This window comes from Andrographis paniculata, unplaced genomic scaffold, assembly GCF_009805555.1.
Source record: "Andrographis paniculata isolate CXL003 unplaced genomic scaffold, ASM980555v1 Contig5END, whole genome shotgun sequence".
Lineage (NCBI taxonomy): Eukaryota > Viridiplantae > Streptophyta > Magnoliopsida > Lamiales > Acanthaceae > Andrographis > Andrographis paniculata.
Genome location: NW_026137595.1, coordinates 2,320,063 through 2,441,807, shown reverse-complemented (window position 1 = coordinate 2,441,807; position 121,745 = coordinate 2,320,063). Strand labels below are relative to the sequence as shown.

The 121,745-nt window shown below is 33.2% G+C and overlaps 7 protein-coding genes and 1 long non-coding RNA gene across 10 annotated transcripts; 4 read left to right on the top strand and 4 right to left on the bottom strand.

The window, feature by feature from the left end:
• Nucleotides 1–2,374: 2,374 nt before the first annotated feature.
• Nucleotides 2,375–6,331, bottom strand: LOC127258815 (probable 5-epi-aristolochene synthase 4). Its single transcript, XM_051285826.1, has 6 exons — nt 6,127–6,331; nt 5,772–6,030; nt 4,673–5,264; nt 4,458–4,596; nt 2,984–3,229; nt 2,375–2,869 (listed from the first exon to the last, which is right to left on the bottom strand). The coding sequence occupies exons 1-6, from the start codon at nt 6,253–6,255 to the stop codon at nt 2,570–2,572; spliced, it is 1,665 nt and encodes a 554-aa protein (XP_051141783.1). The 5' UTR covers nt 6,256–6,331; the 3' UTR covers nt 2,375–2,569.
• A 4,879-nt stretch (nt 6,332–11,210) lies between these two features.
• LOC127258814 (cis-muuroladiene synthase-like) lies at nt 11,211–13,585 on the bottom strand. 2 transcript variants are annotated; one of them, XM_051285824.1, is made up of 6 exons: nt 13,450–13,585; nt 13,104–13,368; nt 12,403–12,994; nt 12,152–12,290; nt 11,777–12,022; nt 11,211–11,670 (listed from the first exon to the last, which is right to left on the bottom strand). In XM_051285824.1, the coding sequence occupies exons 1-6, from the start codon at nt 13,573–13,575 to the stop codon at nt 11,371–11,373; spliced, it is 1,668 nt and encodes a 555-aa protein (XP_051141781.1). In that variant the 5' UTR covers nt 13,576–13,585; the 3' UTR covers nt 11,211–11,370. The 2 variants fall into 2 exon arrangements, with proteins under 2 accessions (XP_051141781.1, XP_051141782.1); XM_051285825.1 differs by having other exon boundaries at nt 11,498–11,686.
• Nucleotides 13,586–24,007: 10,422 nt separating this feature from the next.
• On the bottom strand, nt 24,008–27,025 carry LOC127258817 (cis-muuroladiene synthase-like). Its single transcript, XM_051285828.1, has 6 exons — nt 26,894–27,025; nt 26,329–26,587; nt 25,362–25,953; nt 25,106–25,244; nt 24,696–24,941; nt 24,008–24,349 (listed from the first exon to the last, which is right to left on the bottom strand). Exons 1-6 carry the CDS (start codon nt 27,017–27,019, stop codon nt 24,050–24,052), a joined length of 1,662 nt encoding a protein of 553 aa, XP_051141785.1. The 5' UTR covers nt 27,020–27,025; the 3' UTR covers nt 24,008–24,049.
• A 20,178-nt stretch (nt 27,026–47,203) lies between these two features.
• LOC127259134 (aldehyde dehydrogenase family 3 member F1-like) lies at nt 47,204–50,745 on the top strand. The gene is made up of 10 exons (XM_051286278.1): nt 47,204–47,470; nt 47,576–47,644; nt 47,731–47,827; nt 47,911–48,117; nt 48,878–49,002; nt 49,119–49,223; nt 49,718–49,890; nt 49,975–50,065; nt 50,139–50,288; nt 50,387–50,745. Exons 1-10 carry the CDS (start codon nt 47,276–47,278, stop codon nt 50,624–50,626), a joined length of 1,452 nt encoding a protein of 483 aa, XP_051142235.1. The 5' UTR covers nt 47,204–47,275; the 3' UTR covers nt 50,627–50,745.
• Nucleotides 50,746–57,788: 7,043 nt separating this feature from the next.
• On the top strand, nt 57,789–96,240 carry LOC127259152 (xanthine dehydrogenase 1-like). The gene is given in 13 exon segments (XM_051286299.1): nt 57,789–58,081; nt 66,954–67,040; nt 67,291–67,533; nt 68,082–68,396; nt 69,898–70,137; nt 70,950–71,234; nt 71,370–71,591; nt 76,682–76,843; nt 77,364–77,498; nt 93,682–93,918; nt 95,011–95,131; nt 95,134–95,183; nt 95,619–96,240. Coding segments are annotated over 13 exon segments (2,409 nt in total). The 5' UTR covers nt 57,789–58,012; the 3' UTR covers nt 95,862–96,240.
• Nucleotides 96,241–100,260: 4,020 nt separating this feature from the next.
• On the top strand, nt 100,261–113,792 carry LOC127259147 (xanthine dehydrogenase 1-like). 2 transcript variants are annotated; one of them, XM_051286290.1, is made up of 14 exons: nt 100,261–100,701; nt 102,585–102,684; nt 102,865–102,973; nt 103,817–105,325; nt 105,598–105,840; nt 106,304–106,618; nt 107,894–108,133; nt 108,506–108,790; nt 108,925–109,146; nt 109,801–109,962; nt 110,463–110,597; nt 111,767–112,003; nt 112,769–112,942; nt 113,261–113,792. In XM_051286290.1, exons 1-14 carry the CDS (start codon nt 100,563–100,565, stop codon nt 113,501–113,503), a joined length of 4,113 nt encoding a protein of 1,370 aa, XP_051142247.1. In that variant the 5' UTR covers nt 100,261–100,562; the 3' UTR covers nt 113,504–113,792. The 2 variants fall into 2 exon arrangements, with proteins under 2 accessions (XP_051142247.1, XP_051142249.1); XM_051286292.1 differs by lacking the exons at nt 100,261–100,701; nt 102,585–102,684; nt 102,865–102,973 and having other exon boundaries at nt 103,940–104,081; nt 104,179–105,325.
• Nucleotides 113,793–114,218: 426 nt separating this feature from the next.
• Nucleotides 114,219–118,471, bottom strand: LOC127259151 (linoleate 13S-lipoxygenase 3-1, chloroplastic-like). The gene is made up of 9 exons (XM_051286298.1): nt 118,081–118,471; nt 117,718–117,980; nt 116,728–116,968; nt 116,297–116,629; nt 116,139–116,224; nt 115,945–116,052; nt 115,551–115,852; nt 115,217–115,480; nt 114,219–115,140 (listed from the first exon to the last, which is right to left on the bottom strand). Exons 1-9 carry the CDS (start codon nt 118,436–118,438, stop codon nt 114,384–114,386), a joined length of 2,712 nt encoding a protein of 903 aa, XP_051142255.1. The 5' UTR covers nt 118,439–118,471; the 3' UTR covers nt 114,219–114,383.
• Nucleotides 115,381–116,303, top strand: LOC127259156 (uncharacterized). The gene is made up of 3 exons (XR_007840439.1): nt 115,381–115,504; nt 115,576–115,898; nt 116,162–116,303. It is a non-coding gene; the product is annotated as an uncharacterized LOC127259156 (long non-coding RNA).
• Nucleotides 118,472–121,745: the final 3,274 nt, after the last annotated feature.

Sequence of the window (121,745 nt, the reverse complement as noted above, 5' to 3'; positions counted from 1 at the left end):
CATTTTTTGCACTATCTTTTTTTTCTTCTTTCTTTTTTCTTTTATACATATTCTTAATCCATTTGTTCTACTGAACTTGGGTAAGAAAATTATATTGTTTATAATTATACACGGTCAGACCATGTCACTCTCTCCGTTCCAAACATCATGCAACATTTCATCTTTTTTTTGTCTCAACCTCAATGCAATATTTTCAAATTTAGTACTCCCTCCGTCCGCCAAATTTATTCTCACTTTCTTTTTTAGTCCGTCCGTTAAATTTATCCCATTACTAATTTTGACAATGTCAACAAATCAATATTTATTTATTACTCTCCATTAAACACTTATTTACAACAAATATCACTAATTTTATTACATTTTATTTTTTTCATTTACTTTAATCTCTAACTAAACTTCCAAAATACCCCCAATTACATATCACTTTTTCAATAAAATATTTATTTTTCTTAATCTCTGTGCCGAACCCAAGTGTGCTAATTTTATTGGACGAAGAGAGTAATAGTTAATTATATTTATATATATAAATATACATTTCACTTTATCCTATCACATCACTTCAATAGAAAAATTAAATATGCATTTCTCTCTCCAATCACATCACTAATATCAAAGTTATATTAAATTATCATACTTAATACTACTCACCTAAATTCTTGTGCCAAACTCATATGTTGCACGGTATTTGAAACGGAGGGAGTAGTATATAATATATAGAGTACTTTTTTTTTTTTTTTCGCTTTTTTTATTCTCAATTTTCATAACAATGATATTTTTAGTAGATCGATTGCAGCTCAACTTGACAATTACAAGCAATTTGATCTATCAAGTTTGACTTCACTCCCTACATATATTTTGTTGGGTATTTAAGAGGCCAAAAAGTAAGTTGAAAAGTTTGTCAAACACAAAGAGTTTTTCATCATTAATTATATGAATCTATACCTTACTAACATAAATGATACATTGGATTGGGCTAGAGTTTGTTTTGGTTTTGGGCTTGGGCAATACTAATTTTCAAAGATTGGGTCTTAGGCCATGAGGCTCGTGATGCTAACATTATAGTGTAGTGGTGTCCTACTAGAAAAAGACTCTCTGATTGTTTTTAATATATCGATCGTTCGCTCTATCTTTGGAAGCAATTGGCAACGGGTTGAACTTGCTTCGATTTCCTACTTTTTGAATGAAAGTTGGGTAAACTGCACTCCCCCCCTCCCATTTTTGCATTTTTTCACTTCATTTTTGGAGTGGAATTTTTGTAGTATTTTGTGGTGTTTTTTGTATTTTTATTAATTTTTATTTTTTAGAATGATGATATATAATTTTATATTTTAAAAAGTTAAATGTAATTTTACTTTTTTTTTTAAAAAAATAATGTATAATTTTATTTTTTTAAAATTACTTTATTTGTAATAGTTATTAATTATAAATGTTAATTTTCATATATGTAATTTTTAAATAAAATATAAATTATATATGCATGTATTATAATGTATAAAATAAATTAAAGTTGAGGTGTAATTTATAAATATAAAAAGTTATATAAAGAAGAATATATAAATAATAAACTTATTAGAGTGAAAATTGAAGTTTATGGTTAGAGTAAAATCACTATAGATCAAGCTACATTTTTACTATAGCTAACTTGAGTGAAGAATGAGAGATGACCTTAGGCATATTTTATGCATATGACGGCGGCCATAGTGCTCGGAACACATTGTCTGTCCGCATATAATATTAATATAGACAACATATTTTATATATTAATATAATACAAATACACATATGTAATAATTGATTTTAGAATATGACATACTTTTATATAGCAGTAATGCCTTTATATATATATATTAATTATTACTATAATTGTACGAATTTTATGAAAATGATTAACATAGCAGTTTGAATTCTGTGCCCCAAGATTTTTGTTCAAAAGAAGATGAAGAATGGACGATTGTGGGATGTTTTGTACAGGACTCTAAACATAACTAACCATCTGGTGAACACTTACAAAGAATATCATATGCGAATAAAAAAAGAATGTTTGAGAAAACATAATCACACTAACCCAAATTCATGGTAAAATATAAGAATGTTTTTGTAAGAAGTGCTAATCACTATCCCAATTATAAGAGTTACTCTCTCGGTCCCAAACACGTTGCTGTATTTCCGAAATAAAAAATAATTAACTATATTTAATTTCTACCCTACTCTTTATCTCATCACATCATTCAAATGAAAAAAATAAATATACATTTTTTTTCTCTCATGTCACATCATTTAATTTTCAAATAATCGTACTTAATACTATCTATCTAAAAATTCGTGTCGAATCAAATGTTCCACCATTTTTGAGACGAAAATAGTATAATACCAGCTTTAAAAAGATAATATTATAACACATGAGGAAAATTACAAGCAATTAAGCACAAATATTTCTAAGGAAATAAAGTCCCCACGCTCCACAAACAATGTTTATATCGACAACTTCAACAGCTAGGTCATAGAACACACATGGATTCATAACTTTAGAGTTATTTATTATGAAGAAGAATTATCTGATCATAATCAATCAGATGATTATGGGGTCCAAAAGGATGCTGGAAATATCTGGGGCCAAATACTTTTCAGGAGTTGTAACCCCATCCTGTGAATGCATATAAAGAGTTTCCGCCATGCGAGCAAAGTCGATAAACACATTAGCAGCGTCGAAAGAAACGAGGGAAGGCAAGTTGCACCACTCCGCATAAAACTCCTTCCATAAATCCTCAACCATTTCTCCAAATTTGTTCAAAGTCTCTTGTTTAGTCGTGCCGTGTTGTTTCATGTACATGGTGACCGCCGTGAGGAGCTCCCCGCCACGGTCCTCACGCTGCAAATTAATTAACAAATCGAATAAAAAAAATTTCAATTAATCGAATGAAAATATGGATGTATATTTGCTGGATTGGAAAATTGAAGTTTGAAGATTGTTGATAGTGCTTACTTCGTGTGAGCCTTTGTCATCTAGAATTCGACCGATCCTCGAGGATGCTACAACAAGTTTAGGCCTATTTTCTACCCATTCAAAGACTTCCTCCGATGCGGATTTAATCCCTACCAAAGCCGCCATGCAGTTTAAGAATACCGTGCTGGTAATAAGTGAATTTGAGTTGTAGGTTTCGACTGTCGGCATGTCCATCCCCATAAACCACTTGAGCTCTTGATTATAACCTCGGCTAATTTCTTTTATCTGTATGTTGCAAGTTATAACGATTCAATGATTATGAGTTGTTTCTATATCAATAGAAAAGATTGACTCAAGTCATCACCGTACATAACTAATACTCCATCCGTTCCAATACAATAGTCTTGTTTCCCATTTTTGTCCGTCTCAAAACAATAGTCTTATTTCAATTAATAACCATATCATCATAAAACTATCTCTATCTTTTCATTTTTATTACACAATTGCCACTACTTTTTACACTAATACACTCACAAGGCAAAAAAGTCTTTTATCTGTAATATTAACCAACTACTAATATAATATCAATATTCCTTAAATCTCGTATCCAATCCGACTATAGTTTTGGAATGAAAGAGAATATATATTTACACATATTACAACATATGATGATTTACCAAATAATATATGTTGAATTATATAACATATATTGTATTATAAATACATGAAATACGTATAAATATTATAAATACATGAGATACGTATAAATATATGTTGATTACCTATATAAAGAGAGGCATATCTGTTAAGGGGCAAGGGTGGGCTGCAGCCCCCTCGGCCCACCCCATCCTCCTTTAATTTATTTACTTATTTTATAAATTTTTAATATATATAAACATAGAAAAAATGATTGGAATAAATAATAATACTAATAATTATTTTAATTATAGATTTTTTTCTAATAAATATGTATTATTATTTTTTATTTCATAAAAATTCAAAAATGAATTTTTACAATATATAGTAAATAATACTATTGTAATTGTTATTTTGTAATATTTTTAAACTATAACAATTAGAAAGATAAAATTAGTTGGACAATAAATAGACATATAAAATATATTTCTTCCATCTTAAAATAATAATTTATTTATTTTTTTCGTATCAAAATAATAATTTTATTTTCATAAATAATCATATCATTATTAAATTATTTATATATTTTTTATTATTTTTATATAAATATCATTACTTTATTAGCAATTACACTATTAATAATATTTTAGTTTTTTTACTATCTATTTTATCTTCATTTTAAACATAATATTATTATTTTTTAAATTTCGAGCCGAACTCAAATGTCTTTATTGTTTCGAGACCGGGAGAGTGTTTTGTTAGTTTAAAAAAATAGCCCCCCTCTAACTTGATCCTAGTTCCGCCACTGTGTATAGCATATGCTGATCCATATCCATATATATACATATATAGAAATTAGGGCAAGATTAGTTCTTACCGCTTCTCTGATGTAAGGAATTACAGAAGATCTTCCCTGTTTCGATGCCTCGCATGCCAATTCTTCATATGTGTTCATAATGAACTTATAGGCAACTTTCATGTAGTCTGGAAGTTGATCGATTTCATTGATATCCCACCTTATAAAAGACAAAATTGTGCAAGGTCATTAATGGTTCTTGAATATACCAAAAACAATGAATTATGAAAATATACCTTTGTAAAACCTTGTTAAAGGTTTCTGCTTCTTCTACTGTTGCATAGTTATCATATGTATCATCCAATACAGTGGCTATAAATGTGCACTTAGCGACTGCCAAACGACTAAGCGATTCTTGAGGCTCGAAAAACACTCCTAAGCTCCAAAAGTAGATCTCTGGAACTCTGTCTCTAAGGTAAGTGAGCTTCGACTTGAGATCAATTTTGTTCCACCACCAAGAAAGATCATGAAGCTCTTTTAGGTACAGATTTTGCAAGTAATTGAAATCCAATATGGCGAATTCTAGAAGCACTTTGTTGTGCGACGAATCACTTGCATAGAAAGAAATGTATTTGCGCGCTTCAATTCTTGATAAGCCGTGATGAGGCGGATGCTCTAGAGCTCGATTCACTTGGTCTTTAAATGAAACCTCCAACGTTGGCGCCAAAACATTAAGATGATAAGTCGCGAAGACTAATCCCTCTTCCAAAATATCTTCGCCATGAATCCTCACTTGTGATGCTTCGAGTAAGCTCAACAATCCCTTCGCATCTCTACTAAGCATCTCTTCAAACTTCCCATCTTTACCCTTAAATTTATTGAATACGCCTGCGCGTTGACAAATCATATAAGTTGTCAGATGATATTAAATACTCCCTCCGTCCCAGATACCGTGTCTGTTACACTGTAGATACGGTATTTTAGGCAGAGTGTAATTAGTAGATAATTAAGAATATATTAGTGAAAATAATTATCCTATAATATAAATAATTATAAATTAAGATTAAAAGATAACTAATTAGTTTAATTAAAATTAAAAAAAAAATTTAAAAGATTAAAGTGTGTAATCATTTTTTTTAAAAAAGGAAAGTGACATGGTATGTGGGACGGACAGAAACGGCAACGTGAACATGGTATTTGGGACGGAGGGAGTAGTATATTAAATGACAGTCTCACCTAAAAGTTTAAGCTTTAAGAGATACTCATAATTTATTTATTTATATTTTACGGGAGTCAACCAGTATCAGTATGGTTAAAACAATATATCAAAGGTATCATTGATATATAAAAAAAAAGTATTTGAACAATAAAAACTACGAGAAAACATATGTATACTTGAAGAAACACGATAGTGGTGCTGTCTAAGGATTCGAAACCGTAGAGCTGAAGTGTATAAGTCGTTGTGTTCCGAGAGATTGCTAGCAATGCTTTCGAGCTGCTCCTCGATTTCATGCTTAAAGTGATACGCCAATCCTAAACGCTCCACGGTATCGATTAATATTAGCTTCTCATTCAGTTCACTTCCTCCAGCAATGATCATTTCTCTAACTTTTTCCTTGAGAGATTCGATGGCTTTGGAACGCTTTTCTTGTGCCTAAAATTCCAAAAAGGAAATCGAACTTCACTATAAATATATACAAAAAACTCATATATATATATATATTGACAGACATGTAAACTAAACACAGACCTGAATATCGAAAGAGAATGCAGTGAAAGTATCAGCCCACATAGAGGCTTCAAATTTTTCAACGGGAAGCCTCCGCCGTAGGATCTGATCATCTGAAGGAGACGATGGCAGCGCTAATTCTTTAGCCATTGTAGTAATCAATGTTTGTAATGGAAGTGGTTGTTTGTGATGATCAAATATATCATATATCTATTGGCGCTGTGGAAATCTCGAAGAAACTCCACTAGATGTAAGTGGAAATTTTCTAATGCAAAAAGAACTTAGTTTTGTAAGTGGTTGTTCTTTTATGATCAATATTATATTTATTGTTTTTTAGATTTTTATTTAAAGAAATTATGTTTTGTAATAGAAAATAATATATGCTTATCGAGAATCTTTTGAATGGAATGGTTGTGTTTTTTGTTTTACCCGAAATAAAAAATAGACATACCCTCAAATTATACAATATTTATATTTTAAAAATAATACTACCTCTTGCAGCTATTTTATCCTATTTAATTTAGATACGATATAATTAGTAAGTAATTAAAAAAATATATTAGTAAAAATAATTATATGACTTAATAAAAAATAATTATAAATTAAAATTAAGAAAACTAAATAATTTAATTAAAATAAAAAAATTAAAAATTATGAATTTTAAAATACGATTAAAATATATAATTATATATCCAAAAAAATAATAATAAATTATGCGAAACGGACAAAAATAGAAAGAACGAACAAATTAATTAAGTGGGACATAGGGTAAGTAAACTTATTTGCAAATATTTTATGATTTTTTATTTTAATATTTACAAATATTTTATTGTATTTTTTTTTTATAATATTAATATATTTTATAGTATGTAATATCTTTTATGATATAACAGTTAAATCAGAGTAATATTATATTTATTATGGAACGGTCAGAGTGCTGAATTGAAAAAATCAGCACAATAATATATATAAATAACACACAGTTTTATTATACACACCAAATATTGTGTATAATAATGACAGATGATGTTGATTACAGCATACTATAACAGTATGTGGTGTCCATGATTTTAGTTAGCATAGTACAAGGTAGCACAAAATTGATTTATATAAGCTGTATGTAACATCTAATGTATTATATGACAAAATAAAATAGTCTGACAACCCCGAATAACTGAATAATTAAATCATGTGGGTTAATTGAATATTATTAAGCAGTCGAAATTTAAAATAAATCAATTCACCATCAGTATCTTTGAAATTTAATATCAATTTCGGCTCGACTTTTTATAAACATTTTTGTGTAACAGGTGGATTAGGTTTATGTTATTTATGTTTTTTGTTTTGTTTTTTTATTTATAATTTATTTATTTATTTTTTGTTTTTTTGTTTTTTTTTTGTTTTTTGTTTTTTTTTTTTTATGAGAAGCGAATCTCCGGCCTCTACTAATTGAATATGCTCTGAGTAAACCATAGTCGAACTGAATAATTGGTAAATTAAATTCGATATGGCAAATCATACTCGAAAAATATATGACAGTAAAGATTCAAAAGCCTCGGAGATTTAAATATAATTATTTATCAATAATAATTTTTTCAAAAGATTTATATATACTCCCCTGTCCCAAAAGAAATTATCTATTTTATTTTTTTGATAATTTTATTATTTATCTAATATTATAAATACTTTTACAATATAATGTCGATAAATACTCTTCCGTATAAATATACTAGTATTACAAAAACATGCATATAAAAAGCAAACAAATATCTTATTTTGAGACGGAGAAAGTATTAAATATTTATTTACTTTCACAAGATATGACATAAAATATCAAATTTATTATTAACTTCAAAATTCTCCAAAATTCAAATGTGTTCACTTATGTTGTATTTGTTTGAAGAATTTTGGTGGACTTTTACTATTAAAAAAAAAAAAAATTTCCCCTAAAAACATCAAATCAAACACATATTTTTTATTTTTTATATTATACTAAAAATTAATTTTTCATTCAAAACATCACATCAATCAATATTTATATCACACTATACAACAATTTCAATTCAAATTTTTTTACTATTCAAATCTCAATTCAGAATCCAAAACCCCAAACAAATTGCGCGCACCCTAATGCACACTTCCTTAAAAAGACTAACAATAACAAATATACGACATATAGAATACATGTATAATAAGGCAAAATATTATTTCCTATAAAACAATTCTTTCATAGATCACAATAAAAAAAATATATATATACACTAAATAAATGGACTACTTGTCTACACAAAGTCCTAATTATTGCCTACGTCATGAAATATGTATATATATATATACCAAATAAATGGACTACTTGTCTACACAGAGTCTAGTTCTTAAAAAAAATTAGCAATAATGTTTAATAATAGCATCATTAGATCCTTGATCTACTTTTCATATTTACATATTGATACTTGTTTTGTGGAGCTAGCCAACCAATTATTATTATTTTTTATTAATAATGTGTGATTCTAGTAACAACTAATCATAATAACAATAACTCCGATCCAAAATAATAATTATAATAATAACAATAATTATTTTTTCCGATCAACAAAATAATAATATTCTCCATTTTTTATGCATTCTGTAAAAGATGATCTAGTGGTACGATGATTCAAATCTTCTTGACATAACTTGGTTTTGCCGGTAGACTATTAAGTTCGACTTTCTGAGCCTAATTTGCAAGGCTAACTAATCTGACAACATATTTTAGTGTTCCATCAAGAAATGTGCACAAACATACCAAACTAAAAGAATATATTTGATCTCTAAGATTGTGCTAATCAAATCATGAATTTTTTTTCTCACAAAAATCTCTCAAAACATTGAGTAATCTCTTCACACATTAAAGACAAAACTCACCCAAGAATCACAAGTGATAAGGGCTTTCATCCATGGGTGTGATGGAGAGGAAGACTTCTCCACATCATGCTCTTTAACACACAAAAATTTCACCCAAGAAAAGAAAAAAAAAAAAAAAAAAAAAGCTCCATTTTCTCCATCGTGAATGTGTGTATCTATATATCTCAATTACGGACAACCTTAGCTTTCCGAAAATCAGAATAACCATTTCTAAGGGAAAATTGCAAAAAGTATCCTACACTTATACCTATTATCACTTTTGTCCTGTATTTATCTCGCTGGCAAAATATATTCCACATGTTTGCAAAATTCGCTATTTCTATCATTTAGCCGCACGTGGCTGCGCGTAAGGGCGCGTGGTGTGAATGTCACGCACGGGCAAATGATATAAATAACGACTTTTGTAAACATATATGATGTATTTTACCAGCGAAATAAATATATGACAAAAACGATAATAGGGTATAAGTGTAATATATTTTTTTGCAATTTTCTCCCATTTCTAGGGATCATTAAGCTAATCAACAGTCTCAGAGGTGTCTTCAGCCAATTTACAAGAGCAACTTTAATTGTTTTTATGGTTCGACTGCTTTTTGATCCCTTTTGTCTTTGTCTCACTTTTGTAATAACACATTTGCCTTGTCTTTTTGCAATAAACATTGCATTAATCTTGGGACAAACTCACAAGCAAGTAGAAGAGCCCCCAAATACTCAATTCATCATTTTTTTGGAGAACTGTCAATAATTGGATGGATGGGTGGTTTAGTCATGTCCATGACCAAAAAAAGAAGATTATATAATGTAATTCACCCGTATGTAAAATTACTATTTTTTAAATATTGTGATAAATTTTAAAAATTAGAAACTAAATTAAATTAATTTTTGGATGAAACCCTCAAAATTCAAATTTAATTAAATATTTAAATTGAATTGAAGACTTTTAACGAAGAGATCTAATCTCTTCAATTTGAAATTAAAAGTTGAAAATATTCTATTGACAACTTTTGAATTTAAATCCAATTAAAGTTACATCTTTTGTTAGCAGATGCTTCAAATTTTGTAAATAAAACTTAATTCAAAAAACTCGAGAAGAAGAAAAAATATACCGTAACAGAAATCTATGCAGAATTCTGAAAATAAGTTTTTTTTTTTCATATATAAATAATTCCCCAACCTTTTACTTACTCGATTTTTTGTTTAAATTTCGAGTGTTGCTTTATTTTTATTATTGTAGGAATTTTGTGTAACCCAAAGCCTTAATAAGATCAAAATATTGTATAACAAAAGTGAATTTATCTAACTCAAAGAATATCCAAAATCGGTTTTTCCGTGTGAAATTCGATTTTGCTCTACATTTTTATTATTTTTCCCCAAAAATTTAAGTATAATAATTTACTGTCAATGTAAACAATATAATCCTAATTTTATTTACATTTAAATAAGTAATAACCGGGATGAATAGTTCAATATTTTGATTAGACAATCAAATCTAAAATGCTCATCTTATATAGTAATTGGTTTAATTAGATTTTTCTAGTTTGAAAAGTAGTTAAAAATAATTATTATGGTTGTATGATATTGTAAGGAAAAAGTGATTATCAAAGATTGTTGGTAACTAAAACTAATTAATTGATAGTCTCATAAGAATTAATTTTATTAAATTGATAATAAAATACAAGTATAATTTCTTCTCTTCATCATCCGATGGAGCTAATACTTTCATTGATAACAAAGTCATCTTTTAATTAAATTATGAATTTACTTTAACAAATTAAAAAAAAAAAAAAATCCCTATTTTAGTTTAATGCATTACAGAGTGAATCATACCTTCCCTATTGAGATTATCCCCTTCCTCTCTCCGATATTACATTTTATTTAGATTGCAGAATAAGTTAATTAGCTGATGACCAACCGATCAATTATAAAGTTTCATGACTCTGCTGCCAAGAAACTCCGATGAGTTGGCCTCTAATCAAGACATATTTTTCCAATAAAACTTATGGATATATTAGCTAGATAAGAAAGAAAGATTGAATTTCGAAGGTTGTTGTTAATGCATACCTCATGTGAAGCTTTATCATTTAGCATTCGGCCGGTCCTCGAGGATGCTAGAACAAGATTATGCCTATTGTGCAACTATTTCATGTATTGCATGTTGAATAATCGAAATATATCAGTTTCTATTCTGTCTTACTCATTGCTTTCACACTCACATTTTCATTCGATTAAATCCACAAAAAAACAACAGAATCCATAGAAGTAAATGCCAAACTAACAAATATGAGGCCTGCACTCTCATCATGTATATTGCAAAAATAACTAGCATTTTGGAACATCCATATATTCATAATCACAAATGAATCAAACGATTAGGGGAAGTACAAGGAGATCAGCCATCTGTGTAGCCATACCCTTCTCAGGACTTGTGTATCCATCTTCCGAGCTCTTATAAAAAATCTCTGATGCTCGAGCAAAGTTGAGAGGCAAATTTGCGACTTCACGAGGAATGTAGGAAGGCAAGTTACACCACTCTGAATTAATGTCCTTCCATGAATCTTCAACAATTTCAGCAAATTTGTTCAATGCTTCTTGCTTTGTTACGCCGTGTTGTTTCATATACATGGTGACTGCCGTGAGCATTTGCCCTTCTCGGCCCTCGCGCTTCAAATTCATGAAGCTTTTCAGAGGATCAATTAAGTGGATGAAGCATATATATATATATATTAGGTAGATATGGAATACTGAAAGAATTGATGTTAGCGCTTACTTTATCCGAGCCCAAGTCATCTAGAAGTCGACCAATCCTAGCAGCTGCCAGGACAAGTTTAGGCCTATTGAGTAGCCAGTGAAATACTTCATCTGTTGCAGATTTCATCCCTAACAAAGCCGGCGTGGTTAGTAAAAATACCACACTTGTAATAATGATGTTCGCATTGTAGGCTTCAAGTGTGGGCATTTGTACACCGAGAAACCACTTAAGCTCGTTGTTATAACCTCGGCTAAGTTCTTTAATCTGTCCATTGCAAGTTGTAACCGTTTAAGGATGATCCAATGATTTGAAATTGAAAGTAAAAAAAAAAAACACACCTTCTTATCAATCTGAGGGCAAGAAACAATTTAATCTGAAAATATTAGTTCTTACCACTTCTCTAACATAGGGAGCTGCAAATAGTCTTCCTCGTTTCGATGCCTCACATACAAATTCTTCATATGTACTCAATATGAATTTATAGACAATTTTCATGTAGTCGGGAAGTCGATCCATTTCATCAATATCCCACCTTAGAAAGAGAGAGAGAGAGCAATCTTCATGTTTCTTGAATATACAAGAAGCAATTTTTCTTCCATAGTTAATTTACATGATAATAAGCAAATAATGAATCACGCATATACCTTTCTAAAATCTTTGTAAAGGCTTCGGCTTCTTCAACAGTTGCATAGTTATCGTACATATCATCGAATATTGAGGCTATTATTGTGCATTTAGCAACCGCCAATCGACTAAGTGAGTCTTTGGGTTCGAAATAAACTACTAAGCTCCAAACATAGATCTCTGGCACCCTGTCCCTGGCATACGTGAGCTTCGACATGAGATCAATATTGTCCCACCACCTACAAAGATCACAAAGCTCTTTCTTGTACAAATTTTGCAAGTAAGTGAAATCCAGCATGGCTAATTCCAGAATCACTTTGTTGTGCAAGCAATCCTTTTCATAGAAAGAAATGTATTTGCGCACTTCTATTCTTGAAAAATTTCGATGAAGTGGATGCTCTAGAGCTCTTTTTACTTGGTCTTGAAGTGGACAGTCTAATGTTTGTGCTAAAGCATTCAGATGATGGGTAGTGAAAGCTAATCCCTCTTCCATAATATCTTCTCCATGAATCCTCACCTGTGATGCTTCGAATAAGCTCAACAATCCCTTCACGTCTCTACTGAGTATCTCATCAAACTTCCCATCTTGATCCATAAATTTGTTAAATACACCTGTGTTAACACATTGTATATCAGTTTTGAAAATTAGACGTGTCAAAGATCGCATTGCTTTAACAAAATAGGATAGAAAATAAAATATAGTGATTATTTGTTGAGGTACTCGAAGAAACAAGATAGTGGTGCTGTCTAAGAATTCGAAACCGTAGAGCTGAAGTGTATAAGTCGTTGTGTTCCGAGAGATTGCTAGCGATGCTTTCGAGTTGCTCCTCGATTTCATGCTTAAAGTGATACGCCAATCCTAAACGCTCCACGGTATCGATTAATATTAGCTTCTCATTCAGTTCATGATTACTTCCTCCAGCAATGATCATTTCTCTAACTTTTTCCTTGAGAGATTCGATGGCTTTGGAACGCTTTTCTTGTGCCTGCAACCCCAAAAAATATCGAACTTTACAAATGTATAATCATGCTTGCATTCATCGTGTTTATGTCCCATAATATGATACCTGAATATCGAAGGAGAATGAAGTGAAAGTATCAGCCCAGATACTCGGTGCAAATTTTTCGATGGGAAGCCTCCGCCGGCTGATATCATCTGAAGGATAAGTTGCCTGCACAAATTTTCCAGCCATTGTAAATAAATGTTGTCTTATCCGTGGTTGTTGTGATGATTGATATCATATTTATAGGCACATATGAAAACTGTAATATATGTTTAAGAGTTGTTGTCATGGTTCAAACCCTAGATGGCTCTAGGTGACACATATGGTTCGCCTAATGACTTATCTTATTGGGCTTAATTTACTACACATTTTTTGGGCAACGACTGTGGATTATCGTGTCATTATCGAAAAAAAAAACAAGAGTTTGTTGTGTTAACCCCAAAACCTAGAGAAATACTATATATCTAGACTCTCTGTGATGCCACCTGTACTAGGGTTTAGGGTTTGATATATATAAATATTTGATTTTTAAGGTTTATTTGTTCAATATTTTGATTTGAATTATTTTTATTTTTATTATGTTAAGTATAAAGAATGTTAGATAATATAAAAGATAATATTTTATATTTAATATTTAATATATATTTTTTGAGATGGTAAAATATATATTAGAAAAGAAAATATTGTGCAAATAAATCCTTATTTTCGGTTCACACATCACATTTAAAAAAACGTATTTGCATTTAAATTATACTGTTCTCAAAGCTCACACCCAATCCAAAGATGCCGCATTGTATGAAATTTTATGTTTTTGTCAATAATAAAATTTTGAATTGATTGATTGATTGAAGCAGCAAATGTACTAATAACGGGTATTGTGGTATTTTAAAATGTGATTCATGAATTGAGATAGACCAATATGAATTGCCAATTAAAAATCGAAACTTTTATTATCTATCAAAGAAAACTGAATACAAAACAAAAAATCAGATATTCACATAGTTGTAAACTCAAAAAAATAAATAAATAAATAAAAATAAATAAATAAAATCAACAAAAAAATATTTTTTATACTACTTATATAATATTTCATACTTTACATAAACAACACTTCGAATTAAAACACTAAAAAAACATATTGAGCCTAAAATAAAAATAATTGTAGAACAAAAGTCCCAAAAATTAAAATAGTTTGATTTGAAGCTCTAAACAATCTTGGATTACCAAAAATTGGTATACATCATGCGAAATTTTTGGCTTCAAAATTCCAAATTCCTAAATTGTATATACACTAAAACTAGAGTTGGCAATGGGTTGATTCGTGTCGGGTTGAATACTTTAAACGAATTAAATTATTCAACCCTAACCCGACCCGTTTATTATCGTGTCGGGTTTGTGTTAACCCGATTATTATCGTGTCAGGTTCGGGTTGACTCATGTTGATCCGTATACATAATTAAGTCTAATTTCTTGATTCAAATTAAATAATTTTTTATTTTGTTGTCGTGTTATGTTAGTTTTTATTGGTTTTAGCGTAAATTAGATTGAATTATTTAAAATTGAACTTAGTTTAAATTAATTTATGAAAAAATTATTAAATTATGATTATTTTATATATATAATAAATATATTAATCAATATTAATATATTATAATCGGGTTGTCGTGTCGGGTTCGAGTTGAGAGCCTCAACCCTAACCCGACCCGTTTATTATCGTGTCGGGTTCGTGTCAACCCATATGCATAATCGGGTTGAAATCTTTGACCCAAACCCAATTATTTCGTATCGGATCGTATCGAATTGTCATATCGGATCAATTTTTGCCGGCTCTAACTAAAACTAATGTTTGTTACAGTATACAGGAACAATAGCTGAGGATCCTAAAGGAGGTCTATATTTTGGAGGCAGTATACTATTCTTCAAATGTGCCGTGTTCAAGCTGAAATTGAAAAAGATCGCGGCTGACCGTCGGCGAGCTCCATTTTTCCGCTTCGTGGTTCGGTAACTCACCCGGCGCGTTGACAGACTGAAGCTCAGGATTTTGTTGTTGTCGCATCCTCAACAACTCAGATCAAAATATTGACTTTTGTGATATTTTGGACTGGGCAACTAAATAATGACTTTTGTGACAAAATAAAATACTCCTCCTTAACAATAGGGACATTTGGAATTGAGTGTAAATGTATTTTTAAAAGACAAAATGCTTCTACATTATGTAATTATTGTGAAAAAAGTAGGGATAGTTTTGTAAAAATATGAGAAATTTGTTGCCAAATATGAAAATATGACTATTGTTTTGGAACGGACCAAAATGAAAAAAAATGAGATTATTGTTTTGAGACGAAGTGAGTATTTATTTTGGACTGAGCAACTGAATATTGACTTTTGTAAAAAAATAAAATATATATGGTAGTACGTTGTATTGGAGGAAGTTTTGGACAAATAGATCAAAGAAAAACATACATCGTCTAAGAAGGCTGTTGCCACGCCATTTGAAGCTGGGAAAAATTTGGGCGTGTCATGTTCTTCAACAACTCGATCAGGAAACGGCTGCTGGTAAACTTTGCATATTGCCTCCTACAAAACCTCTAGCGAAGCATGCGAATTTCGTCCAATTCCGAACACAAACATAAAAAGAGGAAATAAAAAATAAAAGGCCGCATGACGTGGCATTAGTTCTTTCTATCAAAGTGATAGTAGGTATGGAAATAGTATCCTTCAAATTGCAGTTATTTTGCATCATATTTTGATGAAAGCTATTTTCTTATAATATTTTAAAGAAAAGTATATATTGTGATCTTTTTAAATTTATTAACTGTGAAAAAAAAAAAAGTAAAAAATGCAACCAAACAAACTGTTGATTTTTAGGACGATTCCAAGATTAAAACAATGAATATAATATAAATGTTGAAAAATACTTGTTAAAGGACAATGGTTTAAGATATGGTAGAGATATTAAATCAAAATTTGAGTAATCGACTGGAGAATGGTTTGTTTGATTGATCTTGTATGTGCAATTTTTTATTTTTTATTTTTTAAATGAAGTTAACAGCAAAAAAAAATATTATATATATATATATATATATAAGAGTAAAACAAAATTAATAATAGGCCAAGAAAAAAAGCACTTTGTCTATTCGGCAATTAGGAGATAGCTAGCTATTTGTGTTAAAGTATTTGGTGTTTGATATTAGTTGTTTATATATAAAATGACATTCGAAGATATTTACATTATATTTTAAAATTATTCAACTAAAATATTTGAAGTTTAGAATTTTGATAATTTTTATTATTGGTTATCGAAAATTGGGAAAATATTATTAATATATTTATTTTGCTATTTTAAAATGTTTTTGTTAAAAATAATTTTACTAAAAAACATAATAATTTTTTTATTGAAAATAATATAAAATATAAAAAAAACTATTTTTTAATATATCTATTTTAATTATGATAATTATAAATTAATATATTATTATTATTTTCAATAAAATTAATCTATTTTATTTATTTTTAATATAAAATTTATATAATAAATATATATAAATAAATTAATCATATTTATATTTTTCCTTAATTTAATAAATTAATATATTTTACAAAGAAAATAAAAATATATAAAATAATTAATAGTTTGAATCATTTGAAATATGGAAAATTAAACCATAATTACCAAATAAATAAATATGTTGAAATAATAAGTAAACATATGTGTAAAAAAAATAATTAATATTTAAGGGCTAATATGGAATATATATAATTAAGGTTAAAAAAAAGCTTATTTACCAAATATTATAATTAGCTTTTTGACTAGTCGAAGAGATAAAAATCTCTTAAATAAGCTAAAAATTATTAAAAAAAGCTAATTGTCAAACACCCTCTTAATAAGTTAAAATTTCAAGTCGGAACATAAACTCTAAAAGATTGTTGTCCCCAAATATTGTCGTTTGATGGTTGTTCAGATGACGAATGAATTACCAGATAAAGTATATCGGAAATATAGAATAAATCAAACACCATGTTTGTTTATCTAGTTCGGCCTTCACACCACCTACATTGAACCCAAGTTAATCTATTAAGATTCAGACATATGATAAAAAGTTAAAACTCAACTCAAACAATAATAAAGAAAACCATCAACACCCAAATTAATCCAATGACTACCGAATACAATAATGAAATCCTCTTCAAAAGCACCTTCACAAAGTCTCAACTTCAGGTTCTTTTTCTGCATTTTTGATTTTTCAATGGCAACAAACTGCTTCTTCTTTGTTCGAATCTCCTTTCATTGGATCGGACCTAAAAACAACTTCAACGATTAATACAAAACTTCCACTAGAAAGTTTGATGTTGCTTCTGATTTCTCTATCAAGAATGTGCATATTCAAGTAAAAGATCAAATCTCTCTTATTCGAAATTCAAGGGTGCTATGACGGATTATAGGATTAATGACCGAATAACAAACAAAAACGTAAAAATAAAGACATAGATTTACACGGGTCACCAATAGCGTGTTGGCTACATCCACGGATAGAAATAGAGAATAGATTTATTAAAGACAGCTAGACTAGATTCAAGGCATATCAACAAAGGGGATTAAGATTTAAGGCTTCTTATTCAATGTGTGTTTCAGAGAATGAATTCTCATCTCACTCACTCAATACCCTCTTTAGAAAAATGCAATCAATCCCCATTTCTCCAATGTAAATGTGTGTAAATATTAAGCTATTAGGTGAGACAGTCGTTCCGATCATCTAACATGATATCAGAAACATAGGTTTCGAGTTTGAGTCTCACCGTCTATTTGACATTTACTCGCCTTGACATAGCTCATGTAGTTCATGTTGTTAATTAGCTCATGACTACCCCCGGACAGTTTACTACTCTGCGCATCTTTCGCTATGTCAAAAGAACATTTTTACAAGCTTTTAGGTGCATGTGTTTTGCAATGAACACTTCATTGATATTGAGACGAAACTCATAACACGAAAAAGAATTTTAAATACTTGATTCATCAGTGTTGAAGCTTTGCGGTAGATAAAAATATCTAATAAATAAGTTATCGACGGAGTTAGTATTAATAAACGATAAGCATTTCTTATCCCATTATTCTAATGCACTAACAACATTACCATACACACCATGTAGTCATTACTTTTTGAAGCATTATTTGGTTGGAAATTTATTAACTCTTTCGTATTATAAGTTTGCTGAGCACTTTAGAAATTCAAGAAACACGACGCACTGAAGAATTGGAAGAACTCCTTGAGAGAGAAACTGTTGTCGATGCACGAACAAAGATAGACGAATAAGAGAATAATTAAGGGATTAACTATCATTTATTTTTATAGCAAAACTACTTAAAAAATGAAATGTAGATATTTATAGAGTTGTGGTAGAACCTAAAATCCAAAGTAAGAATAATTACAAATTAAAATGAAGCCCGGAAAAGTGAAAATTGCCAATTTGAATCCCTAAATGATCTTGAAGGGCCAAAAAATTGTTGAATAAACTTAATTGTGTGACTAATAAAAATATAAAAATATGGGACTTTTCATTAATTTGGGTTAAAAGGCTAGGGGGTTACACAATAATAATGCGATTTATGTTATGATTAAATTGTGGTTTTGTTAGTGTGGTATTCAATGTATTTGTGTACATGTTTTAAAAGGTGAAATCCTTTGGTGTATTTGGTGTGTGAAGTGAGGATAATTATACTAAAAAGAAGGTTTTGTCTTCATGTTTTAGTGTTTTTTGTAGCATGTTTGTGTGCTTGTCTCCATATTTTCGTATTTTCTATTCTGTGTTTCTTTGTTTTCATATTCGATTTTTTCAAAAATATCTTATGTCATGGCATAGAGATGACTTTGACTCGCTGGGTCGATTCGAAACACACAATCTCAAAAAAATTCTCACTACAAGCAAAATCCATGGATGATTTCTTGTAACAAGCAAATGGTAAATGGTGTTACATCAAATTTTAATTTGTCCCATACTTTTGGATATCAATATGTTGAAAAAGAATATAATAATTATTTTCGGATCAATTAATTGTTAATACCGAATTCCTCATTTGTATCGAATGATTCTTCCATGAACTCCATGCTTTGGATTTAATATCGAATTCTACAAATTTTGATGAGATTATAGTTTAGAAAGAGTTTTTCCTTGTAAAATTAAGGTACACAATAAATATGTAACAATGCTGAATATCAATTAAGCCGTTGCGTTCATATCCGGGCCAAGGATTCGATGTTGATATATGTTAACTACATTGCTTCCATCCAATCACACCAAAGAAGATTTGGTTACCATAATTAAAAACATCATTCTTTAAATTTCATAGATTGTTGAACATGACATTGGAGATCTTGAAAATGCAATGTTATTGTTGAATACAATAAATTTTACTGTTGAGTTGTAATGCCCCTCTAGTTGGAAAAGCAATTTATTGTTGTTACTAAAGAGACATTTCGATTCTTCTTATCTTGATTAATTTAATTTGAATAAATTTGGAAAATTTAAAGTATATCATTTCAATGCATATCTGTTGCTGCGCCGCAGAAAATCGATGATATCTTCGACAACACATGCTCACATCTGCCGTAACTTCAAATTTATTTATTCGTAGGTCTCGATCGATATTGTTTGGCCTTACATTAATAAAATTGGGGTTTAGTGGGTATTAATAAAATATAAAATATAAGAGAGGTTTCATTTGGCTTAAAGGCTAGGGGGTTAGACATAATAATGTCATTTATGTTAGGATTAAATCGGTAGTTTTAAAATAGTGTGGTATTCAATGTATTTGTGTACATGTTTTAAAAGGTAAAATTTGTTGGTATATTTTTTTAATAAGTGAGTATCTGGAAAACCCTAAACCCGAAACTCTTTAAGTGCGCTCTGGGTAAACTCTCGACTAAATCTAATAGCTTACAAACTAAGTTCGACAAGTAAGTCACACTAAGAAAACCATATATGGCACGCAAGACCAGAGGTGTCATAGGTATTTGTGTGTGTGAAGTGAGGATTATTATAGTAAAAACAAGGGTTTTGTCTCCATATTTTAGGTTGTGTTCTTTTGTGATTTTTACAGTAGGTTTTTACGTATTATTCAGATTTTTTTTTTTCCTCAAAGAAATATCAAATCAAACAATTACTTTTCTTTCTTTATGTAATACTACAAATTTATTTTACATTCAAAATATCACATCAATCTCTATTTATATCACATCAAACAACTATTCAAATTCAACTTTTTACTATTAAAAAATCCAAACCCAAAAAAACTCAACCTAGAAACAAACAACCTCAAAAATATCAAATCAAACAATTATTTTTTATTACGTGTTTGTAGTGTGTTTGTCTTCATATTTTAGTGTTTACTATTATCTGTTTGTTTGTCTTTATATCCGATTTTTTCTAAAATATCTTATATATGTCACGGCATAGCGATGACATTGACTCGTTGGGCAAATTTGAAACACACAACCTCAAAAAAATTCTCACTACAAGCAAAATCTATGGATGATTTCGTGTAACAAGCAACTGGTAAATGGTGTTAAATCACGTTTTAATTTGTCCCATGCATTTGGAAATCAATATGTTAAAAAAATTAATGTTATAGTTATTTTCGGATCAATTAATTGTTAATGCCGAATTCTTCAATTAATTGAACGATTCTTCCATGAACTTCATGCTTTAGATTTAACATCGAATTCTATAAATTTTGGTGAGATTATAGTTTAGAAAGAGATTTTCCTTGTAAAATTAAGCTACACGATAAATATGTAATTGCCTATGTTGTACGGAACAGATCCAATTGTGGGATATGGTTTAACAGTGCTGAACCGGGCAAAGGATTTGATATTGATATATTTTATCTAAATTGCTTCCATCTAATCACACAAAAGATGATTTGGTTACCATAATTAAAAAGATCATTCTCTAAATTTCATAGATTGCTGAATATGACATTGGATATCTTGAATATACAATATTACTGTTGAATATAATAAATTCACTTTGGTTTCCGTGTTTACGGAATTAAATAGTATGATTTTGATTTGATCCGGTTAACACAAATCAATAAGGCAAAAAATATATTGATATGCCTTAAATTAAATTTGTTACTTCATTGAGTTGCTGCCCAGTCAGCGAGTCGGGGGGTCAAGCGGGACGAATCCCCTTTGCTTGGGGTCCGGGGATACAAAGTGGCCCCCGGCCGATGGTATGCAGTATTGGGCTTTGGAGTTGGTATTGGGATGAGCCTATCTCATATATTCTGTTGGTTTATTTAAATAGACTCAGGGATACAAAATCTGTAATATGTAACATTACCGTAGTGAATGAAATTTGTTCTCCCTTTTTGCACGTGGATGTAGCCAACATGTTGCTGGTGAACCACATAAATCTGTGTTTTCTTTATGTTTTATGTTTGTTATTCGATAATCAACCCTAATCCATCACAACAAAGTGGTATCAGAGCCTGGTCATTTCGATCAGGGTTTGTTTATTTCCGCACTGTTAGGGTTTTGTGAGTCGATCAACAATGTCTGTTTTCAATGTAACGGTTGACAGATTTACCGAGAGAAATAATTTTGGCTTATGGCAGATCAAGATGCGATCTTTGCTAAAGCAGCAGAGTTTGTGGCATCGCTATCTGAAAACTGAGAGGTGCAAACGTAGATGATGAAGAGTGGGATACCGCAGAGGAGAAGGCCCACTCGACAATTATGATGTGTTTGTCCGATGATGTAATCATCGAAGTTGCGGTCAGGAAACTATTGTTGGTCTCTGGAAGAAGTTGGAGAGTTTGTACATTATGAAATATCTAACCAATGAGTTGCTTTTGAAGCAACGTTTGTTTAGGCTACGAATGCAAGAAGGAACTGCTAATATGTTCACCAAATCGGTCCCTCATAGCAAGTTTCGATATTGTTTGGACTTTCTAGAGGTCACAAGCTGGTAGTTGCCCGAGGGAGAGGAAATCGAAGGTAAAATGAAGGAGTTTGTTCATCTGGCATTATAATGATGCATCTGAAAGTGAGATTAAGTCAAGTTAGAGATTTATTGATATGCTTTGAAGTTAGTTTGTCATTTGTTCATCTAGTATTGTAATGATGCATCTGGAGTGAAATTCAAGTCAAGAGCCAGATTTGTTGATATGTCTTGAATCTTGAATCTAGGGATATAGTCTAGATATTAGATATTATATCCTAAATTTAGATATATGATTTGTATATTATTGGCGTAGGTTTATACTATAAATAGACATGTATTCTCATTCTAACAAGCGGTCAAGCGGCTCAAATCTATAACATGTGACCTAGCCGTCCTAACTGAAATTTGTTCTCCGTTTCTACCCGTGAATGTAGGCAACACGTGGTTGGTGAACCACGTAAATCTGTTTCTTCTTTATATTTTTTGTCTGTTATTCGATCATCAACCCTAAACTTTCACAACAAAATTTATATTTCACATCACATCGTAATACAATATGAGTGGTTTGGTTCACTTCCTCCCCTGGCCAGGAACGAACCTGTCCAATATGTGACATGGAGATAAGCACAAGCTAGCCAATAGAACGAAGAAAAACTGCTAACTATGTTGCCTAAGCTGAAACTAAAGCTACGTATTTATTCGACGCAAGGGCAATTCACATAGTGCCTGGCTTTGTTTGTTTTTTCTTCCGTCTTTCTTAGACGGATTGGGAACTATCCAAACTAGGCTTTAAAGAGTGACTTTGGTACCTTCCAATAAAGCTGCCCTTCAGGAAAGCATATATATGGGAAAAGGTAAGGGGCTTTACTTCTAAGAATAAACACAATAGCACATTATATTACCGAGCTCAACCCAATAAACATATATATACAATACAACACAATACAAATTCTACAATACATACATCTAAAGAATAAATGGTTATGTTGGTTTATTTCACAACATGATTTGACCAAGTCAGTATTAAAACCGTTGTTTAATAAATTTTACTGTTGAGTTGTAATGGTTTTTGTTTGAAATGCAATTTGTTGTTACAAAAGACATATTTGGATTCTTCTAATCTTGATTCAGTGAATTTGAATAAATTTGGAAAGTTTAAATTATATCATTTAAATGCATTTTTGTTGTTGTGCCGCAGAAAATCGATGATGTCTTCTAGAACACCATGCTCATATCTGTCCTAACTTCAAATTTATGTATACATTGGTCTCAATCGAAATTGTTTGGCCTTTTTACTCTCTTGAAAATGGTTATAAACATATACACATGATTTAAAAGGTTACTTTATGGGTATTTGTTCATTCTTATATCGGTACTTTGTAATGTACAATAAAATACTTTGTAATGTTCAATAAAATGATAGTTAATGGTACTTTTGTTTAAAAAGATTTCTCCTTTGTGTTTTCTTAATGCAAATATGTATATAATACTGAAGGTATTTATAATATAAAGTATGGTTAAATTTACCAAAATACAGGAATGCAAATCAATAAATTTAGGCACAAGGATGAATTTAGAGACAATACATCTTCTCACTTGCCTATATATATATATATATATATATAGCTACAATATCTCTTCTCACTTGCCTACAAATAAAATAAAATTTATCATGGCTATTTTCAATCCATATTTATTTGAATCATATAACAAGAATGCTTTAAAAGACTATGGGGTGGACAAGGAGATCAGCCATCTGTGGAGCCATACCCTTCTCAGGACATGTATAACCATCTTCTGAGTTCTTATAAAAAATCTCCGTTGCTCGAGCAAAGTTGAGAAGAAAAATAGCGACCTCGGGAGGAACATAAGAAGGCAAGTTACACAACTCTGAATTAATTTCCTTCCATGAATCTTCGACAATTTCAGCAAATTTAGCCAATGCTTCTTGCTTTGTTACGCCGTGTAACTTCATGTACATGGTGACCGCCGTGAGCATTTGCCCTTCCCGGCCCTCGCGCTTTAAATATATGAAGCTCATTAGAGGATTAATCAAGTGGATAAAACATATACTACCTTCGTCCGGCTATAAGGGTCTCATTTACTTTTTGCGTATTGATCTTTGAATATTAATTATTATATCAAAACATAGTACAAATTAAAAAAAAAAATTGCAAAAATACTTTCATCTTATAATACTAATAGAAGGACATTTGAACAAAAAATTATACAAATATTAGAATATTTTTAATGTTAAGTATAATGACGCAAAAGGTAAATGTGACCCTTAGAGGCGGACGGAGGGAATATATAATATACATTAGGTAGATAACAAAGTCTGAAAGAATATTGATGTTAAGGCTTACTTGATGCGAGCCCAAGTCATCTAGAAATCGACCAATCCTAGCGGCTGCCAGGACAAATTTAGGCCTATTGTGTAGCCAGTGAAAGACTTCATCTGTTGCAGATTTCATCCCTAATAAAGCCGGCGTGGAAAGTAAATATACCGTGCTGGTAATAATGATATTGTCATTGTAGGCTTCGAGTGTGGGCATTTTTATCCCTAGAAACCACTTGAGCTCGTTGTTATAACCTAGACTCAGTTCTTGTATCTGTGCATTGTAAGGTATAACATTTTTAGAACCATTCAATGATTTCGAAAAGAACATATGAAAAAAAAAAAAAAAAAAAAAGGTTCTAATCAATCTCAATATATTCATTGGAATCATCACTTTGAGGGCAAGAAACAATTGAATCTCTAACGATTAGTTCTTACCACTTCTCTAACATAGGGAGCTGCAAATGATCTTCCTCGTTTTGATGCCTCACATACTAAGTCTTCATATGTACTCAAAATGAATTTATAGACAACTTTCATGTAGTCCGGAAGTCGATCAATTTCATCAATATCCCACCTTTGAGAGGATAGAGAGAGATAGAGCAATGTTCATGTTCCTTGAATATACTAAAATCTATTTTTCTTCAATACTTAATTTAAATGATAATAAGCCATTAATGAATCATCCACATACCTTTGCAAACTCTTGGTAAAGGCTTCAGCTTCTTCGACAGTTGCATAGTTATCGTACATATCATCCAATATTGAGGTTATTATTGTGCATTTAGCAACTGCAATTCGACTAAAAGAGTCTTCGGGTTTGAAATACATCACTAGGCCCCAAAAGTAGAGCTCCGGAACTCTGTCCCTCGCGAAAGAGAGCTTTGAAATGAGATCAATATTTTTCCACCACCTACAAAGATCACAGAGCTCTTTCTTGTACAAATTTTGCAAGTAATTAAAATCCAATATGGCTAATTCAAGAATCACTTTGTTGTGTGAGGAATCTCTTTCATAGAAAGAAATGTATTTCCGCACTTCTATCCTTGAAAAAACTCGATGAAGGGGCTGCTCTAAAGCTCGTTTCACTTGTTCTTGAAGGGGACATTTTAATGTGGGTACTAAAACATTAAGATGATGTGTTGTAAAAGCTAATCCCTCTTCCAAAATATCTTCTCCATGAATCCTCACTTGTGATGCTTCGAATAAGCTCAACAATCCTTTCACATCTCTGCTAAGTATCTCATCGAACTTCCCATCTTTATCCGTAAATTTGTTGAACACACCTGTATGTTAACAAATTGTATATTAGGTTTGTAAACAAGTATGTACTGCCTCCGTCCGAAAAAATGAGCTCATTTGGAGTTAGCCGAAGATACTAAGAAAAATAAATATTTTATTAAAAAAATGGAAAAAGTAAAATGTTAATTGAGATATTTTGGAAAATTTAGTTAGTAATTAAAAAGAATGAAGAGAGAATGTAATAAAGTCAGTGTATTTGTTGTAAATAAGTGTTGAATGAAATGTTAAATTTCAATTGACTTTCTTATTTTTCCAAATATAGTAATGGAGGTAAATTTAACGGGCGATCGCGGACAGAGGTAGTATCAAAGTTGGCAAAATATAAGAAAATAAACAATAGTCATTATTTGTTGAAGTACTCAAAGAAACACGATGGTGGTGTTGTCTAAGAATTCGAAATCTTAGAGCAGAAATGTATAAATCATGATGTTCCGAGTGATTGCTAATGCTTTCGAGCTGCTCCTCTATTTCATGCTTAAAGTGATACGCCAATCCTAAACGCTCCAGGGTATCGATTAATATTAACTTATCATTCAGTGCATTACTTCCTCCTGCAATGATCATTTCTCTAACTTTTTCCTTGAGAGATTCCACTGCTTTGGAACGCTTTTCTTGTGCCTAAAATGCCAAAATAAATCGAACTTCACTGTTGTTAGAAATTTTAGGGAAAAATAATGAGATTGTCTTAATTGATCATCATCAAAATAAGGGCTTATATATAGGCGATACAAAACAGAGATAAAGTCAAATTTAAGTAATCTAGATCAAATCTAAATATAAATCTACCTAATATCTAAAATATCTCAACAACTACAAATATATACAAATTACAATCACTCATATGTATATATATAGAGAGAGAGAGAGAGCTACATAGACAGAAACATAGAGAGTGAAGGAGACAAACATAATCATACAACAGACCTTAACATCGAAAGAGAATGAAGTGAAAGTATCAGCCCAGATACTTGGTGCAAATTTTTCGACTGGAAGTCTTCGCAGGTGGATATCATATGAAGGATAAGTTGCCTCTACAAATTTTCCGGCCATTGTAAAGCAATATTCTGTCTAAGGCGTGGTGGTTGTGATGATCGGTATCATTTTTATAGGCACATAGCTAGGAAGGCTGTGGAAAATCTATAGAATCCCGGATATTTTGTCCGTTTTACTGTAGACACAAGAATTTAGAAAGGGTATAATTAGTAAATAATTAAAAATATATTAGTAAAAATAATTATTGTATAAGGCCATCTCCAACCCTCCACTCTTTGTCGTTGCTAATTTTACTCTAAAAAGTATATTCTCTGTATATTTCTCTTTTATATTATTTTATATAATTTTTCATATTTATAAATTACACCCTAACTTTAATTTATTTTTACATTAGATCCATACACATATAATTTATATTTTATTTAAAAATTACATATATAAAAATTAATATTTATAATTAATAACAATTACAAATAAAATTAAACATTATTTTTAAAAAAATTAAAATTATATCACTTTTCAAACAGTAAAATTATATATCAATTTAAAAAATAAAATTATACATTATTTTTTTAAAAAATAAAATTATATATTACTTTCCAAAAACTAAAATTATATCACTTTTAAAAAATAAAATTATACATTATTTTTCAAAAAAAATAAAATCACATACAATTTTTTAAAATATAAAATTATATATTATCTACTAAAAAAAATTAAAATTACACAATACACCCAAAAATACCAAAAATATAAAAAATACCACAAAAAACTCCACTCCATTAACACTGTGTATATCTGCAAAAATTGGGGGAATTTAGGGATTGGTTGGAGCCCCTCCCCTCTATTTTTTGTACAACACACTGCATAGGTTGAAGATGATCTAATAAATAATAATATTGCATACTTATGACATAGAGGTCGCTTTTTTAACAATATAGATTTAAAAATATATACCTTTGATTACTTAGATTTTGATTTTGGTTTTCCGTTTATATTTAAAGAAAGTTGAATGTGATATTTTATAAATAATAATAATAATAATAATAATATATTTGTATAAAAAATATAGTAAGAAAAACTAAGAAGTACACAAGACTATAATTTCACGTGTAAGAAATTAATTACGAAATAAAATAAAAAAATAAAAAAAATCAAAGGCTTGATTTTTTTCTAGATTTTTTTTGAATATCTTAATCATCTCAAATATTTAATTTCTTTTATTTTCACATCTAACTAACTATTTAAAAATTTAAAGAAATAAATAAATCATCAACTAAAAGTGTACCGATACCTTAATTAGTTGAAAAATATGTGGACGGGAAGTGCATTGCATTGCATTTCTTGCCTGCAGAAAAAAGTAGTTGAAGGCTTAATTACCCATTCGTTTCATTGAGTAAATAAACCATCGATGAACTGTGTTAGTTAGTTAGTCCTTTCCGCAGCCCAATTTATTTGTTTTGATTTGAAATTGGAACGATGATTTTGAGTTTTGATTTAGATAATATTTTAATGTGATAATTTTGTTAGAAAAAATAATTTATTTTTATTAAAAATTAAACATAATGATTATTTAAAAAATTATTTGAAATAAAAAACAAACACACACTGATTTTTTTTTATTATTTCTTTTTCTCACAGTTTTGATCAACTAAAGAAAACAATTGCAAACATTGCCACAAAAAACTTTTGCTCATCCATCACACGGTCTACTTTTTGGAAGATTACCGGTGTTGAGATATTTTTAGATATTTAATTTTAAATTTAGTAGATTTATATTTATATTTGATCTTATCTATTACTTAGATTTGAGTCTATCAAATATGTTTTGTATTGCCTATATATAGCTCATTATTTTGATGATCAATAACACAATTTCATTATTTTTCTCTAAAATTTCTAGTATCAGAGCCTATTTTTTTTCCTTCTGTAGATATAGTCTATCAACTCGGGTTTCTCCGGGTACATTCAACCTGGGATGTACTCGGAGGTCTCCCAATTTTAAAATTTTTTATATAGTTTCTAGCATTTTCTTTTTCTAATTTTGATTTTGTCTTGAGTTTTGATTTTATCTACAATTGAAGTCATGTTTGCGCATCTGTCTACGACCGTCTTGCTGCGTTTCTCCAGAGTTATGTTTCTGATTGCAATGGGAGTCCCATTATTTCCGACTTTGTAGAGAGTACTCTCATCGTTTTCGGTTCCAGTAGAAAGTCATGTCGTTTTCGGCTCCAGAGTCATGTCGTATTCGACTCTAATTCAATTTAGAGCATTGTTTATGACTTTTTGACCCAAATGTGTGTATATATATCACATCTCCAACCCTTCATATACATATATAAATTTTCTATAGAGTAAGTTTAATAATAGTAAAAATTTACATATTTAATATGATATTTTGCATAAAGAAAATAAATATATAATATGGTATTTTTTAAAATATATATATATATTATGAATAGTATCATAACTCTTAAAATTGTATATAAACAAAAGCCTATATATTTCATCCTGACCCATTGGACGAAGCTGTTCTTAATTATTCATCATGTCCCCTGGATTTTTCCTTAGTTTTTTCAGTACTTTGCTCACATGGGATTTGGCAATATGTCTTAATTATCCACACATCAATGTCTAAATTTAATCCTTGCCTTTGATCGATATTGATGTCTTGATGCTACTTTAATTTGCATCAGTCGATCGATGGTCGACAGATCAATCAAGATTTTATGTCAAGTGGGACACAAAAATTTATTGTAACATAACAATTATAGTATAAATGGCTGTCTATTTGTCTTTTATAGTTTTGTGTAAATTGACTATCTTGTTCCCACTGTCGTATCTGATGGTATTTCATTTACTCAGATGAATTAGTTGCTTTCCTCTTCGATTTTCACTTACTCAATGGATACGTTGCTTCTTTTCTCTTTTTGTTTCTTTATGTTTCATCCTGAAAATCTTCACACATTTCTAACCTATTGAAAAAAATTTATACGGCGAAAATATCAAATAATTTTCGAAAAATAAAATTCGATATCAAAATAATTTATCGAAATAAATTCGAAAGTCACGACAATTTTATCGAAATAAATTCGATAATCTCATTAATTTTATCGAAATAAATTCGATAATTAATAATAATTTATCGAAATAAATTCGATAATCACGTCGAGTCGAGGTAGAACCTCTTTCCGTAAAAACGAATACGCCCCGGTAGTGCTTCCAGTTCGTGGCGCAACGTTCTCAAAGATAAAACGACGTCATCTCCGAATTAGGTGGCACCCCAATATTTCGGAGCTCCGAAGAACTAAAATGAGGGGACTTGAGCTATGTTGGAGACTTAATGTAAGTGGAAGTGATCAGCAGAATATTGACCGGCAACTCGCCAAAAATATTTTCGAAAACTTAGAAAGGAAGAGAGAGAGAAGAGAGTTCTCTCTTGGTTTGGTGTGTTCAGATCGAGTGGTGGAGAGAGCCTTTTATAGGCGCCTTCATCAAGTGGGGTAATTAACACCCGAGTAGAAACCGCCGTGACCAACGACAATTAAATTTCAGTAACATCGGGTCATAAACACTAAACTTAATTCCGGTCATAAATGTATTATTTGAATTTTTTAATTTTAAATAATAATTTATCATAAATGCATGTAATAATAATTTTTTTATCAAAGACATGTGTGTGCACCTATGGCTTACCGGAATTTATATGTATAACCACACTATTAATAACCACCGTACTACTCACATGCATTTCAACCGAAATAATCGGTTTCGAAAATTATAATTTCATCGATTAATTTATTAACCGATATTACAACATAATCTTCCTTCATAGTCATGACCTTTGCTATAACCGGTGGCAGGATAAGCGTCCGAACTTTGGGAGGGGGAGCTGTCCAATTAGTCAGTTTTTTATGATTTCATTTTAGTTCTAATTTTTTCGAATTGTCAGTTTTTTTTTGTTCAAACCGACAATTCATCTTTTTAGAATAGTAATGAAAGATGAAAAAAAAAATTATAACATGAAATAAAATAAAATTCTACACTTAGAAAAAAATTCTTTCGAAACTGAAAGGGCAATTTTTTTAGGATATATAAAAATATAGATATTTACACTAATAATAAAAAAGAAGTTTTTTGGAGGCAATTTTTTTTTATTAATTAATAAAATATATTCTTTTTTAATATATTTGAAAAAAATAAAAATATATAAATTGAAAGAATATTAAAATTGATAGAATAAGTATATAAATAAGGGAAATATGCAAAATTTTTGTCGCATCTCAAATTATATTCACTATTTTCACTAACAATTATAAACATATTTTAAGGATTATGATGTCTATAAATAATAGACATTTTTTTTTATTTAATCTTAATAAAAATAAATATTTATTGCTGATTCAATTTAAGTTTTATAAATTTTTATTATATAATTATATTTAATTTAAATGATACTCCCTCCGTCCCACATACTATGTCCACGTTGCCGTTCTGTCCGTCCCACCTACCATGTCACTTTCCTTTTTTTAATAATAATTATACATTTTAATCTCATTTTAAACTTTTTAATTTTATTTTTTTTAAATTTTAATTAAACTAATTAGTTATCTTACTCTTAATTTATAATTATTTATATTATAGGATAATTATTTTCACTAATACATTTTTAATTATCTACTAATTACACCATGCTAATATAGTGTGTCTACAGTGTAGCAGAGATGGTACTTGGGACGGAGGTAGTATTATATTATCTAATATACTAACATTTTTTATAATTAATTTTTTTAGTTTAAATTTAATTAAACTATTTATTAAATTTATTATTTTAATTATTTTTACAATTCGATAATTTAATCAATTATTATTTATATAATTTTTAACGTAATAAATAAATAAATAATATATATCTAGATAAAATTAAAATTAATTTCTTTTAAATAAAATTAAAATTTTAAAAAATTAGAAAGTATATAAACAAATTATTAAAAATAAATAATATAAATTGGAGGTTAAAACTAGCGGTTTGAACCATTTGATCAAGTTTATATTAAATTAAAAGGATTTTGAAATAATTAGCAGCATATTATCTTGTGCAATTGCGACGGATGTAATATGTTGTTATTTCCATCGCAATTTTGCAACGGAATATAAGATTCCTTGAAAATTTTTGAAATTCTGCAACAGATTTAATCTGTTGATATTTCCGTTGTAACTTTGCAACGAAACATAGTACTCGTGGCATAATTTGTAGGAAATTTGCAACAAATTAAATCTTTTACTATTCCATCACAATTTTGCAATGGAATGAAATATTCCTTATATAATTCCTACAATTTTTGTGACAGATGGATTCATTGCAACATTCCATCGCAATAAATCACAATTCGATCATCTTTTATTTGCTTAGCAAATTCTATTGCAATTTTGCAATAGATTGTATTCCGTAGTAATATTCCATAGCAATTAGAAAATTTTTTTGTAGTGAATATAATGCATGAGTTGAAGGACGTACGGTATATATATTTATAGGGAAAATTGCAATAAATATTTTATATCTATGATCAATTATTATTTTTATTTTTTGATTGTTACTCTTGCAAAATATATCACGCGTGTATCACTTTTTCGTGATTTTTTGTCCTATGGCCACACGTTAAGTTCACAACTGAATAATCGTCCGCGCTCGTCGCATAGTACCTATATCGCGTGACACGTGTCCTACCGGTGTCGCTGCGAGTAAGATTGTGCTACGAAAGATGAAAATAATGAAAAAGTGACACATGTAGAATAAATTTTGTTAGAGTGAATTAAAATGCAACAGTAATAATTGACTATAGGTACAAAATATTTATTGCAATTTTTCTCATATTTATGTTACGAGCTGGGATGTTTTACTTTTAAATAATTCACTCCCTCCGTCTCAATTTAAAATGGTCATTTGAAGTATTGTAGTTTATTAAAAAGTAATAATATTCTATTAGTTATTGAAACTGTGTAAGATGATTCTGATATTTTTTATCTTATGTATAAATTAATTGTATGGGTAATGATATATTTGTTATTTATGTAAAAATTAAATAGTATTTTGATATTAGTGTATGATTATTTTTACTATAATAGAAAATAAATTATTTTGAGTGTGATGGTCGAATATTGTAAAAAAAATGTATATTTAGTTGGGATGAGAGTTATATCTTAACAAAGAATGGAAGAAAAAAAAAAAAAAAAAAAAAAAAAAAAAAAAAAAGCTGTGTTATATTGTTGTTTAAAATTGATTGAAAATACATTGTTGATTTAAATTTTTATTTAAATAATATTTTATGAAAAAAAATAATTTATTTTATTAAAAATCGTATGAAATAAATATATTGATTTCGATATTAAATCTCAACTACACTCACTTGTATAGTTAAATAGAAGGGGAAATAAATGAAGTCACTTTTTGTTGTTTTTTTTAAAGGGTCACATTTATTTATTATAATACACTAATAGAGAAGTATTTTTGCAATTATGTAATATCCTGGAAATTAGAGCCGACAAAGGCAAGTTATATATATATTACTCCCTCCGTCCTACATAATTTGTCCTTATTTTCTATTTTCGTCCGTCCCACATAATTTGTCCTTTCTATTTTTGGAAATATAATTATGCACTTTAATCGCATTTTAAATTTTAAATTTTATAATTTTTTTAATTTTAATTAAACTATTTATTTATCTTAATCTTAATCTATAATTATTTTTACTAAATAATAATTATTTTTACTAATACATTTTTTAATTACTTACTAATTATACTTTACATAAATTTTCGTGTCTACAGTAATACACCCATATTACATGGGACGGAGGGAGTAATAAATTTACTATATATATCTACCAAGACCACTAATAATTTTCAGTAATAATTTAAACCTATGATGTAAATACATATCAACCCTAGTATAGGAAAATTGGTTGAATCAGTTTAATGGTCTATTGAATTTGTAATAACGCATGGATCTATATATAGATGTATAGTATTTTTTTTAATGAATTAATTAATTATTAATATACTATCTAGCTGTATAATGTGAGACGCCAAAACCATTTTGGTTTGGACAATACAAAACAAATTAATATATTTAATTTTATTATTGAAGAATATTTTATTCATTTCGAATAAAATTTTATTTTAATATAATATGTATCAAATATTTATGTATGCAGGTTGTTAATAAAAAAATAAATTTATGAAGTAATTTATTATTTCATAATTATATATTATGAAGTATAAGGGGTCAGAGCTAACTATCGCGACATTGTCAAATCATTTTATACGGAAAAATATTTGTATTTATATACTTTATGCAATGATGCTGCAACTTAAAATAAAAAAAATAAACGTTTCTTTAACTCATTATTTTAAAAAATAAGAATAAAGAGGTGTCCCGTAAGGGATGGCCGAGCCGATTGGATTTAGTCGGTCAAAAATTCATCATGACGGATTTTTTGGCCTATCCAAAAATGCAATCTAATTTGATCTTGCATCGATGATTTTGAGATGAATAAATCCCAAGAAATTGGAGGGAAAATGTATCGAAAAGTAATAAAATTATAGAAATTAAGGGTGTGTTTCCATTTCTCTTGTTTGTTTGAGTCAGATAAATTGAAGTTGAGAAATAAATTATTTTTATTTCTCTATTTTTATTTCTCTCTTATATTCAGAGAAATTAAGAGAAATGACAGTATATATTTTTTTATTTTTTTATTCTTTTTTGTACTATTTAATTTTTATAATTATTTATATTATATTATTTCAATTTTATAAAAATTATTTTTAATTTATCATTCAAGTATTTAATTTTTTTACAAAAAAATTTATACTAAAATATGATCTTACAAAACTTCCTATATAATTTATAATTTTTTCTTTTAAAAAAAGTCACCATAAATATTTTTTCATGATTCTTACTTGCTAAAATTCTTTTTTTTTTTGTTAGATTAATCATTTATTCTTGTCGGATCCATTTATTTTTTTTTATATTTCTCAATTGAATTCTCTATTCTACCAAACAAGAGAATTAATTTTCATTCTCTTCTCAATTCTCTTTTTCTCTCCAATTCTATTCTCTACTCTCATTTCTCTGTAATTTCAACACCCCATTGGGCTAAAACCTAGGAAATGATTCAAAATTAATGATAAATTGAAAGAAAATGTAGGATTATAATGGAACAAAGCTGAAAAATATAGATAATAAAGAAAAAAAAAATTAATTTTGGAAGTGATTGACTTTGTTATGATTTCTTCAATCAACCTATTTATTATTTTGAAATGTGGGAGCTAATCTTGATTCTACAATTCTCTCCAACAAACTCACTCTCCCACTTTTCTCAACAAACTTATTTTTCTTTTTAACTTAGTTTATCTTTTGGGTCTCAATTCCATTGAGTTTGAAGGATGTTATCTATGGGCTCGTTGTTTAGGTTTTCATCACTAAGTCACAGGTTGCGACCTTGTTGTTTGATTTGATATATTTTAAAAAAAAAAATGGCATGAATGGTATATTTAAAATCCGATCCCCAAACAAACACACTAGTTTACACCTCAAAATTTCAGATTATTAGGTTAACTTTGGACCAGGCCTCAACTTCTTTTAGCATTATCGACGATGAAAAATATTTGAGATCTTGTAGTGCATTGCCTTGTTATCGACTAACATCGTAAAGCCAATTTCACCTTACAGAATCTGTGACTACTCATGGGAGGCTGTTGGCTCTATGATTTTCACCTGAACTTTAAATGAAACATATCGCAGGGCCTTCGAATGAAAATCAAGTTCTGTAGGCCATGAGGTCTTTGATTAGAATACGAAGGCCAAAGGTTTAAAAGCTTTCAACTAGAATTCATCCTTGAAGGTTGTTGGAGTAAGAATTTGTCGCTAAAATTCAGCGGACATGAACTCAGGGGCCTTGGGATGATGCACTAAGGTCGTAGGTTGCTAGACTTTCGAACAAACCTCAAAGGTTGTTGACCTCGAAGTCTCAAGCCGAAAATCAGAGATTGAGGGCTGCAAAGCCTTCGTCCAAGATAAAAGGCTATGGACTTCGAACCCTTGAGCTAAAAATCCAAGATAACATACTGTGAAGCCTTTGAATGAACCTCCATAGTCATGAATTCTGAAGCCCTGTGCGCCCTTCAGTTGAAATTCAAAGGCTATGGATGTTGAAGTCTTGAGCTGAAAATCACAAGTTGCCAACTATGAAACCTTCGGATGAACCTCAAAGGTTGACAACCTCAAGCTAAAACCAATGGTTGCAGGATGCAAAGCCTTTAGTTGTGATTAGGGGTGGAAATAGGCCAGGCGGCCTGTCAGGGGCCTATGACCTGGCCTACATCAAGCCTGGCCTGGCCTGTTCTATTTATTAGAAAGGCCAGGTTCAGATTTTTGTTAAAGCCTGTTTATATATACAGAATAGGCTTAGGCTTATGAAAAAGCCTATTTACTAAACAGGCCGGCCTGTTTAATAATAATATTATTATTATATAAAATTATTTTTTATTATTATAAAATAAGAATAGTTTTATATATAATAATGATATATAAAAAAAAAATTTTAATTATAAATTTATTAAAAAAAACAAAAATAAAAATAATTTTTATCCCAATAAAAAATTTCAAATATGAACAACTACTGCACACATGTTCCTTTTTTTGTTTCTTTTATCATAATTCAAATATTATCCGGGATAAATAATTGTATCTGTTTTATTTTTTATTTATAGTATGAAATTTACAAAAAAAAAAATAATAATAATAATAAATTATTATGTAGCCTTTTAAACAGGCTCGTAGGCCAGGCCAGGCTTTTAAAAAGGCCAGGCTCAGGCTTTAAAAATATTTTTTTTCAGGCTGGTAGGCCAGGCTCAGACCATATCTTTTTAAGACAGGCCAAGCCTATTTAACCAAAGCCTGGCCTGGCCTGGCCTATTTCCACCCCTAGTTGTGATTTAGAGGCCATGGATCTCAGGTCCTCTGATTTTGATATATAGGCCATGGACTTAGGTTTTTCTGTAAGGATGTCCTATGGAAGGCCACTTGTAATACAAATAAGCAAGTATGTGCCAATGGTTTCCATAGACATGCTGAATCACCTTCGTGATTACATCCCCCACATCGTAGGCAAATTCTGATCTGTGGCAAGCTGCGGTTGAGAAAATACCTCGATCGTGGCAACAGTAACTTGCGATGTGGCTACTGGCAGTAGAATCGGTGAATGAATCATGAAATGTTGCACACACTCTTCCTCCATATGAACTTTAACAATGGCTTCTTTTTGTATTTTCTCCAATCAAGAGATTTGGCGAAACTGCGCGGAGCCCAGATAGAACTGAAACTATAAGCTACAACGAGTTTGAACTCACCTCGTTACCCACAAACCCCGCAAAACTATGCAATCCTTGCAAAAGTGCACTCATAGTACCACATGTTTGCCCCCAAATCACATAACAAGATTGTGTCATTGTCATACACCATGTGGTGCAAGAACTTTCCAACGGGAAAATGGTTGAGTGGACCGCAAGGCACAGGTACCTTAACATGCAGCCGCACTACAATTCTTTTGGAGCAAACCGTGGCTACAGAGACATTGGAACAGCAACCACGGTGGGTTGCAAAGTGGTCATAATGAAAATTAGATTGTCGGGCCACTATGAAGGCTGATCGACATCTCTTAGGCCTTTTGGTGCCCCCCTATCAAAATGGCTATGACTATTCGAATCATCGATGTCCTACCCCCTCTTAAGGATAGTGGCTCAAAAGTATCGAAAGAAGGATAATTTTGTAGGGTCAAGGCCGATGGATTTATATGTCTGAATATTTAAGGCGATCAAATATGAATACACCATAGGAACTTTCCATTTCATGGTTTTCTCACCTAGAAACTACATTTTTCTATCTTCAAATGTTGGCCTCGTGATATTGGCCATGCAGAAGGTATCAACAATGAAGTTTCAAAAAGATGCTCGAATCACTGTCTAGATTTGATCCCTGATGATATTCGAAAACTCATAATTGTAAGTCTTCATTTCTTCTTTGTTGTGATCATTGGATCTCATGAAATAAAAGTAGTGAGACCTTTGGTGTCCCACCAGGTGTGCTACTATTGTCGTTTGAAAATTCAACTTCAACGGTGAAGTTGTCGTGTTAGGTTGTCTGGCCTACCCAAGAAAGTATTTGGATTTTATCTAGCATCAATAATTTAGAGATGAAAAAATAGGGACCAGAGATGAATAAAAGAAATAATGTATCGAGAACAAAATAAAATAGCAAAAATTAAGGCTAAAAATATAGGAACAAAATAGAAACTCGAAATTAATAATAAATTGAAAGAAAAGTAATAACAAAGCTAAAAAAATATGAAGGAAAATAAAGGAAAACAAAATAAATAAATGAAAATAAAAAAATTTTGAGGTGATTGACTGACCAGCTTAAGCTGCAAAATTTAAAATAAAATAAACTTACTTATGCAATAAAAATAACTTAGTATAAATGAAGTAGAGTGGTCTCCTACGGAATTAAAAGATTTTATTTTTTATTGTTTGATTTATAAATATAATAAAAGGGGATTTTGAAAGTATGAAATAAAAATAAAATAACAAACTAAAAACTCTACTACTAAAAGAAAAATTCAATAAAAACAAGTTTTAAGTCTATGAATGAAATTGATAACTTGGGTAGTAGTGATTTGATCATCAATAATAATTTAATTTTATTGGTTTCTAAATAAATTAGTTATAGTTACCGACACGCGCCTAATAATTCACTCTTCCTTAATTTCTTGATAGTCTAGGTACGCCCGTCAACTGCTTCCCTAGTTAGACTAGAACCATAGTGACGCCACAAAGAATTTACTAGTCTAGCCGTCTTGCGAACTAGAAGAGTCTAATTCAATTTAAAAATTAACTATACGAAATTGTTTAAAATTGATTATGTGATTTCATATTAGTGTCTACCACTAGTTGCTACTTGAACCAAATTAGAATGCAATTACGGACGCCTAATTTAGTTTAGCAATTAATTCTTAATCCAATTGAAATACCCGGCGACAATACCCAACCAAATAAAAGATTATAACTCAAAGAAATCATAAACCATAGAAATACTTAAGAACCAAAGAAATCTTATAATTCAAAACAAGTCTAATCTCTCAAATTCATACCAAGTTATTTTCTACTCCTAGACTAGAAAGGTAAACTACTCGCTAATCATAAGAGGAAGAACAAAGAAAAATGAAGCAAAGAGAAACAAATGATGTTGGTAGAGGTAGAACTCGAAATCTTTTTGGAATAATTTTTCTTTTTATTGTCCTTTGCATGGTCTCTCTAGGACTCTTATAAAGTGTAGCCTCCCCTTCTTTTTTTTCCTTTATATTTGCCCTAGTTTTGTAACAATTGGGCCTTGAACCTTTTTGTTCTCATTTCCCACTAATTATATCAATTTTATTATTATTCTCCTGCAAATTATAAATAAATAATATATGCCTAAGTCATGTAGAATCTAATCAAAATTAACCAAATATCGCAAATAATATAAATATTTAACGCATGCAATTTATGGCTATCATTGACCATATGTTACCATATCATCTATCTACCTATTTATAACTTTGGAAAGTGAGTTAACCATCATCCCATAATTTTCTCCAATGAACTTACTTTCTCATTTTTCTCGACAAACTCTTTCTTTTTTTTACCTAGTTTAGTGTTGGATTTGAAGAATGTTATCCACGGGCTCGCTTTTTAGACCTCTATTACTAAATCACGAGTTGTGACACATTGAGCCTTTGCTCGATACGGTTGGACTTTTGCTCGACGTGTTGGGGCCTTCACTCGAGATTGCTTGATGTTGTTGTCGTATCTCACTCAATCCTACATCACTTTGATCGAAAATGGTTTGATATTGTCGTGCCTCCCTCAATATTGTTGGGTCTTCGATCGACACTCTAGACTTTAGCTTTTGGATTGATCATCGAGCTTTATCGAGTCGAACATCGATTTCTTTTTATTTTTGTTTAACGTATATATTTTATTTTTTAGTAACTATGGATAATATTTTTTTTACAAATACTCATATTTTATCACCACATTATTATTTTTACAAAAAAAAGAAATCACTACAATTAAAATACTATTATTTTTTAAACTCTGTGTCAAAAATAATTGGTAAATGTATATCTTATACCGGATCGGAGGGAGTATAATATTTATTTTAATGAATAATTGCGTTTCATTGTTATTTTTTAACTAAAATATTATTGAAATATAATATTATTGTTTTTAAATTATACTAATGAAGGACAAAGTGTATATTCAGCATAAATAGTACTCAATTAGAATGCTTTAATATATCGCATATTTGGGTTAATTTAGTTTGGTGTGATGGTATTTTTAATGTGATGCTCTATAAAGAAAAATAAAATATTTAAAATTATATTAAAATAATTATAAATTAATATTAAGATATGTTAAAGAAGGAATCCGGACATCCAATTTAAAATCAATTTGTGATAGGTGGAGTACCCTTCAACAAGATGCCTAAATAGTTTAATTAAAATTAAAAATAAAAATAAAAATTCAACAAATATTTTATTGGAACTTTATTAAATGAATAACATTTAAAAAATAAAAAAAAAAAAAAAAAAAAAAAAAAAAAACCCTTGGATTTGTATCATGTCAAATACCGTATGCATCATTTATTAACATTATTGTAAAATTGATTAAGTCATATCACAGTCCGCTGCCACGTGTTGTCACATTATTGGTTCGCTTTTATTGTGAAAGTAATGGATCGTAGCATTGGGTTTTATTTGTATATATGGACGTTATGGTCCACGATTTGGTGTGAAATAAATTGTGCCAACTTATGACGTGACTTATGTTTACATTTAATAATAATAATAATAATAACAACAACAACAATGGTTCAAATCTCCGACGTCTCAGGTCACTTCCTACACATGGTTCGTCTAATGTGATTTTTTTGTTGAACTTGATTTGTAGGATATTAGGTTCGGCAGGAGGTTTACCCAGCGCATACTTTCGGGTAGCGGCTGCAGATTCCCACGTCATCCAAATATAATAATAATAATAATAATAATAATAATAATAATTAATAGATGAATTAATAAAAATGAAAAATCTTTGATATGATATTTTGAATAAAAAAATCAATAGTATAATACTCCCTCTGTCCCAAAAGAAGTGTTTTATTGAGAGTTGGCACGAAAATTAAGGAATAATAGTATTTAATTTAAAGTATGTATAAAGTAGAATGTAAATGACTAAAATGTCTTTACTTTTTTTAAGGATTTTAAAGATATGTTAGAGTAATAATTATGGATAGTATGGAAAAGTAGAAATAATTTTGTTATAAAATGGGGACCACGGCTACTAAATAAGAAAACAAGACAATTCTTTTGGAACGAACGAAAATGAAAAAACAATACAAATCTTTTGGAACGAAAGGAGTATAAAATAATAGATATTCTTTCTGTCCGTTAAAATTATATTACTATTCAATTTTTTGATCCTCTATTAAATTTATAGACAGTTCATTAATTGTAAACAATTTTCTTTTCTCTCAATTTTATTAAATTTATTTTAAAAAATAATAGTAAATTTGTAATTATTTTTTTTAATTACTTCTACTACTTCTTTCTATAAATTTTTTTATAATATATCCATTTTATTTTTTATCTATCACATTTTAATATTAAAATATTGTTATTAATTAGTTTTCGTTATGAAGCAAACCTACATAATTTTTACCAAACAGATAAACTATTTCATATATTTTTTAAAAAAAGAATAAATAAATATTGAAAACCCAACCAAACTAACCATAAACTCTCATGAAACTTTAAGTCACAACACCACTTCCATTAAAGTATTAGGGGTTTTTTTATTATTATTATTATTTCAAATAAAAAAAATTACTATTCATTTAGCATCATTTTTAATGAAAATATATGTTTTTTTTTTTTTTCTTTCACAAATCATCAGTATAAAAATACTATTTAAATTAAAATTAAAATTATCATCCCAATTTTAAATCAAAACCAAATAAAAAAATTATAGAGGAAATGGTTTATAATATATTTAATGACATGTGTTTTGTGGTTTCCAATAAGAGAAAGATTTAATTTAAATTTTGTAAATGTTATAGAATTTCAAATAATCAAATTTGAGAAGAAAAAACTAAAGAATTTGTTTTGAGTCTCTATACAAATTTTTACCATTTATATTTTATATTTTTCGAAAAATATATATTATAACATATTATATCAAATAGTATTATTCAAAATATTCAAATTCAATCCAAATTGAAATGACACATATGTGATTTATAATTTCTTATATTGCTTAATAACTATTTATATATGTTGTCTAATATTTTTAGTGTGTGTTTATTTTTTGAAATAATTTGAATATATATATATATAATAGATAGAAAATTGTATATAAAATATAAAAAATAATGAATATGTGTAATATATTAATTTTTTTTAAAAGAAATGTATATTTTTTTTTTTTAGGAACACAATACACCCAACACTTGACATATTTTATTTCACAACTAGAATTCTTTTATGTCCTTCAATACTACAATTGTTAAATTATAATACAATCATTATTAAATTAAAATTTTAATAAATTAATTAATAATTAAAATGACTAATTGCCTTCGGTTGTCTTGAGTATTATTATTTTCAATATAAAATATGTATATATACAAAAATTTTAATACACTACCCAGTACGTCAAAGTTATTTTACTATTTTTTATGCCCGTTGAATTTGTATGTCTATTTTATTTATAATAAATTTATTCATCAATAATTTTATTATTTTTATTTTAACAACTAATAATCAATTTATTATTATATTTTATATTTATATCACTAATTTTTTATCAAATACTTAAATTAAATTTTTCATAGTACTCTCACCTTAAACTTTTACATACTTCAATTTAATATTAAAATATTATTATTTTTTAATTTTTGTACCGAATCAAAATTATAGTACATAATTTTCCGGATAAAAAAAATATATATATATATTATTTATTCTCATAAAATATAACATTTTTTAAACCAAGTTAAACCAACTCTATTCTTTTTTAATTGTTTTAACCTTGTTAATGATAATAATAATAATAATAATAATAATAATAATAATAATAATAAAAGGCCATATCAATAATTTGGCAAGCTAGTAGTAGTGAAATTAATAGTCATCAATCACATAGCTGACCAACATTATTGAGCACACTAAAATAATTATATATTCTCTCTTTGTTTCATTGAAATATTGTCATTTTATATTTTGCGTCTGTCCCAAAATAAGGTTACTATTTCCTAATTTAGTAATTGTACTATTTACCTAACATAATAAATACCCTTTCAACTTATAATATATTACACAAATGTTATTACTTTTATATTATACTATACTAATAGGAGTATTTTTGTCTTTTTTACTACAATCCAATATAATACTAATATTTAAAAATTTACGTGCAAAAAGCAAGTGCCACTCTTTCACCGGGACGGAGGGAGTACCTCTTTTCCATTTCTTTTTATTGAGTTTTACTTTTTTTCATTTTTAGTTTTACTTTTTGCACACCTATTTAAATTATGTCTTTTTAATTATAATCTATTAATATTATTTTAATGTAGAATATTCATACTTTTTGTAAATATTTTTATTTATATATTTTTTCTTTTTTTTTTATCCATTAAAACTAATCTATAAAAATATATCTAACAAAAAGTAAAATAAAAAATTCAAAAACTATCAAAATTGTATTTCCTAAATCCCATATTTTAGCTAAAGCTCATTTCAGCCAATTTAATATAGTCATTAAAGAAAGCAACGGATCTCAATCACAAATACTTCGTTTTATCGACCCCTAAGTGTAGGGGTTAGATTTGTGACCATGAGGTCATGGGTTCAAACTTCGACACCTCAGGTCAAATACCCGCCACACATTATTCGCCTAGTGTGACTTTCCCGTTGGGCCTGGTGAACCCCCCGACACCTCAGGTCAAACACCCGTCACACATAGTTCGTCTAGTGTGATTTTCCCGTTGGACCTGGTTTGCTGGGTACTAGGCTCGGCCGGGAGTTTACCCAGTGCGCACTTTCGGGTAGAAAAAAAATCGCTCAAAATCTTTTAGTCACTCAATTTTATTAGCTCATCCTATTTTTTCTATTAAAATATAGAAAATTCACATATTTATTGAGTTCAATTTGGACATTCATTAGTCAAGAAAATAATTTTTTTTTTTTTATGAGATTTTTAGAATTACTGCATAAACACACACAATATTATTTTTATTTTATACATATATATTATTTTTTATATTTTATCACAAATATATATTTTAAATATTTTAAAAACTTTCAATTGTAAGAAGAGCTTAAATTTGAGGACTTGTTTTGTCCTCGTTCCTCTTTGCTCTTACATGTATTTAAACTCGAAGAACTAATTGTGGGAGATTTTTCTATTCCATTATTATATGGTATTGTTGAATTTGACTTTGATGAATACATATATATATATCATATTAATTTATTTTAGTTCTTTTTGAGCTAATGTTATTGTTATAAGATACTCTATCAAAAACATTATTACTCCAATGACTTGTACCCATTTTAGCTTAAGTTTTAATTAAGTCAAGTATGCTCATACGTAAATTATTTGCCACAATTACCAAATATATGTGATGTGTCTTACTTGTCAAGACATCATCGATGTATTTACAACTCATTCTCTATTGGTAGCTTGTTCAAATAAGACAAAAATTGATTTAAAATGGTTTAATTTATCGATGGATTCAAATTTCAACACTCATCGATGGATTTACAAATAATAATGTGTCTTACTCTCTAAATTAAATATCACTATATTATATTTTCTCTCAATGTACTTTATATATATATATATCATTTTTGTTTATTATATTTAAAAATATCTATTTTTTTTTATCATAATAAAGGTGTGTTTAGTACGATAACATGAGAGTAAAATAATAAAAATATGTTTATATCTCTTATTTATTTGAGTCAAAGAATTCAAATTTGATAAATAGATCATTTATCATTTTTTATTTTAATTTTATCTTTTATATATTGAGAAATAGAAAGAAATGATGGTGTATTTATTTATTATTATTTTTTAATTATATTGATTCAATTTTACAAAACACCACACCTAATTTATTATTAAAAAAAATACCAAAAATATTTTTTTATGAATTTTCAGTCACTAAAATTCTCTCTTATTTTCTGATTTATTATTATTTTTTTGATTAATTCAATCAAATAACTACATTTTTTTTATTTTTTTTATTGAATTTTATGTTTTACCAAATAAATAATTAATTCTCATACTTTATTGAATTATTTTTTTTTATAATTTATTTTCTACTTTAATTTTTCTGTGATTCAATTCTATGTTCCAAATGCGCTATACATATATATTAATACCAAAAAATCCTAACTTAAAAAAAAAATATTTATTTATTTTGTACTTATGAGAATACAATTGTCAAAATTATTTTATACACTCTTATAACTAATAAAATTATTACTTTTTGTCATTATTTTTATTTTCGTTCGTTTCATCTTTTTTTTTTCTTTTAAGAAATATGATTAAATACATTTTAAATTTAATAATTTTTAAATATTATTTAGTTATTTAATCTTATTTTATAATTAATTTTACTATATAATAATTATTTTTACTAATAAACTTTTTAACTAATTACTAATTGCTCCCTCCGTCCGCCGTTAAGGTCAGATATATTTTTTTGCGTCATTGTATTAACATTAAAATTATCATTATACTTGTATAATTTTTTAACAAATGTCATTCTATTAGTATTATAAGACACTAATTGAAGTATTTTTGCAATTTTTTTTTTTAATTTGTACTACGTTTTGATATAATAATTAACATTCAAATATCAACACGCAAAAATATAAATGAGACCCTCAGAGTTAGACAGAGATAATATATCTTTTATCAATTCTCGTATCTATAGTAAATTGGACAAATAAAGTCCTTCCTCCGTCTCACTTCAATAGTTTTGTTTACCATTTTTTTCCGTTCCAAAATAATAGTTTTATTTTCATAAATAATCATATCATCATTAAACAACCCATACTTTTTTATTTTTATTACCCAATTACCACTACTTTTTACACTAATACACTCGCAAGGACTAAAAAAATTTTTATCCATATTTTTTATTAACTACCACTATAATATCAATATTCCTTAAATCTCGTATCCAATTCAATTAAAACTATAGAGACTGGGGGAGTAAAAACAAAACTCAATACAAGTAAACAAGATGGGTATTGTAAATGCATACGGACATGCAATTGCAGAGTTGACAGGGAAAGTACAAACTACAAATATAACTAAAAAAATCTCGAATAGCAAACCTGCTAGTTTCGTAATTTTACCAAAAAAAAAAAAAATAAATAAAATAAAAGAAATGAAATAATCATCCATCCAAGAAACTAAGGGTGTGTTTGTTTGAAGGATTTTGGAGGATTTTCATTATTCATCCAATTTTTTTCCCCCAAAAACATCAAATCAAACACCTATTTTTCATTTTTTATATTATACTAAAAATCAATTTTACATTCAAAACATCACATCAAACCCTATTTATATCACATCATACAACTATTCAAATTCAAAATTTTTACTATTCAAATCCCAATCCAAAATCCAAACCCCCAAACAAACACACCCCTAAGGGTGTGTTTGTTTGGAGTTTTTGTTTGGAGTTTGGATTTTGAGTTGGGATTTGAATAGTAAAAATTTTGAATTTGAATAGTTTTATGATGTGATATAAATAAGTATTGATGTAATATTTTGAATGTAAAATTAATTTTTAGTATAATATAAAAAATAAAAAATAGATATTATGATTTAATATTTTTGAAAAAAAAAATTAGAATTAAATAATAAAAATCTAATTCAATCCCTCAAACAATATCACCCTAAAAGACAAAAGAGACCTTAAACTCTCCAACAACCTTAATTGAAAAGTGACAGAGTATGTTGCGCGCGTGAAGTGCAGTAAAGTACCATCTCAGAAAAAGTAGTTGGCTCGCAGAAAAGGCAGCTGCTTTAATGCCCATCTCTTCCCAATGCCCGACGCCATAAATAACAGAAAAACAAATCACCTTTAAAAAAAAAAAAAAAAAAACAAGAAGAAGAAGAAGAAGAAGAAGAAATCAGACAATGGAGTCTCAAGCTGCTGTGGCTATGGTGGATCAATTGAGACACACATTTAATTCTGGAAAGACAAAGGAAGAATCCTGGAGAAGATCCCAGCTCCAGAATCTTCTATCCCTTCTTGTCGAAAAAGAAGATGCCATTTGTGATGCCCTAAAAAACGACCTAGGAAAACACCCTGTCGAATCTTTCAGAGACGAGGTACTCGTACAATTACAAACCATATAATTATAATTATTATTAAATTCATTCCCAATCATGATTGATTCTTGATTCAGTGTAATGAATTGAGTTTCTTGTGATTAGGTAGGGCCTTTGATAAAGTCTGTGAACTTTGCCCTCAAAGGGCTCAAGAAATGGATGTCAGGGAAGAAGGTCAAATAATTAAATAAAAATTTTATCTTTTTTTTTTTCTCAAATCTGTGTCTTCTTCCAACATCACGAAATTGTTCCTCCGACAGGCGGATTTGCCACTTGCTGCATTCCCGGCAAGTGCATCCTTAGTTCCTGAGCCACTTGGAGTTGTCCTCATCATATCCTCCTGGAATTTTCCTTTTGGTAGTTGTCTTAATAATTAATTTCTTCTTCAGGGCCTGTGAATTAATTAGTTGATTAATAATGTCTTGATTGATTTTCTTCAGGGCTGTCGGTGGAATCCCTAATCGGGGCGATCGCGGCGGGGAATGCGGCGGTTCTAAAGCCGTCGGAGCTTGCGCCGGCGTCGTCGGCGGTTCTGGCGAGGCTGATCCCTTCTTACTTGGATTCCACGGCCGTCAGAGTCGTCGAAGGAGGTGTCTCCGCCGGCGAGATTCTCTTGCAGCAGCAATGGGATAAGATATTCTTCACAGGTTTATCTATCTCTGTTAGCATCTTCCTAGATTAATATATATATGGGAACGGCTACAATGCTGACCGGACAGAGCACAGGGAGTTACCATAGACAGCACGCATTATAAGTTAAATTGTTAATACTCACTCCGTCTCATATCTATCTATTTACTTTGCATGGAACTATGTAGTAGATATAAAGGTAAAAAGACTAAACAGTATTTGTAATGTTAGGTAGACTCAGTTACTTAAAAAACTGGACAGACCAAAATGAAAAATTGGATATCGAGGAGAAATTTACCGTACATACCAAAATACCAACTTATCGTACCGTATCGTGTTGAAAATACCAAAAATTTTGGTATGATATGGATATCGTCGGTATGAATTTTCGGAAAGTTTGGTACGGTATCGATATCGATCAGTGTTTTCGGTACAGTGAGGTATGTCATCCCTAAATATAATACAAACAGAGCACATAATTTAATCGCGAATGATATAATCTTACACAGAACATAGCACATAATATACTCTCATATAATTATGAACAAGCAGCACATGTCTTTGTTACATATAACATGTGTTATTTGTAATAAAAACACGTGATGTGTTTCTGTATTTTACATGTGCTGATTCAGTGATTTGATACATATGCTAATTTCTGTATAATAAAATTAGCACAGTATTGATTTTTCAAATTCAGCACCGTAATCTTCTCGTGTATATATATATATATGTATTTAATAAATAATAACTGACGGTGGCGGCGTTCGATAAAAGGTAGCCCGAATGTGGCCCGGAAAGTGATGACGGCAGCCGCCAAGAATCTGACCCCCGTCGCGTTGGAGCTCGGCGGCAAATGCCCCGCGGTTGTGGATTGTCTTACCAGCTCTTGGGACCAGCAGGTGATCGATCTCGTATATATGATCCATTCGGATAGTATGATGGAGGAATTTGAATCCGATTGACTGCGCGCCGGCGGCTGTCTGTCTTCTGACATCGATCTTTGGTTGGATCTCAGGTTGCTTTGAAACGGATACTATCTGCCAAGTTCGGCACCTGCGCCGGCCAAGCTTGCATCGCCATCGATTATATACTCGTCGAGAAAAAATTTTCATCCACTTTGGTATGAAAAGTAAAATTCGAAAATATATAGCTATATCGATTTTTATTAAAAAAATTTGGTACAGTATTATTATGAATTTATATATATATATATAATTTTTGGCACAATATACCGTATGATTTTATGCTTTTGGTATAAAGAAACCACCAAAAAATATTGATGCGACTCTGTTCAATAGAAGTTTTTAGAGGCTTTCGAAATTTTAAAATTTTGAAAAAATAAAAAATTAGTATTTGATTTGATATCTAATTACGAAAAATAGTATTTAATGTTATATTTTTTAAAAAATGAACAGTGGCAAATGAACGAAAATTAATCATTATACATAAATTTTTGGTAGGTTTTATGTTCGGCATAGCGAAATTTTTGAGATGGTATAATTGTTGTAGGGAATTTTTCAATACGGTACAAGAATGAATCTATAGATATCGAAAATTTATCGATTAATTTGTGCAAATGTCATTAATTTGATCGAAATCGCATCTATTATTCAGGTGGAACTACTAAAGAATGGCATAAAGAGTATGTTCGGCGAAAATCCAAGGGAGTCGAATAACATATCAAGAATAGTAAACCAGCGACATTTTTCGCGGCTGTCGAATCTTTTAGACAATCCAACGGTTAAAAACGCTCTTGTTTACGGCGGATCACTCGACGAAGATAATCTGTACATATACACAATCCCTTACACGACATTGCCCTTTCGGCTAAATTCTCCGAATTAATTACACATAAAGTGTTGTTTTTGCAGCTACATCGAACCGACATTGCTGTTGGATCCTCCGATTAATTCGGGGGTCATGACAGAGGAAATCTTCGGCCCCCTGCTTCCAATCATCACAGTAATCGACAAAAATTTCTAATAGTAATTTTTTTTTCCCTTAAATTATCGCAATGTTTTCTCGGATTTGGCAGCTGGAGAAGATCGAAGACAGCGTAGAATTCATCAAATCGATGCCTCGAGCGCTTGCGATATACGCGTTCACGAAGAACGAAGAGTTTAAGAAGAAGCTGCAGTCGGGGACTTCTTCGGGCAGCATTGTTTTTAACGACGCGATAATTCAAGTAAGGCTTGATTAAAAATTCATCGATAATTTTTCGTCAAGAAAAAAAGAAGAATCGGTATTTTTCGACGACTTATCGATGGGATTTTTTGTCGACAGTATGTAGCAGATACTCTGCCGTTTGGGGGAGTTGGGGAGTGTGGATTTGGAAGGTACCATGGGAAGTATTCATTCGATGCATTTTCTCATGAAAAGGCGATTGCAAGAAGATCATATATTGTGGATTTCTGGTTCAGATATCCTCCATGGAATGAGCATAAGTTGCAGCTCTTTAGATCTGCTTACAGATTTGATTATCTGGGAATTCTTCTCATCATTTTGGGATTGAAGAGATCATGAGAATGATAAGCAAAAATTGCAACGATTCTATTCATAATATTATTAATGTTATTACGCTGTTCGATTGGAATCTTGACTCTTAAAATTTTTTTTGTATATTGTAATAAATGATTGATCGATGATGGTGTTGATCTTTGAATTGCAAGCCGATAAGGGTACAGTTCTAGGCTCTAGCAACGTGTGATTTAGTTGTGTGTTCGCTTTATTATTATGATTATTATTACTCTATGCAAGGGTTTCATGTCATTGTACTTAATATTAAAAATATTTTTATATTTGTATAATTTTTTACACAAATATCATTATAATAATATTTTAAGATACTGATAGAAGTATTTTTCCTTTTTCCTTTTTTTACTATATTTTAATATAATAATTAATATTCAAATATCAACACGCAAAAAAAAAATTAATAATAAATGAAATCCTTATAACCGGAGGTAGTATTATTTAAATAATATTTGGTGTAAATGTTTTTAAAAATATACTACATTCTCTAAAAATCTCATTTACTTTTTACGTGTTGATCTTTAAATATTAATCATTATATCAAAACGTAGTATAAATTAGAAAAAATCGCAAAAATACTTCGGTTAATGTATTATAATGCTAATAAAAGAACATTAGGTAAATGTGACCATTAGAGTCAGACGAATGGAGTATATTTTATTGAAAATTATGATTTGAATAAAAAAAATGCATCTGTATTATTTTGTCTAAAAATAATTAGGATTAATCAGTATCATGCTAATTAATACATAAAAGATAGACAAATAACACATTAGTATTATAGATTGTATAGACTATTGTCGGATATTACTACTTCATTTGTTGTATTTACATGTATTATTGTAAACTACGTACTATATGTTAGGGACTTATGATATGTGTTGTCTAGCCAAATATTTTGAATGTGTTAACACTGTGCAAAATATTTATATTCAACCATTCTTTTACAAACTAATATGTATGATTTATTATAAAATTATATTATTTTATATTATTTATATTCAATTATTGTTTAATATATATACTACATTCGTCTTATATAAAGAACATTATTTGTCTTTTGCGTTATTATATTTAATATTAAAAATATTTTTATATTTGTATAATTTATTCTCAAAATGTTATTGTATTTGTATTGTAAAAGACTAATAGAAGTATTTTTGTATTTTTCTTTTTATTTGTACTACGTATTGATATAATAATTAATATTTAAAGATAACACATAAAAAAACCTATGATACTCTTATTATGAGACAAATGTAGTATATATAATGAATTTCTTTGCTTTGGATTTACATAAGGGATTTGAGTTAATAATTGTGATTATTATTAAGAATAGCGCTTTGGATTTCATGCTAAACTAGTCAAATCAATATAGTATTGATTTCATCAAGTCAGTACATCTATATATAAAATAGATAACATAAATATAACAAGATAATATAATGTATATTATATATTCTGTCAACATATGATAATATAATAGTTAATAAAACATATTACTCCCTCCGTTCCAATACAATAGTCTTATTTACCATTTTTGTCCGTCCCAAAACAATAGTCTCATTTTCATAAATAACCGTATTACTATAAAACTATCCTTACTTTTTTATTATTATTACACAATTGTCATTACTTTTTACACTAATACACTAACAAGGGCAAAAAAGTCTTTTACATGTACTTTTTACCCACTACTAATATAATATCAATATTTTTTAAATAGTGTCAAACACAACTCAAACTATAGTTTTGAGACGGAAGAATTATTATTTTTCAGCACAACAAATTTATATATACAATACGGTAAAAAAATATAAAATACACAACACATGCTTCTACTTTTATATAGCATATCATGTGTTGTGCTATATAGGATTGTATGCTATCTAGGTTGATCTGTTATCCTGGTTGAATCAAACCAACAACGTGCTTATTTGACTCAATCAACACATTAACTTTCATCTAAGATTGAACTTGTTCATTTGATTTAGAACCAAACCAATAGTTCGCCAGTTTTCAAATTGGCAATTTTTATTGAACTAGAATTGCCACATAATATAACTAAAATCAAACTTTATCGGTTCAAATTTTCTTCGGCCATATTCTGATGTTAATGTTTTATGGTCTATGTGAAGTAGTGATATATGTGAAAAATCTCCATTACTCCACTACTTCATTACTAAGTGCTAATGTGGTTCATGTGAAAGGTCTCCACTATCCTCCTCACTCCCCACTCTTCATGTCGGTTACTTCTTTGATGAAAGAAAGTAATTGAGACATGAATTTTAAAGTTTTTAGTCCCCTAAGCATCACTATACAAAGACTTTTACACCATCTAGAAAATAGTGTAAGTGTTTAGAAGAACAAAAACATATTGCATTCGAGTTTGACACCAATGGCTGGAGGTATGTTCTCGGGGTTCATTTTAGTTTCGTTTCTTTGAGTTTTATTCCAATTGAATCGATTATTATGCTTACATTTGGTATCAGAGCTTGTTTTTACCTTTGTCTTGATGTTCTAATTTTTTTTTGACGGATTTCTTTGGTTTGAGATATTTTTATAAAATTGATGTTGAAAATTATTATGAGATCGAATTTCTTGCAATATTATGTGATTATTGTGGTTTTAATTAATCTTGAAATAGTCACAATTTTTCTGATTAATTGAAATTACATTTCATATTTTTACAATCACATACAGTAAATAACAATTACTCATACGTGATATAATGAAATTTATCCACATAATTTTTTTTTATATTTGTACGGCTAATTAGGATATTATATCAACTATATTTCTAATTTATTCATAGGGATTAGAAAAAGAAACGTAGTTGATAGTTTTATCATATAATTAAATAAGTCTAATTGAATTAAAACTTTAGCTTACATGCATGTTTTATGTCAATAGATTCATATTTACCCATGTATTACATTGGTAAAATATATTGTATGATTTATTTGTGCTTCAATATTAAAAATTTAGCCTACAGTCCATGGCTCGGTAGTGAGTCTAGTGAGAATCGGAGGTGAGCGAAAAAATAATCCATGTATGGGGAAATGTCCGCAAAATTTGATTGAATGTGATAGTGTAATTGTGAGCAAAAATATATCTGATAGGGAGAATGAGATAAAGTGTTTATGTGTGATATATGTTATGTTACTAAATGATTAGATTACCTTCCCATGTCATCTAAAAAATAAAAAAAAAATGATTAGATTACCTTGGATGAGGAAATGAGTGGGATAACAATGAAGCAATAGGAAAAAAATACATATATATATATATAATGGTGAAAACGGGTAATAGAAAAAATTACACATATATATAATGGTGAAAATGGGCCGGAGATTGATGGTGATCATACTGGTTCATTTAAATTTGATTTTTCACTTGATTGGTACGTGACTTTAAGAGTTTCAACGAACCTTAAATCCACAATTAAGAACATTATGTCTAATTAATTATTACTTGACACTGTTTTATTAGTTGTTTTACTCATTGATACCTTTATTTAATCACAATTAAATTTAAATTACAAGAAAAGTATATCGACAAGGATCTCACGTATTTAGATGCTACGAACTATATATTCTTTATTAACAATGTAACGCAGTCATAGGTTGTTAATCATTCTCTCGTCATTCCATAGTTTCATCAATAATCTAATTTAAGCAACTCGAATATGAACATGGATGTATGTGAATCAATCGAATGGAAAATAAACATGGTAATCTTTATTCTAAAGAAAGCAGTATACTATCTATATAATAATTACACACTGATATCAAAATACTTTTTAATTTTATTTTAAAGTAATCATACATTGATATTAAAATTATCTTATACACATAAAATTATTTTTTATATAAAGTACAAATAGAAAAATATCAAAATTATCTTGTACATTTTCACTGACTAATATAATATTAGTATTATTTTTAATTTACTAAAAAAATCTCAAAAGTCAAGGGGTATGTTTATTTAGGCAAAGTTTCTCAAATTTTACTATTTAAATTTTGTGTTTCCGAAAAGAATATATTTTTTTATGGGGGAGTAAAATAATGGTAATAAAATTATTTATTATAAATAGACTATATTAAAATTATCAAGACACTTAAGTATCCGGACAAAGAAAAGCTTATACTCCATCCGTCCATCGCCTATCTATCCATTTACTTTTTGCACGTAAATTTTAGTATATTAGTATTATATTGATATGTGGTACAATTGATATACATAAAGACTATTTTACCTTTTAATATTTATGATATTAAGAGGTGTTATTTGATGGCATTTGTATAATATTATATAAATGGTGAGGTAATTTTATATTTTAGTTGAAAGTATATTTACTAAAAAAAAAAAAGAAATAGATACATTTGCGATGGATAGACTAAAATGACAAAATGGATAGATTGGCGGTGGACAGAGAGAGTATAAAAAATAACTTTTTAGGATGTGTTTGTTTGTAACATGAATTTTGAATTAGTAAAATTTTGAAATAAAATAATTATCTAATATAATATAAATAGTGTTATGATATTATTATAGGATTAGCCAATATTTCTACCGTTAACCACTATTATATATATTATATATAATATAATATTGTGTATATAAATATGTATATATATGTTAGTGGGGCAGGATGTATGTAATATTTATATATGTGTATATGATATGTATCTTTTGTATATTATAATTTATATATTAAGTGGGAGTGTGTATATGAGAAGCAAGCAACCGGGAGATAGAGATGTGATTGATGGGCGTGAATTTCAATTGATCTCATTCACTTATATATAGGCAAGCACACATATACATTTATGATTGTAAATCGAACACATAATGTCGACGTAAGCATTCACGTTGTGTACACCATTATGATATGTGTACAACAAATAGATATAAATATAATGTTTTGAACTTTTAAGTATAATAATAAAATAAATAAATATTTAATTCAGTATTTTTCTATAAAAAATAACAATAATAGTAAAACACTTTAAAAATCCAAATCCAAGAAGTATAATATTTCTAAAATTTTACAAAATTCCAAAGTACCAAAAACTCTTATCTCAAAAAAAAAAAAAAAAAAAAGGAACTATCTAAACAATACAGTCAGTCTATTCACTCAGCATATCTTAGTGGAACAATTTTTAATAAATATTATTAAAAAAATACAAGTATACATACATTAATATAATATATATTCCTATTATTTACTCATAAAAAGTCAGTTATTTAACACAAAATATTATTTTTTATATTACCAATATAGTTCATCGTATCACACACAAAAAATCAATTAATCTATAAAAAAAAATGATGAGTGAACAAATTTGTGTATTAAGTTTTCATATTATAGCAAGTAGGAGTGGTGCTCACCTTGATTATTTGCAAAATACAAGTATTTGATATTTGAACTGAATCAAACAAATACTCCAAATTGTGAACTATATTCAAACAAAAAACTTTGATTAACTTAAAGCAGGGGCGAAACCAAAACTTAGCCAGGGAGCTAATTTTTTAAAATCGAAAATAATATAGTTATATTTAATTTATACATATAAAAACATATATATATTTATTTATTTTCGGGTAATTATACTTCGAGTTGTTATATTTTAAAATTTATGCTAGATATGATGTTAATTAGAGTTAATCATTACACAAAAAATTGTAATATGATATGCACAATATATTTTTGTTAAAATTTTTAAAAATATTAAAAAATAGTAATAATTACATATTGTAGATATGTATTTTTTTATATTGTTTAAAATTAACAAATAATATATTTATTTTTTAAAAAAATTACTTTTAATAAAAAAGTCATTAAAATTATTTGATTCTCACAATTAAAGATTTGTTTGGTTTTAATTTGAATTTATATATTATCTTTATTAATTTTATGTAAATAATATTTTAACATGATATTTAAAAAATATATATATATTTTTATTAAAAATCGTACAAATTAAATATTAATAATTTTGATTTAAAATTAAAATATGACAAATTTTAATTTTCAGTATTTTTTTAATTTTCTATCCATTTTAATATTATATATACATATATTTAATAAAAAAAAATGGGGTGGGGTGATGGGGCTCTTGCCCTACTGTAGACCCGCATCTGACTAAATCCTGCATGCAATATTTATAAATAATTTGAATTAAATTGAATAAAAAAAAATGAATACATTAATTTTCATTTAACTAAAATTAATATTTTCAAATATTTCAAATTGAATCAAATTGAACCAAATCAAATCAAACCAAACCAAACCAAACCAAACCAATTATAATATAATTGTTAAAAATAATTCTCACTATTTTCTTGTTTGAGTTTAGTGGATAAACATAGTTGATTGAATCAAATAATTGGTTTTAATTAGAAACGTATATTATGACACTATTTTAGAGATTCTTTATTTATGTTCTTTTTTATCCTTTTAAATTGTAAATTGTTTTGGTATGCACTTGGTGATAAAAGAAATTATCATTAAATGTTTTTTTTTTCCTTCATTTTTTTCATTTTTTTTATCAGTTGTATTAGAGCCAAAGTCATAAAAGTGTTTGTTTCGGGATTCTCCCCAAATACACTATTCATCTCATTTTTTTCTCAAAAATATCAAATCAAGCATTTATTTTTTATTTTTTATATTATACTAAAAATTAATTTTACATTCAAAATATCACATCAACACATATTTATATCATATCATACAACTATTTAAATTCAAAATTTTTACTATTCAAATTCCAACTCAAAATCTAATCACCCAAATAAACACACCCTGTAATAGAGAAAATGCAAATGCCGAACAATAGGTCATTTATCACGATCTAAAGAAGGAGAAAAATGCTTTATATCTGCATTGGTACCAGAGAATATCATTAGGCTGGATTTTTAAAAAATAGAAAATAAAATATTCACAAATCTCAAAACGTACACAAGAGGATGGATACCCAAGAGGTCAGGTTAAAATAAAAAGTAAAAAGTAAAAATAAATCTGCATTGCCACGTGTCAGACCGCTATTGGAGGAGACCGGATAGGCGGGAAGTTGGGATAGGAGCTTCCACAATCCAAATTTAATTCAGTGAGGATTGTCGTATGCTACCTTCTTTGTTTTTTCTCATCTCCCCCAATTTAACAAGTCTGAGAATTTTTTATTTTGAATTTTCTAAGAATTGTGAATTTGGCAGAGGGTGATGCCAAATTCTGAGCAGAAGATTTCTGATTTGATTTCAGGGATAATGTAGGGTTTGGGGACGATTCTGAATTGGGGTTTTGGTACAGAGAGTCAGTTCACTTGATGGAGATGAAGAGAGTAGAGGAATCGAAGCCAAGGGAAGCGATTCTGTATGTTAATGGCGTCCGTCGAATTTTGCCCCACGGATTTGCCCATCTCACCCTTCTACAGTATCTCAGAGGTATGACACATAACAGCAAGACTAGATTAGTTGGGCAGAAATATTGATATTATATTAGTAGTTGGTAAAAAAATAAGGATAAATGACTTTTTTATCCTTGTGAGTATATTAGGGTGTGTTTGTTTGGGGGTTTGGATTTTAAGTTGGGATTTGAATAGTAAAAATTTTGAATTTGAATAGTTGTATGATGTGATGTTTTTAATGTAAAATTGGTTTTTAATATAATATAAAAAATAAAAAATAGGTGTTTGATTTGATTTTTTTTTTTTGGGAAAAAATGAGATGAATAGTATAAATCTAAGAATCCCCTAAACAAAGGCACTCTTAGTGTAACAAGTAGTGACAATTGTGTAATAATAATGAAAAAGTAGGGGTAGTTTTATAATAGTATGATTATTTATGAAAATGAGAGTATTATTTTGGAACGAACAAAAATGGTAAACAAGACTATTCTATTGGGACGGGGGAATATTATTTATCTTGGCATTGATTTGACTATTATAAGACTAATAGAAGTATTTTTGCTATTTTTAGTTATTTGTACTTACGTTTACATATAATAATTAACTTCAAATATCAACGCTAAAAAAAGTAAATGAGAATAGATTTTGACGACAACCAAAAAAGAAAAATAAGAATAGATTTGAATAACGTATATAAGACAACGATATTTAATTAGTTAATAATAGTGATTATAATATTATTTTATTATTTTTATATAATAAATAATATTGGTAGTTTATATACGTAATTAAAAAAATAGAATATGTATTTAAATATATTTAAAATTATATAGCATACAAAAATATATTAATATAAATATTATTCTGTATAGAATAAAATTTTTTATAGTACAAATAAATAAAAAAATATATTTATTTATTACAAATTCATTACCCATAACCTCACTATTACAAATCTAACCAGGTTATCCCTTACTGGACAAGTCGTTGTGTATTTATTTATATTATTGTAGGTTGTTTTAATTTTTAATTATATTGATTAATTATGAATTAAAGTGCAGTTTAAGGATTAAAGTATAATTTTAATATAAAATAATTTTTAAATTAAAATAAAAATAATAAAACACTTGGGGTGCTTTTGGCAATTAATTAGCTATAACTAATTCAATTAGCTAGTTTGACTAGTTGATTCAATTAACGATTTGTATTCAAATGTTTGGTAAAATAACTGTTTGACATTAGCTGTTTATAAATAAAATGACTATTAAATATATTGATATGTTATTTTTTAAAATATTTAATTTTGTTTACTTTGATTTGAAATTTATAAGAGTTTTTGTTATTAATTATTAAAAATTATAAAAATATTATAAATTTTTTTTAATTTTTTTAATTTAAATCTGAGAAAAATATTTTTACTAAAAGTTAATAATTTTTTACTGAAATTATGTAAAATATAAAATAATAAATTTTTCGTAGATATATTTTTATTATATTAATTATTATTTTAATATATATAAATAAATTAATAACCTTTATTTTTTCTATTTGATTTAGTTTTAAAATTTTATATATTTTAGAAATAAAATAATTTATATGTAATAATTAATAATAATTATTATTTTAAATTTACAAAAATAAAAATATAATTTAATAAATTAAATATATCAAAAATAATTAATAAATACGACTATAAAAATATATTTTTATATATAAAATAAATAATTAAATTTTAAGGATAAATAAGGAATGAAAAAAATTAAAATGAAAAAAATTCTTTGTGGATGAGCTTTTCAGAATTTAAATTAGCTTTTTAATTGGTCAAACAACTCTTTCTCAACCACCTTCTTGGTTATTTGCAAATGGGAGATATTTGATATCCGAATAGAATTGAACAAGTTGTGAACCATATCGAGATTAATCGAAAATATTTGTAAATAATTCGAACTGAATCGTAATTAAAAAAAATTAATTAAATAAAACTATTTTCAAATATTTCAAATATTCAAATCAAATATAATATTAATATAAAATTTAAAATATAATAATATAAATGTATAAATATATTCGGTTCAGTTAACTGAATAAAAAAACTATAAAAAATCGAAATCGAACTGAACAAATATCAAATATATAGTATTTATCGGTATTTATATTAAATCAAATTTGCTCAGTTAACCGAAAATTTGACTCAACAGTTCAGTTCGATGTTTTTGTCCAACCCTAGTTGAAATAATATGGTTGGAGGTTATCGGAGGGCGGGAGGAAAAGGGCTGTCTACGGGACAATAATTATTGATTTTTACAAAAAAATTACAAAAATAAATAGAAAAAAGACTATTTAAAATATTTTATTCCTTTTATTTCTATTGCATAATTTAGGTCTACGACTAAACATCAAACTTTAATTTAACACAAATCATTTAGTCTACTATTTGCTGCTTAGGGGTGACTGTAAGCATCTACTATCATGTAGTTTGGTTTATAGGTACTTGAATGTATGTAAGCCATTAAGAACTCTGGCTGCTTTTAAGATATGTTTCGAAAGTATTTGTTGTTTTAGATTATTTTAGTAATGGTAAAAGTTTAAATGAAAAATATGTATTTGATGTGATATAACGGGCACTTGGATGTAATGTTTTAGATATATATATATATATATATATATTTGTTCTTTTCTTTTTAATATTATAAGGGTGTTATTGTTTGAGGGTTTGAATTTTTAGTTGGGATTTGAATAGTAAAAATTTTGAATTGTAATAGTTGTATGATGTGATATAAATAGGTGTTGATGTGATATTTTAAATGTAAAATTAATTTTTAGTATAATATAAAAATGAAAAATAGGGGTTCGATTTGATAATTTTGGAGGGAAAAAATTTAATGAATAATAGAATTTTGGAGAAATTCTCCAAACGAACACACCGGAAAAAAACTTGTTGGATGAATTTCTTTTTTTCAATATATATATATATAGTGGCTTGAGAAATCCAACAAAACAAAGTAAAATTCAAAAATATATTTTGAATTTGAATAGTAGAGTTTGAAACTATAAATTCCTAAGTGATAAACAAAGAGGAAAAAGAAAAATTGGAAAAGTAAAATGATGATCCAAATGAGATTTTCTTGGAATTTTTTCTAATTGAAGATGCTCATCTCCATCGTTGAAGATGCTTATATACGTATCAAATCAAATTGTCCGAAATCGCTTCCATGTCGGTTACCCTTGGACGGCCTAAAAAATTGTTTCCACGTCGATAGCCGTAAAAAAGCTATTTCTACGTCGGTAACCGTCAAAAACCGCTTTCACGTCGGTTACCATTGAACCGTCTGAAGCTGCTTCCTCGTCGGTTACCGATCTGAACTTTTCGAAATCGTTTCCTCGTCGGTCACCGATCTGAATCGTCCGAAAAAACGCTTCCACGTCGGTTATCTTTATAGCCGTCCCAAGGCCCAAACTCGGATGAAAATCGTCTGTCGGGGCAACCATTCGACCAGCATGGCTCCAACAACTATCTGACCGAATAATTCTGGCGCTCCACTAGATTGCCGCTAGGCTCATCCATTCATTCTTCCTGGGCTTATACTCTAACCTCATTTTGTTGTGCTCAACAACTTACATCTTCCTCCTCTGACTCCCAAACGCCACTCTCGATCGGCGTAAGAAGTGTGGTTGGGAGTCTGCAACAACCATTGGGAGTCTTCAACTATAAACTCCATGTTCTCGAGCGTCAATTCGGTTACCGACAAGGTATTCCTGGCTCTCTTGCTCGACCACACTACCGACTTCTTTTGAGCAACCACCAACTGACTCTCCGGCCACAAATCCTCCAGCGGTTAGGCTCCCGTATTTGGGTCCCGGTGGCTGACCCTTCCAAAGCCGGCCAACCAGCGGCTGACCCTCTAGTGGCCGACTCCCTGAGGCCAACCGACTTCCCACTGGAGAGAAGTTTGGTAGACATATCCTGAGGCCAACCGACTTCCCGCTGGACGGCTGTCTCCAACCCTTCCCATATGAGGCCAACCAACTTCCCTCTGTGTTGGGTCTTTCCGAGGCGACCACCGTACAAGGTTAGGTAGACAACTCCGCATACTTCTCCAATTTCTTGTTGATATTCCGAATTTTAAATCAGCATTTCCATTTGGCAGCACAATCTCGATCTCTCCTTCATCTCCCGAGTTCCAGTTCCAGCAACCGTCCGATCGGTCATGGCCCGATATGAAACACTGCCCTTTGCTAACTTGAAGCCTGAAGATCTTCAAGCTCTGGCTCAAGTCACGATTATTTTTCTGATTCAGCACCCCACCGAGTCGGCGGCTACTCCAGTTTTGCACTGATTGATGGAACAGATCACCTTACTTCAAGCCGACCTTCCAGTGATCCAAGCGGTCGGCCCGTCTTAGCCTCCGATCTTTCAAATGACTTTCAAAGTCAGCCGACTTAAAGATCATGTCGTCAATATAGGCTTCTATTTTGAAAACTTGATTACCTTCCCAGAACATCAGTTGTTGATGCAGAGATAATGGCACAAATTGGGACGTATGAATCCAATCTCTTCCTAGCAGCACCGAATACGTGGTATATGCATCACAGATATGAGCATCGACATAAAGAGGTTTCAGATGAGGCACCGTTCGTTCAGGGAGTTGAGAGAAAACCATTGGTGGGGGACCATCTGTTGATGGATCCGGGTCCATTCGAGTTCCTCAAAAGAATTATTGGCTAAGTTAGCCAAAACGGACTCCTCCAAAATAGGCTCCTGCCAGGTCGGCTTTTCTGGTTGAAGCTCCTTAATAGTAGAAGACCCGTCCTCTCCCGAGAATGCGTGAAAGTCGGATGGTCGATAATTCCTGGGAAGAGAATGTTCATTAATGATCTCAGGGAATGGTCATTGGTATGCGGACCGATTGATAACCTGTGGAGTCATATCAAAATGGACTCTCAGAACGTGTGCGACGACGTCTGGGTCCTATCCGACCGGATAATGATCCGAAACTGAAATGAAATCATGAGGATGATCTCCAGGTCGGTCATCCCTCTGCTCAGGTCGGTCATCCCTATGTTGAAACGACTCAGGATGAATCCCCAGAGGGATATTATTTGGAAAAGTGAGGGGAGTTTTCCCTCTCTCCCCTACTAGGGGCGGTAGCCCTTGGAATGGTGTTATCCACGAACGATGGCCCTGCAAAGTTTGTCTAAAGGCGCGACGGAGATATTCCTGGAGGTGAAAGCGTGAAGTGAAGTGTAACTCTCGACAGGGCTTGATCTAACATTTTTAGTATCAAGTTTTGTTGCTCGTGCAACATTAACTGCACGGTTGTTGTTTGCTGATTGTTCATTTGTTGAACATGATTTAACCATTCATATGGTATTTGTGAGACGATCCCCATAGTGCGGATTGATGGTGGAATTTCCGTGATGGCCCCGATAGCTGTGCTGAGGCTTTGAGATTGAAAACCTGCCATGAGATTTCTTGCAATGACTCGACCAGATCGAAGTTGTATGAAATTCTATTACGTAGGATCAACAATTTTGCATTTCTCCCATTGTGGTCGCCAATTTGTTGACTTGAGAAATCCAACAAAATAAAGTAAAATCCGAAAATATATTTCGAACTTTGAACAATAAATCTTGGAACTATAAATTTTCAAGCGATAAACAATGAGGAAAAAAGAAGACTGAAAAGGATAACTGAAAAACTAAAATGATGATCCCAATGAGATTCTCTTGGAATTTTGTCTTATTGAAGATGTCCATCTCTTCGATGAGGATGCTCACATACGTATCAAATCAAACCGTCCGAAATCGCTTAAACGTCGGTAATCGTAAAAAAATTGTTTTCACGTCGGTAACCATCAAAGACCGTTTCCACGTCAGTTACCTTTGAACCGTCCGAAGCTGCTTCCTCATCGGTTATCGATTTGAACTCTCCGAAACCGTTTCTTCGTCAATTATCGATCTGAAATGTCTGGAATCGTTTCCTCGTCGGTTACTGATCTGAAGAGTTCGAAAAACCACTTCTACGCCGGTTACCTTTGTAGTCGTCTCAAGGCTCAAACTTGGATGGAAACTGTATGTAGAAGCGACCGGCCTGGTCCCAACAATCATCCAACTGAATGACTTTGGCCCTCCATTGGATCGCCACTAGGCCATCCATTCATCTTTCCTGGGCTTAAACTCTAACTTCATTTTTTTGTACTTAACAATATATATATTGTTTGATGAATAGAACAAAACAAGGATAAAAACATAAATCAACTTAGCATATATATCTCCCACACCATGTAGGTTTTTGCTTTGTTAATTGTTGAATTTCATATTGTTTGGGGTATAATTGGAGTACTTGCACTTGCACAACGTATTGTTCCGAACGAACAATTTAATTTCAAGCCGTGATGTGCATGTTGTTGGTAGTTCCTACTCTGAGGGTACTAATCTAGGCCGAATTTACTATCCCAATTGAAAACACAAACAGGACATAAATTTCATTCTGAAATCTAACTCAAATCCTTTCGCGATCACTTGGCGTAAGACTCACAACCCCACCCATATATACCTATGTCTCTGTGGTTGTTCGGGTTCGTTTCTTGCAAGGAAACTTCTCAATGCTGCACCATCTGATTTTTGTCTCGATCGTATGATTTGTAATTTGGAAGTCTTGAACTTGATCTCCAATCTCATTTAATCCAATGCCAAATTCACTCTCAAGAACAACTAAAAGATCAACTATAATCCCAAGTTCTTGATGAACTCTAAATGTCACATCTAATATATTACTCAATAAATGAAAAATATTTACGTCCGAACTCTCTCTAACTCTATGATCTCTCACTTTAATCCTCCCTTATCACAATTATGAGTTAAAAATCGATTAAAAATATCTGAATCAGTTGTGTTGGGTATTTTAGCCTTAGCGTTATAACGTGAGGTTTATTGGTTAATGAATGAGCATTCTGGTATGTCGTGGAGGTGATACTCTGGCTTGAGCTGACCAGGGTGTTACTGGAGTACTTGCAAGTGCACATCGGATTGTTTAAAACAAACACTATATTTCCAAGCGCGGTGTGCAAGTTGTTGTCACTTCCATTTGAGAGATTATAATAAACTGAGATGATTTGTTGACCCACTTCGGATCTAAATGTTAGTATATGTTAATTTAGCCAATAGATTGTAATTAGCCTATCCTCTCATTAATTGTAAATAGCATATTAGTTATAATTAGATTGTCTAGCCATGAAGTTAACCTATAAATTAGTCTCATCAACTGTAAATTATCTATAATTTAGCATTTCATAAGGGTAGTTAGCATATAGATCAGTCCTTAATCCTATATATACTTTGTATTGTAATCAAAGAAGATCATCAAGTTTTGGGAATGAAACAAATTTGTCATGGTATCAGAGCTCTTGGTTTAGAATTGTCATAGTTTTGGTTGATTTTATTATTGAGAAATCTAATTGTTCCTTTCGTTGAGAAATATTTTGGTATTTTTTTGGATTTTTTTTTTGGATTACACCTGGCTATCATAAAATCAGATTCTGAATTTTGTGTCAAGTTTACGGGAAAAAATTATTCAACATGGGAATTCCAATTCCAGTTGTATGTTACTGGACAAGGGCTATAGGGACATATTGATGGGACTACTCCACCACCTAACGATGCCACTAGAATGGCTCAATGGACGGTCGAGGATGCACGGGTAATGTATTGGCTTATAAGTTCTTGCGATTCTCAAATCATACCTGATTTGCGTCCATATAAAACTGCTAAAGAAATGTGGGCATATTTCAAGAAAGTTTATTGTCAATGGGATTCAGCAAGAAGATTTCATTTGGAATATGAGATTACAAATTACACTGAAGGCAGTCTGTCTATTCAGGAGTATTTTTTAGGTTTTCAAATCTTATGGTGTGAACAGTCGGAAAATATTTGTGCTGCTGTCTCCAAAGAGGCACTTTCTGATGTATTGGTGGTTCATGCAATTAGCAAGCGAGATCAATTTCTGATGAAATTGAGATCTGACTTTGAGAATGCTCGGTCTAATCTTATGCTTTGTCATCCTCCTCCTACGTTGGATGAACTTTTTGGTGAATTGCTTCGCGAGGAGCGACGTCTCCTCACATAAGCCACCAATTTATCCATCAATGGTGTTGGTGATGTTACTCCCATTTTCAAAAATGCCTTTCTTTCATTTGAACTTTCTAATAATCTACTTTCTGTTAGGAAATTGGTCGAAAACAACTATGATGTGCACTTTTCTCGAAATGGTTGTTGTGTGCAGGATCAGATGTCGGGAACAATGATCACAAAGGGGCCTAAAGTGGGACGCATGTTTCCTCTCCATATCCCTATCCCTTGTAGTGTTTTCTTGGCATGTTCTGTTGTTCCTAATAAAAGTAATGTGTGGCATAAGCGTTTAGGACATCCTAACTCATTTGTTTTGTCTCATTTGTTGAACTCTCCAGTCATTCTCGTGATTGTTCAGCTTGTAAATTAGGAAAAAGTAAAGTTGTTCCTTTTCCTACGGTTGTTGGTCATGCAAATAACTGCTTTGATGTAATTCATAGTGATGTATGGGGGATTACACCTGTTATTTCTAATGCTCACTATAAGTATTTTGTGACTTTTATTGATGACTACAGTCGTTTTACTTGGATTTATTTTCTTCGTTCCAAATCTGAGGTCTTTTCGGTATTTCAAAATTGTCTCATTTGTTGAAACCCAATTTTGTAATACTATTGATTGCTAAAATTTGTTACAGTAATTTCTATACAAATTCACAGGGAATTTTATTCGAAAGTCAGTGAGTAGGATTTTATAGGAAAGCGATCAGATATAACAATTTTGTGGTTGTAGACCCTGAGTAGTCATCACAATTATTTATACTCCTTTTACTGGTGTGTTTCCAGGTCGAAATGGGAACTCAGGATTATGATATTGTAAAGCGTGGTAGTGCTGTTGGAGTTCCTGAAATGCATCTCTCAGCAAAACTCCAGGTGGGATGTCAGCAAACAAATTTACAACCCCAGTATTTTTATTTGTGCAACTTGATATTCTTACAAAATTTGATGTCTTAGTTATTCCAAGCCCCTTTCCTGCTGCAATGTTTAATTTTAGTTTTCCTGCTGGTTTTTTTTGTTACTAAAAGAACTATTGATCATATTTAGATTTATTACATTGATGTTAGCATTTATTTATGTGTCCATCTTCTTAGAGTTGAATTGGCTGAATTTTTGTTAATTGTAGGTTACAGGTGAGGCAGAGTATACAGATGACGTTCCCATGCCACCTAACTGTTTACATGCAGCACTGGTGTTGAGCAAAAAACCCCATGCTCGTATACTTAAGATGGATGATGATGCAGCAAGATCATCTCCCGGGGTTGCAGGAATTTTCCTTTCCAAGGATATCCCAGGGGAACACATGATTGGGCCAGCTGTTTTGGACGAGGAACTTTTTGCTTCTGAGATTGTGACATGTGTGGGTCAGGTATGCTCTGGTTTTTCTTATTCATTTTTCTCGATAACGTGGGAACTCACTACCATTAGTTTTCGAATGCGCACTGGTTTGTTTTATTCTTAATTTGTGTCTGTGGTTTAAGTTGAATATGCACCTGGTTCTTAGTTTTATTTTGATCTCCTTGTTTTTTATTCCAAAGTATAAGGAGATTCCTTTGACAGCAGAAATGGTACTCCTGGAAGCTTTCGAACAACATGAATTCTTTTCATTACTCTCATCCAGATGACTGCATCTGTGCGAGGCATGTATGATGTGTAAACTATATCCCACAGAACTTGAAGATAAATTCAATATCTGAACCCAAGGAATTGATGCTAAGGCATAAAATCAAGCCATTCTGGTATATTTGATTATGACTATGTAAAAGCTTCAAGTTTGTCACATTCTCCTTAAAAGATTGGCTTGACATATAGAACTCATAATTTAACAAATTCAGCTGCATAAACATGTGTTTCCAATTTGCTTGCTTGCTGTTTGTCGTTCACATTTAGCTAAGTCAAAAGAGTATTATTTTTCAGGCTATTGGAGTGGTGGTGGCTGATACCCATGAAAATGCAAAGCTCGCTGCTCGAAAAGTCAACATTCAATATGAAGAACTACCAGCAGTCTTATCCATTGAAGATGCTATCAAGTCTAATAGTTTCCATACTAATACTGAAAGATGTCTTGTAAAAGGGGATGTTGAACATTGCTTCTCGTCTGACCAATGCGATAAGATTGTAGAAGGAAAGGTGCAGATAGGGGGTCAGGAGCACTTCTATTTGGAGCCAAATAGTACTCTGATATGGACTAATGATGCAGGAAATGAAGTTCATATGATCTCATCTACACAAGTAAGATTTGGTAACCTATAAGGCCTCTTTTTTTTTTTTGGGGGGGGGGGGGGGGGGGGGGGGGGAAGGGGGGTTGAGTAACCAGAAACCTTCATGATGCAATTGAGCTTCTCGTGGGGCCATTCAGACCCTTTCTCCTTTTGGTTTCTTGCATTGCCCATTATAATGTTTAAGCCTTTAAGGTGATGCTCATTGCTTGAATTTTGAGGACTGCATCCCATTGTGATTTTGTTTCTGATGAGACCTTGTCCGAAAATTCTCCCAGAATCTCATTTCTTTCTCCCCACCTTTTTTCTTGTCACCCCACTAACATGAATAGTGAAATCATTTTAGAGTGTTTAATTTTGATTTTGATATTTTTGAGGCGAAAGTAGTTGTTGATTGTATAGTTTTAAATAGAAAATGGGTATTGGATGTAATGTTTTTTGAGGGAAAATAGTAGAGTGAGTGGTAAACAGATAAAAAAAAAAGAAGTAGAACGAAAGAATGACAAAAAAAAGAATATCCTTAGTTTTCCATTATGCGATGCATGTGACATCCTATATGACCCACCTGGAAAAACACAGCAAGAACCTTAATTAGCAACATTCTACTTGCTGCTCTGCTTGACTCATGTGTAATTTGTATAAATGCCATGAGTAATTAGATTGCATAAATTCTCAAGCTGCATTTTTTGCTTTCATTTGTGCATACTAATGATATGTTGGAGGAATTTCACTTGCATATTATTATCATTTAAAGATGATTTTAGTACACACGGAAGCATACACAAGTTATGAAATAGGGGTTAGAACTTTTTCCACCGACCTAACTCTACTTGTTTTAAGTTTTACAAAATGAAACCAATGTGGTTGGGGAATTGAAAAGGTTAAGGAATCATAGATTGGATACTTAGACCTAGAGGTTTGAAGAAAAATACTTGGGTGATGCAAATCGAGAAGGAATCAAAATTGTAAGTAAATAATAAATACTTATATTATCAGCAAAGGTTCTGCATTCTTTATCTTGTAACACAGGGAGTTGGAATGGTACTTTGAATTTATTCATGGTTCATAAATAACTTTGCATTTTCTCTAATATATATATATATATTTTATTTTTCCATTATTATCCTAAATCATTTCAGAGCATTGCTTTTGTGTCTCAGATTGCTTGAAAGAATCGCGGGTTACTGCTGCTTTTCCTACCTTTTTGCTGATAGCATTTGTAACAGTTGCTTTACTTACATTGTGCTTGCTACATTTTGGCAATTTCAGTGAAGTGAACTCAGATTTTCAGAAAATGTTACTCCCCTTATCATCCAAATTTATGTCCATTTTTTTTATTAGTCATAAAAAAAATATTCCCATTTTCTTTCTAGAAAAAAAATGTTATTGTACCTTTTTTTACTATAAAAAAATAACTATTTTTATCCATTTTTATTAAAACTCGAGCTCAACTATATGGGTATAAATTTTGATGACCAAGGGAGTAACATTTATGTAATTATGTTTGTTTCCAGTGCCCAGAGAAGCACCAAAAATATGTTGCTCGTGTTCTTGGTCTCGAATTGTCAAAAGTGGTCTGCAAGACCAAAAGACTTGGGGGTGGATTTGGAGGGAAAGAAACCCGGTCTGCTTTCCTGGCTGCTATAGCTGCCATTCCTTCATATTTGCTGAATCGTCCTGTGAAGATTACACTAGACAGGGATGTAGACATGATGATAACCGGACAACGCCATAGCTTTCTCGGGATGTATAAGGTACTTGTTAACTTGCAAATGTCATGAATAGCTTTTATTGAGAAGGGATCCGGGGCTCCATCTCAAATCCACTTGGTAGTAGGAGGAGTTGCCCTTCACCTTTATAAATTAAGGGAAGCTCCCAACATTTTTCTAATGTGGGACACTCTAAACTCCCCTTTTGAGATGATAATCATTTTGAAAGTATTCATAGCTCTGATACCATATTAAAAAGGAATAAGGACTCCGGAGTTCCATCTCAAAACCAATTGGTGATAGAAGGAGTTTCAGTTTACCCGGGAGCTCCAAAATTTTTCTAATGTGAACACTCAGCAGCTTACATACTTCACCTTAAGGAAAATTTGTTCCAGTAAAATTACATTGATCATAGCATGTGAAAGTGTCCGTCTCATTATCTTCATATTATTTGCCAATATTCATGCTTAGAATGGTGGATGTCCTTATGCCACACTTAATTTTCATCTTTTGCTCGGTAATAACTTGAGTGAGTGGAATAAGGTGTTTAGGCTTCACTGTTGCATAGTAAGATGATAAAAACACTTGCCCCATCTCATAGCTGTGGTGATATATTAATTCCTATGTCAAGTGGTTGGCGATAATTGCTTTTGTTTCAGCATTGCCCTGTATAATTTTTTGGTGCTTTAGTATATTCAGGATATAATTAGTGATAAAATTACATTTTGTAGGTTGGTTTTACGAATGATGGAAAAGTACTTGCTTTGGATCTTGAAATCTACAATAATTGCCCTATAGAATTTTTTAGTGCTGAAGTATATTCAGGATATAATTAGTAATAAAATTACATTTTGTAGGTTGGTTTTACTAATGATGGAAAAGTACTTGCTTTGGATCTTGAAATCTACAATAATGGTGGAAACTCGCTTGATCTTTCACTTCTGGTGCTTGAGCGTGCCATGTTCCATTCAGACAATGTGTATGAGATTCCGAATGTTAGGATTAAAGGAAAGGTTTGCTTCACTAATTTTCCCAGTAATACTGCTTTCCGAGGGTTTGGCGGCCCACAGGGCATGTTAATTGCTGAGAATTGGGTTCAAAGAATTTCCATGGAAGTCAAGAAAAGCCCAGAAGAAATTAGGGTATGTAACTGTAACCAATTCCTTTGGTATACATTTTTGTTTCTGTACTTTGTACTTGTCAAATTGGGTAGTGCAATGTTGAGTTTGCAAATTGAAAATATGTTGTTTTCCTTAACCATGCACTTGCTCTTTCAGGAGATCAATTTTCAAAAGGAGGGATCAGTTTTGCATTATGGTCAAAAAATTGAACAGTCCACCGTGGAACGTCTATGGAATGAACTGAAGATGTCCACAGACATATTGCATGCTCGCAAAGAAGTTGAGCTATTCAATCTTCAAAATAGATGGAGGAAGCGGGGAATTGCTATTGTTCCAACAAAATTTGGCATCTCTTTCACTGCTAAGTTTATGAATCAGGTAGACTATCTCTTTCACTCTTTCTGATTCTATCTGATTTTTTTTTTTTTTTTTTTTTTTTTTTTTTTTTTTTTCTGTATGTTAAAGCTGTTTGATTTGAAAATACTTTTCTTCGTCCTTCCTAAAGAGGAATCAGTTCTGCATTTTTTAAACTGCAGCTATCACCTACGTTTTTCTTCATTTGAATTTACACACAACACACATATATTCACATCATAAATAAAAAGTTACAAAAAATTCATATCATATGTCAAAATACATGGCTAGATTTACAAATAATTAAATAGAGATATTTGTATTTAAATCCCTTAAATCAAAGGATAAGGATAGACGGATTTATTGGCTAGGATTTTCAAATTAGATTAGATAGTTTTTGTTTTTTTGTTTAGGTATTGGTTTATATGTGTTAGAAATATGAAATTGAAATTATCTATTTCAATCATAAGAACTCATGCATATTTATAATGGTATACAAATAGTCAAATAAGACAAGAATTCTACAAATCCGTCAAACAAAACAACTACCATAAATATAATATATATTTTCTAAATATATTTTAGCATCTAGGTGAAGAGCCACTCCACTTATTACCAATTGGTTTTAGGTTGGAAGCCCAGATCCCTTCTTAACAATTCCTCCACAAACTCAACGTATGATCTAATAAACTTGAGTTTGTCAGAAGTAACCGAAAGTGATGTAGCAAGAATTATCCACTAGATCAGTCTGAATCAGAACTCTCAACACGTTATGAAACTAAAATTTTCTATTTTCATAATAAGAACTTGTGCATATTTATAAGGACATCGTCTAAATAAGACAAGCATCTTACAAATTTCTAAATAAGACAACTATTATAAATATAATATATATTTTTTAAATATATCTTAACATGTATCCTATAAAATAGCCAAAAACGATTCTGGATATTTTTTTTGATTCATTTATTCATATGGTATCAGAGTTTGGTTCAAAAGAAACCTTGCTGCCTCCAATATAGAGTTCTAGTTGTTCCTTCACCGCCAAACCCTAGATTTTGTTCCCTAATTTTGGCCTTAATTGCTAAAGCATTATACAACTTCAATTGTTGATTTTCTTCCATCATGTCAACGTCAAAGACAATTGTCACCCCAAAACCTAATCACTCCAAGGAAGCATTTAACAATAAGGAAATTGAGAAATTAAGGAGTTTGTTTTGCTCTCTTGAAAAGCCTTATAGAATTGGTTCACTTGCTTTTTCAGGTAAAATCTGGTCCTCTTTATGCAAAAATGCCTCAAGACTCCAAAGTGTTTTATGATTTCAATGGGAGTATAAACTCTGGAGCCACAAATCATGTAGCTCCTACTTCCCAATTTTTCCGCACATATAATCCCTACTCAAGTAACCGGAAAATTATTGTGGCTGATGGTTCTCTCACCATTGTTGTTGAATTGGTAATATTTCTATATTACTATTACATTTATCCTAAAAGATGTTCTTTCATGTCCCTAAAATTTCAGCCTATCTGGTAGCCAAGATGAACACTGTGAGAATCTTATTGCCCCTAGCTTAATATTTTGATTGGGAACTGCTACAATATGATGTAAAATATGTTTTTCTCCATGGGGGCTTAAAGGAGGAAATCTACATAAATATAGCACTGGGATTTGAGGGTGAAGTGGGAAAAGTATGCAAGTTTAAGAAGACTCTTTATGGCTTTAAACAATCACCAAGAGCTTGGTTTGGTCGTTTTGCAAGAGTTATGGAAAAGTGAAGATGGAGCTAAAATGCGAATCATTAAAGGAGTTTGAAATAAAAGAGTTGGAAAAGTTGAATTATTTCCTTGGCATTGAAGTTGCATACATGTAATACCCCCGGAGTTAGGCTGGTACTAGGCCAGGTCCCGTGGATGCCGGTGTCAGGCAATCCAAGATTGAATAGACTGCTCATATTAACAATGTGTACATTCCTTTTCGGGAGCCCTTCTAAAAGAACTCTAGAATTAAGCGTGCTTGCTCTAGAGTAATTTGAGGATGGATGACACCCAGTGAAGTCTCCTAGGGTGCGTGTGAGTAAGGACAAAAGCACGTTGAAAGGACTCATGTTGACTTGTGGGGCCAGTCTACGATCCCGAAACGCCCGGTTTAGCGTGACTTGCGGGCCAGAGTGTCACAATTGGTATCAGAGTCAACATGCAACAGCCTGCAATCGTTGACCGGACTGCTGACAGGCCTAGCAATTGAGGGATCCTTGGGGTGCAACGGGGATGTTGCATTCTTATGTGGGGAGGATGTAATACCCCCAAAGTTGGGCCGGTGCTAGGCCAACTTCTGTGGATGAGCCGGTGCCAGGCCATCTGAGATTGAATAGACTACCCATGTCAATAATGTGCATATTTCTTTTCGGGAGCGCTACTGAAAGAACTTTAGAACAAACAGCTCTAGAGTAATTTGAGGGTGGGTGACCCCTTGAAAAGTCTCCCAAGGTGCGCGTAAGTGAGAACAGAAGCGCGCTGAAAAAACTCTTTTTGACCTATGATGCCAGTTTACGATCCCTACACGCCCAGCTTAACATAGCTTGTGGGTTGAGGTGTCACAATACCCCTCCCAATGAATCTTTATATCACAACAAAAATATGTTACTGATACATTGATGGAAATTGGAAAGGCAGGATAGAAACCTATCTCTACTCCCATGGATCTAAATCTCAAGTGCAGCTAAGAAGAGCCATTCATTGATAAAGCTATGTATCAGAGGTTGGTTGGCAAACTTATCTATATTGCCCATACTAAACCTGATATAGCTTGTTTTGTGAGTGTTATACGCCAATTTATGCATGATCCCAGAGAATCACATCTACATGAAAAATACAAAGTATTACACTAGTTGAAGAGCAGTCCGGGAAAATGAATTTTGTATAGAAGACACAATGCTCTTACTTTAGAAAGCCTACACAGATACAGATTATGTTGGATCTCTAGAGGATAGAAGATCAACTACCAGGTACTGCATTTTTCTTAGAGGAAGCTTACTAGCATGGAGAAGCAAGAAACCAATGTTGTAGCATGGTCATCGACGTTTGAATTTAGGGTTATTTCCTAAGGAGTATATGAAATGCTTTGGCTAAAAATGATTTGAAGGTTAAAATTGAAGGCCCTATTAAGTTGTACAGTGATAACAAGGCTTCTATAAAACATTGCTCATAACCTAGTATAGCATGAGAAGATAAAACACATTGAAATAGATAGACAATTATCAAACAAAAACTGGAGGCGGGATTGGTGTAATACTCACGGAGTTAGGCCGGTGCTAGGCCAACTCCTATGAATGAGCCGGTGCTAGGCCATCCAAGGTTGAGTAGATGTTAAATGGATTAAATAAACTACTTATGTCAACAATGTGCATATTCCTTTTCGGAAGCCTCACTGAAAGAATTCTGGAGTTAAGTGTGCTTGCTTTAGAGTAATTTGAGGATGGGTGACCCCTTGCAAAGTCTCCCAGGGTGCACGTGAGTGAAGACAGAAGCGCGTTAGAAGAACTCGTGTTGACTTGTGCGGCCAGTCTGCAATTCCGGCATGATTAGCTTTGCGTGGCTTGCAGGCCGGAGTGTCACAGTTGGTATCAGATCCAACATGCGATAGCTCGCAGTCGTTGACCGGACTGATGACGGGCCTAGCAATGTGCACATTTCTCTTCGGAAGCTCCACTAAAAAAACTCTAGAGTTAAGCGTACTTGCTCTAGAGTAATTTGAGGATGGGTAGCCCCTTGAGAAGTCTCGCAGGGTGCGCATGAGTGAGGACAGAAGCGCGCTGGAATGACTCATGTTGACTTATGGGGCCAGTCTGCAATTCCGACACGCTTGGCTTAAGGGTTGGGGTGTCACAGTTGGTAATGATTCTTGGGTTGCAACGAAGACGTTGCATTCTAAAGTGAGGACTCGTGTTGACTATTGGGACCAGTCTGCAATCCCGACACGCTTGGTTTGCAGGCCGGGGTGTCATAGTTGGTATCATAACCGACCTACGATAGCCCGCAGTCGTTGATCAGACTAATGATGGGCTCATGGGGCTAGTCTGCAATCCCTACACGCTTGGCTTGCGAGTTGGGGTGTCACAGCTGGTATCAGAGCCGACCTGCGATAGCCCTCAATTGTTGACCGGATTGATGACGGGTCTAGCAATTGATGATCCTTGAGTTGCAACAAGGACGTTGCATTCTAAAGTGAGGACTTGTGTTGACTTGTGGGGCCAGTCTGCAATCCCAACACGCTTAGCTTGCAGGCCGGGGTGTCACAGTTGGTATCAGAGCCGACCTGCGATAACCCGCAGTCGTTGACCGGATTAATGAGGGCTAGCAGTTGATGATCCTTGGGTTGCAACGGGGACGTTGCATTCTAAAGTGGGGGATGATGTAATACCCCCGGAGGTGAGCCGGTGACAGGTGACAGGCCATCCAAGGTTAATTAGATGTTAAATGAATTGAATAGACTACTCATGTGAACAATGTGCATATTCCTTTCGGAAGCCCCACTTAAAGAACTCTAAAATTAAGCGTGTTTTGCTCTAAAGCAGTTTGAAAATGGGTGACCCTTGTCAAAATACTTGGCTAGATTCATGTAGATGTAATTAATTAGATTTACAAATAAATTAATAGAGATACGTTTATTTAAATCCTTTAAATCAAGGGATAAGGATAGACTGATTTATTGGCTAGAATTTTGAGATTAGATTAGATTAGAAAGTTTTTTTTTTTTTTTTTTTCTTTATGTTTTTCTATATATGTATCTTGTAAAATAAACCAAAAAGATGGATCATTTTTTCGATTAATTTATTCACATCATATATATATATATAATATATTGTTATGAATGTATAAATATTCATACAAAATTTTTGGTATTAATAAATATGTGACCCTTCAAGAACACACTTCTACACATTCAAAATCAAGTGCGTGCTTGTCTTTATTATGATATGCTATGTATTGAATATCTTTTTCTGGATGATTTTTATCAGGTCACAACCATTTCAGAAAACCGAAAAATAACACATTATTGATTTTATCATGTTCATATATCAGTTTTTTGTTTTTTCATTTGTTTTTGGTTCTAGGCAGGTGCTCTTGTTCATGTGTACACAGACGGAACTGTGTTGGTCAAACATGGTGGTACTGAGATGGGTCAAGGTTTGCATACAAAAATTGCACAGATTGCTGCTTCTTCTTTCAATATTCCACTCGCCTCTGTATTTATATCAGAGACAAGTACTGATAAGGTGAAAAATAATTTTTTTTTGTGTATGTATATTATTCTCTTAGACAAATATAATATGATATGTGAGTATGAAATGAATTATAATTAATCTTGTATGTGTTTTGAAAACTTTCTAGATATCATGAGCTCATCGTTAGTCGTTACAATATCCAAGCTATAATGATAATCTGGTTACATTTGTTTCACCATTATCTGATGCCATAAAACAATTAATTCAAGCATATGCTTTTACACTCAGTGAGTCAGAGTCTTCTTGTGGGAAATATATACTATTCCCATGAACACTAGTTTCGACAGCAGTTACCAAAGAAAACTGAACCTCAAGGATCATTCTAAATGCTTGATTACAAGCATTAAATATTGAAATATTATACAACATATTATTCCTTTTGTTGGTCAACACATGCATGTAATTTGGGGCCACTAATATCTTTAACCTGTGGTGGCAATTTATATATTTGATGGTGATCGTCGGAAGTCTGGAATGGACAAGCCACTTATGTGGCTAATTACTCATTCAGGTTCCCAATGCCTCCCCAACAGCAGCTTCTGCAAGTTCTGATATATATGGTGCAGCTGTTATGGATGCATGTGAACAAATAAAAGCACGAATGCAGCCTCTAGCTTCCCAACAGAATTTTGGCTCATTCACTGAGGTAATTCATTGTTGCTCATTTCTATGCACCTTTCTCTCTGTTGTTCTTGCCTATACAAAGTCTGCTTAATTAAATTTCACAATATTCTTTAAGCAGCTGGCAGCAGGGATTCCTTTTTTTTTTTTTATCATTATTTTAATTTTTGTGATAAAGAATTATAGTGGATATTGCATGTGTTTTTGCATATGAAGAATGCAGTTTCATCGATCTAGTCTAGAATTCATACCTTTTATTTTTATATGATGGCTATTTATTTTTGGTTCATAGTCAGATTTTTATTTTTTTTTCTTTAATTAGGACTCTGTGGACAAGTAGTTCCAAGGGCTTGCCACTACAATTTGGCTTCTGTACTTATTCCAGCAAGTATCAATAAATAAAATGATCAGTCTAACAGTAACTAATTAGTCGAAAGTTACCAAAGGATGAGGAGATGAACAATTTCACAGAGCAAAAGACAAGCAAAGAAGATCTCTTACCACCTTCCTTCTACTTATGGTTATTTACTAGCTGTCAATTCCAGACTCATTAAGTTAATGATTTCCTTAGTTCTCTCATTTATTTCGGTAGAACTCATGGTTCTTGTACATGCATAACCTCTCCTTTCCCACTGCCTATTTCAATATATTAGGACATAAAGACATACTGCAATATACTGGGCAGAGACATACTCCAAATATAAGCATATTCTTCGCTTGACAAAACTACTTATTACTTGAATTTCTGTATAAAAACTATCACAATAACTGGTTAATGGTATACTTTATTGATCTATATCGCTTGGCATGGTCCTGAGTTGGTTTGTTGAGATTATTAACAATTTTTGCCCTTTTAAGGGTGTTTTAGAGCCAGAAAAGCTAAGGCAGATGCCACAAGCGACAGTCATATCCACTCACAAGCGGTGAGTCCATCGCCCAGAAATCTAAGGCAAGAGAAGCAAGCGGTAGCTTCCACCGCTCACAAGCGGCAGCCCCTCCCGCTCGCAAGTGACGCCCCAGACACCCACCGCTGCAGAGTGATGGCAACCCAACTGAAATATTGACTAAGTGTCCCAATTGCAGCGGGACAGCTATTCCACTACCAGCCAGCACAAGCAAGCCAGCCTAGCTGCGTTGATGTCCTCAAATCATCCGGAAAACGAGGAAAATCTGCGCCCTTACAAACCCATGCAAGCGGAGCGAGCACACTAGGAGTTATGGCCAGCAACTGCTTAAACAGAATAACTGTCATCAACTGCCTAGCGGTTGAAACCACCTTGTAATTGCTTGCAACCGTTATTTCTACCTGCTATAAATAGGGCCAGATACCTGTATGTAAATGTACTTCGATTGGAGTATACTAGCGATTTCTTTTTTTTACATTCTAGTTGTCTTCCTGTTCTCCAACTGTAAGGAGTTCTCCACAGGAATGGCCAAGGGAGAAGGGGAATCCCCTTCTCTCCTGGCCAATACTTTACTGCTTACTTAGTGTAGTTTATTGCTTTCATTTACGGTTTTGTAGAATTAGAAATTCCAGCTTTACTGGTAAGTAATGAAATATCATTCTGTTCTTCATCTCCATTTTCACACTTTTTCACATTTATATAAATCCTGATTTTAAAGAATTTCACTTCACTGGTTTAGAGCACAGAAAAATTGATTAGCCAAACCTTGTTTTTTGTCACAAATATTTTCAAGGTAGTTCAATGTAGTTAAGTACATGGGAGTCTTGTCGACCTGCTTAACTACTGGTTTAAATTCAGTTTTGTTTAAAAAGAGGTAACAGAAGGGTAAAACCACTAATGAGGCAGATTTGGGATAATTAATAGGGCATAGACGGTGGTCTATAAGGTCACAGAAATTCCTAGTGACAGTAGGGTTTCTTTTTTATAATGTTCCAATTCTGGGTGTCATTGAAGTCTTATTGTAAATCCCTTAAGGTCAGATACTAGTGATAAGGATTCTCTATAATTTGGTTTATATATTTACATCATCTTCTTCCCCCGCTTCCGTATTATACATATATGTCCGTTTAAACACCAACACCACTCGCTCATTTCATCCAGGAAAATCTAGCTATTAAGTAACGCACAGTTCAGACACAACACCTCTCATTCACTCTTTACCGCTTAATCTATACATATGTATATTCATTGTGCCACTCGCTCACCCCTCACTGGCACTCCACCGCTCACCTCCACGCTGCTCGCTTCCGCAATACTTTACCGTTTTTACTAACCGTTTTTCGTAGAATTAGAATTTTGATCCACTTGAAGTCGGATCCCTCAACTGCATTTTCTGCCACTTTTATAAAATCTGCACTCGATTTGAAATTCATGACATAAAATCTCTGTATTCGACCTGAAAACTCACTAGTTAAAGAGTATAAAATCTGGGCTCGTTTACAGAGACGTCTGGTCAGAGAGCTAACTAGAAAGAAAATCATGGCCAACCAAAGAAATGTTGTCGCTCCCTCTACTGTCGTCCCAGTTTTCTAGACTGCCGCTGGGAATTCTTCGAATTCTGCCACATCAGCATCTTCGCCCGACTGTCGTTCCCCACACGCTGACACCAACCGATGAACAGCTCATGAGAGCGATCGGCAACATCCAACAGGGAATGGCTTGGCTACAAGCGCACCTCGCTCAGGTGGAGAAAGCACAAGCTGCCCAGAGAGCATTCATCGCTTTCCAAACGGCCCAAGCTGCCAACGCCGCTGCAACACCCGCTATCATCACTCCCCCACCACCTACTGCTGAGCCTAACTAGAGGCCTGAGGGACACAGTGCTGCTGATCGCCCCCTTGCTGAAGTCCCCATGAACATTCACTATCAGTCCCTTCTGGATAATACATTTATTACAAGTTCTGCGTCCAGAGGCTCTGGCCATTATGAGGTGAAGCTAGCGCTCGTTAGCCTGGTGAGCCAGAGTCAATTCCATGGGCTGCTCAACAAAAGCCCGTATGAGCATCTTCAGAACTTCAACAGGATCGCTGTCACCTCTAAATCGCACGGGATCACGGAGGATGCTGCAAAATTAATTTTGTTTCCCTTTTCTCTAACTGGAGAAGCCAGGAAATGGTTCGATAGTCTCTATCCCATTCCTGCGACCTTCAAGGAAACAGCAGACCTTCGTGAGTAAATATTATTCTGTGTCAAAAATTATTCGTCAAAGAAATAAAATTCTGAGTTTCAAGATGACGAGTGATGAGACCCTTCATAGAGCATGGAGCCACTACAAACAATTGCTCCGCAACTGCCCGCATCACGACATCCGGACTTCATGGAGCTATAGATTTTCTACTCAGGAATCACGCCTGAATTGAGGATGTCCTTAGATGCAGCGGCAAGAAGCTCGCTGATGGGGCGTTGTGCCTCAAAAGCGAGGGCTTTAATTGAAAAAATGGCGGCCAATCAGACTAGTTGGCCAGAGACTAACAGGCCGGAGCCATCAAGGGGTCTATACTAGGTCCCTGCTTCAGTTTCTCACGACGCAGGGATATACAGTTTGTCTGTTCAAGTTAAAGAGTAGTCTAAGCTCGTGAAGCAGGACCTGCGCAGTAAAGGGAAGCAGACAATGAACGAGGCCAAGGTGATTGAAGAGTGCACCTATACAGACCAGCAAAGCTCGCAGGTTGCTGAGAGCTCATCTGAGGAGACTCAGAACCCAGCGGAGGTCTTTTATATGGCTGGCAGAAATGCCCCTCAGTTCCAGCAGTACAAAAAAGGGCATGGTCAAGGCCCTGCTGGACCGCGTCCTCAGCAACAATTCCAATGGTCGCAACAGTTCGTTGCGCAACAATATCACCAAGGGGGATTCTATCCACATCAACAACGTACTTTCAAACCCCCCATTTTCTGCAGCAGGCACCTGTTTTTGCCCAACCTCAAGCGCCACTGAGTCTGGAGGAACTCTGGAGGAACATAGAGCGCGCGAATCAGGAGTTCCAACGAAATACGTCTGCCTCGATCAAAATGCTAGAGATCCAGGTCGGACAAATAGTTGAAGCTATGAAGCTGAAGCTGAAATGAACGCTGCCTGGGACAATCGAGACTGTCTCGAACCAAGCAAAGGCCATAGAAACAATGAGTGGAAAGTGGACGCAATCGCTACAACTGCCAGACAGAGGTACTAATTCTTCTTCTACTCCTTTTGTTGCTAACCTATCTGTACGGGATGAAGTTATACAGATTCCAACCGAGGAAGAAGGTCCATCCCAGCCACGAGCGATACCAGCTGCTCGGGTGCCTAAACCGAAGGAAAAAGGTCCCGCTCAGCCGTTGGCTAGGGCTCCCTTTCCTACCAGATTTGGAAAAAATGACAATTCCAAAAAAATTGATAAGTTTGTGCATACTTTCCGTATTGTTAAAGTTATTATACCGTTTGTTGATGCTTTATCGCAAATGCCACATTACGCTAAGTTCATAAAAGACATCATCAATCGAAAACGGGCATTCTCGGACGAAACGGCAGCGGTGCGGCTAGAAAGTGTGTGCAGCGCCGTATTTAAGGAGGATCTCCCAAAGAAATTAAGCGATCTTGGGAGTTTGATCATTATTTGTACTATAGGCAATTTAGAGCCAATCAGAGCATTATGTGATTTAGGAGCAAACATCTATGCCCTTTACGATTTTCTTTAAATTAGGGCTTTATGAATTAGAAGCATGCAGAACTGTAATTCAACTTGCTGATAAACCAATAAGACTTCCGAAAGGAATTGTCCATGATGTACTAGTGCAAGTGAACAAATTTATTTTCCCTGCAGATTTCATAATAATGGAAATGAGCGAAGATCACGAAATTCCAATCATATTGGAGAGATCTTTCCTAGCCACCGCTCAAGCAACCATTAATGTCGCCCAAGGCGAAATAACACTGAGCTTAGGTGGTGATAGAGTCACATTTTCCATGAAAAAAACACTGTGCCTACCTCAAGAAGAAAATTGTGATTATATCGATGAGTTATCAACTTTTGAGAACTGTATAACACTTGAAACTCTGGAAGAATTTCAGATAATGGATCACTCGAGCTGGAAGCTGTCATGGATTCTAGTGGGGCAAGCGGTGAAAGATCAGCTCCCATGGAGTCTATTGAGGAAGCCAAGAGAGAACCAGCGAGCGATGTCTGCATAAAGGACGAGCTGAAGAAGTTACCTGAGCACCTTAAGTATATATACCTTGGCCCGGAGGAAACTTACCCGCTGATAATCTCCGCTTCACTACTGCCGGATCATGAGGCTCAGCTCGTCTCGCTTCTCAAAAGAAGGAAAACGGCGTTTGCATGGAAGATCACTGATATTAAAGGAATCGGCCCAGCGGTGTGTATGCACCATATTAGGCTGGACGCTGATGCAAAGCCATGCAGACAGCCTCAGCGGCATTTGAACGAGAATATGCAAGAAGTGGTAAAGAATGAGGTAATCAAGTTGTTCAATGCAGGAATCATTTACCCTATCAGTGATAGCCAGTGGGTCAGCCCAACCCAGGTGGTTCCCAAGAAAGGAGGCTTTGTTGAGCAGACAAGCGACGAGGGGGAGGTCTTTATGACAAGACCTGTCACTGGATGAAGGGTATGCATCGATTACAGGAGGTTGAATGCTGCAACAAAGAAGGATCATTTCCCGCTTCCGTTCCTTGATCAATGCCTGAAGAAGCTCACAGGACACGAATACTACTGTTTCCTCAATGGCTACTCAGCCTACCATCATATTCCCATCAAGCTGGAGGACTGTGAGAATACTACGTTTACATGTCCATATGGTACATTTGCTTATAAGAGGATGCTGTTCGGGCTTTGCAACGCTCCGGCCACCTTCCAGCGATGCATATACCATATATTTGGTGATCTCTTGGACCCCTGCGTAGAAGTGTTTATGGATGACTTCTCGGTATATGGCAAGACATTTTCCAAATGCCTGAATAACCTGGAAAAAGTACTTCTTCGCTGCATTGAGACTGAACTCGTGCTGAACTGGGAGAAGTGTCATTTAATGGTAAATGAAGGAATTGTCTTAGGCCATAAGATCTCAACTGCCGGGATAGAGGTAAACAAATCGAAAATTAGTGTAATCGAAAAGATGCCAGCGTCCTTGAATGAGAAGGGATTACAAAGTTTCCTTGGACATGCGGGGTTTTACCGTCGCTTCATCAAGGGCTTCAGTCAAATTACACAACCGCTCACTGCACTATTGTGCAGAGATTCTCACTTTGAGTGGTCAAGCGAGTGTGAGGAGGCTTTCCTTATTCTGAAGGAGAAGCTAACCACCACTCTTATAATTTCTGCGCCAATATAGAGCGAGCCATTCGAATTGATAACGATGCAAGTGATTATGCCGTCGGCGCTGTATTAGGACAAAGAGTGGAATCCAAACTTAATGTCATTTACTACGCAAGTAAATCGTTGGATTCTGCCCAGAAGAATTACACTACAACCGAGAAGGAGCTGCTAGCTATTGTCTTCGCTTTCGAAAAATTCAGGCAATATCTCATCGGAAGCAAGACCATTGTCCATACAGATCATGCAACGATCAAGTATTTGATGGAGAACAAAGAGACAAAGGCCCGCTTGATCAGATGGGTGTTGTTGCTCCAAGAATTTGACATAGAGATCAAAGATAAAAAAAGGAAAGGAAAATCATATGGCGGACCACCTTAGTTAAGGTAGGCAGAGGACATATCTCTTGAAATTAATGAATCATTCACAGACGAGAAGTTGTTCCTTGTACAAGCAAATGAGCCATGGTTTGTTGACCTGGCAAATTTTTTAACTACGGGGCAGTTTCCTGCGCATACAGTACAACGGGAAAAAAAGAGATTGCTCAGTTTGGAAAAAAACTATTTTTGGGATGAACCCTATTTGTTTAATATCAGCTCAGATAGGACAATCCGCCGCTGTGTAGCGGAATCTGAAATCCCGTTGATCTTAAACGAGTGTCATGGGTCCTATGTAGGAGGGCATTTCGCTGGCCTGCGCACAGCGGCCAAAGTTTTGCAGTCAGACTTTTTTTGGCCTATCTTACAAAAAGATGCTAAAGTCTTTGCCAAATCTTGCGACAAGTGTCAAAGGTTAGGCTCTATCTCAAAAAGAGATGAGATGCCCCAAACTGGAGTCTTGTTTTTGGATATTTTTTATGTATGGGAGATAGATTTTATGGGTCCCTTTCCGAACTCAAATGGAAAATTATACATTCTGGTGGCAGTGGATTACGTGAGCAAGTGGGTCGAGCGCAAGTGCTCCCAACTAATGATGCTTGATCCGTGATCCGCTTCTTAAAATATGCCATATTCCCAAGGTTTGAGGTCCCCAAAACTATAATAAGCAATGAAGGTACCCATTTTGTAAACAAGGCGCTGCAAACTTGCCTTCAACAATATGGTGTTCGTCAACATCTTACTACCCCCTACCACCCACAAACAAGCGGTCAGGTGGAACTTTCAAATAGAGAAATCAAACACATCCTCCAGACCACAGTAAATAAAAGTCGTAAGAATTGGACAAAAAAATTGGATGATGCGTTGTGGGCATATAGAACAGCCTTCAAAACTTCAATAGGAATGTCCCCATACAGGCTTGTGTATGGAAAAACCTGTCACTTACCTCTGGAACTCGAGCATCGCGCGTATTGGGCTATTAAGTATTTAAACTTTGATCTTCTCCCCGCACAGGAGAAGCACGCCAAAAGACTGCTCGACCTGACCGAGTTCCGATACCTTGCATATGAAAGCGCAAAACTCTATAAGGAAATAATAGAATTCTATCATGACAGGAAGTTGAAGAAGAAAGAATTCGCTGAGGGATCCAAGGTTCTGTTATATGATACTAGGCTTCACTTATTTCTAGGGAAGTTGAGATCACGGTGGACTGCGCCGTATATCATCAGACAAGTTCTGCCAAGCGGAGCCATAAGAATTAGTAATGTGGATAACCCCATGGAAGCGATTCCTTCCTTGTTAATGGAGCGAGACTGAAACCCTATATCGAAGGGCCTATTTTGCAGTAGGCCAATGCAGATCTTAACCTGGTGGAGGTTCAGAAACTCGTCCTGTGATGGAATTATAAACAATATCCAGAAAACCCTATCTTGAAAACGTCAAATTTACAGCTTTTCTTTACCGTTTTCATAATTTAAAGCTTTCCCTTACCGCTTTGATAGTTAGATTTTACAGTTTTCTTTACTGCTTTCGTAGTTAGAGTTCACAACTTTAGTTATTGTTTTTTATAGAATAGTGTTATTGCTTTAATAGTTAAGGGTATTGCTTTTTAGAAGTAAGTTTAACGTTTCGTTCCTTTAGAAAAATAGTTAGAATTTTAACTTCTAACCTAAGCCAGACCCAAGCCAATCGTCGTTTCACTTGTCACACTCTGATACTTACTGGAAGAGTAGTATCGCTCACCCAGTACCGCTTCCATCACCGCTTGTGTGTCACTAATAGGTATTTAGAAGTATTGTTTTACCCGCTCATCCGCCCTGAAAACCCACCCTTATACCTTTATATTAATACACAGTGGACTAGTCATCGCTCCGCTCACCCCTCCATCTAAGCGCCAGTAACTCTATAAATACCTCAGTTCACAGCCATTTTCCTCTTTTACCCTACAGTAACTTCCTTAAGAAGCTTCAGTAACCGCCATTTCTCTGCGCATAAAATTTAAAAAATCTCGATTCTTCAGCCAAAATTAGCTCAATCTAAGGTAAGATCTAGACTAACCTTAGTCAATAACTTCGATTTCATGGTTGATTTTCTCTGATTCAACGCAGAATAACACAGAATCTAAAATTATTTTCTCGAAAACTGTCTGTTCTTTAACTATTGCGAAAATTTTTATATCTTCGATTTCTGTGAAACTATGTCTGTTATCTGCTAGATTTAAATATAATAACTGATATACTTGCTTCGTATGGATCAACTTTACAATAATATGTATGTTTGGTGATGTTCTATGATTTTCTCCCTTTTTCGCAACGAAACACTCACTGTAGTGTTCTGTTTCGTTGTGAGGGGAGGAGTTAGGGTTCAAATCATTGAGATTTTGGAAATGATTGTCTGTATATGAATATTGTTAGCATTTTAGAACTATTTAGGCAGGATCTATAAATTTCTCAAATTAAACAATAAATCTGAAAACCCTAAGTCCAGAACAAGCTAACAAAATAGATCCAGGCAAGCGGGAATCGTTGCACAGGGAGTTTGAGAAGGTTGAGGAGAAAGACGAAAGGAGAATTCAAATAATCAAATCTACAGATAGGAGGAAAGTAGTAACCACAACCTCGGGGGTTGAATTTGTGGAACCAGCGCCGCCAGAGGCTTATTACAGAAGGAGGAGGGTACTTGAGTTGACAGAAGACTGGGGGAAGCTCAGAGAACTGAAGTCCATCCCATTCAAAAAGTTCATTCCAGAGTTCCCGGAAGATTACCTCAGATTTGAGTACACTGAGGAAATAGAGTAGAAGCATCCGGTGAGTGACTGGTGGTCAGACTACGAGGAGTTAAGGGACTTTCAGTTGAAGGAGTTGAAGGGCAAACTTGCCTGCCAGGACATTGGAGAAAAAATGAAAGCGTTCAGAAGCGAGAAGATCTTGAAGAAGAACGCCGCCGATGCTGCCAAGGATGTGTTGAGGTCCAAACAGTTCGACTCTGTACATTTTATTAACATCGAGGCAGCAACAGCGTATGAAAAGGCGAAGGCAATGGGGATCCTCTACGAGAGAGGATTTGACCCCGAGAGATCTCAGGCCCGCTCGCCGATTAGCTGAGGGAGCGGGGCCTGACCTGGTTGATCAGGAATCCCAGTGAACCAGTGGATGTGTCATTGGTGAGGGAATTCTATGCGAACTTTAGCCAAGCTGAGAGTTTACGAAATGTATACGTTAGAGGAAGATGGGTAGACTACTCAGCACGAAAGATCAATCGGGTCTTGGGATAGGAACACAACTACCCCACCCAGAAGATGAAAAACAGGCTGCAGGCAATGGAGAACTGCAGCTCTCTTGAGCTCCAGACACTGTACAGGACCTTCGTCACCACCCCAGAATATAACAAGAGAAACCTAAAATGCGGGTCGGTGGATGAAGAGAAGAAGGAATGGGTCAAGTGGTCGCTGAGCCGAATAATGATTACCACTCACACCACAGACATCCGTCCTGACTTTCTCCTTGCCTTGCGCTCGATTTTGGAGGAGACAGTTAACATTGATTTGGGCGCGATTATTGGCATAGATATCTGGGCGCGTAGAACTGTAGAGAGAACGCTGGGTCACGGTACCCTGATCACAGAACTATGCCGACGCGCGGGCGTTAACCTGCCCACTCCAGCCCCAGAACTACAGATGAGGCCGCTGCTCCTAGCAGTCTTCCACAAGGCATGGTTGAAGTCCAAGGGGTTCACCCTCATCCTCAGACAGAAAAAGAGGAAGGCGCAAGCAGCTGTACCTCTCCCTCCACCAAAAAGAAAAATGAAAGTTGTGGAGGAGGAAATAATAAGAGAAGAAGTGGCACCCCAAACTGATCCGGAAGAGGCCGCTACAGAGCCCGACTCTGAACGAACTATCTCCAATGAAACTCCCGCTGACGAGGAGGAAGAGTCCCTCCACTTTGCTCGGGAGATAGAGGAGGATTTATTCGGGGCAGAATAGGCTAAGAGGGATAAGATGGGAAAAGCTCCTGTGACAGCCGCTGGTGAGAAGAGGTCAAAGCGGAAGGAATACCCCGCTCTAGAGCCTGTCAAAAAGCCAAGGTTAAAAGAGGCACTACGAAAAAATCCAATACCCTCTCGGCGAGCGACAAGGCAGGAGAAGGGGAATGATAAAGAGGTGGAAGAGGAAGCGCATGAAGACATGATCCCGTTTTCCAGACATAGGAAGGGGATCACAATCAGAGAACCCACCGCTCAACCCAAACGACCTTCACCAGCGAGGCCAACATCGGAGGGGGTGCTGCTGAGTCCACTTGGCAATGAACCTATCCCCTTTAACCAGCAGGGGGCAGGCGAGCCAACTGCTGATGGACCAGGCAATGAAACCACACCCGTTAACCAGCCGGGAGCGGTGGAGCCTACTACTGTTGGACCAGAGAAGGAGCGGGAGACTATTATAATTGAAGAAACCATCGGCGGGATCGATGTCACAGTAGAAGCTTACAAAGAATATTCCGCCGAGGTCCCCGCTGCCACAACCGCTAAAGCTGCCAATGAAATCAAAAGGGTCGAGACAGTCATAACAAATTTTCTCATTCTGCAGGTGTCTCCACATAGCCCTAGAACGCCAATAACAACTAGAACACCCGTAGACACTCTGACTCCGGCATAAAAAAATCTGACAAAACAATCTTCGATGAGGAGGAGGATGAAGAGGAAAGAAAATTTCGGGAAGAACAAGCTCAGCTGCTCGCCGCAATGCAACAACTAGAACAAAAGCGGCAGTGTGAGCGACAGAAGAAAAGGAAGATGAAGGTGCTGGCCAAGTTGCTGAAGTACTGGAAGCCGCTCACCCAACTCCAGCTGCGATTCAGGAAATACTTGGAGCGAAAGAAAGCAGAGCAGCTGGAGTATGAAGCAGCGAGGCAACTTGTTTTCGTGAGGGACGTCACTCCTAAGCCAGCACCCGATTTCTTAAGAAAAGACGAGCCAGTGGACATCAGTTCGGCTGAGTCTGAGGGACAGTCACCATCACCCGCGGAGGCAAGCACATCAGCCTCTCGCGCGACTCTTGACACTTTAGAAAGATGACTTGATGAATTTGACACAGCCATGCTTACCAATACCTGATGACCCAAACACTGATAGACACATATGCAAGGAATTTGGCTGAGGGACTGGCCGCTGGCAGGAAAGCAAGCACTGCACTAGAAGCGCGTGTAAAGGCGCTGGAGACTCGAGCTGCAAGCTTGGGTGCATCTCAAATAGAGATTCTGAAGGCACTCTCAGCCATCACCCAGCAGAACGCAATCCTCATGGAACAACAGCTTGACACAACTCGAAGTCTCCAAAGAATGGAAAATCTAGTGCGGCAGCTGACAAAGAATTTTCCCCAGGGACGAGGACCATCAGGCGAGAAAAGAAAATAAAGAAAGGTCCTCTCCCGTGTACATAATTTCTGAAATGACAAGAGCTGTACAAAGAACAAATGATCAACGATACAACAATTTTTTTGGTAACAAGTGAAATTCATCTTTATTGTATGCTTACCATAATCTGAAGTATGTGTTTTTATTTGAGATACTTGTGATACCCCACTGCGTTAGCTCTATGATATGTTTTAAAGTAAAATTAGATAACTTACAAACACCAGACTGAGTAATTGTCCTTCGAACCTTTTCAATAATGCGAACATCGGTGTTAAACTAAGTAACAATGGATAGGACGTGAGGATTAGTGCCCCCTTCGTTTCAAATTTCCCATACTCAGTAGAGCAAGCAAACTTCTGCCTATCGACTTCGTTCACAAGAGATGACTTGAAAAGAAAAATCTTTAAATATGGTTTAAAACATGATGTCAGCAAAGCAAGGAGGACCTATCATTACAAAGGAGCTGAAAAGGCCTAGGTGCGCGAAAATCAAATAAGATTATGAGCAGACACAATGTTTGTTTGAAACTCTTGATTCAAAAAAAAAAAAAAAAAAATGATTCTCCGCACCCTTCGGCTGAAGGCTTCCTTAATCAAAAATAATTCCTGCTAAACAAACAAAGTAGACAATACCAGGATAACTCCATTCATGTTAAATCAAATGACAAGTTTGAATGCTTAAGGATCAATTGTCTCTATCCGAGATTCACCTTACTCCAAATCATGGCACTTATCGTAAGCAATACTTGACTGCAGTGAACAGAATGACTCTTTGGTCCCATAATTTAATTTGTTCCAGGACGAACAAAGGTTTAATGTGAGGAGGTTTGATGACTCCAAATATAAGCATATTCTTCTCTTGACAAAACTACGTATTACTTGAATTTCTGTATAAAAACTATCACAATAACTGGTTAATGGCATAGTTTATTGATCTATATCGCTTGGCATAATCCTGAGTTGGTTTGTTGAGATTATTAACAATTTTTGCCCTTTTAAGCGGTGTTTTGGAGCCAGAAAAGCTAAGGCAAACGCCACAAGCGACAGTTATCTCCACTCGCAAGCGTGAGTCCATCACCCAGAAATCTAAGGCAAGAGAGGCAAGCGGTAGCTTCCACCACTCACAAGCGGCAGCCCCTCCCGCTCGCAAGCGACGCCCCAGACACCCACCGCTGCAGAGCGACGGCAACCCAACTCAAATATTGACTAAGTATCCCAACTACAGCGGTACAACCATTCCACTACCAGCCAGCACAAACAAGCCAGCCTAGTTGCGCTAATGCCCTCCAGTCATTCGGAAAACGATGAAGATCTGCGCCTTTACAAACCCATACAAGCGGAGCGAGCACACTAAGAGTTATGGCCAGCAACTGGTTCTATAGAATAACCGTCATCAACTGCCTAACTGCCTAGCGGTTGAAACCACCTTGTAACTGCTTGCAACCGTTATTTCTACCTGCTATAAATAGGGCCAGATACCTGTATGTAAATATACTTATACTAGCGATTTCTTTTCTGTGCATTCTAGTTGTCTTTCTGCTCTCTGAGAACTCCAACCCTGTAAGGAGTTCTCCACATGAATGGTTTTGCTGCTTACTTAGTGTAGTTTATCGCTTTCATTTACGATTTTGTAGAATTAGAAATTTCAGCTTTACTAGTAAGTAATGAAATATCATTCTGTTCTTCATCTCCATTTCTTTCACACTTTTTCACACTTAAATAAACCCTAATTTTAAAGAATTTCACTTCACTGGTTTAAAGCACATAAAAATTGATTATCCAAGCCTTGTCTTTTGTCACAAACATTTTCAAGGTAGTTCAATGTAGTTAAGTACGTGAAAGCCTTGTCGACCTGCTTAACTGCTGGTTTAAATTCAGTTTTGATTAAAAAGAGGTAACAGAAGGGTAAAACCACTAATGACGCAGAATTTGGGATAATTAATGGGGCATAGACGGTGGTCTATTAGGTCGCAGAAATTCCTAGTGACAGTAGGGTTTCTTTCTTATAATGTTCCAATTCTGGGTGTCATTGAAGTCTTGTTGTAAATCCCTTAAGGTCAGACACCAGTGATAAGGATTCTCTATAATTTGGTTTATATATTTACATCATCTCCTTCCCCCGCTTCCGTATTATACATATATGTCCGTTTAAACACCAACACCGCTTGCTCTTTTCATTCAGGAAAATCTAGCCATTAAGTAACACACAGTTCAGACACAACACCTCTCATTCACTCTTTACCACTTAATCTATACATACGTATATTCGTTGTGCCACTCGCTCGTGTCCCATTTGCTCGCCCCTCACTGGCACTCCACCGCTCACCTCTGCGCTGCTCGCTTCCGCAATACTTTACCGCTTTTACTTACCGCTTTTCATAGAATTAGAATTTTGATCCGCTGCAAGTCGGATCCCTCCACTGCATTTTCCTCCGCTTTTATAAAATCTGCACTCGATTTGAAATTCATGACATAAAATCCCTGTGTTCGACCTGAAAACTCACCAGTTAAAGAGTATAAATAACTATAATAACTACTCAGGGTCTACAGCCACCAATGTTTACCATATCTAGTCATTTTCCATAATCCACCCCATTATTTTCTTCGAATAAAAATTCTCTATGAATGCATATACACAAAAATTATAATTTTTAGTTATCAAGTTCGAAGGGGCTTGCCACTATAATTTGGCTTATGTACTTATTCTAGCAAGTATCAATAAATAAAATGATCAGTGTAACAGTAACTAATTAGTCGAAAGTTACCAAAGGATGAGGAGATGAACAATTTCACAGAGCAAAAGACAAGCAAAGATGATCTCTTACCACCTTCCTTCTACTTATGGTTATTTACTAGCCGTCAATTCCAGACTCATTAAGTTAATGATTTCCTTAGTTCTCTCATTTATTCCCGTAGAACTCATGGTTCTTGTACATGCATAACCTCTCATTTCCCACTGCCCATTTCAATATAGGACATAGAGACATACTTCAATATACTGGGTAGATTCAATTAAGATTGACTTCTCCAATTTAGCTGAACCATGGACTACAAAACTACTTTTTGTTCCCAGTTCCTTTACCAGGCTTCTAGGTGCACGTGGCTACAGTATTAGAGTAATGTCGACCAGGAAAGTGGGCTGCCTCAAATCCCATCAATTAGTGATTCAGATTGAATTGTTTGTTTGGAGGATTTGGATGATATCTACTATTCTTCCAAAAAAATTTCATGCAAAACATAAAATCAAACATCTATTTTGTATTTTCAATATCATATTAAAAATTAATTTTATATTTAAATCACATCAATACATATTTCTATCTCATCAAACAATTATTCTAATTCAAAATTTACTATTCAAAAACTAAAACCAAAATCCAAACCACCAAACAAACAAAAGTACTTCTTGCAGCGGTTTCAACTTAATCCTCTTCTAAGTTCTCTATAACTGAATGAAGCACCTTTAAAGAGTTTGAATACTATTGAAAAACAGTTATCTAATTGCTTTATATAGGAGTAATGCAAGGTTTATTATGAATTTTGTGAAGTAGGAGTTATAACAACATTTGTCATATGAAACGAAGCTCTAATGTTGTAAATTTATTGCCTCGATAAACTTTTAAAATTGTTAGACGATATAAATGACTTTCTCATCTAAAAACTTAAACTATTAGGGATATGTATATTTATCTATTTATCTATAAACGGGAGTCAATCAACATGCCACTTCACATGCAAAGGAATATGCGCCACCATATGAAACTTGCACGTGGACAACGACAAATAGGGATGACGGGACTCAAACACGAGACCTATGACTATGGTACCATGTTAATTAATATAAACGACCATCTCATCTTGGGATACGCATAATTTATTTATTTATTTACGAACGGAAATAAACCAACAAAAATATATCTGAACATGTTACATGGAGTTTGTTTGCGGAAATTTATGCTACTTCCAAATTGTCCCTTTACTTTTTTTTGTTATTTTTTCTAGTTTAAATCCTACATGGAATGCTGATATTCATGGCTGGTCATGTGCCTCGTAAAAGTCTCAATTTCAACTTATTATGCAATAAATTGATTATTGGTCCTTTCTTTTATTTTTTATCACTGACCTACGCTGTTTGGCTTTACACCAGCTTGTCAAGGCATGCTACATGGAGCGAATAAACCTTTCTGCTAATGGGTTTTATAAGACACCTGATATTGGCTTTGACTGGAAAACTGGTAAAGGGTCTCCATATAATTATTTTACTTATGGAGCTGCATATGCTGAAGTTGAAATTGACACATTAACGGGAGACTTCCATACAAGGAGGGCTGATGTGATTTTGGATCTTGGAATTTCTCTAAATCCAGCACTTGATGTTGGACAGGTTGGTTTTTGTTTGTGTTCACTTTATCTTCAAATTGAATCCTTTTGCAAATCCCCATGGTTCAAGCCTCTCATATAAGCTGATTATAGCTACAAATTAACTAACTGTTATGGATGCCACATCAGCCATAGGGGATAAGGAAAGCTGCTTCTTTTACTTGTTTGAGATCACATTATGACCATGAACCAACGGAGGTTTGGATGATGTTTCATTGGTCCACAATTGAACCATATTTGGACAGATAAAGTGTAGCTCACAAGCTGGATGAAACTTTTTCTTAAACTACCTGAAAGGAGGCACATAATGTTTTAGGATTATTTAACAAGCAATTCATAACCAATATAGGCCCAGGCAAACAAATTGAGTATTAAAGGATGTAGGTTAACCTTGATGGGTCGTTCATTTGTTCTTGTGTTTGACTAGAGCTCACAATGATAGATTTCTTATTCCAAAGCATAGTTTCAAACTTTCATATATATGGAATGGGAAGCAGTGAGGGCTTTAGGATACTAATGTATGCTAAATTATACTTTCTCCGTTCCGGTTAAATTGTCTGCAATACTGTAGATCTGAAAATTTACGTAAATTATAATTAGTAAATAATTAACAAGTACATTAGTAAAATTAACTATTGTATGATAAAAATAATTAGATTAAGATCATGATAACTAAATAGTTTAATTAAAATTAAAAAAATTATAAATTATAAATTTTAAAATGTGATTAAAGTGTGGATCTAGCATTCCACAACATGAAAATGTGGAGAGCAATTATATTACATAATCCTAAAAGAAGTTTCTAAACTCTAGCTTTGGTTGATAAATGCCTTAAAACTCTACTTATGTACTCACGTTCCATTCCAACAATGTCTTTAATTTCCATGGGTATAAGATAAGTTGAAATCTCATCTAGTGAATCGTTGCAATATGACATGTCAAGGAGGCACAACTACCTCCCAGCGATGTTTGTGATCCGCACAATATGTTTGTTCTTATTTTTTCACCAAGTTCACTCCCAATTCTAAGAAATTCCAATCACTGCTTGTACTTGTGATAGCTCGTTTCTTAAATACAGTTGATGGTTCATCCACAGATTGAAGGGGCATTTGTACAAGGTCTTGGGTGGGTGGCTCTTGAAGAGCTAAAATGGGGTGATGATGCTCATAGATGGATATCACCAGGATGTTTGTATACATCCGGGCCTGGTAATTACAAAATCCTTCCATTAATGACGTCCTCTTCAAATTTAACATCTCCCTTCTCAAGGTAAGCACACTCATCTTTTTTCTGTTCTTTGAACTTGCTTGTATTTATATTTCTTTTCTTTAAAATATGCAATCCCACGCTATTTCATTGGCCCAAGAAAGGCACTAAAAACTGGAACCAAACAAATACCTTTTCCCTCCATACAATTGGCATGACTCTCCATGGTTTTACTTTTCACCACTAGTGTGTTGTCAAATCCGACATGTGGCTGTTAGGTCTATTTATCATTTATTGTTGATGTAGAAATGTATTCCATGGTATCAAATCCATCAGATGAACAAATTGTATACGACTATTGTATTCATACACAACTATTCTTGTGTGTCCATACTCTGACAAACTGTCGATCCATACTACTCCCTTTAGCTCTCATTTCTGTTTTATGAGAGTTAATTTTGGTGACTGAATCATTCTTAAATATACGACTATTTACAGGATACTCCTAATGATAAGGCCATTCACTTATCCAAAGCAGTGGGAGAGCCCCCATTTTTCCTTGCCTCATCCGTTTTCTTTGCCATCAAGGATGCTATTATAGCCGCACGGGCTGAAGTAGGCCTCACTGACTGGTTCCCTTTTGACAATCCAGCAACTCCTGAACGTATTCGGATGGCTTGTGTAGATGAATTCACAAAAACCTTCTGTGATTCTGACTTCCGCCCTAAACTCAGTGTTTAGGATCAGTCCAGGACAGTGCAGTGGTAATTTCAAGACAGACTTATTGCTGCATCTTATTATCCTGAATGGCACCATGAAATTCTCGCATTCAGTGGTAATTTTGTGTCTTCAAGTTGTTAAGACTTCTGATCTCATTCAGATTATAATTTGTTGTTGTAATCACACCAATTCCGCAGCTCGCATTGACACTGGTTTATGTCATATTTTGATTTATCTAAAACATTTGATTGAGCAATGGTCTTTCATATGTGATCTGTAATAAATAGACTTCTAAAGTTAAATATGAAAGAAATTGGCCGAATCAGTTCTAGTCTATGCTCTCTTTAGAAAGCTTGACAGTCAGCCCTTTGCTGTGAAAAACATCAAATGGGAACAAGAATGAGGGTAAGTTCTTACCTCCTGCTCTGTACTTGCTTTCAGCATCTTGTGATTAACCATATTTGGCTCCTCTATATTTTCCGTTTATGAAATGCCTGTGATTATCGCTGAGGGTATTGGTGGCTTGAGAGATTTCAATTACATCTAGTCTTGGTATCGTTGCTTGTTTCGTTTTCCATGAATGCATGGCGAAATGTATGAGATAGCATAATGGCTTTTAGTATAGGATTTGTTCACTTCCTTTTTGGAAAGTAAAATGATACTAGTTGAAAAATTCTTACAATGACAATACTAGTCATGTGGCCTCATAAAATCTTGTTTGCAGTACGTGTTCCGTGTCTTGAGACTTATTTACTTGTAAGATTTTGATTTTGAATAGTAAAGTTTTAAATTGAAATAGTTATTTGTTGTGAAATAAATATATATTGATGTGATGATTTGAATGTAAAATTTGATTTTAATGTATAATACTAAATAAAAAATAGGTATTTAATTTTATGTTTTTGAGAAAAAAAAAGGTAGAATAATAAAATCGAAAATCAAATTCCACAAGTAAACATAAATTTTTAACATGATCTGAACTCACTGATTATTCCATTAGATCTTCCACACATTTGAATTCTTGTCGGGAATAAATAAGCTTAATTCTTGTCATGTTGATAAGTTGTTTGGTACCCCTCTGCTTGTCCCAAATTCTGAGCTTGGAATGAGCAGTTAAAAAAAGAACGCTCCATCTACATTATACACGTGTCTATTTATACATCTAATAGGTGATGATACAGATGAGGTTAAAGTGGGAGTGGAGATGGGATGCATCATGACCCATTGGTTGTATATATACACACGTGTGTATATATAAAAGTCACATATGTGTACTTTATGCATACACACGTGTGTATGTACATACTTTTATACATACACACGTGTGTATGTATACACCTAATAGGTGATACATATGAGGTTGGAGTGGGAATGTAGCTGCTGATCTAATCCCAAAACGAGATCAGACCATTTTCATCATCACCTATCGGGTATAGATATACATACATGTGTATGTATAAAGGATACAGATAGGGCTGAGATCGGGATGGGGCTGCTGATATGATCCCAATGCATGATCAAATTAGCACCATCAAAAGGCACCTAGCACCATCTGCATAATCATCCATTAGGTGTATATATATGTATGTATGTGCATGTATATAAATAAAGTTACTTTATATATACATACGTATGTATATATACACTAAATGGGTGATGATGCAAATGGGACTAGGGTTGGGGTGGGGACTACTGATTTGATCCCAAAGCAGGATCAAATCGGCTTTATCAAAAGGCTCCTAGCCCCATTTACATCATCACATTGGTTGTATACATATACGCATGTATGTATATATACATGCAATGCCAATGGGTGATGATGCGGATAGGGCTGAGAGCTTTTTTATGCTTTACACCCCATCACCTTTTGAGTGTATATACAAAATCACTTTATAAAATACACCATGTGTATGTATATATGCAGATGGAACTACGTACACATGTGTGTATATATACATTTAATAGATGATGATGTAGATGGGCTGAAAGCATTTTGATGTTGTAGATTTTATCTTTAAGACATACGTACACCCAATAGATAATGCAAAGGGGTTGGGCTGAGGTGCGACTGCTAATCTGATCCAAAAGCAAGATCAGATCAACAATATTAAAAGACTCTAGACCCATCTAAAAATCCAATGGGTGATGATGCAGATAGGGCTAGAGCCTTTTAATGCTTTGGGATCAGATCAGCAGCCCCACCCCAGCCCCATATGCATAATCACCTACGTGCGTATGCATTAAATCACTTTATATATACACACTTGTGTATATATACACTCAATAGGTGACGATGCAGATAGAGTTAGGGTGGTGTTGGACTGTTGATCTAATCAACAATATCAAAAGGCTCATAGCCCCAACTGTATCATAACCCATTGGGTATACGAGTGTATATATAAAATGACTTACTTTAGACATACACATATGTGTAATTTGCATATACATATGTGTGTATACACCAGATAGGTTATAATGCAGATCGAGCTAAGGTGAGGTGAGGTGAGGGTGGGGCTGTTGATTTAATCCAAATGCGGACTTAGATAAGCAGCATCAAAAGGCTCCTAGCCCCATTTAAATCATCAATAATTGGGTGTATGTATACGTACATACATGTGTACTTCATACATGCACATGTGTGTATTTATGCTTTGGGATAAAGTCAGTAGCACTGAAAGACTCTCAGCCCCATCTGCATCATCATCCATTGAGTTTATTTTATATATATATACACGTGTGTATATATACGCACAATAAGTGATGACGTGGATGGGACTGGGGTGGAGGTGGGCTGTTGATCTGATCCCAATGTCAAAAGGCTCTCAGCTTTATTTACGTAATCACCCATTAAGTGTACCTTATACATACACACCTGTGTATATAGACATCTTGAGTGGGGTGGGGCGGGGCTGTTAATCTGATCCCAAAGTAGGACTAGATCAGCAGCATCAAAAGGTTCTCAGCCCCACCTGCATCATAACGCATTGGGTGTGCGAGTGTATATATAAAGTGACTTTATACATACAAATATGTGTACTTTATATATATACACGTATATATGTATATACACAATAGGTGATGATGCAGATGGAGTTAGGGGTGGGAGTGGGGTTGCTGATCTGATCCAATATGAGATCATATCAACAACATCAAAAGGTTCTCAATCCCATTTGCATCATCACCCATCGGGTGTACTTTATACATATTTACCTAATAGGTGACGATGGGGTCGCAACATCAAAAGTCTCACAGCCCTATCTCCATCACAACCCATTGTGTGTACGAGTGTATGTATAAAGTAACTTTATATATAGACGTATGTATATTTTTTATATATATATACATGTGTGTATGTATACACACAATAGGTGATCGAGATGGGGCTCGGGTGAGCGTGAGGCTGTTGATTTGATCCTAATGCGAGCTCAAATAAACAGCAATAAAAGTCTCCCAGCCCATTTTATCATTACCCATTGGTTGTACTTTATACATACACACGTGTGTATGTAGACACACAACATGTGATATAATGCAGACGGGGTTGGGAGTCTTTTGATGTTGTTGATCTTATCCTAAAGTATACATATTATGCTGCCAATATATTATGATGCAAATTGGGTTGGGGTGGGAGTGAGGTTTTGATCTTATCAGAAAGCAGGATCAGAATAGCATCATCAAAAAGGCTCTCAGCCCTATCTACATCACCCATTGCATGTATACATACGTATGTATGTGTGTATGTATAAAGTCACTTTATATTTTTGGAAAGTGCCCGGCTAAAGGCAAAGAGCATATTCCTGCGAACCCATTTCGTACCGGAGAAGCCCAAGTATGAACAAGGACGAAAAGAGGAAAGCAAGGAAAATGTCATACTTCGCTCCTGGATCGCAGGAGTGGCTTACGCGGGAGCAAGAGCACCTATGCTATCGCCGGACATTCTTCTCGTTTGTACGAAAAAAGGGACCAGGACCTGGCGTAAAAAAGCTACTTGAAAAAAGGCATGGTACACTTTGGATTGAACTATAATGTGAAATAGATAATTAAATTATTATATATAAATAAATATTTGAAAAAATACATATATATAATTATTATATATGACCTATATATTATTAAATAGTAATTATCTTAGTCCTATCTTGTATCTAAGTTTATTATAAATATCTTGTATCTAGTTTACTATAAATACAAAAATTTATTTAAAATATAATTAATAAGTACTTAAAAATATTTATGAATAAGAATAATTAAAATTAAAATAAATAAATAATATAATTAAAACCAATTATAAATTATAAAATTTAAATAAAATAAATATATAATTATAGTATTTCCTAAAAAGAAAAAGACCAAAAAGATAAGTAGGCGAAAAAGGTAAGCAGATGGAGTATATACGATGACCAAGAATCCTCTTCTAAAACACAGGACAAGAAACGCCCAGTCACACTCCAAACTGCACCTGATAATTATCTTTGACCACTTTCTTTGAAGAAGAAGCTAGTCCAAATAATGGACGGGTTTCCACGATCCTAATCTAATTCGTTGAGGATTGTCGGATTGCGACGACCTCCTATTACCACCTTTTTTCTCATCTCCCCTAATCTAAGAATTCCGAATTTGGCAATTCTGCTTTCAGGGACAATTTAGGGGTTAAGGACGATTCTGCTTTCGGGTTTTCGTAAATCATTCTTCGTGGTTGCACCAGCTACACAGAGTCGCTCGATGGGGTCTATGATGGCAGAGAGTGACATGAAGACACTAGAGGAATCGAAGCCAAAGGAACCGATTCTGTATGTTAATGGGGTCCGTCGAATTTTGCCTGACGGATTGGCCCACCTCACACTTCTAGAGTATCTCAGAGGTATGACATATAGCAGCAAGACTGGTCTTTGAGGAAAAAAAGGAAATTAAAAAATGATAGGGTTCTTGTTTTCATGATTTCTTTTATCTTGGCATTATGTAGGACGTGATTTTGGGTTTTGATGTTGTAAGGATTACTGTATGGGAAAGATCATTCTTGATCAGATTTACTTTAGATTGGACTATGATTTTCTCACTTAGACATTTCAAGGGATCAACAAGCAGAAATACGTTGGCTATGATGTATTTATCATGCTTAATTGATGTAATCTATGGTGGCAGTGGAATGATAAGAATTCCCAGTCAACAATCCGTTTTCTCTACTTTTTGCAGCTTAGTGGTGACTGTAAGCATCTAGGATCATGTATAGTCAATTTTGGTTTATAGATGATTGAAAGTATGTATGCGCTCAAGAACTATGGCTGCGCTGAGATATGTATTGGAGGTGTTCGGTGTTTTAGGTTATTTTAGGAATGGTAAAAGTTTACATGGAAAATATGTGTTGGATGTGATGTAAATAGATGTTGGATGTAATATGTGGTGTTTTAGGTTATTTGGGGATTGGTAAATTTTTAAAAGGAAACTGTGTTAGATGTGGTTAAATAGATATTGGATGTAATGTTTGAAATAAAAAAAAAAAAAAATTCTCAATGAAAGATATGGGTTGGCTGTAATGTGTTTTTATTTAGGGTGTGTTTGTTTGGGGGATTTAATTAGATTTCTACTATTCATCCCATTTTTTCCTCCCAAAAACATCAAATCAAACACCTATTTTTTATTTTTTATATTATACTAGAAATCAATTTTACATTCAAAACATCACATCAACACCTATTTATATCACGTCATACAACTATTCAAATTCAAAATTTTTACTATTCAAATCCCAACTAAAAATCCAAACCCCCAAACAAACACAACCTTATTTTATTATTTATGAATTGTACTAAAACAAAGATGAACCATAAATAAACTGAGCAAATATATATATATATATATATCTCCCACACCATGTAGGTTTTTGCTTTGTTAATTGTTAAATTTCATATCCTGCGCCCAGTAAGGTAATCTGGCTTGTATTATTGTACTTAGTATTTTGTGCTGTGTTCTTTTGTTCTGTATCTCAGAAGCTTTTTCACTTCCGTAAAATCAAGAATTACATTAAATGTTTAGTTGCTGGTGATCAGTTTGCAAATGGGGCCGAGGAAATATCTTATATATATATTTTTTGATCAGAGAGGAAATATCTTATATTAGATATACAATAGAAGGCTAAACAATCATTGATAACATTCTTCTTGACTGAGATATATTAACTCAAGGGATGCTTAGTTGCTGCCCAGAAGTTCGCCTGCAAAAGTTGGTCCGCTTATTTCTAATCATTTAGACTATTTATGATACAACATTGTCGTAGAGACAGACAAAATTTTTAATTTTGCAATGTATTGGTGGTGGGTGGGGGTTCACTAGTGGGAAAGTACATATTTGGATGTCTTTTTTGCTTGTTATTTAGGACAGATTGAAGTTTATCAGAGGCCAAATTGCTAGGCATTTTGTTACACATATAAAATGATTACTTGCAAGTTTGGAACAAGAATGCAAAATATTGGTTTTAGTATCATTTGGTGTGTCATGAAGTCATGGTTGATTAGGCATTTTATTTTCAATCCATATTCTTTTCAATTATAAACGTGGTTGTTTAATTGTTGCTTCATTTTGGAAAATTTCAGTGTTTATGTTTCCTATGGTTACCTTCTTACAAGTGTTTCTCTGTGTTTAAACTTTTGTTTGCAATTATCATTGGAAATTTGATCTACTTGCATTTCATTAAAAATTTTCTCCTGAGTTTTACTATAGAACACTTCTTTTTATCCTCAAATGCAGACATAGGCCTGACTGGTACAAAGCTTGGGTGTGGTGAAGGAGGTTGTGGAGCATGCACTGTGATGATTTCTTACTTCGATCAAAATTCAAAGAAATGCGTGTGAGTTGCACTGTAATAATATAGAGTTTTTTGTTCATCATCTGCCCTGTTACTTGAATTCAAGGCTTTATATGGACTACGCCATCCTTGACAATGTTTCTCTAGATCTTTTTTTATGAATCAAACAACAACTGGATTTGTAAGTAATACGCTTCCTTCGTATTTTTTGCATGTTTGCAGGCATCTTGCAATTAACGCGTGCTTGGCTCCTTTGTATTCTGTTGAAGGAATGCATGTTATTACAGTCGAGGGAATTGGTAATCGTAGATATGGTTTGCATCCAATCCAGGTAGATTGTTTTGTTTTTTATATACTCTGTGATAATATGTGTTGATTAAAAAGTCCACAATGCCAGAGTGAATGTAACTCACCTTGTGGAGTGAAAAGAAAAAGAAACTCACCTTGTGGAGTGCAAGACCGCACCCCCCCTCCCCCGTTCCTCTTCCAATTCTGTAGGAATGGTTTATTCGTCTTCCTTCCAATGTTTACTCATCAGTTATGTTTGTTTCCCGAGCATATCAATTACATTGTTTCATCTCCTGTGTTCACCTGTTGGATACTGTGGACTATGTTTGAAAATGAAAAATGTAGGATTTTGCACTGTGAAATATATACAAAAAATTAATGTGGCTGTGTATGTGCATGTTTGACACCCTTTTGGCGCTATACATTCTACCATTTATAGACACCATACAACCATTCCAAAACTTATCTAAATAAAAACATCTTCAAAATCTATTTTCCATTCACAAGAATTTCAAATTCAAAACATTCCAAAATCTTGGAACACCCAAAACACACCCATTATTGTTTTATTTTATTTTATTATTTTTAAGTTGGGGAACTTGGAGAACATTAGTCTTCTACTTTCAATTGTGGAGATTACATGTTTTCACCGACGACTTTATTTACGGTTTCTCCTAACTGCTATTAATGTAATAAAAGTCCAAAATGGATGGCCTCTTTACAATATTAATCCTAGCGTAGAAATGGTTCTTGAGTTCTCCTTCCCTTTAATCCTCTGCCAACTATTCTTCTTGGGTTTAGTATAGGGCTTGAAGATACTTTCTTGTGAAATATTCATGCTTTAAATTCCTAAAGTGCATACTCTAATGCAACTATAAATTCTTAGGAATCATTAGCGAAGTCACATGGCTCACAATGTGGATTTTGCACCCCGGGTTTTATTATGTCCATGTATGCGCTGCTGAGATCATCTGAAATACCACCCACAAAAGAGGATATTGAAGAAAGCCTTTCAGGCAATTTATGTCGATGCACAGGCTACAGACCGATAGTTGATGCATTTCGTGTATTTGCAAGAACAGATGACACCTTGTACACCAACACATCCTCCTCGGACCTTTCAGATGCAAATTTTACTTGCCCTTCCACTGGTAAGCCGTGTTCTTGTGGGATGAGTATTAGGAATGATAAAGATACGAGTCAAAATGGTATATGCCACAGCAACAATCTGAAGCCGATCTCTTTCAGTGATATTGATGGAGCTGCATTCACCGATAAAGAGCTTATTTTTCCTCCAGAGCTTTTGATGAGGACATTAACTACTTTAAGTTTGGAGGGTGCAAATGGGCTTAAGTGGTATCGGCCATTGAAGCTTCAGCATGTACTTGATATAAAGGCTAGATATCCTCATGCTAAATTACTTGTTGGTAGCACAGAGGTAAGTATTGAGACAAGGCTTAAAAGTTTCCACTATCCAGTTTTGATCCATGTTGCCCAAGTGCCGGAACTTAATCAATTGACCATAAAAGATGAAGGCTTGGAGATTGGTGCTTCAGTTAAACTTTCGGAACTGGCCAAAACATTAAAGGTAGCTTTAGATCAGCGTGCTTCTTTTCAAACTTCATCATGTAGATCCATCCTTGAACAACTGAGATGGTTTGCTGGTGCTCAAATAAGAAATGTAGCATCTGTTGGTGGAAATATTTGCACTGGCAGTCCTATCTCAGATCTCAATCCCCTGTGGATGGCTGCTGGGGCAAGTTTCGAAATATCTGATTGTAGAGGAAATAGGCGGACATGTGCGGCAGTAAATTTCTTTCTGGGTTATCGCAAAGTGGATCTGGCAAGTGATGAGATTCTTGTTTCTGTTTTTCTCCCTTGGAATCAGCCATATGAATTTGTGAAAGAATTCAAGCAAGCTCACAGGAGAGATGATGATATTGCTATTGTGAATTCTGGAATGCGTGTGCGCCTGGAAGAGAAGAATGACAAATGGGTGGTTTCTGATGCATCCATTGTTTATGGAGGAGTCGCTCCCTATAGTATTTCTGCAAAGGAAACAAGTGAATTTTTGATAGGGAAGTGCTGGAACAAAGAGCTGTTGCAGGGTGCTCTGAAAGTACTGCAGAAGGACATTTTACTAAAGGAAGACGCCCCAGGAGGGATGGTAGAGTTTAGGAGATCTTTAATACTAAGTTTCTTCTTTAAGTTTTTCCTGTGGATCTGTCAACAAGTGGATGAACATATGTCTTCTGATGAGAAAGTTCCAGCATCTCATCTTTCAGCAATAAAATCAATTCACTACCCTTCTGTTATGGGAACTCAGGATTATGATATTGTAAAGCGTGGTAGTGCTGTTGGAGTTCCTGAAATGCATCTCTCAGCAAAACTCCAGGTGGGATGTCTACAAACAAATCCTGAGTATTTTTATTTGTGCAACTTGATATTCATCTACTTCAGTAGAATGGAACACAACAATTTGATGTGTTAGTTATATAGCAAGCCCCTTTACTGCTGCAATTTTTACTTTTGGTTTTGCTGCTGGTTTATGTTACTAAAAGAATTATTGGTCATATTTAGATTTATTTTTTTGACTTTTGATGCTAGCATTCATTTACGTGTACATCTTCTGAGAGTTGAATTGGCTGATTTTTTTGTTAATTGTAGGTTACAGGTGAGGCAGAGTATACAGATGATGTTCCTATGCCACCTAACAGTTTACATGCAGCACTGGTATTGAGCAAAAAACCCCATGCTCGTATACTTAAGATAGATGATGAAGCAGCAAGATCATCTCCTGGGGTTGCAGGAATTTTCTTTTCCAAGGATATCCCAGGGGAACACATGATTGGGCCAACTATTTTAGATGAGGAACTTTTTGCTTCTGAGATTGTGACATGTGTGGGGCAGGTATGTTCTGGTTTGTCTTATTCTTTTACTTTTTACAGGTCCCTAATTTTATTTTCGTCTCCTAGTTTTTTATTCCAAAGTATAAGGAGATTCCTTTGATAGCAGAAAAATGTTACTCCTGGAAGCTATAGAGCAACATGCATCCTTAGCATTAGCTCTCATCCATGTGACTGCATCTGCACTCTGCATGTATGATGCATAAACTATTACCCACAGAACTTGAAGTAAATTCAATATCTGAACCCAAGGAATTGATGCCAAGGGCATGAAATGAAGCCGTTCTATTATATTTGATTATGACTATGTAAAAGCTTCAAGAGAGTCACATTCTCCTTCCATGATTGGCTTGACGTATAGAACTCATAATTTAACAAATTCAGCTGCGTAAATATGTGTTGCCAATCTGCTTGCTTTGCTGGTTGTCATTCACATTTAGCTAATTCAAAAGAATATTATCTTTCAGGTTATTGGAGTTGTGGTGGCTGATACCCATGAAAATGCAAAGCTTGCTGCTCGAAAAGTCAACATTCAATATGAAGAACTACAAGCAGTCTTATCCATTGAAGATGCTCTCAAATCTAATAGTTTCCATCCTAATACTGAAAGATGTCTTGTAAAAGGGGATGTTGAACATTGCTTCTCATCTGACCAATGCGATAAGATTGTAGAAGGAAAGGTGCAGATAGGGGGTCAGGAGCACTTTTATTTGGAGCCAAATAGTACTCTAATATGGACTAGCGATGCAGGAAATGAAGTTCATATGATATCATCTACACAAGTAAGATTTGGTAACCCTTAAGTTTACCTTCTTTTTTATTTTTTATTTTATTCTTTGGGGTGGAGAGTAACCTGAAAGTTTCAGACCCTTTCGCCTTTTGGTTTCTTGCATTGTCCGCTATAATTGTTTAGGGTGATGCTCATTGCTTGAATTCCTAGTTCCTCCAGAACTATGTTTTACAGTTCTACATCCCATTCTCATATTGTTTCTGATGAAACCTAGTCCGGAAATTCTCCCAGAATCTCGTTTCTTTCTCCCAACTCTCTTTCTTGTCGCCCCACTAACATGACTAGTGTAATCATCTTAGAGTGTTTAATTTTGGTTTTGATATTTTGATGTTAAAATAGTCGTTGGATGTGTTGTTTTAAATAGAATATGGGGTGTTGGATATAATGTGTGTAGAGAGAAAATTGTAGATTGAATGGTCACAAGATGGGAAAAGAAATAGGGAAATAAATTTAATTAGCATATGACATACTATATGACCCATCTGACAAAACAAGATCTTTAATTAGCAACATTCTGCTTGCAGCCCTGCTTGACTTGTGTAATTTGTATCAATACCATGATCGAATAGATTGCATAAATTCTCAAGCTGCATTTTTGCTTTAGTTTCTGCATACTAATGATATGTTGGAGGTATTTCACTTGCATATTAATCGTTTAGAGATGATCTTAGTATGGACTAAAGCATACACAATTATGAAATAGGGGCTAGAATGGTTTGCATAAATACATTATTCAATGTTCATGTTTTTTGCTTTCTTTTCCACCCACCTAACTCTACTTATTTTAAGTTTTACAAAATAAAACCAATTTGGTTGGGGAATTGAAAAGGTTATGGAATAATAGATAGGATTCTTGGACCTAGAGGTTTTGTAGAACAATACTGCTTGATTGGGTGATGTGAATCAGGAAGGAATCAAAATTGTAAGTAAATAATAAATACATATATTAATCAGGAAAAGGTTTTACATTCTTTATCTTGTAAACCAGGGAGTTGGATAACTTTGCATTTTCACTACTATTTTGTTTGTTTGCATTATTAATGTAAATAATACCGGAGCATTGCTTTTGTGACTCAAATTGCTAGAAAGATTGCGTGTTACTGCTGCTTATTTCCTACCCTCTTGCTGATAGCATTTGTAAAGTCGGTTTTTTTTTTTTTTTTTTTTTGTAACGTTGTACTTGCTACATTTTGGCAAGTTCAGTTAAGTAAACTCAGATTTTCAGATAAACATCTGAGCTAAATATTGCCTTCATGTTTACTTCCAGTGTCCTGAGAAACACCAAAAATATGTTGCTCGTGTTCTTGGTCTCCCAATGTCCAAAGTGGTCTGCAAGACCAAAAGACTTGGGGGTGGATTTGGAGGGAAAGAAACCCGGTCTGCTTTCCTGGCTGCTATAGCTGCAATTCCTTCATATTTGCTGAATCGTCCTGTGAAGATTACACTAGACAGGGATGTAGACATGATGATAACCGGACAACGCCATAGCTTTCTCGGGATGTATAAGGTATTTGATAACTTGCTCATGCCATGAATAGCTTACACACTTTACCCTATGAAAAACTTGTTCTAGTAAAATTACATTGATCATAACATGTGATACTGCCCATTTCATCATCTACACGTTATTTGACAATATTCACACTTAAAATGGTGGAAGTCCTTATGCTCGGTAATATTGAGTGGGTGGAATTAGGTGTTTAGGCTTCACTGTTGTATAGCAAGATGATGAAAACACTTGGCCCATCTATGCTGATATATTAATTCCTACGGAAAGTGGCTGGCGATACTTGCCTTTGTTTGAGCTTTGTCCTTATATATAATATTTTGGTGCTTTAATATATTCAGGATATAATTCGTGATAATTTAAATTTTGTAGGTTGGTTTTACGAATGATGGAAAAGTACTTGCTTTGGATCTTGAAATCTACAATAATGCTGGAAACTCGCTTGATCTTTCACTTCCGGTGCTTGAGCGTGCAATGTTCCATTCAGACAATGTGTACGAGATTCCGAATGTTAGGATTAAAGGAAAGGTCTGCTTCACTAATTTTCCCAGTAATACTGCTTTCCGAGGCTTTGGCGGCCCACAGGGCATGTTAATTACTGAAAATTGGATTCAAAGAATTTCCATGGAAGTTAATAGAACTCCGGAAGAAATTAGGGTATGTAACTGTAACCAATTCCTTTGGAATATTCTATTGTTACCGTACTTTGTGCTTGTCAAATTGGTAATGCAATATTGAGTTTGCAAATTGAAAATATGTTGTTTTCCTTAACCATGCACTTACTCTTTCAGGAGATCAATTTTCAAAAAGAGGGATCAGTTTTGCATTATGGTCAAAGAATTGAACAGTCCACCGTGGAACGTCTATGGAATGAATTGAAGATGTCCACAGACATTTTGCATGCTCGCAAAGAAGTTGAGCTATTCAATCTTCAAAATAGGTGGAGGAAGCGGGGAATAGCTATTGTTCCGACAAAATTTGGCATCTCTTTCACTGCCAAGTTTATGAATCAGGTAGACTCTATGTTTACATTCTGGTGTAATCCTAATTGATAGTTTGATTGTAGCTTGAAACAATGTGAATTTTCTATTAGGTTTTAGAATTCAATTAGAGAGCTTCGCAAAAAGAGTGATAATTGAAGACTGCTTTTTATGTTATATTATATGAATCCCTTGGCTTTTATCTTCCTATGTTAAGCTGTTTGATTTGAAAATACTTTTTTTTGCCCTTTCTAAAGAGGAATCAGTTTTGCATTATTTAAACTTCGGCCATCACCTACTCATTTTTTTCATTTGAATTCATACACACACACATTCACATCACAAAAAATTCATATCATGTATATATATATATATATATCGTATATTGTTATGTATGTGTACACATTCAGACTAAGTTTTTGCGGCATTAATAAATATGTGACTCTTCAAGAACACACTTATACACATTCAAAATAAAGTAAATGCTAGCTGCGGGTTCCTACGTCATCCAAAATAAATAAATAAATAAAAATAAAGTAAATGCTAGTCTTTATATTGATTTTCTATGTATTGAATATTTTTTTTGGATGGTTTTTTATCATGTCAACCATTTCAGAAAAGTGAAAAATAGCATGTTATTGCTTTTATCATGTTCATATGATCATTTTTTGTTGTTTTTGGTTCTAGGCAGGTGCTCTTGTTCACGTGTACACAGATGGAACTGTGTTGGTCACACATGGTGGTACAGAGATGGGGCAAGGTTTACATACAAAAATTGCACAGATTGCTGCTTCTTCCTTCAATATTCCACTCAGCTCTGTATTTATATCAGAGACAAGTACAGATAAGGTGAAAAAAAACAACCTTTTCTATATGTTTATTATTCTCGGAGCTGAATATAATATGTATATACAATAATTTGTTCCATGTGTTTTTAAGCATTTCTAGAGACCATGACCTCATCGTTATAGTATCATAGCTGTAATGATAATCTGGTTACATTTGTTTCACCATTTTCTGATGCCAATAAAACAATTAATTAATGCAAATGCTTTTACACTCAGTGAGACAGAGTCTTCTTGTGGGAAAGATATGTTATTCCCATGAACACTAGTTCCTATAGCAGTTACCTAAGAAAACTGAACTTCAAGGATCATTCTAAATGCTTGATTACCGGCCTTAAATATTGAAATATTACACAACATATTATTTCTGTTGAATTGGTCAACATATGCATGTAATTTGGGGCCACTAATATCTTTAACATGTGGTGGCAATTTATATATTTGATGGTGATCGTCGGAAGTCTGGAATGGACAAGCCTCTTATGTGGCTAATTACTCATTCAGGTTCCAAATGCCTCCCCAACAGCTGCTTCTGCAAGTTCTGACATATATGGTGCAGCTGTTTTGGACGCATGTGAACAAATAAAAGCACGAATGCAGCCTCTAGCTTCCCAACATAAATTTGGCTCATTCACTGAGGTAATTTATTGTTGCTCATTTCTATGTAGTCACCTTTCTCTCTGCTGTTCTTGCCTCTACAAGTCTACTTAACTAAATTTCACAAGATTCTTTATGCAGATGAGAGTGGATTCTTTTTATATTTTATATTTTATCTTTTGTGATAAAGAAGTGGATATTGCATGAGTTTTTTGCTCTGTTTCCTAGATTTGGAAGCTATAATCACTGTAGAACTGCCTGAACATTTGCATATGAAGAATGCAGTTGTATCGGTCTAGTCTGGAATGCATGCCTTCTATTTTTATATGATGGCTATGTATTTTTGCTTCATAGTGAGATATTTATTTATTTATTTAATTTTAATTGAAGAGTCTCTGAGGACAAGTAGTCTCAAGGGGCTTGCCACTACAATTTTTCCTCTGTACTTGTTCTAGCTAGTAGCAATAAATAAAATGATCAGTTTAACAATAACTAATTTCTCAAAAATTACCAAACGATGGATAGATGAGCAATATGGGTTGATTCAATTAAGACTGACTCTTCCAAGTTAGCTGAACCATGGACTACAGAACTACTTTATGTCCCCAATTCCTTTGATAGGATCCTTGGAGCTCCTAGGTGAACACTGCTGCAGTTTTAGAGTGATGCCAACCAGTCAATTGGGCTGCCTCAAATCCCATCAGTTTTATGTGATTCAGATACTTCATATAATAATTATTTCTGGAAGCATGCAATTCTCTACAAGTATTTCTTGCATTGCTTGGCTGCTTGCAACTTAATCTTCATGTAAATTCTTTAGACCTGAATGGAAGCAAGTCTAAAGAGTTTCGATACTATCGAGAAACAATGATCTAATTGCTATACACTGAAGTAATGCAAGGTTTATTATGGATTTTTTGAAGTAGCAGTTATAACAACTTTCGTCAAATGAAACGGAGCTCTAATGTTGTAAAGTTATTGCATGTAAAACTTGATAAACTTTTAATATATATCCTAACATGTTACAGGGATTGTGTTTGCCGAAAATTCTACTACTTCCAATTGTCCCTTTATTTTTTATAATTTAAATCCTACATGGAATACTGACATACATGACTGGTCCTGTGCCTTTTAAAATGTCTCAATTTCAACTTAGTATTTATTGCACCTTTATTTTATTTTGACCACTGACATATTTGGTGTTATGCCAGCTTGTCAAGGCCTGCTACATGGAGCGAATAAACCTTTCTGCTAATGGGTTTTATAAGACACCTGATATTGGCTTTGACTGGACAACTGGTAAAGGGTCTCCATTCAGATATTTCACTTATGGAGCTGCATATGCGGAAGTTGAGATTGACACATTAACTGGAGACTTCCATACAAGGAGGGCTGATGTGATTTTGGATCTTGGAATATCTCTAAATCCAGCACTTGATGTTGGACAGGTGGGTTTTGGTTTTTGCTCCACTTTATTTATTCAAATTAAATCCTTTTGCAAATCCCCATGGTTCAAGCATGTCATATTAGCTGATATAGCTTCAAATTAACTATCTGACTGTTACGGGATGGGGAAAGCTACGAAAGCTACTTCTTTTACTTGCTTGAGATTACACATGAATTGGTCCACAAGTAAACCATAATTGGACAGGTAAAGTGTAGCTCACAAGCTGGATGAAACCTTTTCTTAAACTACCTGAAAGGATAGGTCGTTTGTTTGTTCTTCAGGTAGAGCTCACAATGATAGATTCTTATTCCAAATCAATTTTAGTTTCATATGGAATGGGACGAGATGAGGGCTTTGGGATATATAAAACTTGATGTACATTAAATTATATTGAACAATCTTGTCAATGACTAGACTAGAACAAAAGAATGTTTGCATCTAGCATTCCACAGCATAAAAATGTGGATTGCAATTATATTACATAATCCTAAAAGAAGTTTCTAAAGTATTGCTTTGGTTGATAAATCCCTTAAAATTTTACTTATGTACTGTCTTTAATTTCCATGGGGATAAGATAAGTTCAAGTCTCATCTAGTGAATCCTTGCAATATGACAAGTCAAGGAGGCACAACTACCTCCCAGCGATGTTTGTGATCCGCATAATATGTTTTTTTTTTACCAATTTCACTCCCAATTCTAAGAAATTCCAATCTGTGTTCGTACATGGGATAGCTCATTCTTAAATACATTTATGGTTCATCCACAGATTGAAGGGGCATTTGTGCAAGGTCTTGGGTGGGTAGCTCTTGAAGAGCTGAAATGGGGTGATGCTGCTCACAGGTGGATACCAGCAGGATGTTTGTATACATCCGGGCCTGGTAATTACAAAATTCCTTCCATTAATGACGTCCCCTTCAAATTTAACATCTCCCTTCTCAAGGTAAGCACACTTACACTTGGTTTTCTTTAAGTTTCTAAGTATTTATTTTTCTTTTCTTTGAAAATATGCAATTCCACGATATTTCATTGCCCCAAGAAAGGCAATAAAAACTGGAACCCAAATAAATTCCTTTTCTCTCCATACGATTGGCATGACTCTCCATGGTTTTACTTTTCATAACTAGTGTGATGTCAAATCTGACCAATTCTGTGTGTCCACGCTAAACTTTTGATCCATATCGCTTCCTGTAGCTCTAATTTCTGTTTTACAAGAGTGAATTTTGGTGATGGAATCCTTCTTAAATATGACTCTTTACAGGATGCTCCTAATGATAAGGCCATCCACTCATCCAAAGCAGTGGGAGAGCCCCCATTTTTCCTTGCCTCATCCGTTTTCTTTGCCATCAAGGATGCTATCATAGCTGCACGGGCTGAAGTAGGCCTCACTGAGTGGTTCCCTTTTGACAATCCAGCAACTCCTGAACGTATTCGAATGGCTTGTGTGGATGAATTCACGAAACCGTTCTGCGATGCTGATTTCCGCCCTAAACTCAGTGTTTAGGATCAGTCCTAGATTGTGGAATAACAGCCTTCTTTGTAATTGTGTCTGTAAGTTGTTCAGACTTCTGATCACATTCAGACTATAAGTTGTTCCCTAGATCGTATGTATCATATCAATAAAGATGTTCCACAAAGAATGACTTCCTAACAATGTGTTGGGTAGTATTTCTAACTATTGTATGTAATGAAAACTGCAAATAAAAATCTATTCTGCTGTATGAAGTGAGTCTATGCCGATATGTGCTCATATTTTACATGGTCATATCTTGTTTAATATTGACAAGGGTTTATGTATTTGATTTTTAACAAGACATTTGGTTGAGCAATTTTCTTTCATATGTTGTGTGTTAGAAATAGACTTCTACAGCTGAATGTGACAGAAATCACCTGAATGTACAGTCTCTTCGTTGTGGAAAAACATCAAATGGGAACAAGAATGAGGGTAAGTCCTTACCTTCTGCACCTTAATTGCTTTCAGCATCCTGTGATTATCGCATGTTTGGTTCCACTATATTCTATTCAAGAAATGCTGTGATTATCATTGAGGATATTAGTTGCCTGAGAGATTTCAATTACATCTAAGCCTGGTACCATTTCTTGTTTCGTTTTCCATGAATGACAAAATGTATGAGATAGGATAATGGCTTTTAGTAAAGGATCTGTTCAGTTTCTTTTTGGAAAGTAAAGTGATATTATTTGAAAGAATGCGTAACAACTTTAGCCATGTAGACGAGTCCTCCTTATAAAGTGTTGATTACAATACATGTTCCATGTCTGGAGACTCATTTCCTCTATTTAACATGATTTGAATTCACTGATTGTTCCCTTAAATGTTCCACACACTTAAATTCTTGTCGCTGATTAATATGTGTAACTCCTTGTCACGCTGATGCACTGTTAGGTACTCCTCTACCCGTCGTCCCAGATTCTGAGCTCGGAATGAGCAGTTCAAAAGGGAATGCTCCAGCTCCACACCGGTTTCTCAGTCCTGGATCAGAGTTCCTTCTAACAATCTCCTCCTCTAATGATTTGATGTCCATTGAGAATTTGTTGAACGCCTCTAAAATCTCCGGTTCCCCGGCCCAACTCGACAGGTCTTTCCTCTCTCCAATGTATTCTTCATCGGGAGAGTGCCCTGAGCCTAGATCAAGCACAGCAGCATATTGTACTGCCTGTGTAAAACTTGGGATTGATGACAGGAAATACTCACGAGGATTTGCAAGAAAGCATTCATAGTCTGGATCTTGCTCTGTGGGGAGAAATTTTCTCATATATGGAGGCTGGGCAGGGATGTAGCCGGCGTAAGGATAGTGTCCAAAGTGGTGAACAGCATGCTGCCCTGTTACTTTCCATATGATGGTTGTCAGGATGTAAATGAGATCGCTCTGGATCGAGAGCTTAGGCCACCAGGTTGCTTCTGCAAGATCACCATGACCGGTTTCGACTGCCTCACTGTACCAGGCTTGTAACTCTGTGTCATTCTGGATAAGAGTTGCCTCTGGATAGTAGTAATTCACATATTTTGTCACCAGGTTTTCAATTGCAGACCATATAAGGAGGCCATCCTGCGCGTACGGGTAATCCTCGATGGAAAGTTTTAGCCCGTGGGGTTGCGTGGAGTCGGGCACGGCCATTCCCCTGTGTATATTGCATACACATATCACGTATCAAATGAAATAATGGGGGAAAGAGTGCAGAAGTGTAACAAACAGACCTTGTTATGAGATCTTCCGGAAGGCCTTCTAAGTCGAACCTCCAATCTTGATATGCCGAACTGCCGAGCTGCATGCAATACTGGCCTGGAGCATTATTGGTTTCAAATATTCCATTTGCGTTTATGAGACCGTCTCGTGTGGCTCCGTTGCTCTTCAGGAAATACCGTGTGTGAGGATGCAGCAGCTTGAAGATGGGGTGCATCACGCTTAGGTTTCGGTGAGTTGCTATGACGAATACCTCCATACAAGCGTGTATCCTCATCCTGTCGAAAATTCTGGAACTTAAGGTATGAAGGCATTACTTGAATTTCGATTCTTTGCATTTTTTAGTACCAGTGATTAACCATGCCCTGGATAGCTGCATCATTTGTGTAGACGTGCCCTTTGCCGAGTTCCCATAGCCAGTCGGTGGTGCCATCAGTCGGAGGAGTGAGAATCCTCTTACCCGAGACTTTATCATCTGTCACCGGAAGGCTAAGCTCGATTGCAATGGGCTTCAAAGTTCCCAATGAAGTCAAGAAGAAAATAGTTCTTGTTGCATACGTCTTGCGCCCTTCGATTGCATTCATCCGATCCAAGAAAGGGAGATAGATGTCATGGTAGTTCAATACAAACAGCTTATCTGCATCCATGGCCTTAAAAAAGCGTACATTCGATTGCAGAGGTGATGAAAACACAAAGGTACAAAGTTAATTTAGTTTCTCGAAATTACTCATTCTTCCCATACCTGTTCCACAGACATTCCTTCTAGAAAGCTTGTTATGTGTTCTTCTTTCAATGCTGATTCTTGCGGCCCGTAGATAGACGAATCAAGTTTGCTTACGGGAGGAAAAATCTGAGCAACAATTTATTCCTACTGTTAGCTGAGCTCGAACTTTGATTTTGAAACTTTGTATTATAGCTTACTCTGTTTATCCTTACCTTTAGCTTCTCTATGTTTACAGGGTTGTGGCCAGCAAGAACTCGCCGGCCAAATTCATCGTCAGGCAATCCCCACACGAACTCCTCTGGTAAATTTTACATTGTTAAAAGTCAAAAAACATCCATTTCTACGACGGTAGTACTAATTTACAATGCACCTGAAATATACTTGGGAGGATTCAAGTTAAGGGATTCCTCTATTATCTCCTGAATCCCGCGAAGAATTTGCAAGATCGGATTTCCATTCAATGATTCGTCGATTGATGCGAATTTTATTTTGGTCTTACTTCGCGCCTGTTCTTTGTTTACTTCCACTGCTAAGTAGAAGTTCTCCTCGCCGAATATTTGCGCTATCAAACCAGGAATTCTGTTACGTAATTCTGTGTTCGACTCTCCTTTCGCCTTAAATTCCTGTTTCTGTTCTTCGTAATCTTCGTCTCTAGGGACGTACATTGGCAGCAAAGCACTTGGCGCGCTCTCGGCATGCTTGTCTGTTTCAGCATTTGAGTTTAAGGTACGGTTATTAGTTATTCAGCATATGTAAGTTGCATTAATTGTCTATTGCTAATAATCGATGTTTTGTAATCACCAGTAGCTGTTGGCGGGCGCCCTGTTCGACACCTTCTCGGATAAGGGAAGTTTGGATTACCACCGAGAGTAGGCCTTGCTAAATCAGGTCCGTCGTCAGGCTTGCCGAGGTCATTATACACGTCGTAGTCATATATTCTGTCGGTTGGCAGCCGTGATCCCTTCCCGTCGCCTTTTAAATCAGTAAGTTCTCGCCGCCGGAGCTCTATCAGTCCCGATGGAGTCTGAGAGGGTAGATATGCCTGTTTCAAAAATAGTTAGTCTTTATTATCATATTAACACATTTAATTTTAGGATGATCCTACAACATATTCTCATATTTTGATAGGGATATTTTTTAAAGATTATATAACATATAATTAAGCATATATTTTTCTATTAATTTAAACTTTTAAGTGAGATGTTAATATGAATATATCTTAAACAGAGAATCCCGATCACACTAAAACTAACAACATCACCCTCAATTATAGATATCACAAGTAGAGCTGTTATGCAAGCTGAGTGAGCTCGAGCATCGATTATTCGAGTCCGATTCGAATTTTTTTATGGTAGAGGCTCAGCTTTGAACCAAAATAGTGGCTCGAGCTCGGTTCGTTAGATTCAAATTCAAGCTCAAGCTTGACTTGAATTTTATGCATATTTTTAATATATAAAGTAAATATATTTAAATTTATTCATAATTATTTATAATAAAATATTCAAAATTTAATAATAAATATAAATTTTGATATAAAAAATTATATATATTATATTAATATCTAAATAATATAAATATTTTATCAACTAACAATTTCAATTGAGCTATTCGTGAGCTGAGCTCGAATTTGGCTTGTTTATAAGAAAAAATTATTAATTTTCAAGTTCGGGTTGTTTATCTTGTTGAGTTGAACTATTAACGAGTCAATTTCGACCTGACTCGCGAGTTACTCGATTCGTCTAATAGTTCTAGTCACAAGAAAACTACTTGGGATTATGTTCTTGTTCTTACCTTGTCACAAAAGAAGATCCTCACCACCGGGCTGATCTTTTCCGGCTGCACCCACGATCGGCAAAAAAATCGAACTTCTCCAACCGACGCACTCACAAGGAAGAACTCTTCTTCGCATTGACTCCGAACTTGGATGCCTCCCGGGATGCCAAAATCGGGATCAATATCAAACTTCACCTTGTAAGTACAATCATCGCCTTCGACTTTTTCGCTATTCGACCATTTTAGCACTACTTCTTTGCTAAGTTTTGACTTCATTGTTTCTTCACATCACCCAAAAGCTTTCGAATTAAAACACTACACAAAAACCCCGACGAAAATAAAATTTTTTTGTACCAAGCAAAGAACACGCAACTGCCTTACTCGGATCAACTTCGTTGCTCACTAACTGCAGAATTACACCTTCCTGTCCTAATGCAGTCTTTGCGCCGCGACTAACAAGCTCCGCAAGATTCCCTGCTTTCTTAAACTTTACTGTTACGAGAGCTGTCGAATTAGGCATTGCAGGCTTCTCTTGCATTGCTGCAGCAGGGGATTCTTTCAGCGTCATTACAATCTTGCGCATCCTCGGAAAATGCAACTTTTCTTGCCGGGGTATGTCCGGCGCGCCGCTGTAAGTGAGTTTGTATGTTTTTCTGTTGGTGTGTAATAAGGAAAGGGGAATAGCTGATGAATGATGAAGGGTGAAAGGTTTGACAAGAGAGATGGAAGTGATCGCCATTGTTGCTGCGGTGGTGAGAAACTGTTGAGATTGTTTTTGCTAGCAACATGTCCTTTTATTGACAACGAAATTTCGTGAATGTTTTGGATGTTTTTGAATCTTGTTTATTTCGTAAAATGAATGTGCTGATAGTGAAAATACAAAAAGTACAAAATGTAGAAAAAAAACTAAGGGAGAAATGTTGGCATGGTACGATACCGTTGCGAATTTTTTTGGGACGATAACGGTAATATAATTTGATATTTTCAGTATGTACCGAAAATTATTTCGATATTTTGATATATATAGCAAGAATACAATGTATCATTTTGATATTTTGATATTCGATATATACATTGATAATTCAATATATTGATACAAAAATTATTATTTATAATTTCTTTTTAAATTATAAAATTATTTTTAATTTTGATATTTTGGTAGAAAATGGTATGTTCTAATATGGTACAAATAAATTGTTATATTAAATCATCGATCATTCGATATGCCAAATATTTGATAAGGTCGTAAAAAATTTAACACATTATATTATATGGTATGATATGATATTTTTATTATATTGTTCCGAATGATTCCAAGAAATAACAAAAAAAAAAATATGTATTATATTATAATTTGCACATGTGGGAATTTGGCGTTGAATGTAGATCTAGGATGGTTAAGCCCCTCCACTCCCCCTATTAAATTATAGATACATTTATAATTATTAAATTAAATAATGATTTTTAGAAAATTAAAATATAAATTATAGGAGTATAAAATAATTGGGTTTTTTTTTTTTTATATATGTTTTGTTTTAAAAATATTTACTATCATAACTTCAGCTAATTTTTGTTGACATTTATAATTTTATTTTTTTTAAAAAAAAATTGATTTTTTTTATAGTTTAAATATTAATTTTGATTTGGTATTTTGTATATATATATTGTTACGTACAAATAATAATAATAATAATAATAATAATAATAATAATAATAATAATAATAATAATGATAATGATAATGGTAGCAGTGTCTTAAAAAGGTCGGACAAAAGGAAGACGGGCGAAGAAAGATAAAACTGCCGATACGGAGGTCGGACGAAGAAAGATGGGACGACTGATACGGAGGTCGGACAAAAGGAAGACGAACGAAGAAAGATGAGATGACAGACACGGAGGTCGATCAAAAGAGGTCGGACGAAGAAGGTTGAGTCGGCCGACCCGGAGGTCAGACAAGTGAAAGGGCGGTCAGTTAGTCGCTTGATTGGGCGACCATTGAATCATCTGGACGATTCATTGTTCCGCCGATTGAAGAGACCAGATGGTGGTTGATGAGGCGGCCAATGAGTCGTTTGGTCTAGCGACCAGTTAGTCTCTGGATTGGTCGGTTGGTCAATTGTAGGGTTATGCGGTTGGCGAGACGATTAAAGACACGTGTCAATGGAGGAGAAATTGATGGGCGGTTGATAGCGGTTGTTGTAACCGACCAGGCGACGGTTCAAAACTTTTCTTTAGGGAATATTTAAGGATTCGGATCTATTCTAAAAAATCATTTCAATCGACAAATTCAAGTGAATTGCTTTTGGGGATCACCATTTACTTTTTCAATCTGTAGTATTTAGTTTCTATTTATTTATGTATGGTACGGTGTCTAGAGATTCTTAATCTCAGACATTTATTTTATCAAATTCGAAGATAATTTCTATTTTCGAATTTTACTTTTTATTGTTAAAAAATTGCATTAACATCATGTATATGCTTCTTTCTTTTCCTAATAATTGATTGTTTGATTTGAGCACTGTATTTAAGTTAGTAGATTTTAAAGGAAGTTGGTTATGATATTGTCTGTTCATTCGGTTAGAGGAATTGATTTTTTTGTGTGGTATATGAACTGTGTTGGTAATATAAATAATAATAATATTTTATGTTGAATTGTTGACTATTTATCAATGGATGATATATTATATATTAATGTGTATATATATTTTGTATTTTTTAATACTCCCTCCGTCCCAAAAAGAAGTATCTATTTGCTTTTTGCACGTAGTTTTAGAAATATTAGCATTATATTGGGATATAGTAGAAATAAAGTAGAAATGACTAAAATAACTTTGTTAGTATGTGTGATATAAAGATAATTGAATTTGTGTAATATATTGTAAGTTGTAAGGGTATTTATAATGTTAGGTAGATAATACAGTTACTAAAAAAGGAAATAGATACTTTGTTATGGGACAGAACTAAAATAGAAAAATGAATACTTTGTTATGGGACGAAGTGAGTAATATTTATGAGAAATTGTTTCATTAAAATGTGTTGGATGAACAGATTCATTATTTTAGTAGTATTTTCTATGAGTGTTGTTGATAATTTTAAAATAGTAATTAATTAATATATATATATATAAGAAAAAAACAAAATATGTATATAAATATTTAAAAAATTATACTTCAATAAAAAATATATAATATAAATATCATTTTTTTTTTAAAATTTAGTTTTTATGTAATACAAATAAATAAAAAATATATATTTATATATTTATGATTAACATAAACTATGTTTATAGAAAAATATGAAAATTTTAAATGTAACTACAAATATTTGTTTATTAAAAAAATAAAAAATATAAATAAAAAGATTTTGAATTGTCTTATGTAAGATATTATAAATTTAAATAAATTAATTTATTATTTTAAATATATTTAAGATTAATAAATGAGATATAAGAAGTATTATAAATAAAAAATTATTGAATAAACATTGTATTATACTATTTATTCAATCCTAATTTTCTTCAAATATATATATGTGTCAATACAATCATCGATTTAATAATTATAGATTATATATATATTGTGAGGTGAGGGATTGAAGGGAGTTTATCCATATCTATTATGTTATCTTCTATTCGATTCTATGTAGCCATTTTAAGTGTACACTCTCAATGATTGATTATTAAGTGTTTTTATTGTTTTTAATAAAGTCAATTTCAATGTACACACCTTGTTATAGAGGGTTTTTTTTTTTTTTTTTTTTTTTTTTTCTTTCACAAATCTTTTTTATTTAGTTTATTATAAATTTAATGGTTACGATATGAAAAAATCTATGAAATTGTCATTCCGTCTATAATAAACGGGGGTACATTCATATATTATAAAAGGAGTACATCTATATATCTTCTAGAAAGATATAGTCTTTCCGTCCGAATAGAAAAAAATATATACAATTATGCCATCAAACCTATTTATCTTTCTATTAGCATTGTTTGTAATAACGTGTAAAGTGTAAGAGTATTTTTTTACAAAGTAAAAAATATTTTTACTA

Excerpts from the sequence above, each read along its gene's own strand:
- LOC127258814 (XM_051285824.1), bottom strand. The coding sequence starts at position 13,575 with ATGGCTGGAAAATTTGTGCAGGCAACTTATCCTTCAGATGATATCAGC. Across the intron at positions 12,995-13,103 it reads CCACTATCTTGTTTCTTCGA|GTGTATTTAACAAATTTATG; the intron begins GTACCTCAACAA and ends GTGTTAACACAG. Across the intron at positions 12,023-12,151 it reads CTCCCTATGTTAGAGAAGTG|ATTAAAGAACTTAGCCGAGG; the intron begins GTAAGAACTAAT and ends TGCAATGGACAG.
- LOC127259134 (XM_051286278.1), top strand. The coding sequence starts at position 47,276 with ATGGAGTCTCAAGCTGCTGTGGCTATGGTGGATCAATTGAGACACACA. Across the intron at positions 47,471-47,575 it reads TCGAATCTTTCAGAGACGAG|GTAGGGCCTTTGATAAAGTC; the intron begins GTACTCGTACAA and ends TCTTGTGATTAG. Across the intron at positions 48,118-48,877 it reads GGATAAGATATTCTTCACAG|GTAGCCCGAATGTGGCCCGG; the intron begins GTTTATCTATCT and ends GTTCGATAAAAG.
- LOC127259147 (XM_051286290.1), top strand. The coding sequence starts at position 100,563 with ATGGGGTCTATGATGGCAGAGAGTGACATGAAGACACTAGAGGAATCG. Across the intron at positions 106,619-107,893 it reads ATATGATATCATCTACACAA|TGTCCTGAGAAACACCAAAA; the intron begins GTAAGATTTGGT and ends GTTTACTTCCAG. Across the intron at positions 109,147-109,800 it reads CTGCCAAGTTTATGAATCAG|GCAGGTGCTCTTGTTCACGT; the intron begins GTAGACTCTATG and ends TTTTGGTTCTAG.
- LOC127258817 (XM_051285828.1), bottom strand. The coding sequence starts at position 27,019 with ATGGCCGGAAAATTTGTAGAGGCAACTTATCCTTCATATGATATCCAC. Across the intron at positions 25,245-25,361 it reads TTTACCAAGAGTTTGCAAAG|GTGGGATATTGATGAAATTG; the intron begins GTATGTGGATGA and ends ATCCTCTCAAAG. Across the intron at positions 24,942-25,105 it reads CTCCCTATGTTAGAGAAGTG|ATACAAGAACTGAGTCTAGG; the intron begins GTAAGAACTAAT and ends TACAATGCACAG.
- LOC127259151 (XM_051286298.1), bottom strand. The coding sequence starts at position 118,438 with ATGGCGATCACTTCCATCTCTCTTGTCAAACCTTTCACCCTTCATCAT. Across the intron at positions 117,981-118,080 it reads GAGCAACGAAGTTGATCCGA|AAACAATGAAGTCAAAACTT; the intron begins GTAAGGCAGTTG and ends GGTGATGTGAAG. Across the intron at positions 116,630-116,727 it reads GCGCCCGCCAACAGCTACTG|ACAAGCATGCCGAGAGCGCG; the intron begins GTGATTACAAAA and ends ATGCTGAAACAG.
- LOC127258815 (XM_051285826.1), bottom strand. The coding sequence starts at position 6,255 with ATGGCTAAAGAATTAGCGCTGCCATCGTCTCCTTCAGATGATCAGATC. Across the intron at positions 3,230-4,457 it reads TTCCTTACATCAGAGAAGCG|ATAAAAGAAATTAGCCGAGG; the intron begins GTAAGAACTAAT and ends TGCAACATACAG. Across the intron at positions 2,870-2,983 it reads ATGACAAAGGCTCACACGAA|CGTGAGGACCGTGGCGGGGA; the intron begins GTAAGCACTATC and ends ATTAATTTGCAG.